Genomic DNA, 131,814 nt, shown 5'->3' on the forward strand with positions numbered 1-131,814 from the left:
ATCATCAATGCAAAGGAACCAGGGGCCCTGACTATGCAGGGCTTCTCCCATGGCACTCAGCACGTCCCTGCCAGCGCATGCTGCCTGTGTGTACAGAGGATAATGAATCGGTAACGCAAACAAAACCCTGCCTTTCCAAGGCTGCTTTTGCTCTCCCGCCGGCATCCTCCCCCCTTCCTTCTTCTCCCGCAGTCCCTAATTAAGAGCGGGGGAGGTGCCTGTTTGCCAGGGAGCTAAATTAGCCCCTAATCCAAGACGGATTAGGCAGCTGTGTTTTCACGTGGGCTGGGGATTTGTCACTATTCCATCTCTGTTCCCACATGCTTCTGAGCCTGCTATCAAACAGGCTCAAAAACCCTCTCCCTCTAGCTTCATGCCTAGCAGCTCCTCCATCGCCACCGGCCCCATTCCCGGGCAGCATTCTTGTCTAGTTCACCTCTGTATGGAGGCCTGGCTGGAGTTAGCCCTTCAGAGCCCCCGTACAGTCTGATCTGGGTGTGGAGGGGTCTGTAAGAGGGAAGGTGGGATGGAAGGAGTGGATAGCTCTGCTTTACGAGTATGCCCGTTTTAGGATCTGTCATGGATTTGGGGTTCAGGTGTGAGCTAGAAGCAAACTGTGTGATTTTTTTTTTTTGGAAGCCATATGCTGCTTTAGTTTACAATATGCTCCTGTTTTTCCCCTGCCCTCCATTTTTCCTGCCTCGCAACATAGATATCAGCGTCTCGCATTGAACTGGCGTGTGTGCACATGTGGGTAGAAGCTGAACTACTCAGCCATGTGTCCTAAGCCCCACACAATTAACGGAGACTCTTCCTTCAGCCCTCATTGAAGAAGCCTGATCTTTCGCAGCAGGCAGGTCTGAGTTTTGTTCTTGCCTTTGGCATGAAGTTTGGAGCAGCTGGGGTTTGTGGCGTGGTGACAGCTGTAAAGTCTCTCTGGGACTGGATTGCTTACAATGTTCTACACAACCCCTGTTCCCATGGGCGTGCAAGGTGTGGGTGAGACATAGCCAGCTCGCTGTGATAGTTCTGGCTGGCATACAAGGCCTACTGCCTTCGTGAAGGCTAATGACATTGAGTTTACCAGCTTCCTCCGGGGCAGGGCACATGTGCTGTGTGTGCATGGAGGGTCTTCTCCCCCTGTCCATACTGATGTTGCATCAGGTGGGAGCTCTCTGTAAGTCAGTGAGCAGCTGCATAGATTCAGTGGTGACAGGTACCTTGGACAGAGCCACCCCGATAACCTATCCCTGTGGCCAGCCAGCAAACTGGTCCTCAACCTGTTCTAGTTGGGACAATGGGGCTGCCCTTGTATGACGGAAGGAAGAGGATTGGGGAGAGTCATGGCAAACACACTAGAGAGGAGACAAGGTGAAATTAGGGCTTTTTTTGTGGACCTGCGGCTGGAATGGGAGCCCCACAGAACTTATCAAATTGTGGTGGGAAAAATGGCTTTTCTGAGGATGCTAAATTGGTGTCCCATCCCCGCACTCTCCCCAAAAAAGCAAGTTTTTTTCTATCATTTTTTACTTGATGAAATGACTCAAAAGGGAAATATTGCTTTTATCTCTGGATTTAAGGGGAGGTTTTCCCTTTTCTCCCCCTTCTCTTCCCCCCCCCCCCCCCCCCCGGGGGACCTAAAATGCTAAACCCTCTTCCCGTTCAAACTGAAACCGAATGGAAAACCCATGTTCTATTGGAAAAACTCCTTGACACTTCAAACAAAATGAAGCATTTTTTAAAATGAAAAACACCATTGCTCCTTCTTCCGACACTAGCGTCTCCTCTCCACCAAAAAATATCACGTGGCCAGGGCCTTATAGTTTGGCTTCCCCGTAGAGGAAAAACCAATGGCCTGGCATATAGATATACTCTAAATTTGCTTTATTTACACACATACCCAGTCCTGGAATAGTGGACATCAAATGGCCTGCAGGGCAATCCCTTATTGCTGGAATCTCAGCCCAGCACCAATGCCTGGTTGCCAGAGAACAACTCTGCCCCAAGAATTGACTCTAATCAGCAAGGCAAACTCTCCTGTGGCTTGCACAGCTGCCTCTGCCCAGAACTTAGTTTTTTGGTTATACAAACCACACAAGCATTTCTTCCAAGCCTAAAAACTTGCTTGCACCCTAAGAAAAAGAACAAGGAAAGACTCTGTGTAACGGGACCATCTGGTGACACTCACCATAACAACACTTCTCAATTTTTGAGCCACTCTAGTGCTCAACGGTTTGTTCATCCAGCTCTACAGCCAACCAGAGAATCGAAACTGCTCTGGGCGTTTGGGCTGGGCCTCAAACAGTCATTTGCGTCTGATTCTCCTCTCCCTCACCCTAGTGTAACTTCGTTGAGCTAAGTGGCCTTGGGAGCTGGGAACTTCTTGGGGTACCATCTGATAACTAGCATCCACCCTGCCCAGAGCTGTTCTGTTGCCCAATCCCAGACAGACAGAAATGCTGAAGGCGTAGCGCCGTTTGATGCAGCTGGTAAAATAGCATCGGCTCTGGGAGAGACAGCGACTGATCTTCTCTTCTGAAGCTTGGCCCATAAATTATAGATTTTAAGCCGTGTTTGTTTAAAATATTCAGTTTGCCACTTGAAAAAGAAAACGCGTACGCGCAAGGAGTCGGGAAGGAGGTGTATGTGGAGGTGTTGCACAGTTGCTTGGGAGGGGCAGGGGAATGCTAAGAGAAGATGGATGGGGAGGACTGCCTTACAGCAAACAAACTTTCCTTCCCTTGATGAGTGTTTAAAATATACCTGCAGTTCTCTCCAGCACACAGCTCCACCGAGCAAATGAGTAGTGGGATAGAGAGAGAGCACCTGAAGCTGCTTGCATGTTTCCATTCTAAGCCCTGTTTTGATTCACTTCCTCTTTCCAAAACTTCTACCCCTTTGGCTAATCTTTCCCAGGTGTGGTGGCCTGCAGGGAGATTGGTTTGTAAAGTTTGAGCACAGGCACTTGGTCCATTTTAGAGTATAAGGTCCAAGCAGTGGGATATTTATTATTAATTTTTTGGCCCATTATTTAAAAAAAAATTATCCATTTTTTATTTTTGTATAATCAACTTTCCAGGAGACTTGGTCATGACTGTAAGATATGGCACAGGGAGAGCTGTCAGCGAGAAGTTCCTTCAGTTGTTTCAATGAGTTCTCTTTACTGTCTGTGTAGGAAATACAGACTGAGCCTGGAATCTGAACTGCCCCCCTAATGGTAGAGGGACAGGACTTTGTTGTAATATAAATAAGGCTTCTGATTTAGGTTTTAACCAATGAACACCCCCAATACACAAAAAAAAAGTGTTCATCTAATAAACACTGGCAATGGTCACCCAGTTGGTGTTGACTTCACCATGAAGTAGGAACCCCGCTGTGGCAGGGAGCAGGGAGCCGAGAATCCACAAGGGAACTGGGATCCCGGGGGGCAGCCGGGCTCCTGGGAGCCATGAGCCCGGTCTCTCAGCCCTCTCACCCTACCCCTCTTAAGTTGGTGGAATCTCTCCTGGTGAGGACACGCACCCCAGCAGGAGAAGCGTAGTGTGGATGTGAACCACGGCAGTAATAAGTTGACCTAACGTAGGTCGACTTGTCTCTCTAGAGTAGACATGCCCTGCAACTGCTGGATGCAGCCAGATCCTGTAGTTCTCTAGCTCCCAGGCTAACATGCCATCCCCTAAATCCTGGCCTGGATTTGACAGTCATGGAAGGGACTGCTGACTGCAGTGCTGTGAGACCAGGCTATCTCCATTGGTGCTAGCTTTGTATCTGGCTGATGGTACATCCCTGCTTTACAGCCTATGGGAAGCCTGCTCCATCCCAGAGTGATGATTACCTGTTTTAAGCAGTAATGCAGGGGCAGCTAGGTTCTGAAGAAGAAATGAGCTGAGCCGCTCCAACATGGGGTGCACCCTCAGCCCCTGCCCATCTGCACCATGGCTTGCACTCGGCCGCACTGTGGTGTCTCAGAGAGATTATTACAGGTGCTGCTGCGTGCATATATTGTGTGTGCTGCTCAGTGTGGAAGGGCTCCAATTTGCAGAGAGATGAAAAGCTCCTGAGAGTGGATTATAGCAGTGTCTGGAGGCCCCCTTGTGCCCGGCACTGCACACACCCATAGTCAGAGACAGAGTTCACAGACAAAACAGATGGAATGGACAAAGGGTGGGAGGAAGGGTTATTACCCCCATTTCACAGCTGGGGAGCTGAGGCCCAGAGAGATCGAAAACCAGATTATCAGCATGTAAATGGGTACAGCTCTGTTTGCTGCAACTGAGTTATGCCAGTGGACACGCACAGCCTAGAATGGGGCTGGACATTTAACCCAGGTCTCCTCGGTCCCAGGCCCAAAGCTCAGCAGGATCATGGACCAAACTGTGAGCTGGACGATAGCTAGATCTTGGATCCAGCTCTCTGCAATCAGTTAGCCACAACCCATAGAGATGCCACTCTTTCTTCTCCACCCATTGGGTTGTGCCTCATGCCCTGCTCCCCTTCTGGGATCTCATGACTGCTGTGAGTAGCACCAGGGGAATGCGGTTTCTTCAGATCAGAGCACCTCAACAATGAGGTACCGAGCTAGGAGCACTGTTGGTCATGTCTGCTCCAGAGCTGGGGAGAGATCCTTGTCCTCTGCTACCCCAGGGCTCCCAAAGTCCTGTCCTGGCATGCACCAGGCTGGGGTGACACCCCCCCCACACAAGACCTGTCCAGCATGCATCAGGCTGGGGTGACCCCTCACCCCCATGAGGCTCCCAAAGGCCTGTCCCAGCTTGCACTAGGCACAGTATATAACCTGGGATATGTTCTCTGGGGATGGCTTTTTCTCTAAAAGTGCAAACATCAGAAACCTGGAAGGGCAGGTCCCCAGAAAGCTGGTGAATAGTGCCTGGCTCTGGGAGGAGGTGGCTGAGTGGAGCCAGTGAGGCAGGCATCTGCCTGACCTTCAGCTTAGGCAAACAGGAAGGATTTTTCTCCGTCTCCCCTGTTGGAAAGGGGGCAGAAAGTCAAACACAGCTGTGTGTGCTGGGATCATGCCTGGGGTTAGGGAGAGACTGCACAACAGGTAACTGGTCTGGGGAAAGGGCAGAGCTTAGCTTCTGCCTGCCGCCTCTCTGTGTGGGTGCTGATGATGCTGATAAGCCAGCCACTGCCGGGGGCTGTAGGCACAGCAGTGGCAGGGTTGTGTCCGGGAGGAGGAATGAGGTGTATCCCAGTCAGGGAAAAGTGGGAGAAACAGGAGGGGGGCAGGAGGGAGAAGAGAAGGAAACAGGAAGGAAAGTAGGTGTTCTGATCCCTGTGCCTAAACCTGAACGTCGCCCTGCATTCCCTTCCCGGGTTCCGCGTGACACTGACCTGTCTGGAACTGGCACCTGGAGCTGGCACAAAGCAGCTGAGCAAAGCTAGCTAGACCCAGCCAGGGGCTCTCCAGCAAGGCAAGCACTTCCATGGCCCCTAGGAGTTTTACAGCTCCTGAGGCTGGAGCCTTGTGCGGCCCTGTCTGGGCAGTGCAACCCAGGTCCAGCCACCTGTCCTCCACAGGACGAGCGTGAGGGCTGCTGCTAGCCTGGGGTCCCCAAGTGGAAACAGGTCATTTGCTTCCCCCGGAGCACACGCAGGCTTAGGCATTCTGAGCCGCATTGGCTGGGTTTCCCTTTGGCCAGCTGAGCATGGCTCAGCCCCTGGCCACAGCGGAGTCAGGACTGCTGGGTTCTCTGCCCCTGGCTCCCTGCGCCAACTTGGCCCCTGTCACTATTTCCCCTGAAAAGAGTTGCAACAGTAGGGTGGCTGTGAGGCTGAATTAATATTTATCAAGCACTTTGAGATCCTCGAACAGGAGGATGCTAAGTACCACGAACTAGGTTGACACTTGCTGAACGCTATTGCTTAGATAGTCCATGCCTCTGTGGCCAATCTTTTGGTTTTGTATTCATACCGCACCTAGCACCGTGGTGTCTGGATCCAGGACTGGGGATCCTAAATCCTACACTAATCCAAACCCTCCATGTTAGTACTGGCTCCTGTTGAGCTGTGCCCAGGGACACCATCCCTAGATAAACTCTTCCTATCTCACAGAAGTGTGGAGGTTTATTCAAGTCCCTTGATAAGCACAGTTCCCCGCACCATATCCCTGTATTAAGGGATATTCATTATTGAATCCAACAGCGCGGAGGGGGGGAGAGATCCCAGCATGCCTGTTTCCTTGCCCCTCCCCTTAAGGTACCAACAGCTGCGAGTGCTGTTTGGATTTCTCACAAATGAGTCCCGTGTTCCATTTGCATGGATAAATATAACGCTGTCCGCCCTGCCAAGCCGTTTCTCTTGTTTAACACATTTATCCAAGCTGCTGTATTTCTCTGCAGTCTTATATTCTCGTGGATTCATTTTGTCAAACAAATTGCACGGGCCCGGCTGCCCATTTACCCGGCGCTGTTCGATTAGGAGGTTATTTATGAAACAGTGAGACAGATGGCATTAAGGTTCTTAATAATGATAATAACAAAGGGAGGGGGAGGCAAGAGAAAAGACTTGGTTTTATTATACACGAAAGCTCCTGCCAGGGATGACAAATTCCAGGTCCCACCAGACACTCTCTTTTTCTAGTTGCTTTTGTACCATTTTCGTGATGAAGAGTGCTCGGTTCTGCTGCAAGTGCACGGCTGGGGAGCAGGGGAGCATGCACAAGCTCTTGGCCGAGAGGTGCCAGCGCCTTGATGGGGAAGGAGGTTTTACTGTATGGGCAAAGTTCACCTGTGTGTGTTTCGCCTCTGTCCGTTTCCTTTGCTCTCCTTTCACCTCCTTCCCCATCTGTCCAGCTATTTACTTTCTCTTTTTGTCTCTCTCTCATAGCTCATTCTGTCTTTCCCTGTCTCTCACTCTCTATCCATCTCTTTGGTGTGCCCATGCATGTTCTCACTGTGTCTCTCTCTCTCTCAGCTATTTCATTCTTCCTTCCTCTCCCACTCTCCCTCCAATCAGGTGAGTTGATTCTCCAGCCAGTGTGGTTCTATTGATTCTTTCTGCTCCGCTTGCTGATCCACAGCTCTCTGCTATAAATTGGCCCCAGTGCGTCCTGCCGAGCTTCCTTCCCAGTCCCTGCTATGAAGGAGCCAGCAGGAGGCCTCTGGCTCTGCTGTCCCAAATCAGGGCAGACTTGGAAGCGCAGATATTTGTGAGGTGACGACATGCACCTCAGCCTGTCTCCAGGGCGCTCCCTTCAAAGGGCCCCCCAGAGGCCCAGTGGGGATCCCTCCATGCCAGGGTGCCCGGAGCTCCCTTCTCCGCTCCCCTCCCCACACAAGCATATGCGGTTCCACCCTGTTCTCTGTCACTGGGGATGTCCACACCAAAACAGCCTCCAGCAAGCCCATCCTCTGCTGCTGCTAACATCCCAATCATCTCCATGGCAACCAGTGATGCCCTCGCGAGCGGAAGGGCATGGGCCTGGTTCAGAGGCTGTCGGGGAGGTGGCAGTCCCAGTGGTGGGGGTGATTTGTGTGCGGTGGGCATGGCAGAAGCATAGCAGCAGGCATGAGGGATGAGATGGTGAAGTAGGGGGGCTGCATGCACGTCCTTACTGCCAGTGTCTTTTCCTGCTCCCCCTGCCTACCACAATTACACCCATGTGACCAGACTCATCTCTGCCATGCTGGCATGAATCCAGAGAGATGTCCAAAGGATGGCTCTGGATCTTCAGTCGTGTCCCTGGGGCCTTGCTAGGCCTGGATTTCAGCCACCCTTGCCAGCCCCTCGCAAGCGCAGCACAATTTGCACCTGTACCGCTCCCCCCAGTTTGGAGCCAGGTTAAGTCTCGCTGGTACAAATCCTGGTGGATGAGCAGCTTTGCCTGCCTATTCTGTGAATCTATGGGTTGCAGTTATACTGCGGGTTCAAATCAGGGCAGTTCCCTAGAGCAGCCAAGGGTTGAGATCAGAATCTGGCCAATTTCCCCTGTCCATCCTCTGTGGCTCCAAGTGTCCTAATCAACACGAGAGCCTGGGAGGTTGGAGGAACCACAGCCCCTCTTTGCTTGCCAATGTCCCACGGCACAGAAGCGGAGTCATCTCTAATGCTTTTCAAAGGCATTGGGGGTTCTTTCATCTCTTTGATCTGGAAACCCTGCTCAGTCCCAAACAGCTGGAGAGAGATTCTGCTTCTTCAGAAGGCAGGCAAACGAGGTCCTGGCTGGCCAGTTTCCACTGGCACAGATGGCAGCATTGACGGGCTGAGCAGCCCATTGGCCCTGGGTGCTCTGTTCAAAAGGAGCCTGCTCTGAGCCCACGTGCTGGACTTCCAGCTAGCCCCACAGGCCAGGCCTTGTACTGCCTGGGTATAGACCCTGTGCATCCACTTGGATGAGGAAGGGCTGCAAGACTGGGCCCTTGGTCTGCAATCTCCTAGGTTGCTGAGGGACAGGACAGATGCACTGCTGGGGAGAGTGACTGTAGGAGGCATGGGCTGCAGGAACAGAGCAGAGATGGAGCAGTGGGGAGAGTGGCCGACAGGGCTGGCTCAAGGGATAGAAGACAAAGACTGAACGAAAGCACTCTACACGGAGCGCTCTGCTGCACAGCCCACTCTGTCCATTCACTCCAGTGGGCTTTGCAGCAGGGTCTGTGGTTGTCTGGCCTTTAGCAGAGCTCTTCTTTCCCCACAGCCATGCGGCGCGTGACGACCTTCTGAGGGAACGTTGTCCTGCTAGCTGGGAAAAGCAGCCCACTCCTGAACTTCCATGCAGGATGGCCCAGGCGTGAGGGGAGAAACAGCCTTGAGAACTGAGCCTTCTCTTGCTTTCCCTGGGCAGATGCCTGCTGCAGCCTTTGCATCTCCTTCCCACTTTGCATCTCCGCTGGCGTGGATCTGGGGGAGGCCGGGCAGGCAAAGTTAATCAGGCCTCATTTGTGATTACAATGAACTCTTGCGCTTCATGGCCTGCATCCTAAACCTGCTTTGCAATGCCCCATGGGAGAGGGATTTACACTTTCCGTTTTATGTTGAGTTAGTTAATGGTCCATTACTGTCAGAAGAATCGGTAGCTGGAAGTTAAACCCTGCAGGATTTATGGTAAGAGAGATTTGAGGGCTATCGAAGAAAACAAGCCAGCCTGGGGGCTGTGGGGAGCTGAGGGATCCAAGAAATCTCCATCCATCAAATCCCTTTTATCTCCTCCTCCTCCTCTGCCATGGAGCCAGCAGCAGCGTGGGTCTCCAATCGCCTTCTCCACCCATAGGAGGCAGCAGGAGTAGAGATTCCAATGGCAGCATGGTGGGGCTCCAGGTGTGATTCTTTCCCACCTGCTTCCCCAGATGCACTGTGCTCAGTTTGGCAGCCAAAGCTTAAGTGTGTCTAATCTCGCTGCAGCCTCCCTGGAGTTCCCTCAGCCGGGGGTTCCAGCAGGAAGTGTTTTTCTAACCGCCAATGCCACAAACTCTACAGGGCTTTGGGCTCCTCCAAGGGAAAGAGGCAGAGAAGGGCAAAGCCTTGGGTAATTTATTATGCCTTGGGTGTGCCTAGCAGTAGGGATGCGCTGAAGTCAAAAGGGGCAGATGCAGCCTGGGTACACATCCCCAGGCGAGCTTGCTACAAAGAGCAGTGAAGCCCTGAGTGGTCCCATGGACTAGCCACCCGGGCTATGCTGCTCCTTTCGGTGCACTAGCCCGGGTATGTCTACACATGCGGCAGTCGCACTTCTCGACTGCAGTGGGGAAATACCCTAAGAGTTTTCCAAGTGACATGGAAATCCTAGTGACCTGTCCCCATGAGACGCCTCCAGCTAAGGCTGGAGCTCTGTGGATCTCCTCCTCCCTGCTGTGACAAATCCCTAGCTAGGTGGGGACTCACTGCATGCTGTAGCTACTCTGAATGTCGCAGTCCCCCTTAATTCCCCTGGAGTATCTGTTGGAGAAGGGATCCGCCCCACTGGGCCCTTGCACCTACCTGGAGTTGAATAAACTGTAGCAGGCCTCCAGGTGGGTTGATCCTTTTGCAGGATTGGGCTGCTGAACTTGTTTCTAATGGGGCTGTGAGCAGTTAAGCAGCTGGCACGTTCCACCCCAGAGGTGGCTGCATTTTCCTGGTGACTGAGATGAGCCATGTGTGGGCCAGGAGAGACTTTGGTGTGAAGCTTGCTATGCAAAAAGCAGCTTATTGGGCTCACGATATACTGGAAATGAATTTGGCCTGCTGTGTCTACATGCATAGCCATCCCTGCTGGAAAATCCACTTGCAAGCAGATGCAAAGAGCTCTTTTTGGCTGCTATTTTCCCAGGCACCTATGGGAGTTAGACACCAGAATCCCATTAAATTTCATTGGGATTTGGGTGCCCAATTCTCTTGTGCTTCAGCTTTACTCATGAAGGATCCCAAAGCCTGTGTACAAAGAATGGCATAGCTCTCTCTAGACAGAGAGATGTTCACTGCTTAGCATCGCACAGCACCTGTACCTGCCATGGTGAAGTGCTGGGGAGCAGAGCAGAGCAGCTAGCTGCCTGAGCTTCGGCTGGGTTGGCAAGGAGTTGCCTTGTGTACGTGGATAACGTTGATCTCTGAATGTTCTCATGCTCCCTCCCCCAGGCACTAGGAATGGAGGCCAGTACGAGAGGCTGCAAAAAGCCTCTGCTTTCTTAGCCCAAGGATAAAGGCTCCTGGGGAAGCCTGCTTCTGATCTTGTCCCCTGAGATGCACGGTATTAAAGCAGCTATGCTGAAAGGCCTGTCAACATTACAGAGCTCGCTTTGCACTAGGGCTTTATAACCTGGCATAAAAAATCACTCAGGGCAAAGGAGGTTCTGTGCATCAAGGGGCAGGAGGGGTTATTTACTCTCCTTTATTTTACAAACCATAGAGCCATTTATTTAGCTGCTGTTGAGTTGTAAACAGCACAGATGATGGGGCTAACGGAGAGGTAGGTGAATTTCCAAAGGATCAAAGAATAAGACTAAGCTCTGTCTGTACAGTGCCTGAAACTGCTTGGCAGGTGGCAGCGCCTCTAAAATGCAGCCACCTCTGGGGAGGGGCATGACAATTGAATGTGCAAGAGGTTGAGGTTACTGGGACAAAGCCCACCTTGGATGAAAAGTCCTGGGGGCTCTTTAATGCCCACCCAGAGAAGACTAGATTTGAAAGTCCTTGTCTGTAAAAGACATAGATAAACCAAGCTCTGACTGCAGTTAACTAACTGGGAAGAAGGCAGGGTTTGGTGGGATGCACTAGGATTTGAATCTGTAATTCGAGGCGCTTCAGAGGTGTGCCTGGTGATTAGCCCATTAAGCCATTCCCACTGTCTCATGCAGGGGGCACATGGCTCCAGAATGTCCCAGCCTCCTGAGTCCTCTGACAGGCGGGGTCGTCAGTCTTTCCCATTCTCCCCCCTCCATCACCTCCCAACTGGCTTTCAGAGATTCCAAAGCCAGAAGAGACCATTGCGGTCATCTAGCCTGACCTCCTGCATAATACAGGCAAGAGACCAGCCCCCGGAACCATTCCTAGGGCAAATCTTTTAGAAAAACATCCCATCCTGATTGAAAAATGGTCAGTGATGGAGAATCCACCACGACACTTGGTAAATTGTTCCCACAGTTAATTATTCTCACTATTTAAAAAGTTAGATTTTATTTCCAGGCTGAAGATAGATCATGTTCAACCTTTATCTACTAGATTAAAAAGTCCATTATTAAATATTTGTTCTCATGTGGATATTTAGACAGTAATCATGTCACCCCTTAACCTTCTCTGGTAAGAGACCTAGATTGAGCTCTTTCAATCTATCATAATAAGGCAGGTTTTCTCATCTTTTGTTCATTCTCGCAGCTCTTCTCTGAAGCCTCTCCAATTTATCTATATCCTTCTTGAATTGTGGGCACCAAAACTGGAAAAACTCCACCCCAGCAGCGGTCACACCAGTGCCAAATATAGAGGTAAAATAACCTTTCTTCTCCTGCTCAAGGTTCCCCTCTTTATACGTCTGGGATCATGTTAGTTCTTTTGGCCACAGATTCACACTGGAAGCTCATGTTCATGTCCTTATCCACTGTGATCCCCAACTCTTCCTCTGAGTCACTGCTTCTCAGGATAGAGTCCCCAATCCTGTAAGTACAGCCTGCGTTATTTCTTCTCAGATATACCCGTTTACATTTAGCTGTGTTAAAACACACTTTGTTTGCTGGCACTCTGTTTACCAAACAATCCAGATCACGCTGAATCAGTGACCCGTCTCCACATTATTTACCATGTCCCCCAATTTTTGTGTCCTCTGCAAACTTAATCGCTGATGATTTTATTCTTTCTTCCAGGTCATTGCTAAGTGTTAATAGCACAGGGCCAAGAACCAATCCCTGCGGGACCCCATGGGAAACATACCTGCTTGCTGATGGTTTCCCATGCACAGTTACATTTTGAGAGCTATCAGGTGGCCACTTCAATGTGTGCCATGTTCATTCCAGCTTTTTAATCAAAATGTCAGTCAAACGCCTTACAGAAGTCTAGGTATGTCACCTCAACACCGTCACCTCTATCGACCAAACATGTAAGCTCATAAAAAAAGACATCATTAGTCTGACAGGATCTATTTTCCATAAGCCACATTGATTGACATTAATTACATTACCCTCCTTTCGTTCTTTATTGAGTCCCATATCTGCCGCTCTTTTTCACGGTGGGAGGATGGGACTCCTCCAATTCCAGAGGAAGCCGTGGGTGCTCAGCACCTCGGAGAATTGATTCCACATGAGAGTGGAAGATGGTGTCCCAGCACGCCTGGAGATCCCTGCTGCACCTAGGCAATAAGCAACTGCGGTGACTCTGCAGAGCTGCAGCATTAGGCCAGGAGGCTCCTCGCTCACTCATTCCTGCAGCTGCAAGGACACCTGCTGGGACCAAAGGGAAGGCACAGCCTGGAGAGGGACAAGGTCCCAGTCCCTGACACTCCAGCGCTGGGAGGCGGGTACTCTTAGGGGCACTCTATGCCAAAAAAAATGAAAATTCTGCACAAGCTATTTTAAAATTCTGCACACGTTATTTGTCAAATGTGGAGGCTCCAGCATAGCATTGGAGCATGGGCCACTGGCTGCACAGCGGTTGGAGACCACCCTGCAGCTCCCCCCCACCCCAGGGGACACAGACTCAGCAGTGAGGCTGCACCCAACCCTGAGACAGCACAAAGATTGGGCCTGCCCCTCCATGCCAGGCGCAGCAGGTGTGGGGCAGGCAGGCTCAGCAAGGCAGGATCCAAGTGTGGGGGCATCCAGGTGCAGGTTGAGAGGGTTGTGTGGGGCAATCTGGGTGTGGGCGGCTCAGGGTAGGGGGGTCCGGGTGCAGGGGGACCTGGATGCACAGGGGCTTGTTGGAGGGTTCTAGCAACAACGGTCATGGGACTCTGCAGGGCGGTCCAGGTGAAGGTGGTTGAGTGTGGAGGGTACAGAGCATAGCAGGGGAGTCTGGATATGGGGAGCTCAGTGGGAGGTCCAGATGCTGGGGGGGTGGGGCTCAGTGGGGTGGGGATCCAGAGACAGCTGGTTGGGTGGCTTGTTGGGCTGGCCCAGGTGCAGGGGGAGTGGGGCTCATCGGGGTGAGGTGGATTCTGGGTGTGGGGGGGAGGCTTGGAGGGAGGGTCTGGGTATGAGGGGGTCTGGATGCACAGGGGTTGGGCAGATGGGGGGCAGGTCCCTGTACAGTGATCCCTCCTCCTGCAGCTGAGAAGCAATGGGTGGGCGGGAGGACTTTGCAGAGCTTCCTAAAGCCTGGAGAGAAATCAGGGGGTGGGTCTGATATGGCCCTGGATGCAGTGCAGGGGAAGACAAAGTCTCATCCACCCCAGCCCAGCCGGGACTAGCAGCTGAGCCTGCTGCAAAGTAGGAGCCACCAGCCCCCTGCCACACAGTGATTTACCTCCTTGCCAGCACAACAAATCAGGAGCTTGCCTTCAAAATCAGGAGTTTTTTGTTTTTTTTTAAACTGAGGTCTTCTGATTTGCTCCTGGTTTTTCAGCCATTGGGAGTCACAGGTTCCAACTCTGTCTCTGTCTCTGCAACCAGGAGCTCAAGAAACTTGTTCTTTTTCTCTAAATTAAATCTGAGGTTCTCTCCAACGCCTGACTCCAAGAGCTGGGGCTTTAAGAAGAGCACCAAATATTGTGAGACTGGTGTTAAAATCTTGCAAATTGGCAGCCTTGGATGTGCACAGGCTCATGCACCCGCACCACCTCCTACCCTCCCCTGCAGCCCATACCTCCCCACCCCTCGCTCTGTCTCACATTGTCACATACACCCTGCATCTCCTCATCCCACACACCTGCCCTGCATGTTGCCACCCACATTCTCCCCATCCAGCTGTGAGCATTTCCCTCCCCCACACATCCCTCTCCACTCTCTGGCCTGTCCCTACCCAGGCTGGGATCATAGATTCACAGAAATATCGGGCTGGAAGGGACCTCCAGAGGTCATCAAGTCCTACCCCCTGCGGTGGGCCAGGGCCAAACCTTATACCATCCCTGACAGGTGTTTGTCTGACCTGCTCTTAAAAACCTCCCATGATGGGGACTCCACAGCCTTTCTTGGAAGCCTATTCCAGAGCCTAACCATCCTTGTAAAGTTTTTTTTTCCCTAATATCCAACCTAAATTTCCCTTGATGCAGATTAAGCCCATTACTTCTTGTCCTACCTTCAGTGGACACTGGAGGACAATTGATCACTGTCCTCTTTGTAACAGCCCTTAACATATTGGAAGACTGTTATCAGGTCCCTCCTCAGTTTTCTATTCTCGAGACTAAACGTGCTCAGTTAAACCTTTCCTCATGAGTCAGGTTTTCTAAGCCTTTTATCCTCTTTGTTACTCTCCTCTGGGCTCTCTCCAATTTGTCCACATCTTTCCTCAAGTGTAGCATGCAGAACTGGGCACAGTGCTCCAGCTTGGGCCTCCCCTGTGCGGAACAGAGTGGGACAGTGACCTCCAGTGTCTTACGTACGATGCTACTGTTAACACACTCCAGAATGATACTGGCCTCTTTTGCAGCTGCATCGCATTGTTGACTCATGTTCAATGTGTGATCCGCTAATGCCTAGATCCTTTTCAGAGGTACTAACCCCCCCACACCTAGCCAGTTATTATGCATTTGATATTTTTTCCTACCCAAACGAAGTACTTTGCACTTGTCTTTATTGAAATTTCATCTTGTTGATTTCAAGCCAATTCTCCAATTTGTCAAAGTCATTTTGAATTCTAATCCCATCCTCCAAAGTGCTTGCCTTTCCCAACATGGTGTGATGTGCAAATTTTATCTCCACTCCATTATTCAATCATTAGTGAAAATATTGACTAGTACCACAACTAGGACCTACCCCTGCGGGACCCACTAGATGCATCCACCCAGTTTAACAGTGAACCATTGATAACTGCTCTTTGAATATGGTCTTTAAACCAGTTGTACACCTACCTTATAATTTCATGTACACCCCATTTCCCTCGTTTGCCTGTGAGAACATCATGTGAGACTGTGTCAAAAGCCTTATTAAAATAAAGATCTATCACGTTTCTTGCTTTCCCCATATCCACTAAGACAGTCACCCTATCAAAGAAGGAAGTTAGGGGGGTTTGGCATGATTTGTTCTTGAAAAATCCATAGTGGCTACACCTTATAAAACGCTTATCCTCCAGGTGCTTGGAAACTGATAGTTTAATAATTTATTCCAGTATCTTCCCAGGCACAGGCACAGGCACAGGCACAGACTCCCTGGGTGCTCTGGGGCTGGAGCACCCACGGGGAAAAATTGGTGGGTGCTGTGCACCCACCGGCAGCTCTCCGCCCCAGCTCGCCTCTACCTCCTCCCCTGAACTCACCACTGCATCCTGCTTCTAGCCTCCTGCCCAGTGCTTATGCCACAAAATAGCTGTTCTGCACAGCAAGCCTGGAAAGGAGGGGGAAAGGGTTTGCTTCGGGGAGGAGGTGGAGCCAGGGTGGGGATTTGGGGAGGGGTCCAATAGGGGCAGGAAGAGGCAGAATTAGGGCGGGGTGGGGGCGTGAACAGCCACTGGTGCAGAAAACAGTTGGCACCTGTGTTCCCAGGTATCAGTGTTAGGCTGACAGGTCTGTAATTCCCCAGGTGTCTCATCCCAGTGGCGAGTTCCACCCTACCCATTCCCTTTCCTCTGTTCCCTGTAGCAGGTTATTCCTCCAACCTCTGTGGCATGTTGAGATAAGCTGCTCCCTGGGTCCCACGCAGCCAGGGGCAAAGAAGGGAGCAAAGCCCTATCGCAGCACTTGGCAGGCAGCTGGAAACCAGCACCGTGTCAAGCAGCCCCTAAGAGTTGGCGGCAAGTGAGGATGCGACGTGTCTCACTGATCTGTGCATGCAGCTCTTGCCGCAATTTAATGCAGCTTATCGGTCTCCAGCCATGTGCCTGAGCCCCCAATGTGGAGCCAGCTGGCTGGGGAGATGGTGTCTAGAGGTGGGACTCCAGCCTCCCTTGGTTCTGATCCACATCCCTCCTATAGCTCAGGGCTGGAGTCAGGTTTGGTCTGGGGACCAGGCTGGGCATGGCTTTTAGGGTGTTTCCACTGTATTGTAAACCCAGGTCTTTGGGACCAGGGCTTGTGGACTCTCTGTTTCCAAATCTTGAGCTTGAGCATCCACCCTGCTTTGTAAACCTGCCTTCCAATTGCTGAACCGGGGTCTCACAGCTGTGCTAACACCAGCAGGCTGCACTACAGCGACCTTCAGACTCAGCTCTGCAGCTTGAGCTGCATCCACATTGCAAAATGAGGACTTGGACCCAAGACTGCGGGACTCGGCCTCTGACCTACCCCACAGCAGGGTCCTAGTTTAACACCAACAGACTCTGGTCATCGGGATCAAACCTGGGACCTCTGGAGCTTAGCGCATGAGCTAAAAGGCAACTGACTCTTAGCTAAGGCTGGAGAGCAGACTCATTAATTGCTCTGTAAGTGGTATCAGTGCCCCTAGATGGTGTGTGGGTTACACTAGGACCAGGGCCTGAGCGCTGGCTGACCTGAGTCAGACTGATGAGTGTGTGGATAGAAGGGGAGCTTGGGCTCAGACCGGAGTCAGAGCCTGGGTTTAGTGCAGTGTTGGCAGACCCTCTTGCTGCACAAGGCAGCCCTGTGTCCTGGGAGCAACAGAGTCCTGGAGAGGAGATGGGAACCATCCAGTGCAGGTGCAGGGGACCGGTCCAAAGAGAGTGGAGTTTGCATTGATTATAAAAGCATGTCATAGCTGTGCTAATCCCTGAATTCTAGGGCCCACCCTCCCTGACAAGGGCCCTGTAAGGACACAAACAGCCCTGCCTGTCCCACTGCTTTTCCCAAGTCCACCTTGGCTGCAGCACCAGCCCGGCTACAGGTGTGTTTCAGTGCAAGGCAATGCTACCCTCTGCAGGCTGCTGGTTGAACGGCATGGTCTTCAGCAAGCTAACTTTGAGTATGCACCCTAGCAGCTGCATGGGAGAGAGCTCCAGGAGACCTGGTGGGAGGCAGCTGAGTTCTGAGAAGAGCTGGAACAGACCCTGGTGAGAGCTGAGCAAAGCTGGACCCCAGTGCAGGGAAGGCTCCAGCAGTGGTCCTTAGCCAAAAGAGGAAGATGCAGCTTGGTCTGGGGGCGCTGAGCCTGGAAGCAAGAGGGTGGCCTGTGGAGGGTTGTACCCTGAGCTGGGGTAAGATGCTGGGGAGCCCTCTGGCAGGAGATGGGACTTGAGGCTGTGGTAGGAGTTGAAAGAAGGCGGGTCACTTTCAAGAAGGTCGAGAGAGCAGGATCCTGGATTCAGGGCTGAAGGAACTGGGAATGAATCGCTGCTTTTGACTCCCAGATGGGTGAGCTAGAGGTGTTGCCCTGAAGAGGGGAATGGAAAATCTGTTGTGCCTTTTATGTGTTTGCTGGGGGGTTGTCAAGAATGGCTTTTCAGCAAACGTTTGGGGGAGCTACTGCACTGGTGTGCAGGAATAAATGACGCCTAGAGGAGGGCTGTGTATCAGACACTGAGAGACTCTGTTCCTTTCATGGGAGGAAGAAAGGAAACTGAGGCAGATGCATCTGCTGTTCTGTGGCCTGCTGCAGGAGAATGCCCCAGAAGGGGCTGCCTTGCTATAGCTCTACTGAGGTGTCTTTCCCAAGGAGTTTGCAGGGTTCTCTTCTCCGTGGGAGGGTGCAAGATGCAGCAGAAACAGGGGAGCTCTTTCAGTTAAATGGACTCTAGCTGAGAACTTCATTGCGTGCTAGAACTTGACATGACCTTACAAAGCCCCCAAGGGCTGCCTTGGAAGCGTGACCTTCTGGTGTTTGTGGGCGTTCACTGGCTGTGCATGCTTTGTCGTGGTCATTTATGATGCACGGCCTGGCCAGCATCATGCCAGCAAAGAACTCTAGACTAGAGCGGATGGCATTTTTCAGACAAATAGTTTATTCACCAGAAAATCCACTTCCAAGTTGAGCAAAACAGTTTGTGAATTAGTGTGGAATGTGGTGAACCATTTTAGCTGGAGAAAAAACCCAGAAACAACTTTTGAAAACATTGAAATATTTCCTTTGGCCATCTTCAAATTGTGGTGGTTTCCTTTGTTCTGAAACAATCTTTTGTTTCAAAACTTAGCTAGATTCATTTGAAAAAAGAAACAAACCATCAAAGGGCAAAATCACCCAAAACAAAACAAAAACAATTCATTTAATTTGACCCCAGACAATTGTTTTGGTTCAGCCACTCAGCTGAAAAATCAATGATTTGCTCAGCTCTACCTTGGAGCCTTGGCTTCCAGCATCTGTTCGTGACAAGCTCTATCCCCAATCCCCGTGTTTGTGTTACATCCTCTAGCAGGTGAGCCATTGCAGGCACTAGAGCAGTGGTTCGGCTGTCATACATTGGCTCAGTGCATGTGCTCACGTTTCCTTCTAGTGCCTGGCCTCACCCAAGCAACTCCAGCAGCCTGCTCCCGGAGGCCTTTGTTTCTGCAATGGAGGGAATCAGTCTTTGCTGGTGATTACAGTGTCTGTATGCAGTGGCAGTTCATTGCTCTTACCTGTTACTTTCCACATGCTGTGGGGAGCATCTTCCTGTATGCAAACACCCCCCCCCCCATCTTGGCCTTGTGGCTCAGTGAAAGAATGATAAACATTCAGGGGTGGGGGGAATGTCTTCACAGTCTGACTCTTCTCTGCAAGCCTCTGGCCGTGTCTCCACTCCGGATTTCAGCCCCTGGGGTCATTAGCACAACTGTGCCAAAGCCGTGGTGTGACCAGGGTAGTCTGCTGTAATATGCTGTCTGCACTGGAGTAGCTTAGCCCTGTTTGAAACTGGGGTAAACTGCACCGGTGCCAACAGCAGTTTTGCCTGTCTACACCAATGGCAGGAACCAGAGTGTGAGCCCCAAGGTTGAACAGCAGAGGGGACCGGATCCCCGAGCCATGCCCAGCTGCCTCTTCCAAGATGGGCTCTGATTTTGGGGGCCATATGCTGGTACACAGCAAAGCAAAAGGCACTCGCAATAGGAGGCCAATCTGGAAAAGAAGGGTCTTGGTGGGCACCCCAGATCTAGCAGAGGGGCCCATTGGGTGGCCCAGCTGGGGCCAGGCACTGCAGCTGGCTCCTTGCTCCTGTCTCTCAGCGCTTTGCACAGTGGCATAAGGAGACAGCAGGTGAGTGTCAGAGGCTAGGGTGGGGCGAGACCAGATCTGAGTGGAGGAGAGTCAGTGAGCACAGAGATGCTGGGGAGCTGCTCTGCACTCGTCCGGCACTGCGGAGGAGAAGGGGCTCGCACCAGCGGGCACATCCAGATTGGGCAGTGGGATGGGCAGAGTGAAATGAACAGGATCGGGGGAGAGGGGAGGGAAGGGTGTTAGATGGAGGCCTGAAGGGGGGAAGCTGTCAGAGCTCCTCGAGATCCTCCCTGCAGATAAGCTGGGTGCTGGGGAAGGAGAGACAGGCTCCACAACAGCCAGGCAGGGCAGGTGGGAGAATTTCTGCGAGGGGCGACAGCGTTGCTTTGTTTCCCCTTTGCATCCTATTTACCATCCAGCAAGACTCTGGGCCAGTGTTACCCAGCAGGTGGCGTGGGACAGCCCAGTCTGAGCCAGCTGATGTCAGTGGGAGGCTGGCGGGGTAGGGATTGGCCCCTGATGGGAATCGGGCCCGTGGCACTGCAAGTCAGGCCCCCAACATCAGTGACTGCATTGGAAGCAGCTGGCCTCAGCCTCTGCACCTTGGGTAGCAGGAGCCAAGTGGGTACAACGGCTGCTCTGCGGCAGGCAGGACCCTCAATGGGAGCCAGGGCCTCTAGTCCCACCTGTTGTCAGATGCTCCCGGTATGGTGCTCTGCCCTGTTCAGTGTTGATAGCAATCGGCTGCGTGCGTGTGCTCCCTCTGTGCGCTGTCCCAGCTCTGCACAGATCGCTGACACAGCAGATCCCGAGAGACCCCCAGTGACCACAAACTCTAGAAGAAGGCACGTTAGCCAGGTTTATTGGTGAAAAGAAACACAATCTCCAGCTCCCCGTCATAGGAGTCCAAGGTGCTGCTAAGGTGCTGCTAGCTAGTGCTTATGTGCTCCCTGACAATGGACTCGGTTCAGTCAATGGTGGGACTTTCCACTGCCCTCTAGGCTGGACAAAGACACCGCCCCAGGGATGCATTCTTATACAGAGGTACAAACAAGTTACACATCACTCCTGACGTATTGAGGTACAACCCTTCTACGTAGCAAGGTACAACCCCTCTACGCAGTAAGGTGCCGCCTTCGAACAAAACAACTCTATCCATCATATTACCCTTTTGGCCCTGGCATTGGGATGGCCTAGCTTGTTCCTTGTTGTTTGTGTGGAGTGTACAAGGATGTGAATGTTCTGATATCTGGTGTCCAGTACCTTTTAGGTATGTCTCTTTTTGCAACATCAGCCCTTTCCTTGCCAGCTTCTGTGAACAGGGCCTGGCTCACAGCTTCGCTTTGCTTTATGTTAGCAAAGTCTTGACGATTACTTTAGTTCAGGCCTCAGGTCTCATACTGGGCCTCTAAAAATGGTTTATGTTTCAGGGCCTCATCTTACTACACCACCCATGACCCCAACTGTGCCTGATGGGGCATAACACCCATGGATTGCGTCGGCAGGGCTAGGATCTGGAAGCAGAGAGCCCAGTCCTGGGGCTCTCCAGGTCATCCTGGGCAAGACCTAGCACTGAAATCTGGCAAACAGCAGAGGGGCTCTCCCTGCGCTAGCTGGGCAGGTGAGGGGAGCTCTCCAGGGAGCTGGGCTCCTCCTGATAAAGCCCCATCTCGTTTGCAGAGTTGCTGCCTCCAACTCTTCTTGGACAAGGCTGGTTTCAGTTCTCCCTTTGTGACTCAGCAGCCGAATCAATTAAGCATTAAGGAGAATGAAGGGAGTGAGCCTGCAACCACCACATGATGGGGGAGGATATTACAGGACCATTTGCAGTAATTATTGGACTTTCAGTCATCTCCCATTTGCAAACCTTGGGTCAGTGAAATGGAGCTTTTCCTCATTTATTTCCAGTCTGTTTTTGCAAACGTAGCCCCGGCCTTTGGTATGGCCCACACACACTCCCATTGCTAGCCCGGTCTGATTGGGCTCTGCCCTCAGAAGCCATGTGCCCCACAGGAGCATGTGTGGATGCTGGGCGCAACAGGGAAAAGCCCCAGCCAGACTGAATTTACCCTGCTGCTGCTGCTAAGGGTGTTGAGGAGCATGTTGATCAAAGATCACAAGCTAAATGAGAGTTAACAGTGTAACGCTGTTGCAAAACAAGTGAGTGTCATTCTGGAATGTATCAGCAGGAGTCCTGTAAGACACGAGAAGTCATTCTTTTGCTCTACTCCACGCTGATTAGGCCTCAACTGGAGTCTTGTATCCAGTTCTGGGCACCACATTTCAGGAACGATGTGGGCAAATTGGAGAAAGTCCAAAGAAGAGCAACAAAAATGATGGAAGGTCTAGAAAACTTGACCTGTGAGGGAAGATTAGAAAAAAAGGGGTGTGTTTAGTCTGGAGAAGAGACGACTGAGAGGGGACATAACAGTTTTCAAGTACATAAAATGTTGTTACAAGGAGAAGAGAGAGAAATTGTTCTCCTTAACCTCTGAGGATAGGACGAGAAGCAATGGGCTTAAATTGCAATAAGGGAGGTTTAGGTTGGACATTAGGAAAAACTTCCTAACTGTCAGGGTGATTAAGCACTGGAATAAATTGCCTAGAGCAGTTGTGAAATCTCCACCATTTGAGATTTTTAAGAGCAGGTTGGATAAACACCTGTGAGGAATGGTGTAGATAATACTTAGTCCTGCCATGAGTGCAGGGGACTGGACTAGATGACCTCTCGAGGTCCCTTCCAGTCCTATGAGTCTGTGTGTGTCTGCTCAGATGGAGAGAAAGACCATGAGGAGTCCTGCCACTTCCTGCTCTTTCAAGCCTGCCCACAACCCCCATAAGTCGCCCCACTTGGCACTCTGTGGTCTCTTGGCCTGGGGGGCAGGGTTCTGTGTGGGTCCCAGCTGGGGAGGCAGCTGCAAGAAGCCATGACAGGGGCCATGTTCCTGGCAGAACCATTTGAGTGTGTCCACACACCGAGTGCACTTGGCAAGTGGGTGGCTGTCCCCTTCTGGTCCTCTTGGTGCTCAGCACTTATGCTGGGAGCAGAGGTGCTTGGGGAATTTCCAAAGATGAGGTGCTGCATTATGAGATGGAGCTCACAGGGCTTCCTGAGGGGGGGCAGCTACAAGGCTTCATGGCTGTAGATGGCTTCTCTTCACCTGGACCCAAGTGATAGACCTCAGCCCGGGGTGCCAATAAACAAAGGCTGAACATCTGGGTGTGTCTGTCATGTTCAAAGCCAAGTGACAGCACGCTTGGAGAATCTGCAGGAGATATGTCAGGATGTGTCCATTTCAGGGGAGGGGTCACCCTGTCACAGCAGAGGATTTTTGATGGACTAGGAGGAGGAGACATAATTCTGAAGCATGAGGGGGAGATGTTATAGGAATTTGGAGGGAGTTTGTTACTGGCAGATGAAGTGCAGTTAACTTCTTGGCATGAGTTTGGTGATATTTGGTGTGCATTTTTTCTTCAAGCACCAGCTCCAGGAGTCAGGAGATTGTGAGTTTCAGCTTTCATTTCAAATAGATATATCTTGCCCTTGAGGTTGCAGAGAGAAGCTGAAAAATGTGACCCCCCACTTAAAGACTCCAAAGCCAGAGGCAAAGAAAAGAACCACCATTTCTAAAAATAGTAATAATAATATATAATCTCATGATGTTTAGGCCAACATCATGATTTGGGGAGAGTTGTGATCGAGCTGGCATGGGTATGTCTCCTTGAGCTGCAGTTGCCCCTCCTGGCTCCAGTATGGACAGTCCCTTAGCTTCTAAATTCCTTTGGGCAGGAACTGTGATTTTGTTCTGTTTGTTTGTACCGCACCTAGCACAGTGGGGCTCTGGTCCATGACTGGGACTCCTATGGTGGTAATATGAGTAATAGTGGCCTCAGGCTGGGAAGATTGATTCTGTGCAAGCAGGGTGGCTCTGGGGTGGCAGTGAAACATGGATGCATAGGGCAACAAGACTGGCAGCATTGTCTTGGGGTCTGTTTAGGGGGAAATCCTGGGACTGACTTGAGGTTTTTCACCCACATTTGCTAGGATTCGAACCAACTGATGTGACTCCCTGATACCAACCCCCTCTGATTCATTTAGGGGGTGCATGAGATAAGGAGGGCACCATCCGCCTCTGTCTGAGGCGGCTGGATCCCCGCCCTCCACTCTCTCCCTGGACTCTCTCTGTGCCCCTGTCGCACTGGTTTTTACTTCTGTTTGTTCTTAAGCCGGCTGAGTTAAGCTGGTGCAAAGCCCCACATGGAGGCTGGGAGTCAGGCTAGTGATTGCTAATGAATTTAGGCTGCACTGAAATAAGTCTGGTTTAAACTGAAATCGGAGTGTCCCCATGGCGTTTGCTCTGGTTTAGCCTGGCTGGTTTGTAATAGCTCCCTTAGTTAAACGGGCATGACTCTAGGCAGGGCATGGGGGCATGGCTGGCCTCGGTGCTGTTTCGTGGTCTCTCGTATCCCCCATCAGCCGAGCTGTCCTGCTCTGCCAGGAACCGTGCACTGGGTGTCAGCCTTGCCTTGCTGATGAGCCCCATAGTGCTGGCAGCAGTTCTCTCCTTCTCAGGCCCTGCCAGCCTCTGCCTCATGCCCAGATCAGGGTGAGCCAAACCCTCCAGCCCCTACGTGGAGGACGAGAAGCTTTTCAGTTCAGAGCCACGTCCCAAACCTCCAGTTTAGGTCTCTGGACCCGCTCCCTCCTGAGCGGAGGCTTGGAGCTTTCCAGGGCATGCCGCAGGCTGCCAAGGAGTCCTTTGGCTGCCTGAGACGCTGCGCTGTGGGCTCCTTGTTCACCACCAGATGCCAGACAGAGCCTAGAAAAACAACAGCTGAGCAAGGCAGACGGCAGCTTTGCCAGTCCTGACACCGCACATCCTCCCTGGCCCCGGGGCCCTGAGCAATAGCAGGTCATCTCCACTGCACAAATCCTTCCCACCAGCAGCTGGTGTAAATCAGCCTCGCTCCACTGCAGTTACTAGAGCTAGAGATCAACCCTGGGTCTGCTGGTTCCCCCCGGGGGGCTATTCTGTTGCCTCCTGGCCCTTGTGGATCCAGGTTCCCAAGCCGCTGCTCCCTGCCACAGAGCTGAGGGCTGTGCGATAGGTGCTTCAGGAATCCCACGACCTCTTTCCACTGTCACAATGTGCTCGAAGGCTGCTCAACTGCTGTATCTTACACATTGCTGACCCTTTCCTAACCCGCCAGCATAGTTTGGCACGCTTTGGTGGGGAGTTATACTCCCAAAGGGTAATACTGATAAAAGGTGTTCTAGCTTAGAAACTTGGAACATGCATGGGAGCAAGTAAGGAAAATACACACACACACACACACACACACACACGGGTGTAGGCTTTGCTGTATTCAGAGAACTTCATATTACTAATATCATCCTAACAGGCCGTTGTTTGTGGTTAGCATATCTGATGAAAAGTAGGACACAGGTGTGATCCTGGGTCACTTATTCTTTTTGCTTTCCCATGGTAGCTTGTACTCAGTTGTTTGTTCTGTTAACAGGGACACCACGGGCTTCTAACATTTGTTCTGATGTAAGGAGCAGGGGACTTTTTGCAGTCTTGTTACTAGGCAGTTAGAACACATGGAAATGTACGATTAACTATGGAATTGTGAGGGATCTGGGATAGATGCTGTATTTGAAAGAATTAATTAAAAATTATGAGTATGGGGAAAAAATGGATCAACACAAATTACTTAAACAAGGTGGGTAAGGGGATATCTTTTATTGGATCAACTTCTGTTGGTGAGACAGATGAACTTTCGAGGTGCACAGAGCTCTGCTTTGGGTCTGGTTGCTGGTGTTCGGGTGTCGTGCAGAGTCCATGTGGTAGGCACCGATGCCATGTCTGCTTTCGGGCGTGGTGTTCTGTGGGTTGTGGCGTAGTTGGAGTTGGTTTCATGTTTTGTTTTTGTGTTGGGTCACTGATCAGACCTGAAGAAGAGCTCCATGTAAGCTCGAAAACTTTCTCTCTCTAGGAAAAGTTGGTCTGTTGCCCACACATACTAGGGCATGACACCTTTTACCATTCCGTGGGCTCAAGGCTTAACCTAGTTAATTTAGGCATCCCTACCCTTTCCAAGCTCCTCGGGCTCCAGGAAAAAGGCACCTATCCATTCCCAGTTCCTAGGACTCGGGGCATAATCTTCTGAGGTTTTGCAGGGCCTTTTACCAGTGAAAGGGCCCTACACAATAATATCCTTAATCTCTGTTTAGTAACGGTTACCAAAACAGGACGCACACACTAAGCATACAATGCTCACCACTCCCAACAAGGCAGATGAGCCTTTCCTGGGGGGCAGTCAAGATCATGTCGCCCAGGGCTCCAATTCCCTGCATGGTATGATTGGCAGGGTATTGAGGTCTGACAGCTCTGATCTTGGCCTGCCTCCCCAGTTTGTATAGTGAAACATGAGTCCTGCTTAGCTGTACCTTCACCAATCATTTTAAACTAAAGTCCTACAAACCAGTATTTTTCACCCATCCTAGCCCATAATGCAACAATTTTTTAACCAATCATATCCCACTCCTTAATTTATTTTAATCTGGAAAAAAAAATTAGTTATGCAACAAACAGAAACAATCAAAGAAGTAGACAGAAACCATTCGGATAAACAATGGAAAAGTGGTGGACCATCAAGGCAAAACAATGGATGTATAGATTTCACAATCACAACTGTTAAGTACAACAAAGAGTCCTCTGGCACCTTAAAGACTAACAGATGTATTGGAGCATGAGCTTTCATGGGTGAATGCCCACTTCGTCAGACTGTGGGCATTCACCCACGAAAGCTTATGCTCCAATAAATCTGTTAGTCTTTAAGGTGCCAGAGGACTCTGTTGCTTTTTACAGATCCAGACTAACACGGCTGCCCCTCTGATATTTAACTGTTAAGTGGTTCCTTGCCAGAGAGAATGCTGTCAGGCAAAGTTTTCTTTAAACATCTTAAAGAGATTCCTTGCGTATCTGGTGATGGTGGGTGGATGTGAGGATGTGGCTTTCTGCTTCTTAGCTCATTGCTGTTGCTGCATACTAAAGCAAAAGGCTTCACACCTTCCGGGTTCAGTAAAAGATATTACCTCACCCACCTTTCCTCTCTAATATCCTGAGACCAACGCAGCAACAACAACACTGCAGACAAATGGCCTAGGTATTAGAAGCATAAATCTAGTTAGCCGGAATGATCCATAGTTAAAGAGGCAGGCGGGAGTTGCCTGTGTCTGTGTGGGCCGGAAAGCCCAAGGGTAAAACAGATTTGGAATTTCCCTGCTTTCTTGTGTGCATCTAGGTCTAGAAAAGCATTGTGCCTGGACTAGGACCAATCTCCTGATGTGCTCCATTGACTTCTTTCTTCTATTTTTGTTTTCCATGGCTTAACAGAGGCTGCAAGTTGTTATGATTGAGGCTACGTTTTAGTTACGGGTACTTTTAGTAAAAGTAATGAGCAGATCATGGGCAGTAAACAACAATTCATGGCCAGTGCCCTTGCCTGACTTGTACTATATACCCCTGACTAAATCTTGGAGGGGAGTGTTGAGGGTGCTCTATGTTGGGGGGGTTGGCGGGGCTGGCAGGCTCCATACCCAGCTCCGAGCAGCTCCCAGAAGGAGCGACATCTTCCTCCCTTCCTCAGCTCCTAGGTGGAAATGTGGCCAGACACGGTTCCGCATGCTGCCTCTGCCCTGAGCGCGGACTCTGCAGCTTCCATTGGCCGGGGACTGCAGCCAATGGGAGCTGCAGTGGGTGGGGTGCCTGTGAGCAGAGGCAGCATGCACTGCCACCTGGCCACGCCTCTCCCTAGGAGCCGAGGGAGGGATGTGTTACCGGTAAGCGCCACCCAGAATCAACCCTCACCCCCTCCCGTGCCCCAAGCCCCAGCCCTGAGCCCCCTCCCACATCTAAACTCCTGGTGCTGCTGCGGGAGGGGAGCACGGTGACCCGAGACTGTCCCAGCAGCAGCCAGTGGGGCTGGTCCAAGGGTTGCCTGAGCTGCCCCCAGTCCAGCTGCTGTACAAATCACAGACATCATGGAAAGTTACAGAATCCATGACTTCCATGACAAACTCACAGCCTTAATTATGTTACCTTTCAGTGTAAGAGCAATTATTTTGTGGGAGCTTTTATGCTGTATGGTTATATTAATGAGTGGGATTCTTTGGATATTAACATAAGAACATATAAATGGCCATGGTGAGTCAGACTAATGGTCCCTCTAGCCCAGTATCCTGTCTTCTGAGAGTTGCCAATGCCAGATGCTTCAGAGGGAGGGAACAGAACACAACAATTATCAAGTGATCCATCCCCTGTCATCCAGTCCCAGCTTCTATTACTCAGAGGTTTAGGGAAACCCAGAGCATAGAGTTGTTTCCCTGACTGCCTTGGCTAATAGCCAGTGATGGCCCTATCCACCATTAACTTATCTAATTCCTTTCTGAGCCCAGTTATACTTCTGCCCTTCCCAGCATCCCTTAGCAATGAGTTCCACAGGTTGACTGTGCACTGTGTGAAGAAATACTTCTTTCTGTTTGTTTTAAAACTGGTGCCTACTAATTCCATGGAGTGACCCCTGGTTCTTGTATTATGTGATGGAGTAAATAACACTTCCCTATTCACTTTCTCCACACCAGTCCTGATTTTACAGACCTCTATCATATCCCCCCTCAGTCCTGTCTTTTCCAAACTGACCAGTCCCAGTCTTTTTAATCTCTCCTCAAATGGGAGCTGTTCCACACCCTTAATCATTTTTCTTGCCCTTATCTACATTTTCTCCAATTCTCAAATATCTTTTTTGAGGTAGAGTGACCAGAACTGCACACAGTATTCGAGGTGTGGGCGTACCATGGATTTAAATAGTGGCATTATGCTATTTTCTGTTTTCTTGTCTATCCCTTTCCAAGTGGTTTCTAACATTCTGTTCTCTTTTTTGCCTGCTGCTGCACATTGAGCAGCTGTTTTCAGAGAACTATCCACAATGATGTCAAGATTTTTCTTGTGGTAACAGCTAATTTAGACCCCATCATTTTGTATGCATGGTTGGGATTATGTTTTCCAATGTGCATTACTTTGCATTTACAATGCAGCATTGAATTTCATCTGCTTTTTTGTTGCCCAATCACCCCGTTTTGTGAGATCCCTTTGTAACTCTTTGCAGTCTGCTTTGGACTTAATTATCTTGAGTAATTTTGCATAATCTGAAAATTTTGCCACCTTATTGTTTACCCCTTTTCCCAAATCATTTATGAATATGTTGAATTGCACAGGTCCCAGTACAGATCCTTGGGGGACCCTGCTATTTACCTCTTTCCACTGTGAAAACTGAGAGTTTATTCCTACTCTTTGCTTCCTATCTTTTAACCAGTTACTGACCCATGAAAGAACCTTCCCTCTTATCCCATGACTGCTTACTTTGCTTAAGAGTCTTGACCATGTAAACCTTGTCAAAGGCTTTCTGAAAGTCCAAGTACACTATATCCACTGAACCTCCCTTGTCCACATGTTTGTTGACCCCCTCAAAGAATTCTAATAGATTGGTGAGGCATGATTTCCATTTACAAAAGGCCTGTTGACTCTTCCCAACAAATTGTGTTCATCTGTGTGTCAGGTAATTCTGTTCTTTACTATAGTTTCAAACTGTTTGCCTGGTACTGAAGTTAGGCCTATTGGCCTGTAATTGCCAGGATAACTTTTGAAGCCTTTTTTCAAAAATTGGCATCACATTAGCTATCCTCCAGTCATCTGGAACAGAAGTTGATATAACCAATAGGTTACATACCACAGTCGATAATTCTGCAATTGCATGTTTGAGTTCCTTCAGAACTCTTGGGTGAATACGATCTGGTCTTTGTGACTTATTAATGTTGACACCTCAGGCTGGAACAGATCCTCAGATTTGTCACGTAAAAAGAATGGTTTAGGTGTGGGAATCTCCCTCACATCGTCTGCAGTGAAAACTGCTGCCAAAAATTCATTTGGTTTCTCCTCGATGGCCTGGTCTTCCCTGAATACGCCTGTAGCACCTCGATTGTCCAGTGGTCCCACTAATTGTTTGGCAGGCTTCCTGCTTCTGATGTCCTTAACAAAATTGCTGTTTTGAAGGATACCTTTTTGTCTCTAACTGCCTCTCTTACTCTGTTTAGCCATGGTGGCATTTTTTGGTCCTCTTACTGTTTTTTTGTTTTTGTTTTTTATTTTTTTTTAGGGGGGGTATTACATTTACTTTGAGCCTGTGTTATGGTGTTTTTCTAAAAGTTTCCATGCAGTTGTAGGCGTTTCACTCTGCTGACTGTTCCTTTTCATTTCCATTTCACTAGCTTTCTCATTTTTGTGTAGTTCCCTTTTTGAAGTTAGATGCTACTGTGGTGGGTTTCTTTTGGTGTTTTTTTTTTCCCTACAAGGAGGTTAAATTTAATTAAATTGTGGACACTATTACTGTTATTCCCAATATTAGTACAGTATTTGTTTGCTGTTGAGACACACCAAACCCATAATCAATCTGTGTCGCCGATTCTTGGGGAAAACCACCAGTAAATTGTATAATCAATTACAGTGAATTACAGTTTGATAATTGACCAGGCTCCATCCTGCTGTGCATGTCCATGCAGTTGTTTAGGGGAGCACCAGGGAGGCCCCTCTCCTGCCTCTCCAGAGCCCTTGGCAGCACTTCTTCCCCTGCTGGCTGCGCCTTGGGAGTAGCAAACCCCTCCCAAAGAGGCAGGGTTTCTAGCAAACCCCTCCCAAAGAGGCAGGGTTTCTAGCATTAGCACTCCCACATGCAACCAAGTGGGGTGCACTGGGCAGCACCCACTGAGTCCCTTGCTCTCCCCTCTGAGCACTGGGCATTGTCTGGGGTTCTCTGAGCCGTGCCCCAGTCTGGTGTCCCTCAGTGCATGCTCCCAGCCCTGCGCTATTCCTCTGTCCCATAGAGTCAGTTGGCTTGGGTGACCTCTTCCTTCTCTCAAAAGAGAACCAGCCTTTGCTGGGTCTGTGGGGAGGCCCCTTCCTGCCCAAGTGCCTGTAGGATGTTGTGTGCTGAACCAGCACAAGCTGCCCGCCCACTGAGCCATCTGTCCTGGCTGTGCTGTGTCACCCAACTGCCAGACTCGGCGCTTAAGCACCCCAGGGTTCCTAGCGCTGCTCCTAGGCTCGCTGCGTTCTGAGAAAGCTTCAAGCCCTGGTTGTGTGCCACCCCCCGGAGACTGGGGAAGTGTCGGAGGGGGGCAAACTCCCAGGACTCAGCTGGTGTCAGAGTCATTTCAAGACGAACGACCATGGTGGAGGCCCAGACATGCACAGTGCTCCTGTTCCTTCCTGGGACAGAAGAGCACTTGCTGCTGTATGGGAAAGCCCATAGCCTGGCCTGTGCCATGGTGGTAGGTTCTGGGGGGCACAGAGTGAATCTGTGCAGTGTGATAAAAACACCAGGCACATTTCTCTGGGGTCTGGTCTTTGACCAGCTGCACTCAGGGGAGTGCTGAGTTTGGGACTAGCCAGTGAGGATGGAAGGGCTAGTTCTGGTCACCCAGGTTGACCAATCTGGATGCAGGAGGCTATTTCCCTGGGGCATTGTGCTGAGCTCTTCCTGCTGCATGTCAGAGTGATGTGGGAATTATCAATTGATTTATCTGTTTTGCAAGGCTTGGAGCAGTATCCCATGGTGCTAGGTGCCGTACAAACTACAGTCCCCGATAGGGTAGAAAACACAAGTGGGTTAAAAAAAAATTAAAATCAGTGGTTGTAGTGCTGGGGCACCTCCTTTCCAACTCCTCTAGCTGGGATTCTCCTCCTGCCTGGCCATCTGGGAAGGGCAGGTGTTTGTGACACCATGACCCTGGTTTAAGTGAACCGCTTCCTTAGACCAGGTTTCTCATAGCTCTTGGTATCTCTGCTCATTAGCCAATGGACAGACTTGACAATTGTTATGATCTAGAAGGCTCAGTAGCCAACCTAAAGACCAAATAAGAGATTACGGAAAATCACACCAGCGACAGGATAGTTACCCAGCGTAAAATGATAGGTTTTAACAGCCTGTTGAGAGGTAATAATTCAGCTTCCTCGGTCCAAGTTGTCTTATGCAGCTTCGTTTATCCTAACTCTAGACTATTCTGAGAACACACTGCCGTGCTCCTTCAATACCGTCCTTGTCAATGTTCCAAATCCAGCTTATGTGCCAGTTCAGGTCGAGAGCAGCCTCTTGCCATCCATCCAAATGCATCTCTCGAATTAGACTGCAGAAATGCAGGCTGTTGATCCAGTACTGGCAAAGTCTGCTTTGTTCAGAAGTGCTTTCCCCAGCTGATACTCAGAAGCAAGCCCCAGGCACGCTGTAGTGTACAGGAAATGGGTAGTATCTCTTTAAATAGTTGGAGAGTAGTGACCAGTGTTCTCTGTCTCTTGATGTATTAATGTTCGTTCTCACAGCTGGCCCCAGCCCAGAGCAGCTGAGAGGCTGCTCTAAGTTGCACAACTGGCATCAGGTCATTAAATCCACCAGGGGAGGATTGGTATAGTTCTGCAACCCCATCTCCTCTCACTGCCCACCTCATCATGTCCCCTCCCTCTCTTGTCATGCCTGCTTGGCCAGGAGAGAGGCACAGGAGGCAGAGGGGCTGGCACAGGGGCTGGCAGCAGTGCAGACGCATCCGCAGGCCAACCCCTTCTGCTGAGGGAATTCTCAGCCCCTTGGTGCAAATGGAGTGTCTTGTGAATGTGGATCGACAGCTCCCAGCGCTAGTGAGTCCGGAGAGCATCTCCTAACAGGGGGAGACGCCGCGTTAGCACTTAGCAGCCTTACCCTCCTTAGCTGGCCGGCGCTGTTATGTCGCAGAACACTTTGCATAGAGTCGGCGTGTACTGTGCAGATACCAGCCAGGCAGGCTGAGACCCTGCCCAAGCCCAGCAACAGCTCCCGTATCTGTAATGGAGTGAATGCCCTCACAGTTACTGGGCGTGGCCCTGCTTGACCTGGCTTAAAACTATTCACAGGAGCAAGAGGCTATTTAACCACATGCTGAGCTGCTGCAGGGTGCATGGGATACCCAGGGGAAGATTGAAGGGAGCTGTGCAGGGACAGAACTCTGTTCGCTACTCGCTTTGCAGAGATGGAAATGCTTCCTAGATTTTTAAGGCCTGAAGGGACCACCAGGGTCAGCTAGTCTGGCCTGCATAACACACGCTGGAGAATTTGACCCAGCAATTCCTGCAGTGAGCCCGGAACTGGTGGGAAGAACTCCCCAAGGTGTGAGGCATCGGCCAGAGGCTCCCCTCAAGACCTAGCCAGGTATTTATCTGTCTGAGTGCTGCAAAAGAATACATTAAAATAATGACTCCGTGGTTACTGCCTGCCTGAGCGGAATCTGCCTGGCAATTAGCTTTCATTGTGGTGCCACGCAGCAAATTTTATTAACTGCCTGTTAATGATGGTGTGAATGAGACACGGGCCGAGCGGGCTTGTTCATTAGAGCACTCTGCAGAACAGCCACGTTCATGGGCTGCAGCAGGACTGCAGTGTCAGCAAGGACGCGGGGCAGCAGGATCTTCCCGCGCAGAGGGCCAGGCCCTGATCTAAGGCCCTACCCGACGGCTGGGGTGCCATTCCAGCTGGAGGAGACATACCTAGGCTAGCAGTGATCAAGCTAGCAGGCTGAAAATAGAAGTGTAGCCCCAGTGGCTGGAGGGGCTAGCTATCCCGATCACAGACCCAGCCTAGACCCCAGGCCCCCGTTCGAGGCGGCCACCGCTCGTGCCGCTGTGTCTACACTTCTCTTTTTGATGCACTAAGGCCTTGGCTACACTGGTGCTTTACAGAGCTGCAACTTTCTCGCTCAGGGGTGTGAAAAAAACACCCCCCTGAGCGCAGCAAGTTACAGCGCTGCAAAGCGCCAGTGTAAACAGTGCCCCAGCGCTGGGAGCGCGGCTCCCAACACTGCAAGCTAAACCCCATGAGAAGGTGGGGTATGTGCAGTGCTGGGAGAGCTCTCTCCCAGCGCTGGCGCTGCGACCACACTCACACTTCAAAGCGCTGCAAGTTTCGAGTGTAGCTAAGCCCTAATTCAGCCAGAGCTAGTGCGGTGCAAGTACATCTCCTTGAGCTGGAAATGACACCCCAGCCCCAGTGTAAACACACTCTCGGCTGGACTGATGTAAATAAGGAATAGTTCTGTTCAGGCTCCTGGAGTTACCCCCAGGTAAGGCTGGCATGAGTAGAATCAGGAGCCACATGTGGATCTTCAGCTGGTATAAATTGGCATGACCCTGCTGATGTAATTTACACCAGCACAGGATGTGGTCTGATGCTATGGGCCGGTTACGTGCTGTGACTGCTCTTAACGTTCCCCAACAGCAGTCTGTTTGAAGTAGCTGTGCTAGCAAATGCACATGCTGAGCTGTTTGCAGAGAGGCAGTGTGGCCTATTGGATATACATTGGGGTGGGAGTCAGTCATTCCCAGCTCTCCACTGGTTTGGTTTGTGGCCATGGGCATGTCACTTCCCTCTCTTTCCTCTCCCCATTAGCTGTCTTGTGCAGATTGTAAAGTCCTTCAGGCAGGGACTCTGCGTGTGTGCGTGTGTGTGCATCTGCTCGCGCAAGCTCGGCTGGGGCCAGCCTATAGGCCAATGAGACAGTTGCTGGACAGAACTCAGGTGCCTAGGTTTAAAATGCAAGGGGAAGCTGCCTTAGAAGGATTTTAAGGAGAGGCTAGTGACCACGGGGATTGGGCTTCTTAGCAAGGGACTGGAGTCAAGTGCCAGAGTCTGCTCTCCGTTACCCAGTGGAAACACAGAGTTGCTCCCCTGGGCTAGATCCTCAGCAGCTGCACATCAGCATACCGCCACCAGCTGAGGACTCTGGCCCAGCATCTGCAGTGCAGTTACTCCAGATTTGTGCTGGAGTAAGAGCAGAAAATGGACCCATGCAAGTAACTTCCAACAGTTAAAATCCTGTGTTTATTTGTTAAAGCTATGGCAGTCTGGCGGCTCATGGCAAGAGCGGATTGGACAAAGTGTCTATGAAGAAACTTTGATTGTCTATATTATGGTGATTTAGAAATACCAATCCACAATCAGGGCCTAACTGCACCAGGTGCTATACAAACACATGGTAAAAGACAGTCCCTGCCCTGGGACGCATATATTCCAAATAGACAAGAAGAGGTGCAGGTAGGGAAGGATTGTCTCCATTTTACAAGTGGGAAAACTGATGCCAGATGGATTATGTGACTGGAAAAGGTCACAGAGAGGATCTGTGGCAGAGCTAGGGGTTGAAGCCAGGTTTCTGGAGTCCTAGTCCTTAGCCACAAGGCCAGCTGTCCTGTCTAACAAGTAGAGCTTCTTCCTATAGGAGCAAACCAAAGTGGGTGGGAAAACCTGACCGGGAATCACTTTGAAAGACTCCCTTAGGGCTTAGGCCAGGGATAGGCAACCTATGGCACGTGTGTCGAAGGTGGCACGCGAGCTGATTTTCAGTGGCACTCACACTGCCCAGGTCCTGGCCACCGGTCTGGGCGGCTCTGCATTTTAATTCTCAGTGAAGCTTCTTAAACATTTTAAAACTCTTATTTACTTTACATACAACAATAGTTTAGTTATATATTATAGACCTATAGAAAGAGATCTTCTAAAAATGTTAAAATGTGTTACTGGCACGTAAAATCTTAAATTAGAGTGAATAAATGAAGACTTGGCACAGCACTTCTGAAAGGTTGTCAATCCCTCACCTAGACGCTGGTCGTTATTTAGTGGGAGGAATCACCAGGGGAATAAGTAGCTTCTAAGTCCCACTGTAGCAAAGGGGGTGTATGGCAAAGTGGTGAGGGAGGTGATGATGTGTGTGGCGGGCTGGTGGGATTCAGAACCGCACAGCAGGGGCAGCTAGATGAGTATGTTGACTTCCCCTTCCCCACCTGATTTTATGACCCTGTCTTGTGGGTAATTGTATGCTTGCTAGAGGTCAGATGCCATTATCAGAGCATAAGACTGACAGGTGTGTTGCTTATGAGCTTGGAACATGCATGGGGGGCATACAGGCGAACACAAGTCAAAGGGTTATTCAGCTTGCTGTGGTTAAGGGCCTGTTCTATTCGGTGGACGTAGTTAGGCTAAAGGCTGGGATTTAGCTAAGGCGATAACCACGGGTCGGCTATTTTGCGCTTTCATTTGAGAGACCGACAGGGATAGTACACTGCAGGATTCTGCAAAGCAGGAGTTCGGGGGGAGCTTTTGGAACGAGGTTGCTATGCCATATCTGTGAAGTTAGGCTCTGTTTACGTACAGTATAGGAATGGTTAAGAAAGAAGTGATGTAAATCATGAATATCAGCGTTGGATGCTTAGTCATGGAACCCGGGAAGGCCATACATGGATCAGGGCAGCTATTGGCCTTTTTGTAGCTGAGGCCTGGCCTAATGTGAGCTATTAACATATGTGGGGGAGGCCTCATGATAGGATTAGGGAGGCCAATGAATCAGCAGGTTGGAAACTGGACTTTTGTGCTAAACAAAACACGTAAATAGGTCAGTAGACTCGAAAGGCAATATCTGAGGCAGTTCTAAGTGGAAACCACCCAGGGAATGGTTGGAATTAGATAACAGAGGGTAAGATCTAGATAACAAGGGAGACGATCAGTTAGGAAAATAGAGAGAAGGCAGGAGCAGCGCGAGGGTTTTTGGCGCCCTAGGCCTAGGGCCGGCTCCCCGGTCCCACCACTCCGGTGGACCTCCTGCAGGCGTTCCTGCAGACGGTCCGCTGGTCCCGCGGCTCCGGTGGACCTGCCGCAGGCATTCCTGTGGATGCTCCATCAGAGCTGCGGGACCAGCGGACCGTCCGCAGGCACACCTGCAGGGGGTCCACTGGAGCAGTCTGCTGCCTTCCCAAATCCTGGCGCCCTAGGCGACCGCCTAGGTAGCCTAAATGGAAGCGCCGGCCCTGAGAGGAGGGGTTGAGCAATGAACACCCCCTCGGCACACTGGAAAGTTGGCACCTGTAGCTCCAGCCCCAGAGTTGGTGCCTATACAAGGAGCCATGTATTAACTTCTGAAGAGCCACATGTGGCTCCGGAGCCACAGGTTGGCCACCCATGCTAAAAGGTCTGATGCGATGGCTAGTAATGCAATGAGGCGTGTAAAGGTACATAAAGGAAGAGGGTTTCTGGGTTTCTTTGGAGCTGTGATGTACCTTGCATCCACCCCGCTGCATTTGAGTCTGATCAACTCATCACAGCATTGCTGGATGTCCAATAAAGATACCCTGAGTGAGCGTCTGGAGTCAAGCTGAGTTCTTGGGAAGTCGAGTGGAAAGGGGGAATCCCAACAACTATAATCAGGATAAAGAATCAAATATGGTTCCCATTTCTTTGTGTTTGTCTGGTCTCCCAGATGGTTTAAACTGAACCAGGACCTCCTTTCTGATGGGCTGCACTGACTTTCCCTTCCATCTCTTTCCAACAGTCTCCATAAGCCGTAAGGATGCACAGCGCAAGATGGTAAGTATGAACAAGTCAGGAAACCACTACACTCTGCTTATGCTATTCTAATTGGCCTGGCTCTCGATCCTTGTCTATGATTTCAGTTGTAGTTGTCTGTATTAAATACAGTTTCAAGATGTGTTTTGTCCCATTTCATCTTCTCAGTTAGCTTGAAGTAACGGCCTAAAAAAAGAACCTTTTAGCTGTGACAAATGCATGTTGCATCTGAATACAGAATCATTTAAGGATAATAATTGTTTGGGCTACAAGTAATTATGTTCACTAACCTCTGCGGTGCTCCAGGCTATCCAGGTAATCAGAGCTCATGCTTCAGGACATGCCGGTTGTTGCATAGGGCAGGAAGGAAATCCCTGTCCCTCCCAGCACAGCCCAATGTGCCCTTGTGAGGAGGGGACATCTGTGGGGCAGAGCAGGGGGCTTGGGAGGGGAGGCCCAGGCTGCCTGTCATGAGGCAGGCATCAGGGGACTGAGCCAAGGCATGGGTGGGGGACTGGCCAAGAGGAAGGCATGGAACAGGGGGAATCACTCTCCCCAGTTAAATGCCGCCATTGTCCCAGCTCGCAGTCGAGGAGATGAACAAACCCGGGAGCTGGTGATGATGCAAACTGAAACGTGAGGAGCAGCTGTCTGGCTTCTAAAGGGAATCAGTGTGTGTGCGCCAATGACTGCAGCTCAGCATGGGGCTGCTCCAGTGAGAGTACACCATGAACTCTTCATCCCCTGCCATTCCTCTCTTTCCTCCTGTCTGTCTGTTCCTGGTCCTCTACCCTCCCTTGTCCACTCCCTCTGCATTATCCCCAACCTACCTAGCTCCTCCTGCCCTTGTGCTGGGAGAGTTACTCGGCAAATGTTTATAATCTTTGGTTTCTGTGGCTCTCTCCCCAGCATCATGATGCAGCCAGCTCTGGGGTGGAACATGGCAGCATAGCACAGCACAAAGCAAGAAAGAGTCCCAGTGGGAACTGATAGTCTTCATGCAGGTGAGAGACCCAACAGTCTTCCTAGCTCTGTTTCCTTTGAAGCGAGATGGTTACAGGCCAGCACGACCACAGGGCAACAAAACCTGTTCAGTTGCCGTGTCCTAGTCAACAGCAGTGCATGCCCCAAACCCCCCCACCCCACATTCCCAGAGGTCAGGCGAGCATCTCCCAGGTTCCCCCTGTCTTTCCAGCCCAGCCCAAATGGCTGCAGGAACCAGAACTGCACATGTTAAAGAGGATGGGTGTTGCTGGGTTCTTCGTAAATAAACGATGCTCATCAACCGTCTTCTTTCCTGGAGGCCTGTCGGGCTGGATGTGAAGGAATCGAGCCAGGCCATTTCCATTTCACGTCGCCTGCATTATTCACGGCTCCAATCAAGAGGCATGAGAGCCAGGCTGGCATGCGCTGGGAACAGAAGGATACAAGCTGTGCTGGGCACCTCTGCCAGACACCCCCACTTAGAGCCCCCTCAAAGGCAGCAGAAGCTCAATTCTGACTCTGCTCACTCCATTGGGCTGGTAAAAATCAACATGGCTGTGCCCACTTACACCAGCCATGCATCTGTCCCATTGGCTTCAGTGGTGATTACCGGCAAATCTGGCCTTAGGCTCCTACCTTGCAGGGGGCACAACCGGGGGCTCCGCTCACTGGCAGCGTGAGTAGAAAGGCCAAGGACTGAGTGGGCCTGGGAGATGAAGAAGGGAGTTCAGGCTGAGCACTGGTCCCTCCATAGTAGGGTGGTGGCATGTTGACTTGAGGAGAAGCTGGGAATGCACGGTGCGGCCCCCACCGCTGGCACCTTTCACTGGTTTTTAATTTGATGTGTCCGGCAAGAAGCATGCTGAAAATATGGAAGAATTGGAGCGAGAGCCGGAGGAAGGGTGCTGCAATGCTAAGGGATTGCATTTCAATGTGGGCCAAGATCGGTACAGTGTCTGTAGGGCCCAGCCGTTCTCCTGGCTGGTTTGTGTATTCCCCGCTGAGGGCAAGGCTTCCCCACAGCTAGGCAGCTTTCTTTTCGAGGGGCAGGATGGCTCCTACATGCAGCCTAGCCCTGCACACGGAATACAGAAACCCAGCACATCCGAATCCCATCCGTCGCTGCTCTGGGGGCCAAGGGAGACTCCAACGAAGAGCCCAGGAACTGGAGGAGGAGGCTACAGTGCTGAGAGGGGGATGGGGATTTTAATCAGCCAGGGTATGAGCCGCAATCTCTGGCTCCATTGCCTCCTGCTCACACCGGCCTCTTTGCTCTGTCCCTGCAGAATTCGGCACCTTGGTCCGGTAACTACTTGGCTGCCTGTGATGGGAAGGCTGTGGTGGGTAATGGCTTACACGCTGAGCAGAGGATGTCAAGGGTTTCCATTAGCTTGAGCTTCGTTAAAGTGCCCAGTAAGTGGGCTGGCTGAGTGCAGCAGCTCAGGGCGGGCACAGGGTGCAGCAGGAGGAGGGAGCAGTGCTGGGAGCAAAGAGGGCAGCTGGCTTAGGTAAGACGCAGAGGCGGATGCCATGGCTTGGGCAGGCCTGGCTCCTTGCTCCAAAGCCCCAGCTCACGGGGCAATGCCTGAACCCTCCGTTTCCCACAGCACTGCAATGCACCACACTGCTCTTCTCCTGGCCATCATGGCAGCTGTGCTGGGAGGGAGGCTCCCTGGGGGCTAGGGCCCGGGGGCTCAGGGCTGCTTCATGCTCGTGCTTTGAGTTTATCTCCAGGGAATCGACTGTGGGAAAGGAGCCCAACAGGGAGTCCCAGCACACGAATTCTTCTGTCCACAGAGCAGGTCTTCTGTGGGCAGAGCGAGCTCTCCACCCCACCCACTACGTACCTCCACTGGGACACGGAAGGGCTGAGATGGGGGGGTCTGAGTCCACAGCCTGCTTGTTCACCTGTCTCTCTGCTGAACCTGCCAGCATGGGGGCATGGGAGGAGGTGTTGTGATGGGGGCATCTGTCTGGTAGGGTCTCTGTTGCCTGGCATACAGACCTCCCAGGGGCATTTCCCTGGCACAGGGAACCCCACCTACGCCCGGGTATAGAGAAGGATCAGCAGCCTTCAATGCAGAGCAAGGTTGGGCCCAAAGTGGGAGGGGACAACTGGCAGGACCGGCGCTAGGGTTTCTTGCGCCCTAGGCGGACGGCAATTTCGCCGCCCCGCGGGCTGGTCCCGTGGCTCCGGTGGAGCTGCCGCAGTGGTGTCTGCGGGAGGTCCACCGGAGCCGCGCGAGCAGCCAACCGTCCGCCCGCAGGCACTACTGCGGCAGCTCCACGAGAGCTGCCTGCCACCCCCTCCGGACACCCTGGGTTGCCGGCTGCCGCAGGCAGCTCAGACTCCCTCTCTGTCCCAGCAGCAGTGGCTGCTCAACCATTTAAAAAAATTGGGGGGCGCTTTTTGGTGCCCTCAAATCTAGGCGCCCTAGGCAACCACCTAGTCCGCCTAAATGGTTGCACTGGCCCTGACAACTGGCCAGGACATTCTTGAGCCCCAAGATTGTGCATCCTTGTGAATGCCTGGGGGCGGGCACTGACTTAGAGCCACAGCTTGAGCTGCCCTGGGCCACTCCGGGGGTTGCATCAACCCCCGGAGCCACTGACCAGGGGAGGTGCAAATTGCTTCTTTTCTGTCCCTGGGCTAGGATGCATCTGCCACGGAGCAGCCAGCACCAGCCCTGGCCTGGGTTCAACCCGTCAGCCAGGAGCTCACCGGCTGAGAATGTCACCCCACACCTGGAACTGGCTGCTGTGGCCAGTCTCCCTCCCAGGGCTGGCGGGTGCAGAACCGCTGGGCTGGGCTGCATCCTGCTGGAATGTTCCCAGCCCATGCCTGGCCGTCTCTCAGAGGTTCTGTCTGATTGTGGGAGCGGCTTGGCACTCGGCTGCTGTGTTTGTGAGCGAGCCCCACAATGCACCTGTGCGTTGTGATTCATGGGGTTGGGCTGGACCCTTTCCTATCCATCATAGCAGGTACATGGGGTGGTGGATTCTCAGCAAGGCTCCATAGGGCCCCTCCCCACCTGCCTGCCTCACAAGAAGGGGCTCTCCCAGTGCATTTTCTCCCTTTCTTTTCTGTCCCTCTCCTGGCCATGGGGGCTGGAAGGATATGTAGTCACAGGCTTGCTGCTGGGGCACCCTGAGTGCAGAGCGGGGCATGGAGATCACTGAGGCAGCTACATCCCTCTGAGATGCAGAGGGTCATTAAACTGCAGCAGGATGACTCCCTATCACAGACAGATGTAACACATGCTGCAGTACAGCCACAGTGTGCCCAGGATTCACTGTCAGGAGTGGGGACAGCACCTGGCTCCTTCTTTTTCACTTGGAGCTCCTGGGATAGCCAGTCCTTCTCGCAGCAGCCTTGTACTGAGCAGTCTGACCTTCCACCCAGATGCTCCCCACCAGGGGAGAGGGAACAGTGGGGGCCTCTCTGGATTGAGACCCAATGGCCCCATGGGGCAAAGACCCCAAGGCATCTTGACCTATCTCTGTGGCAACCATAGCACCTCTGTGTTACTAGGATGGCCAAGCCACACTGGGACGGCTTTCACCCTGACAGGTGAATTCAAGCAGACAGCAAGGGAGGGGTCTTTTCCTCTGAGCAGGATGGAGATGTGATAGTGGGCAAGGGCTTTGGGGCATTCGAGCTGATCTGGTCTCCTGGAATGTCTGTCTGTCTGCCACCATTCCTACCCCCTGTCTGTAGGTCTGTCTGTGCCACCCTGCCTACCCCTCTGTCTGTAGGTCTGTCACATTCTGAGTGCAATCTCGCCTTAGGTATCACTTCAGGAGACTTCTGGAGGGGGAAGGCTGCACCAGCTCTCTGCTTTTCCTTTGTGTCATTCTTTTTTGCCTGGTGTTTGGGGGATATTCCTCCATTGCCAGCCCCTTCATGGAGACGTGCTCTCCCCCCATTCTATCCTCACCTCTAAGGCTTCACATCTGCCCAGCTGTCTTGGGCTAGCCTGGACCATGAGATTCCTTTGCTGGCTTGGGAAAAGGGACAACTGCTGAGTGCGCCTTCTGCCCTCTCTCCTCCCAGGAGATGTGCCGCCTGCACAGAGCAGCTTGGGAGGCTGGTGATTGCAATGTGTCTGCTCACTCTAACAAGCAGTCCTACCCTCTTCATCAAATGTGTCCAGGAGGGCTAAAATGGCTGCTGCTCTCTGATGTATGGAAGGGAGCCAGCTTCTGATCTGCAGTAAAGACGCCAGCCTATAAACTTCTGCAAAAGCTTAATGTCCAAATGGCTGCAAAACACAGAGCAAGGAACGGCACTGATAAAAAACAGACAACGCTGCCCGGAAACTGCACACTCACTCCTGGCTATAAGTCACTGAGTGCTTTTCATCTCTCATTGCCATAGCATGCGTGTATTAGAGTTGCTGTGTGTTGTGCTGCTCGGTGTGTTAAATTGTTTGTTATATGCTGCTGTTTGTGTGTGGAACTGTGTTTTTTTCCGTTGGTGGCTTACAATAATGTGCATGTAGTGTTTGTCTATTGTACTGATGTGTGTTTACACAGTGTTGTTTTTCTCTCTGCATGTTGCTGTGCATGAAATCGATTCTGGATTTGTGTGACACAGACACGCCCAGGCAGGTGTGTTCCCTGTGCCCAACCATCTTCTCAGTATTCACCAGCGGGGGTCAGGTGTGGTCTCTGCCGAAAGCTAGGAACTAGCTGCTCTCCCAATAACCGTGACAGTGCTCGTACGGGGAACCAGTTCCAGAGCTCTGTGAAGTGGGACACTCTGTTCCAAACAATCAACATCTGTCGAGCCAGCCCATGTCTTGTGTTTAGTGGCTGGACCAGGTGCAAGTTTGAGCCTTTACAAGGACAAAAGACCCCCAAGTGAATAGAAGATTCCCTGGGCTGGGAGACAGTGGTCTGTCACTGTACAAAGGAAGAAGAAAGGGCAGAGGATGTTATTCGTTATGGAGGCGACACTGGGAGCAGGAGTGGCTCATGAAAGGTGGCTTGCCCTTGGGCAAACACTGTAAGGATTGACCTTTGGGTGCAAAATAGCTTATTAGATGGGGAAATAACTCACTAATAAATACAGGCTATAGATTGCACTTGTAACCTTGTATTTCCAAACCCTTACACTTGCTTGCATTTGAATCTTTATCTGACACACTGCGAAATAAACTTCAGTTTGGTTTTACCATAGACCTGTCTGAGTGCCTTGTGCTGAGGAGCGTGTTGGACTGAAACCAGTGAAGTGGGGGGCACTGCTTCCCTGGAGGCGGTAGCTCACTGTATCTGTGGGCACCCAGAAGATAAGGGTCAGGCCACTGGAGTGTAACGAAGTGGTGTGTAAATTGGTAGCTTGCCTTGGGAGAGAATGGGGCGGGTGGAGCCCAGGGCACAGCGCCAATGGTTTCCCTGGGTGGGCACAGACAGTGCCCCTCTTCCTGTGAGCAGGTTTTCCTGATTCACCCAGACCCCTTGGGTAACCCTGAAAAGTGTCACTGGGTGTTGTACAGCACCGTGTCTCTGTGTGGTATGTGCTGTGTTTGCCTTCTGATGTGTGTCTTTCACACAGCGCTGGGCCCTCAGCAAAGCCTTGGGTCAGCCGCTTCACCCAGCAGGGAGAGCTCTGGTTCTCCTCCGAGGTTTGCATTTCAGACTCCTTTCCAGGGACAGAGTGTCCAACAACATCTTGTGTCCCCTTTCCTGTTTCACAGCTGCGCTGTTGCCAGCAAGCTTTACGGGCCCTCGCCCCACCTTTAGGACACCGGGCTGCCTTGTGAGATTGCAGCTGTGGGTAAGATTCTGTAGCTCTAGCAAAAATCCTGCTGCCTAGCCAGCTAGCAAAACCTCAGTGCTTGGATGGCACCAGGGGACGGGCCTTTGCTAGAGCAGAATGCGACTTCTGTATCAACTTTCACAGCATAGACCTGTTCAGCTGCTTGTCCAGGGGACCCTTTGGGGGCAGGGCAGATCTTGAGGCATTTGCGCTATGTAAGAATATAGTTGTGGCCCAGGCATAAGGCTAAGGTGCAATAGTTCCAGCAGCATCTGAACTCCTGGGGTCTGTGAGCTTGTTGGTCTTCGTTTCAGCTTTGCCAAGAACTTCAAGCATTTCACTAGTTTCTGCTCAAGCCCAGGCTGGGCCAGAGCTGAACTCAATGCAAAGGTGTTGGGATCGTCACATTAGAGCATGCTCCATTCGTGCAAACTGCCGCTTGCCTGTGTGCACTAGAGGCTGCACCAGTGCTGCTGAAAGCGTGGCTGAGTCAATGATGGCTGTGACGGAGGCAAAGGTTCACCTTAACGTCCTCCTTGCATCCCCAGCTCTGGGGCCATCCAACTACTCACCCAGCCCCTGTCAAGTAGAGCAGGCTCAGGGCTACTCTATTTTATTCCAGTCGCTACTGGCTAATGTCACAGAAGCCCTGTGTCACTTAAACACTCCTCAATGCAGGAGGGAGGTGTCAGCTAGCCAGGTCCGCAGGGGGTGCAGCTGCTTTTGCACTTTGTGCAAACAGCCCAGCAGGGAGTCTGGGCCCAGAGCTGTCTGGGAGTGAAAACAGGCCTCTCTCAAGGGAAAAGAGCAGCCTGCCTGTGGGAGTGAAGTGAGATGACACCCCATGCTGTTGACATTTTTGTGCCAGGGAAGAGCAGCATTCCCATGGAAACCGGGGAAACGTCACCCCAAGGGAACCAACCATTTGCAAAAATGGGGCCAAACCTGAAATGGGAGGTTGGGCTTCACAGAAGTCTGTGTGTGTGGTCGTGGGTGTGGGTGTGTGTCTGGGGGGATTATGGGGAGGATGTGGCAAAATTACAAGAGGTGCTAGCTGTTGACATGCCCGATCTGGGTCTGCAGCAAAAGCAGCCGGGTGCTGCATGGCCTATGCCTTAGGGTTTGTCCCCTCATTGCCATCTGTCAAACACCAGCCCCTCGGCCTCCCTACCCCCAGCCTTCACCTGCACAGAGGGTCTGAGGCTCCCTGTGCACAGCAGAAATTGACAACTCAAGGCACAAGGCAGCAGTGCTCCAGTCACGAGGGTCACTTTGCCCTCCCTTTCATGGGGTTTCCGTGGCCCAGGTGTGGGCGCCAGGATGGAGCAGTCCATCTATCCGTCAGCACGTGCCTGGGCCAGAGGGCATGAGGCCGTCAGCCTCATCTCCGCAGTTAGCCGCTGCTGGCCTAAGTTGTGTCCCGTAGGGTGAGGCCAGCTTAGGAGGTGATTTGTGCCCTGGTTCCCCCGCCCTGTTTGCTTCTACTTCCAGGCCTAGGGCGCAGGGTCTTCAACCCGTCCAGCCGGGATGGGCTTGGGCCCTGAGCCTGAGTGCCCCACCTCCCACCCCCTGATGCCAGGAGCAGGCTGCTCGCACAAGAGAGACTCTGGCAGCAGGGGCCCTTGTTGCACAGGGGGAGGGAATGCAGGGAGCGCCAGGGGGTGCCCCGAGACCAGGCGTGGCACGCCGCGGGGGGCACTCTGCTGGTTGCCGGGAGGGCGGCAGGCATCCCTGTGGAGGGTCCGCTGGTCCCACGGCTCCAGTAGAGCAGCCGCAGGCACACCTGTGGGAGATCCACCGGAGCTGCAGGACTGGCGAACGGCAGAGTGCCCCCCACGGCGTGCCACCGTGCTTGAGGCGGCAAAATGGCTAGAGCGGGCCCTGCCCGAGACCTCCCCCCTGGAGGGCAGCAGCGTGGCTGCCATGTCCATCAACACACACCCCAGCACACAGAGATCACCCCTCTTGGCATCTCGGTCGTGCCAGGGCCACTGGGCAGATGGGCTCAAAGACTGAGAGCCCCCTGGGGGAAGGGCTCTTTCCTCTGCATCTGTCCCCAGCCCAGGCTGTGTGCCTGCCAGGCGCTGCCAACAGGCCTTGGGAAGCAGCCGGACTGCAGAGGGCAGGGCCGTCTCCACTGCAGGGGCTTGCAGGGGGTGGGGCTGGGCTGGCAGCCCCGCTCCTGATTCGCGGAGGCGCCGGCACCTCCCTTCCCCAAACTGCAGGCGCAGCGCGCCCCAGAGCAGAGCCGCGCAGGAGGAGACGCAGCAGCAGCAGCCGGCGGGCGGAGACGGAGCGCAGCGCCCGGGCAGGTGAGGATGCGGGGGACGCAGCCTGGGGTGTGAGCTGGGGGAACGAGGAGCCGGACAGGGCGACAGTGCAGCAGCCCAGAGGTGCAGGCGGCTGGGGGCGGTGATGGAGAGCCGGGGCATTGGGACGCGGGGCTGGATGTTCTGCAGAGGCACAGCCCTGCCCGTCTGATTGTCCTGCTCTCCAGCTTTTGTCTGCCCTGCCCTGCCCCGCCTCATCCTCTCTCCAGCCTGCTGGGGATGGAGATGGAGGTTGGGGGTGTATGGCCCAGAGCACCGGGTTCCTTTGCCTTTTTCCCCAGTTGCCGCAGGGAGCAGAGAGACTGGAGCCGGGGCAGCCTCGGGGAGGGGTTAATCATTGCAGCGATGTTTGCCACAGCTCGGCAGCAGCCCGGCGAGCTCAGGCAGTGCTGCGGAGACCCCCCCTGCCTCTGCAACGCTGCTGATGCTGCCAGAGCCCCCACTCCTGCAGTGCAAAGCCCAGCCGCCCTGCAGCCCGGGCGCTGCGGAATGGTGCAGTGGCTCCGGGGTCGCTGGTAGAAGCGGGGAGCCGCCAGTAGAATGAGGGAGAAAGAGGGTGACCCAGCGAGGTGGGGTTGGGGGCAACGGGCAGCTGTGAGACTGGGCTGCGAGGGCGGGAGAGGGTGGATGGTCTGGCTGCAGATCCGCGCTTGGGAGCAGATTCTGGGAGGGGGTCGTGATGAGACAGGGAAGCCCTTCCTCGCCCCTCTGCCCTATGCCTGCCCGCCCATCTCAGCCCACCCCTGCTGCCTTTTTCCTCCCCATCCCTTCTTTCCTCTGCACCTCCTCCCCTCTGGTGACTCATCGCTGCTCCCACACATGATGAGACCAGAGCAGACTGGATCCCAGGAAACACAGCCTCGGGGGGCGCTGAAAACCCTGGAACAGAAATTAAAATAAACCAGGCCCTGTAAATCAGCAGCACACTCATCCGGGGGTGGAGGCTGGAACCCCCGGGGAGTGGGACAGCCATGGAGGGGACCGGAGGACACATTGCATTCGACTTGCAAGACACTTTTGCCCTCGAGGTCTCTGGGGTTCTGTTCAGCCAAGCCCATGGCCATCCCTATACCCGCCCCATGGCAGATCCTCTGGGGCCAGCCTGTTTGCAGGCTCTCTCCATTGGGGTTCAGTTCTGGCTGCCCCAGGGGTTGATGTGGGGGCAATATTTGGGTGAGCAGAGGCCAGTTGCTAGGCAGGAGGTTGCCTAATAAGGCCAGTCCCGATGGAGAGATTTCACTGACACTGGAAGTTGATGCTCCGCGCTACAGCCCGCGTGGGCTGTGAGCACCCAGCCCAGCCTGTCTCCCTGGGGAGTATGGGGGCTCAGGATGTGTCAGGTGGGTGTGGGCCTGGCTGGAGTCAGCAGTTTCTATTATCATGCCCATCAGGGTGGTGTCTGAGGTTAGAGCAGGGGCAGTACTGGCTAGAACTCCTGGTTCTCTTCCCGGCTCTGGGAGGGAATGGCTAGCGGTTAGGAGGGCACTGGGAGCCAGGACTCCTGGGTTGTTTTCCTGGCCTGGCTGCTGACTGGCCATGTAACCTTGGTGGTTACATCCCCTTTCTGTGTACTGGGGCAGGTGATACCTGTGCCCCGCAGTAGAACACCTTGAGAACCGCTGATGACCGATGGAGATGCCGTAGAAGCATCTGGGGTCACCACGCCCTTCGCCATGGAGTCCCAGGGGCTGGGATCATTGGAGTGGGGGGATGTTTTCAGGGGAAGCAGAGGGACCTTGCTGCACATGCTCAGGATATGGCTGTTGGAGGAAGGGATAAGGAGTATTTTTAATTTAAACAATTTTTTTCTGTTCTAAATGAGAAGGAGTGGGGAGAGTTGTCTGGTTTCCTGAATGGGGGAGGGTATCTGTGAATAGACCCCCCCCCACACACAAACACACGCACAGATCTTTAGCTTGGGCCTTACTCAAACCAACATGAGAAGCGGGGAAAAGCAGCCGGCATTCTCCAGGCTCTGGGTAGCTGGGGCAGGACTGCTTCATTCCTGCCCCTCCCTCACCCCTCTGCAAGCAAACACAGCCACACCCTTTGTACCCCCGTCCTTTTTCTGTCACTCCCTCCCCCACCGGCAAAGAGCCCTCTTCTCCCCACTTCTGCCACACACACATTTCTAGGGCTGCCAGCCCCCACGACAGCGCAGACAGGCTCCCTTCACATTCCCCCCCTCCTCTCAGCCTCTCGGTCTCTTTGCAGCTCTTCCTGTGACACTGCTGCGGTGGAAAGCAGAGGGCTGGTGGAAGGGGTGGGGAGGTGTCCCCACTTGCTCTGGCTCAGGGCCCCACAAACCCCTAATCCGCCCCTGTGCAGAGGAGTCTGGAACAGATGGGTGAGGCTAGAGGCTTGTCTTCACTGCAGCGCTGACGCCAGCGTTATCCACAGCTTGAGTCCTGTCGCCATGCAAGAGAGATGCTGCTTCTAATTAGAGTTTGGCCGACGCATCAGCTGCTCACGCGGCTGCTCTGTGCAGCAAAGTGGCGGCTCTCTCTGGAGCTAGGCTAAGCAGAGAGATCGCTGCTTTGAGGACAGTAGCCTAAGAGAGAAGCAGGGACTGCAAGGAGCCCAAATGCGGCAATCCAGGGCCAATCTGTGCCCCCCTTTAGGGGCTGATCCACCCCCACCCCTAGGATTCATTTGCGCTTGGGGAGGGAGTGGGATTTGGTCCCTAGGATGGGTCAGGAGACTCTAAGCAGGGTCAATCGTGTGTGTAGGGGCAGCAGAAAGTCAAAGGTGTCAGAAGGACCAATGTCCTGGGGACCAAAAGAGACTCAAGTGGTCCCTGCCCTTTGGAAGCTGTACTTAGCATGCAGCCCTTTTCTGCAAAGGCTGCACAGACGGGGCCGTTCTCTCTGGGTGGAAGAAAACTATATAGTTACACACTCAGGGTCAATCAATCCTTCCAGTATTGCCTCGCTGCTGCTCAGGGGCATGCACAGAAATTTAACATCTCTTTTGGGGGGCACATAGCCCTTCCCTCCCCTTCCCCTCCCCAGCTTCTGCAGGAGCTTGCTCTTGACCCTGAAGCCACAGGGTGGAAGGAGCTCCCAGGGTGGGAGGAGTTCTGTGCCCCTTATGGTTATTTGTGTGTGTGGGGGCGGGGGTGTTCCTGATTGCCCTTCCCCCCTTGTGCATGCCCCTGCTGCTGCTCTTGCAAAAAAGTATCCTCCTGCTGACGGGGATCTAGACCTGTCCAGACTCAGTGTCCCCTCAGCAGCACCCTCCTGCTGCTGTAGGCGCAGAATGTCTCTAACTCCGCCCCCAGACTCTACAGTGCTGCCCCTCAAATCCTGCCGCCCTAGGCGACCGCCTCGGGTCGCCTAGTGGAAGCGCCAGACCTGCTCTCAAAGTTTTAGGCTCTGAGGATTGTGCAAGCCAAAACGGCAGCTCCCGCCCATTGCACACGCTGTGAGGAAGCCAGAGGGAAAGCCTGCCAGACCCAGGGAATTTTTCATTCCCAGTTGCTGCAGCCCTGCTCCCTTCCTGTGTTCTACCACCAGCTCCTGGCCCCACATAGCCAAAGCAGGTCCAAAAAGCACTGGAATTCCCACAGATAGAAGCTCCCTGTCTGGCTGCCTCCCCATCTCCCTCCTCAGCTGTGTTCTTGGCCCCTTTCTCACACTGCATGGCTATGAGTCATCCGCACTCACTCCCACCAACCCAGCCTGCTGCAAGGGGCCAGGCTGTGTGCCTGAGCTTGGGGGTGTGGAGAGGAGTCATGTCAAAGAGAGGAACTAAGCAGGCTTGAGCTGCTTGATGCTCCAGCTCAGCCCCCCTCCCTTTTAATCTGGGGACCATGTGGGAACTCGCAGGTGTGGTAAATGTGCCCCCGAAACAGAGCGTGCTAGTGCAAGGGCCATGGGCCAGGCATGAGAGCACTGGAGCTGGGCGTGCTGGGGAGGTGGTGGTGCGCACACACATCTGCAGACACATGCATGTGTGTGATCTGCTTTAATGCGTGTCACGGGGCTCAGATGCCATGGTAATGAGCACTATGGGTGATGTTTCCCAAGGAGCCTAAGGGACTTAGGAGCTAAAATTTGATAGGAGTTGGGCATCTCACTCCCCTCCCACTCTTCTGAAGAATCACAGCACATGTTTCTCCTTGGTGGTTGCACAGATACCATGGTGATGGGCCCAGTATAAGTGAGATCCGAATGTGAGAGAGTACCTGTAAACAAAACGTCAGGAGCTGTGCATGCAGCTCACTGAGGGGGTGTGTCTGCCTCTCTCTGCTCAGGTGTGTTCACTAGCACATTGTGTGCAAGCACACGCGCCCATCTCCGTGCTCAGGTGAGGGTGTGATCGTGGAAGACCTGAGCCAAAGCCCACGGGAGTCTTTCCACTCGCTGCAGTGGGCTTCAGCTCCAGTCCCAAGTACCACTCGCTGCGTGTGTCCGTGTTGACGTGCCTTGTGTGTGCATGTGCACAGATACCTGTCTGTGTGTGCTCACGTGTGCCCAGATGCCTGTGTGTGTGTGTTTATGGGCACACCTGGGTGTGGTCACGCACCTGCCTGTGGGTGTGCATGTAGGGTCGCACAGATCCTGGTCGGGTCACTAACCAGCATGTTCTCCTTCTGCTCAAGCCCCCCTCGCCGTTCTCCACCGCTGACAGCCCCAGCACCGAAAGATGAATCCCACCATCAGCATCGCTGTCATCCTGACAGGTAGGGGCCCAGTGGTGTGATTATGCTGCCATCTAGTGGCCATGCTCCATAAGTGGTGCTGGGCTGGAGAGACCAGGCATAAGCTGTAAATAAATGCTTCTCTCCAGAGAAAGCAAGGCCCCTCACATCCTCCCGCAGGGGCGGGGGCGGGCCGGCACAAAAGGAGGAGGAGGAGAGCTAGATTGATGCAGCTAGCTACATAGGGACCAACAAGCAGGCGTTGTCTATGCCAAGGTGCACGCAATGGATAGTATGATTTCATAACACATGGGCTGCCGTGCTGGGTTTCTGCCGCAGCGCAGCTGGGCCCCATTGAATGAATGTGCTTTGGAGTAAGGGACCTAAAATGCAGCTTCCCCATAACAAAGGGCTCTATGAGGGCACAGCAGACACTGGTCTTGACCTGCCCCCGGTATCATGAACAAATTCTCCCTGTTCTCATTTCCTCTGTGCTGGATTGGCAGGCGATTTGCAGGCTGGAGTGTGGGGAGGATGTAACTGGATAGGCTGTGGGTCCAGGGACATTGTGGGGTGGGGGGATGTTATCACCTCTCCTGCTTCACAGTGACCCCACAGTGGAATGCACTGGTTTTGTGGGGCGAGAGATCACTCGCTAGCAGCACGACCACAATGGGTAAAAGCCAACCTGCTGCTGCAGGCGAACAGAGAGTCTTTACTAGCGCAGTTGGCTGAGCCCTCGTTTTGCAAGCAGGAAGTCTTGGCTTCTCTAGCCCTGTGCGCGTGTGGTTTGGCCAGGAACTGTGACGTGTCTCCATAGCATGTGGATTCACTGCTGCATGCATTGGAGCAAGGGGCAGCGGCAGGGGTGCTCCTGCCTTCACCACCCCCGTTCCTTGCCTGACCTTGTTGACCTGTCCCAGTGCTGCAGGTTACCCATTGCCAGAGGATCAAGGAGCTGAGCGCCTGTTTGCTGGGTCAGACCCTGCGCGTGGACTGCCGCTATGAAAACAAGACCTCCAACTTCCTGACCTACGATTTCAGCATGCTCAAGGAAAACAGAAGGCGGGTGATCCAGAGCAACCTGAACGTCCCCGAGAACAGCCTCAAGGGACGATCCAACATCACCCTGTCAAAGGACATGGTGTGCCTGCAGCTGTTCGACTTCACCACTGCGGATGAGGGCGTCTACATCTGCGAGCTGAAGATCACCGGTGACTACACCGGCAACCAGATAAGGAACATCACCGTCGTCAAAGGTGGGCAGGAGAGGGGACCCTAGCACCCTGGGCTTCTCGCTGACCTATCACTGTGTGCCCCCCTCTGCCCTCCAGGGCTCTATTACTGATGGCCCAAGGGACAGACCCACCTGATGCTCTCTGACCATTTAAGCCCTGTGCCCAATGCTCCTCTGAGAAAAATACTTTCCAACCTACTGCAGCCAGGGCAGGGCCAGCAATGGAGTCACCCCTCTTCCCACCCACATCCTTGCCTGGAGCCAAACCCCTCTCACCCGCCAGTGCCCTGTGCCTTTTGCAGGCATCTGTCAGAGGCATCCACCCACCCAGCTTCCCAGTGGGCCCTGCAAATCTTAGGGCCAGCCCTGCGCTGGGGAATGGTCCAGATCGGAGCTTTGTGCTTTGCGGCTGCCTGTTTAAACCTAGCCCAGATCTGTGGAACTGTCTCGGGCTGCTCAGCAGCCCACACATGGGCTGAGTTTGAGGCGTCTCAGTGGACAGTTGCTAATGTCACCTGAAAGAACCCATCATAGTTGGTATCTGTTGGCTCCTTTGTTACCCTGGCTCAGCAGAAACCAAGGACTGAAGGGTGCCCGCTCTCCTTGCTGGGGACCCAGAACACATCAGCAAGGTAGCATAAGGGGAAGAACCCAACCTCTGCCCACCCTGTGACTGTTCGGTAGGGAAGGGACCCCAGCCTCCAAGGCCGTCCATCTGGAATATAGTGTCTGTAGGCTTTCCACTGGGGAGAGGCCTTTTCCCACCCCAGAGTGCCACAAAGCACCTTGCATCCCACCTCTCAGGGCTTGAGGTCAGGAAGGTACTTCCCTATGGGCAGGATCTTGCCAAGTTGTCCCCTAGGGATTTCTTCCACCCGCTTTTGAAGCAGCCAGTGCTGGCCATTGTCAGAGAGAGGACACAGGAGTGGATGGAGCCCTGACTCGATCGTTATCGTTTGTATTGCAGTAGGACCTAGAGGCCCCGATCGAGATCAGAGCCCCCCATTGTGCAAGGCGTGGGGAAGACACAGAGTGGGAAGTGCTCCCTTGTCCCAAAAAACTCACCGTCTCACTAGACCAGACACAGAGTGGGAGGGAAAATAGAGGCACATGGAGAGGAAGTGACTTGCCCCAGGTCACGCAGCTGGTCCGTGGCAGAGCCGGAAAGAGAGCCCAGGTGTGCCGGCTCCCAGCGCCCCATCATTCTTCTTTCCCCAGGGATCTCATTTTTGCCTCTTCTCTCTTTTCCCCTCCCCCTGCCCTGACAGACAAGCTGGAGAAATGTGCTGGCATCAGCCTCTTGATTCAGAACACCTCCTGGGTGCTGCTTCTGCTCCTGTCCCTGCCACTTCTGCAAGCTGTGGACTTCGTGTCCCTGTGAAAGGAAGGAGCGACCGAGCCACCCAGCCGAACCCTACCACCCAAACGTGGCCCTTTGCAAGAGAAGACGATGAACGATTTGAAACCAAGGAAATCTCTTTCTGTGTATATCTCTCTATATATGTGTATATCTGCTGAGCCCGCCTGCGCTGCCACACATCACATCACACCACACGTCCGAAACACGCTGGGGGCTGGGGTGGGTGTATTAAGCAGTATTAAAGGATCCGACGCATGGCGGCATTCCCTCGCGCTCTGCTAGATGGTGCAGCTTCTTCCATAGCACGTTTTGTTTTTGTTTCTTTGTCCCGGTGGCAGGGGGATCTATAGCCTCGAGGAAGCAGCTTGTCTTGGCCCATTTTTTTGTCTTTCAAGGAGAGAAAGCCAGCAGGGCCCCCAGACCTGACTCTAGTAAAAGAGAGACAGTCAAAGAGTTAGGGGAGCTGCTGGTGAGTCCTGGCTACCACCCGAGCCTGGAGAACAGATGCTTGCTCAGCAACACAGGCTTGCCCAGTGTAAAGACTTGGCCCGACCTAAGCAAAGTCAGGCAAATGGGAAGCTTTGGGACAGAGTCCGATACACTAGCTTTTCACCTCTGGGGAGCTGGGTTTGAATCCTGTCTGGTGAGATGAATTTGGTGGGCTCTCAGCCTGTTCTTAGCAGCCATCACTTCCGTATTGCACAAAGCCGTGACCATTGGTATGACTGCTTCGCCTGCACAGGAAAGGGCCAGCATTGAAACAGATCCATCTTGGGGGTGTGAGCAATAGGGACACTCAAATATAGAGACAGCAAGGGGTGATGAATGTCTCAAGTTGGGGGTGCAGGGATAGACAGCGGGGGCCACAGCACTGAAATAGCAAGGGGTGCGGAAGGTTTTAGGACAGAGGTGCAGCTGCAGCCCTGCATAAGAACACTTGCCCATCACTCATCCATGCTCTGCTGGGCTTAAGCCCTCACCGTAAGATCAGAGGATGGCAGTTGATTGTTGTTTGTTTTTAATTAATCCTGAACTAAGAAACTGAGGCAGCAGCCCTTGAAACTAGTCAGTGTGCTGAGGCCTAGAGCTCCTTGGGCATTGGCTAATCCTGCTCAGCAAAGACTAGGGGTTAGCTGTGAAGGGAGACCCCTTGCTGAGCTGGCGCCAGCACTGCTCACTGCATGATCTCCAGGGAGTGGTCCCCTGGGCGGAGACACAGATAGCACTTGCATCTTCCTTTCACCCCAGTGTGCGAAGGGTGTGTGTGTGTGTGTAAGGAAACACTCGGGAGGGATGGGGGGACAGCTTGCTCCCAGAGAAGAAGCAACTGTCCTTGGGGAGAGAGGAGATATAGGGATGGGGGCCTAGCCAGCTGCCACCTCCCACTCCTCCGGTACCAGTCAAAGCTGCTCTGTGACATCCCCCATTAACACACAGGGCTGTCTCCCGCTGGCGATCAGGGGAGATTGCAGGAGCTGGGGCTTCCCCCAAGCCACAAACTCTCATCCCTGCATGCCACGCTTTGGGTTTGACTTCAGGCACTAGCGAGACCAGCCCACCTGGCTCTGCTCCTTAGCTGGACCGTGGTTTCCTCCTTCAGCCCAGTCCCATTCCTGAGTCATGCTAGTGGGGAGAAGGCTGCAGCCTTCCTCCCTTGCAGGTTAACAGACTGCGGTGCGGGCCTGTTCCTTAGCACAGCTTTGCCTCTCATTAGGAGCCTAAAGGGTTGGTTAGCCATAGGGGGAGCTAATGCATCCCAAACCACAAAATGACCCCAAGCTTAGAGAGCATCCCCAGCTCCAGCCAGGGTCTGGACAAGGCCTACCCCCCAGCAAGCTGGGGCTCAAATGCCCCAGGACTTAGCAGGAAAGAAACTCCTGAGCCCACCTACCGAGCAGGGGCAGGCTGGATGGCGGAGGGCATTACATAGCTCTCTCCTGAGCAGCAAAGGCATCTCCCCCAGGTGTGGGCTAAAACAGGGGAGCAGAGGTCCCACTCAGCCCGCTGCCACGCAAGGGAGGCAATGGGAAACCAAGATCACGTGCATCGGAACTGAGCAGAGCAAGACCAGGGAGCTCCCCTGGTGGAGCCGGAAGGGTTAATGGTGACGGAGAGGGGGGGACAGGCCCCAGCTAACTGTAATATGCCCCCCTCTCCGATTGTGTGTGCTGTGCTTGGGCCCACTGCAGGGTCAAGAGCCCGAGTGGCTGGCTAAGGGGAGCTGCTTTTTTCCGTGATGCCCCACGCCCTGCTTGTTCGCTGTATAGTGCACTACCCCGCCCCCAGATGTACTGCTCAGGTATCTCTCCGTGTACATCTCCCACCAGCCAGCCCTGACCTGCCGGTGAATGCAACAGAGGGAGGGGGAGAGTCAGACCCAGCCAACCCACAGGGACGTGTCCCAGTCTTGTTTCGTGAACATTTGTAGTGTTTCCAGAGCTTGGTGTAGAGAAATGCTGTTCAAGGGGGGAAAACAAGAACAACAAAAGAGCCTCTATCTGCACAATAAATCCCTCGGTTGTGTGTTGGATTCGCAGCCGTCTGCCTCTTTATTTCAGCACAGGATTCAAGGGCTTTGAATTTGCTTTCCTAAGGGGCAGCCAGAAGAGCTGGCTGGGGGCAGCCTGCCCTCTAGTGAAGACAAGCTGAACTGCTTAGCTGTGTGTCCTAGCATCTATACTACTGCAAGATAATCCCCTCTAGCACCAGCTGGCTCTGTAAGCAGCCCGGCTCCCAGGGCTAGCCTTGCCAGCCCGACATGCTCTGAGTAGCAGTGAGGACAAAGGGGAGAGGTGCCCATCCTGCCTGGAAAGCGAGGAAGAGGCAGCGGGAGACAGCTTCGCTCCCAGCGCTGTTTCTTCTCAGGCCGGGAAGCTCCAGAATTCGACCCCTTCCAGCTCCTGCTGCCAGCCCCACCTGGGCCCTAGAGCCAGAGGGTTGCGGTTGGTAGAACCACACAGGAGGTCCCCCAGAGTGATCCCCCCACACACATGCTGCAGGGGCTGGCACTAGCCCCTGCCTACAGGGGAATCCAGAGCAGCACTCAAGGGCTGGGATCTCCTTCCATCCTATCTCCCCTAGCCTATAGGGGCAGCACCCAACAGCTGGCATCCAGCCTCCCCGGGCTAGAGTGACCAGATGTCCCGATTTTATAGGGACAGTCTTGATATTTGGTTTTTTTTATTATATAGGCTCCTGTTACCCCCTATCCCGTCCCAATTTTTCACACTTCCTGTCTGATCACCCTACCCCGCCCCCCGCACCCTCACACCTTTCCCCCATCCCTGTGGGAGGGCCAGAGCTCCAGGGGTTGGGATCGCCCCCCAGCCTCCAGGAAGCAGCACCCACGACCCATGGAGGGAGACCCGAGGCTGGACTCTACCCCCAGGGGCTGCCTGTCACGCCTTGGGCCCCAGGGCCCGGACCCACGTGGCGCTGAGCGGGCCCAGGGACACCGCCCAGCGGCAGCAGCCTCCCCGCCCCGCGCCAGCTGCGCCCCGATTGTGACATCAGGCTCGGCCGGGCCCCCACGTGCTCCGTGTACGCGGCCGGCTCCCGCTCATCCCCCCCCCGAGAGCCCGGTGAGTGTGGGGGGCGCGTCCGGCCAGCCCCCCCGGGACTCCGGGTGTGCAGGGGGTGCCGGCCCCACCTGGGGGGAGTCTGGGGGGTGCCCGGCCCCCCCGGGCAGTGCCAGCCCCACCTGGGGGAACCTAGGAGTGCCTGCCCCCCCTCGGGCAGTGCGAACCCACCTGGGAAGTCCTAGAGGGTGCCAGCCCCCCCAGAAGGGAATATAGGGGGTGCCTGGCCCCCCTAGGCAGTGCTGGCCCCACTTGGGACCTAGGGGGTGCCAGCCCCCCTAGGCAGTGCCGGCCCCACCTGGAGGGAATCTAGGGGGTGCCTGCCCCACCTGGGGAGACCTAGGGGGTGTCCACCTCCCCCAGGCAGTGCAGGCCCCACCTGGGGGGATTTAGGGGATGCCAGCCCCACCTGGGGGAACCTAGGGGGTGCCCAGCCCCCCTGGGCATTGCTGACCCCACCTGGGGGGATCTAGGGAGTGCCTGGCCCCCCTGGGCATTGCTGGCCCCACCTGGGGGGATCTAGCAGGTGCCCGGCCCCCCTGGGCATTGCTGGCCCCACCTGGGGGGAATCTAGGGGGCGTCCGGCCTCCCTAGGCAGTGCCAGCCCCACCTGGGGGAACCTAGGGGGTTCCTGGCCCCCCTGGGCAGTGCCGGCCTCACCTGGGGGGATCTAGGGGGCGCCCGTCCCCCCGGGGAAGTGCCGGCCCCATCTGGGGGTGAGATCTAGAGGCGATATGACCCCTGGGCAGAAGAAGGCTCTGTGTCTGTAGGAGTTCCCTGCCCCCCAGGAATGCCCTCTACTTCCCACCAGTGTTCTGGCTGTGTGAATGACCGCCCCCGAAAACCACCTGGGTAGGCCTAGCACCTTGTGGGTGGGCCTAGCACCTAACTGGGCTCTGTACAAGTGGAGGGGGTGGGTCTTGGGCCTAGCTGAGAATTTTCCCCCACTCCCCCCTGCCAGAGGCATCTCAGTGGTAGGGGTATGTCCCATACCTGCCCCTCCTCCCACAGGCTTGGGTGGGAGTTGGGAGAATGTGCCAAGGCTGCCCCCACCCCAAAAAAAAAACGAATAAGGCAGTGCCTCCCTGGGCTGTGGGGCTGGGAGCATGTACCTGGTTTGCTTCATTCCTCCCGACCCGAGATCAGCACCACCTGTGATCTGTTTATGCCTGAGCCATGCCTGCATCCCCCCTGTATGTGTGCACTTGTGCCTCGCCTTGTGTGTGTGCATGTGAGCACTTGTACTATGCCAGCATGCCCTGTGTGTGTGTGTACCATGCAAATGCTCCCTGTGGCCCCAGGAAGAGTGTTACTTTGAGGGCTGGACCCAAATCCTCCAGCTTCCTACACCAGGCTGTGGGGCCATCCTGCTGGCTGCCGCAGGATTGCCAAGCTGGCTGGGTCCAGAGAGAGGAGGCTCTCTGAACCACTGGGAGGAGGAATATGTTTTCTCTGCTCAGGGTGGAACTGCTTTGAAAATGGCCTCAACGGTAACCCGAAGATAGGGGAGATGGGGTCCGTCTCAAGGAGTGAGGCCTTCACGTACCCACCTCGCTCCAGGCTTTCACAATGAAGGCTCTGGCTCTGCCACTGGCTGCTGCTGGAGGCTGGCTTAAGCTGGGATAAAGCGCTAGGTGTAGTAGCATCAAATAGATCCCTGGCATCATCCCCTTGACCTCCCTGAGATTACACCAGGGATAAAACTGGCCCAAGAGTTTTCCCACAGCCATGCCTGGGCTGTAACATACAGATGAGCAGGGAAGGGAGGGAATTGGTGGCTTAACTGCATCCTGTCTAGTTACTCATAAGAGGTGGGGACTGAGTCATTGCCTTCCAATGCTCTGGAGTAGACTCAGCTGGACCCAGTTCACGCATGGAACTGACTTAGGGTGGAGTTACACCAGGGTGAATGTAATCCTGGATCTTTCTGCAGGGCACCTCCCCAACTCTGTGTCTGTGGAGCCCCTGCATCCCTCACCCTGAAGAGCCCTCCAGGGGCAGAAGGGGTGAAAATGGCCTACCTTGCAAAAGGCTTCCTTGGCCCCATATCCATCCCCACAGTGGGCTGTCCTGCCACTGCCAAGCAGAGCAAGTTGAGAGGGGCGGAGACAGCTCCCATCACTAATGGCCAGGGAGTGGAGCTCTCATAGCTGGTCAGAGAATCCTGGAGCCACCTGTAGGTGCCATGGAGACCCCCTGCCCCTTGAAGTCAGCATAGGACTGTGCAATGTCCAGGCTTCTCCTAACCGTCTCCACCAGGCATGTGCTCTGTGTCAGTTCCTGTACTACACTCCGCACCGTGGTATGAGAGTGCCTGCCAGGCGTGCAGTAGGGACCGTAGCTGAGATCTATCCTGCCTGTGTCCTCTCCTCACTCCGCAGGGAGAGAAATCCACTGCTTTCCTTGGGAGGATGCTGCTTCTCCTCCTGCCAGGTGGGGGCTGGGCTTTAGGGCAGCAAGCAGCATCTCTGGGGTGCCTCAGAGCCTTGTGGGCAGCTGCCTGACATTCCCTCTTCTCTCCAGGAATCCTCTCCCTACTCCCTTGGCTCCAGCCTCTCTCTCCCCATATAACAGCCCAGCCCCCTCTTCCCTTCTCCAAGGACCCCCTTCTGTGGTTCCCTCTCACACCTGACCCCCTCTTCCCTTCCCCACTCCAGAACCCCTTTTCCCTTTAGACCCCTTACCACCATCTCTCTTCATCTCCCACACCTCCCTTTTTCCTAACCTCAAAGCCTCTACTTCTCCTATTGCCCCAGAATGCCACCCTTTCCCCCTCCCTGTAGCACCCCTCTTCTGGCCGGGCCCTGCCACCACGACACATGAGAACCCCTCTGGCTGCGCTCTGCAGGCTTTGCCTTTAAGCCTCCCCGTTACTGGAATGTGAGAGAAGGGCTCCAGCTCCCTGTGAGGTCAGATAAGACACTATATTTATCTTGCCGGTAACCTGAGCCGAGAATTTCTGCAGTGGATTACACAGCGCCAGCTCTTAGGCTCTGTCCCTCCGGCCATTTCACCCCCACCCCACCCCCCATGCCCACTGGAGAAGCCTGGCTCCCAGACAGCCTGGACAGCTGCTAACAGGTTAGTCGCCGCTGTTTATTTTCAATCCCTTTTTTCTTCTTTGCTTCTGTCGTAGGGCAAGTACCTCGCGGACACTGAGGTGACCCCATCCAAGCAGCCAAGGTGTCACCAAGGCTGCTACCCTTCAGCCTTGCTGCCCCACACGCAAGTGTGTATGGAGCCGCTGGAAAAGCCGAGGACGGGCTTACAGGGTCCCGGAGGGAGGGTAAAATACAAGCTGAGAAACTTCAGGGAGGACTTAGGAAAGTGGCTCCGTTGTATGGAAGGTAAGACCTGGGGCTGGGATCAGTCTTTCTGGCCATGTTCTATTCACATCGCCAGTTTGGTCATTTTCCTGTAACTGCGCAAGCTGCAACTAAAGGCTTGATCTTTGTCATTCGACCAAGCATCCGTCCAGTGGTGATAATACCAAGCTCTTCCCCCGTAGATTTCGAAGCACGTGGTGGGCGAATAATTGACCCTGCTCATGTTCTTGTTTGCTCCCATCAGCTGTCCAGAGAGCTCTTCGCCAGCAGGCTTTTCTCTTCCGTCATTTCACCACTTTTAACCGAGGCTGCGCCAGGGGCTTCATCACTGGGATTTTACCGGGTTGCTGAGTGCTAGGGTGATGTTGCGGGGCAGGCAGGTCGTCAGCAGCTCAGATCCAGCTCAGGTCACCAGAGTTAGCACCAACTGCCTGCTGTTAGGTGGCACATGTGAAGCAAGTTGGTGGGTCTCTGCCTTATTCTCAGTGGGCAAGTCCCTGTGCTGACAGCCACCATTGCAACGGATGTTCATTAGCATCTACAACAGAGGAAGGTTGGTCAGTGGTTAGGGTTCTAGCCTAGCACTTGGGAGACCCAGATTCAGGTCCCTGCTCCGCCAATAGACTTCCTGGGTCACTCTGGACAAGTTACTTACTCAGCAGTGTTGCCTCATGGGTAGGGTAGTGCACTGGACTGGGACTCATCAGACCTGGGTCTAATCCCAGCTCTGCTGCTGGGTGACCTTGGGTAAATCACTTCACCTGCTGGTGCCTCAGTTTGCCTGTCAGTTAAATGGGGATAATGATACTGACTGCCTTTGTAAAGCGCTTTGAGAGCTACAGTTGACGAGCTGGGCATTGTTGTTATCTGTACATTGGTGATAACAGCACTTCCCCCCCACTAGGGATGTTGTGAGGATAAATGCAGTGAGGATTGTGAGTTGCTTAGACACTGCAGTGAGTGATAGGGGCCAGAGAGACAGGACAGAGCTTAGTGTTGTCAGATGCTACCATGTCGGGGTCACCAGTGTTGTCAGATGCTCCCAGTGTGGTGCTCTGCTCTGTTCAGTGTTGATATCAATCGGCTGCGTGCATGTGTTCCCTATGTGTGCTATCCCAGCTCTGCACAGATCGCTGACACAGCAGATTCCGAAAACCCCCAGTGACCATAGACTCTAGTAAGGTACAAAGGCACTTTGGCCAGGTTTATTGTCAAACGAAGCACAATGGTAGTTCTCTCTAGACTTTACTCTACAGGACATACTACGAATATGTCCCCCTTGGCAATGGACTCAGCTCAGTCAGTGGCAGGACTTTCCACTGCCCCCTAGGCTGGACCAAGACACCGCCCAAGGGATGCATTCTTATACACAGGTGCAAATAAGTTACACGTCACTCCTGAAGTATTGAGGTGCAACCCTTCTACGTAGCAAGGTACAACCCCTCTACGCAGTAAGGTGTCGCCTTCGAACAAAACAACTCTATCCATCATATTACCCTTTTGGCCCTGGCATTGGGATGGCTCAGCCTGTTCCTTGTTATCTGTGTGGAGTGTACAAGTATGCAAATGTTCTGATATCTGATGTCCAGTACCTTTTAGGTATGTCTCTCTTTGCTGTATCAGCCCTTTCCTCGCCAGCTTCTCTGAGCAGGGCCTGGCTCACGGCTTCACTTTGCTTTGTGTTAGCAAAGTCTTGACCATTACTTTAGTTCAGGTCTTAGGCCTCATACCAGGCCTCTGATACCAAGATTTATATCTCAGGGAGTCTCTTACTACACATGGAACTGAGCTGGGCTCTTGCACCTATTTCTAGGGCAGGCTGGAGGGGCATAGGTAGGAAGCCTGCCGCATTGCTACCCACCTCATCCCCTGTTCTGTGTCTATCCAGAGTCCAGGGCTGTCACTTGCCCCACTACCAAAATCCCTGGCAGCCTCTTGGTGTCACTGCCATTCCCCCTGAAGCCCTGCGGGCAGAGGGCTGGGCTTGGGCTGTGGGCAGAGAGCACGGGAGGGTTTAAGTGTATTCTCTTATCTGTTGACAAACTGCATCCCCTTGGTGACTCTCTCGCTGATCTGGGAGGAGGTTTCTGGGGCCACCCTTAGAATGGACAGATCAAACCAGCTGGAGAAATTGCTGGCATAACATGCCCCTGGCTCGGTCTAGGGGGCTCCCTGCTCCTTCCTGATCCCCTCCAGGCACTAAACAACTCACCCCAAAAGGAAAGCTGTCCTGCAGCGAGCTACTGATGCTCCTCAGCCTGCCTGGGGCCCCTCAGTCTCCAAGGCTTGTGCAGACATTTGGCCCAGGCGGTGCCCCTCTGGGGGCCTGCCCTGCGGCTCCTCTGGGATGAGCTACTGTGGATAATTGTTTTCCCTCTGGCTGCTGCATTCCAATGCTGCAGGTTTGCAAAGACTGCAGGGTCACCTCTGTGTCAGACTCAGCTGGCGGGATTTACTCCTGCCCTTGAATGCAGCTCCAAGGAGACGCCAGCATGTGGGTCCCCCATTCCTCTGCCCCAGAAAGTTGTCTCCAGGCCCCTAAAGAACAGGGGCTGGAGTCAAAGGACTCCCAGGGGGAGATCAGTCCACAGTCTGGGTGAAGGAACAGCCTGGGGCTGACCTGAGCTCTCCTGGACAGGGCTTAGGAAGGCTCCCTTGTGCTCTGATGTAATGACAATAGTATGAAGGGGCTTCGGCCGCGGGACACAGGCAGACCCTGTGGTTCTCTCTGGCTCTCTCGCTCCCAGTCTGACTGACCCGGCCTCAGCTGGCTGGTGTCCAGACAGGGTCTCCCTGGCCTGGACAAAGTCCTCATGGAAGGGACTGTTCTCTGCATTGTGCATGATACCTAGAGAAGCTCTCCCGCTGCAGGGCAGGAGTCGCACAGCCCCCTCTCCTCCCGTCCCACGTGTCCTTGCCCCATGTGGAGACAATGGACGGTAAGGGGGAGAAGGGGGCAGTCTGAGGCGATGGAAGGAGGCAGTAGCTGCCTGTACTGAGTGGAGCTCTGCCCTGGCTCCCTAGTCTCTCCTCGCTTTAACATAGACCTGAGAGGGAGCAGGCTAGTGGAAGTGGTACATGTGCAGCCAGGACTCCTGGGTTGTTTGTTCCAGCCCTGCCACTGACTCACCCCATGAGCTTAGCCCAGACACTTCATCCTTCTGTGCCTTCCCTTCTCCAGCTGCGCAATGGGGCTAATGATGGGGTGTCTCTGCCTCGCAGGGGCGGTGCAAGGCTGAGTCACCGGTGTCTGCTGAGGACGATAGGTGCTGTGCGTGCGTGCAAAGGCAGCGCTGCCACTGGAGAGAGAGACAATCAGGCAGACAGTTTCTCGCACTTGGGTTCTCCTCTCCCAGCTCTCATGGTGTTCTCAGCTTGTCTCTTGCAGCCCTGGGCACCAGGATGGTGTGATGTGGCCCTGTGAATCCCACAGGGAAGGCAGTTCTTGTAGAGGGGGCAGTCCTAGATGGTAAGCAGCTGGGGGACCCTCCTGGGGTAGGGTGGGTAGAACAGGTCCTATGGGGCAGGACTTTTTTTTCCTGCACACAGAAAACTTTCCCATGAGGCGTAACCTTGGGGAGCTGGCCCCTCTGATCTTCTATGATCTTCTGGCACATTTGGCAAGCCTTGAGGTGTTAGCCTATGTCTTTGGAGAATAACCCATCCTGGCCCCCGCTAAATCCATCTCCGCACAGCCCCATACTCTCCCAGCCCCTACCCCCTTTCATTTCAAAGGCATACTGTGTTCTTTCTAAAAGTAGTTTCACTGTTGTAGATCAGCTGCTGTGCTCTGCCCCAGAGGTGGCTACTTTTTAAGGGCGAGGGAAGTGACCTCGGCATGCCAAAGGGATAAATCCTGCCCCTCGTTTATCCCTATGCACTTCCATTGGCTTGGGCAGAGGGGCACTGAGGTGGGAGCTTGGCATGGCCTCTGGCATGAAGGGTGCTTTCAAAGATGCGGAAATGGATGTCAGAGACATGGGCACAGCAGGGAAGAGCGAATGATGCAGGCAGTCACTGGAAGCTTAGGCCAGGGCCAGACTGATCTGTGCCAGCACCTGTAGCTGTGGTGCACTGAGGATTCTGTTCCGGATTCAGCACTGCAGAATCTGAGACGGCTCCACGCTGGGCTCCCATGGCATGGCCAGGGAGCAGGGGGGTCTGTGCTGGGTTCTCACGGCATTTAGATGGTACCAAAGCCTTGTACCCTGTGTTGGTGGCCCTCTGTCAGGTGCAGGTGGTGTCTTTGTAGTCATGCTGCGTTCCTCGAAGCAAAATCTCTGTTATGCAGATGAAGGCTTCAGCTGGGAAGCCCAGCCCATCTGGCCTCCTGCTCATGGTGAAAAGGGCTGAGCTCTGGCAGGGAAGAGCCAGACGTCTCACTGGAGTATTTGCCTGCGGGGGGATTATTCACCTCGAAGCCTCCTTGCCCAGCAGGTTTGTGCACTTGGGCTTGCTGTTGCCCGTAAATTGTTTCCTGCTTACTCTGGGGTGACTACTGTGTGGAAAAAGCAGGACATCAAGAGAGCTGGCAGCCTTGCCAGAGGGCCAGTGCAGCTGGATGGGGCTTCACAGCTGACCAAAGGTTCTGGGTTAGAGCAGCTTGATCCCCCAGAGAATATACTATGGAGATGAGAATCTCAGGTAAATTCCTGGATCGGAGGTGAAGTGTTTCCACACATGGGGCTAGTTCTGGACTGGATCTGGAGCGGTTCCGTGTACCAGACTGGCCTGCCGCAGGTCTGCATGGAGGGGCTGACTGTGAGGTGCTCCAGGTCTGTAAGGGTCTGTGTTCTGTGGTTGCGTGGGCTGAGGCTGGGAAACTCATCTCACTGGTGACTGGCAGCTCCCTGGGGCATTGCTGAGCCTGGGACCAGCCAAGCGCCAGAACAAGGTTAACCCAGCAGGTGAAATGGCTCATCTCCCTGTGGATCTGTAACGTTCCCTCCGGCTGACTCCAATTTCACCCCCGGCCCCGGCTCAGTTTCACTCGGCTGCCAGTGGAAAATCCGGAGTGCATATTATCAGCGGCGGCGGGGCTGAAGGGTGCAGCTCTGTTCGGCCGAGCCCCTGCCTTGGTGGGGGTGCAGTGGGGTAGGGTGAGTGTGCACTTGGAAATGGGATCTCCAGGGCTGAATCTCTCGCGGCCTGGGATGCAGGGTTAGGGACTTACTAGTGCTGATTCCTAGGCCGGGACCCAAATGCTGCAGAAGGGGTGAACCATAAACCCCTGGGGACCCAGACACCCCAGAATCTAGAGCTGAATTTTGAAGCTTGAGACCCTGTCAGTGCCCAACAGGATGGCCCAGCCCCTTGGGACCAGGCCAGGTGAGAGAGACGGTGCTCCCCTGCACCGCGGGGTGTAGGGACACGCAGTCATGAGGGCTGAGCTTGTTCAGGATGCCTTAAATGGAGCGTGGCTTCCCGAGGTCTCTCCACAGCACCTGCTTGGGGGATGACCTAGCCAGCTGAGCAGGCTTGGGAGGGACAGAGGCATCTGCTGGGCGGGGTTGGGGGTTTCGGTGCAGAAGGTTGGGGGAGTTTCTCCCTCACAAGTGGTTTGGCTAGAGAGACAAGGAGGTCTTTCATGTCGCTGTGTGTGGGAGGCAGTGGGGCCTGGTGGTTAGAGCAGAGGGCACAGAGCTGGGACTCCTGAGTACTGTTTCTGGCTCTGAGTGGGGGAGTGCTGTCTAGTGATGAGAGCGCGGAGTTGGGCGTCTGGACTCGTGGGTTCTACCCCTGCCTCTGAAAGGGAGTGTGCTGTAGTGGTTAGAGTCTTCTAAGCTCTAGTCTCTGCTTCGTCAATGACTTGCTACGTGTCCCCAGGCCGGTGACCTCACTTCCCTGGGCCTCATTGGCTGCCTGCGCAAGGGGCGTGAGAGCAGCTTACTCCTTTCCTGGGCACAGGGAGCGCCGCAAACGAAGACTCTGCAAAGTGCTTTGAGATCCCCTAGACAAGGTGCTGCACAAGCTTGGGGCTTACGAGGGGTGTGGGCCACATCCCCCAGGCCATGCCCTGTGGCCGAGCAGAAAGCAGCATGTCTGTGCTTGTCATCCTCCGCAAGCACGCCAGGTTGGAGCACATCCAGGTGTGTGGAGAGCCCGCCTTGAAAGGGCTTTGAATCAGGGTGGTTTCCTGGTGACCAGAGACTCTCAGCCATGTGAGCCGCTGTCCTGCAAGTGAAGGAAAACAAGCAAAGAGAGGAGACGTCCCGGAGTTCCCTCTGCCCCCCAGTCACCAGGTAAATCCCTGGAGCTGGTTGGGGATCAGGCAGAGCCCCATCTGGTGTAACGTCCTCCCCGGCCCTGTGCCAGCTGCTTTCTGACCCAGTGGATCCGTGCCAGAAGCAAAGTTTCCTCCCGGTTAGGGCCCGTTTTCGAGGCAACCTCAGCTTGTCTAGGGAGTGAAGCTGATCGGCTGAGCTAGGCAGGACTTTTACCCAAGTCATGAATGGTGTTTGTTGTGGGTGTCCCCTCTGGAGGTGCTTGAGTGCCACTGGTGGGCTTGTGAGGGGGTGTCTTGGGCTGGCCATACTCCAGCCCCGTGCTCGCCGGTAGTTGTAAGTTCTTTGGCTTCTAGGACTGGCTGTTCATGTCCTGCTGGGATCTGTTTATATCTCTGGGCAGCTGGTGGAGTGAACGTGTGGGCAAGCCAAAGGGTGCCCTGGAGAGGGAGCCCCTGACATGTGTGGCATTCACAGCCTGTTCCCATCTGACCATGGTGTATAGTGTGCTTTTGGGCACTGGAACTCAGGACTCCTGGGTTCTTTTCCCAACTCTGCCACTGACTTATTGGGTGGTCGTGGGCAAGCTGCTTCCCTGCAGTTCGCCATGCGTAGAATGGGACTAGTGTCTGTGCAGTGCTCGGGGAGCCATGGGAGGAGGGGGACCCAGTCCGTGTCCTTCCATGGGACCTTGCGCTGTCTGGGCCCAGTTCCCCTGGGCTAGCCCTGGGACAGCGTCTGCGCCAGGCATGCAGGCCCAGTGGAGGGCTGCTCAGGGCTGATCCGAGCTCCTCTTTGCTCTCTGCTGGCTTCCGGATGGAGCACCATGCTGAGGCCAGAGATGAACCTCGCTGGCCAGACCCTTGGGACAGGGCAGCCCTGGCTGGTGGTTGATGCCCCTGGAGGTGCAGCCCCCCGCCATCCCCAGGAGGCCTGCACACTGAGCTTCCCATGGTGCTAATGCACAGTCCTAACTAGACCCTTGGCTCCCATGGTGGCAAAAAACTTCCCACACCTGAGAGCTGCCTAGTCCATGGAGCTGCTTGCAGCAGCTGGGGCTTGGCCATCACCGCCTAGTTCTGAGCTCTCCAGCTGTCCCCCTAGCTCAGCACGCCTGTCCTACTGCTCTCCTGCAGGCCTCCAACCAGCTCAGCTGCATGTCACAGCTGCTGGAGAGTGGAGCTGGCAGCTGCTGAATAGCCCCGGGACTCTGCCTCTGGAATACCAATGCCCGGGCAGGCCTGGCGGTGGTGATGGAGTCTGAGCTGATGAAATCATCCTCCATACAAACCCGCTCAGGCTGGGCATCCCATTGGCTCACTCAGGCTGGTGCTGGGAGGCAGGGGGACTGGCTCCAGGTGCTGGCTCCAGCCTGGAGTTTGGGCTGGTGCTGAATTATTGATGGGAGCAGCTAGCTCTCAGCGGGGTCAGATGCAGCGGAGCAGAGAGCCTGGGCTGAGCAGCTCCAGTCCGCAAGTCCTCGCGCTGGGAACGGGCTCATCCTCCAGCCCCGAGCCTCCTGCACTTTCTTCTTCCTCCCTGCTCTTTTCTCTCTCCCTTATTCCTTTCCATTCATGCAGATCCCTGCCACAGCTGTCCTGCCCCTCCATGGGACGGGGAAGAGAGCGCACCCTTCCCTGCGGTCGCATTTCCCCTACACACACACTCTAGCTGTGAAACCAGTGGGCACAGATGCCATGGAGAGGGAGGTGTCACGGAGTCCCCGGGTGATGCTCTGGAACTGCTCCCCACCAAGCCAGGCAGGACTTTGGGGAGCCTCTTCTCCCTTGGAGCAGACTTGTTCAGGGCAAGAAGCTCACACGGCTTCACTTCCTGGGTCTCTCCTTGGAGCATTCAGCATCCTCTGCCCCTCCGTGCGCTTCCCACAGCGAGCCCGCCTCAGTGGTGTCCTGGGGAAGCCACAGGTCCTGCACCCCCACTTCGCAGTCAGACGTGACTCTCAGCCAGCCAGTAAAACAGAGGTTTATTCGATGACAGGAACAGGGTCTAAAACAGAGCTTTAAATACAGCGAACCGGACCCCTCGGCCGGGTCCATTCTGGGGGGCAGTGAGCCAGACCCCACGTCTGCACTTCACTCCTTGACCCCAGCCAGCTCCAGACTAACAACCCCCTCCAGCCCCTCCTCTCTGCTCCGTTCCTTTCCCGGGCCATGAGGTCACCTGAGCTCTTTGTCTCCAACACCTTCAGTTGGCACCTTTGCAGGGGAGGGGCCCAGGCCATCAGTTGCTAGGAGACAGAGTGTCAGGCATTTAGGTGCACTGGCCCTTTGCTCTGCCAGATACTTAAGAACTGCCTAGGGGACACTGAGGCACCAACACAGTATTCAGAGAAAACATTAAGAACGTTCCTAGTTCATCACAGGAGGGTGGGCGGCATGGATTATGAGCTGCCCCTCCTCTCTGTGCCAGGCTGGCCGTAATGACTCAGGGCGGTTGTATGACACCCTTTCATCTTCCCAGGGCTCCGGGAGCCTTGACATAGGAGCCTTTGCACAGGGAGGAGCTCGTGGCCAGCGTCCCATCCATCAGATGACCAAGTCCCTGCCCTTCTGCGTGCCTCAGTTTCCCTATCTGTGGGAGGGTGAAACATTAGAGGTGTGCCTGATGCCCCAAACCTCCCTCAACTTTGGGAGAGATTCAGATCCAAGCATTGTGAGTTAGAAACATCTCTGAATAATCCCAGCTCGGTAAAGCAAGGCACTATTATTACTGTTACCCAGAAAACTTGGAGTTGTAGGGCTCAGAGGAGGTGCTGGGAAAATCTCTCCCAGCTCCCTAAACTTTCTAGGGAGAAGAGCCCAGCGTGACCTCTCCTCCCTTGATCTCTGCTCACCAGAGGCCTCTGGGCAGAAGCAGACTTCTCTGTCTTGTGCAGTGCAGGGCGCTGGCTGCTGTGAACAAGCCCGCAGAGAATCCAGGGCTCTTGCTTTCTGTTTAGGCTCCTACTTTCTGCTGCCATCTGCCCCTGCTGCCCGCTCTGTCCCTGCCGCTCGCTCGCGTCTCCGCAGCACCCCCTGTGGCAAGCGGTCACTGGCTTTCTGTCTAATTGAGAAGACAGAGCATCGCCAACATGTGTGAGATCCTTGCCCCCCTCCACCTCCGTGTGGGTGGTGGGGGCAGGGTGGAGTGCTTCGGGCTTGGGGTGGGGGTTGCAGCCAAGCATCCCAGGAATTTCCTCACCATCTCTTCAGATATAGTGGGGTCTCGGTGACAGATTCTGGGGGGAACCTCAGAGCTAGGGATGGGCTGGGAATGAGGGGGTTCATGACCCATTCAGTCCTTGCTTGCTCTGCTGAGTGCGCCCATGAAGGCTCAGTTAGCAGCATTTTTGGTGGTGCTCTATGTACCCCTGGGAGCTGGACTGGGACCTGACAAACTCATTTCCCATGTGGCCACCGAATGGCTGTCAGCCGGGACCAGCTCTCAGTGACTACCCCGCCAGGCTGGATTTTGAACCTGGCTGGGATCAGTGAATGTAGTGAGCTCTAAGCCTCCAGATTACCCAAGTCAAGTATTGTGGCTGTACTGGAGAGGGGAATGGGAAGGTTGGACCATCCTGGGATAATGATAACAAGAGAAGCCATAAATCTGTCAGCCACTCTCATGCTCCAAGGCTTAAGTGGACTGTTGAATGGGGTCAGGAAGGAATTCCATACACCCAGTGACACGCAGACAGGTGTGTGCATGCACACACGTGCTCACTGACCTGTTGCAGCATTGCATAAAGGACGTGGGGCATTATAAGTCACCTAGCTCATCATCCTCTGAATGAGCGACCCTGCCCTACACACTTGGTCTCCGTTGGCCCCAGCGCAAAGTGGGTCTAAAATACAGCCCCATAGAAAGGTGGTTCCTTCCTGGCTGTGGGGTCAGTGGGTTTCATGTTTGTGGGGATCGCGTGGCTCAATCTGCTCCACTTGCCCTCTGTGCTGAGTGCCTGCCCTGAACAGGAACTAGATCCGGGGAGCCTGTGCCACACTAGCAGTGGGAACGAAGGAAGGAGGCTGGTTTGGGTTGGATTGGCTGGGGTTCTCTTGGATCCCATCCCTCTATTGGCCCCTCTCTGCTGTCTGCCCCACACAAGTACATTCCCTTCCCATCCCACCCACCATAACCCCCTCTAGAACCCAGCTGTGCCACATCTGAGCCTACCCCAGGCTCCTGCCCCTCCCAGCCCTCCGGATACGTAGCGCCTGATGGACTTGGCTTCAAGCAGCCAGGGTCCCACTGCCATGGAGTGCGCCCGCACTGCCGTGCGTGGGATTTGGCCATATCTGGCACAGGGCTTCATCCAGCTGTGGAGCCCTGCCCTCGCACATCCCAGCCCCTCCAGTGCCCGGCTTGGGGAGTGCTCTCCTGGGCAGTTGGAGAGGGATGTTTGTCTCTCCCCTCTGGAGATTCTTAGTCTCCCACAGCTACATTGGCCAAGTCATCTCCATGTTCCCATGGCAGAGGTCTCCTGCCCCCATGCTAGCTCGTAAAGGGGTCTCCAGCCTTTTCTCAATACAGGGGGGAGAGATCCAGCCCGCCAGCTTCCAAGCCTGGGGCAGGCTGTGTGCAGGGTGTTGGGGTAGGTGCCCACTGGAGCAGGAACTCAAGGTGCTCACTGTGCTCTTGCTTTGCAGTCAATGCCACCGGCGGTGGCCCCGGAGCCCCAGTCTCCAGGATGTCCCAGCTCTCCTCCCCGCTGAAGCGCTATGGAGACACGTCCCACTACCCTGCCGCCTCTACAGTAAATCCCCCATCATCTACGGCTCCTACTCCTCCTACGGCTCTAGCTTCGCCACCTCTTACCCAGACAAGGACAGGGTCAGCTTCAAGCCGAGCCCCCCCAGCAGCTACTTGGCCTCCGGCCAGCTGCAAACCTCGGGCGCCTCCCCGAGCAGTAGCTACGATGCGGGCCAGCTGGCGCTGCGCCCAGAGTCCAGCATCCAGCTGAGCCCGGGCTATGGCCACACACTAGCCAGGCCTCTGGGCATTGGGGGCCTGAGCAGGGGAGCATGCTACCCCTTCACCGGTACGTCCATCAGCCCCACCAGCTACATGGCGACACTGTCCGTGCTCAGCCACAAGAAGTCCAGCAGCCACTCGGACCTGAAACAGGAGTTCACCAGGCTGCACGCCTCCGAACCTTACCGCCTGGACTTACCCCCCCACACCCCACTCCTTGCCCGCAACCGCCAGGAGCTCTGCGCCCTGCAGAGCCTGTATCAGGCCGCCAGCCACTCCGAGTACGTCAAGGAGTACCTGGAGTCCTGCAGCAGGAAGGGCAGCCGCACCCCCGGCTGCCCCCGCAGTCCCACCAAGAAGCAATCACCCTATGTTCCGGCCCAGCAGCCGCTGCGCCAGCCAGCCGTGGGAGAGGAGTGAGAGCCGGACAGACTCCCCAGCGAGGGACCCCTCGGTAGGTGCTGCTGGCTCGGCGCGGGGGATCTCCTGTGTTTGGGGAGGGCGAGTAACCTCATGGGGCCGCTGATGGGGAGCAAGGACAGGGAGGAGAGTGGCTGCCCGTGGGCCACAGGTGGAAGAGCAGGTGAAGGTGTTGGGAGGGAAACCCAAGAATAGAGCAACCTGAATCAAATCCACCCCCGATCCAAGCGTCACAGCTGTTGTCCCCTCTCCCAAATCCTGAGCCCCACAGACACTGGGGAGAAGCCACACCTGGAGCCAAATGCTGTGCACACCCCACTCCCAGCTCAGCCCATAGCTATGGAGGTGGCAACTCGGGGTGATGCAGCCCCACCGTCATGCAGCAGAGTGGGTGTGAGCCAGGCTGGACTCGCCGATGGGGCTCAGGTGGGTGGTTCTGGCTTGGTGGATAGAACACTGGGGCTCTGCCGCTGGCCTGCTGGGCAATCTTGGGCAAGTCACTCTAACCTCCCCGTGCCTTGGGAAGAATGATCCCGACCCCTGTGGTAAAGTGCATTGAGATCTGCGGATGAACATGCCAGAGCAGAGCTAGGTGATGTTACCAAACGGTGCAAGGACATTGCACAAATCCCCCCGTGTGTGGTGAGGTCAGCAGCTCTGTCGAGTTCCCATCACTGAAACCACCTCACTGCTGGCACTGCCCGGCCCCCTTACTGGCAGTCGGGGCAGTGAGGCTAAGGACTGAGTGGGCAGTGCATAGAGACTGGGCTCCCCTGTCTATGCAGGGCAGGTGTGGGAATCCCTGATCCCAAGCTGCACCTCCCAGATTCACATTCCCTTGGGAGAGGGGTGGGCTGGATTTGTGGTACCTTTGGGCTTTAACCACTTGATGCCCCTTTGTGTGTCTGGTCCCCTCCAGTAGTAAAGGGAATAGGCAGGATTGATTCATCCCAGTGAGGACTTGGGCTGGGGTCGGCTCACAGCATCTTTGGCTCACCCAAAGTAAGGAGGGGTTTGCACTGGGGGTTGGGGTGAAAACCGAGGCAGGGGAAGATGCCTTGGCAGCAATGCCCCCCCCCCCTTCAATCCCTTGATCTGGTTCTCATCACCCAGGGGAAGGACTCAGCCTATGTCTGTGGGGTGGGACCTGAGGTCTGTGGGCTCTGTCCCAGGGCACAGAGCCTGCTCGGGGAAGCTGTGATCTGTGATAGGGCACCTGCTTCCTGCCTGAAACCTGTGTGCACGTCACACACGGCCCAGACCCTGGCCAGGATGGCTAGTTTCTGGCAGCCCTGGTGCCTTAGGGTCTGTTAACGGAATGGAGAGAATCCATCGGATCCTCCACTAAGCCCCAGATTCCCCGTGCCCTTCTGAGTGCTTGCGTTAGGCAGGTTTACATGCATGCATGTACACATGAATACGCACACACTCATGAACATACATGCATGCACATGCATGCACATGCTCACACCGACACACAAGGTCACGCAAGCAAGAGCACAAACTGTGCATGCAAATATACATGCTCAACGTACATAAGCTTCTGCTGTCATGTGCACATACCCACACACACACACTCCATGCCTGTTGCTCATGCTTAGCTTCACTTTCCCTTCCCGTGCACAGATCCCTGGGAAGAGGCAGGGCAGAGAGGGGACACTGGGTTCTTGCTGTGACTTATTCCCGAGACAGAGATTTCTAGGTGTGCCCTGAGCTGCTTCTCAGCTGCCTGTTGACATGCTGCGTGCATGCGTGCGTGTGTGTGTGTGTGCCAAAGCTGACATTAAACAATTATATACTTGTTATGTAAGCTCTGGGGTTGGAGCCTGGGAGAGAACGCTGAGTATACACAACAACCTAATTAGGGACAATCCAAGCCTCTCCCTCTGGCCTAGGCTGTGCAGGGCCGAGTTCTCCCAGGAGTCCTGTTCCAGGGACCCAGCGTAGCCAGACATCCTCGCCCTGTGGCTGCTCGTGACAGCTGAGGGGTCAAACCCATCCCCTCCCGCTGCTGCCGGTGGGGGCATCAACTCCCCTGACGCTGCATCCTCATGGCATCACAGCCACCCCTCAATGATCCCACCTGTAGCGGGTCTGTGCTGCCAGTTTCTGGGTGCATGGGATGCCTACCACTGCCAGCTCTGGAGCGGTTAGTCCCAGCAGGCTGGGAAGAGGGCAGGTCAGGCGGGAAGGGCATTGGCAAATCTGTGCATGGGATGCCAAGGGCTGGCGTGGCAGGGGATGCTGCCAGGCAGGACGGCATGTGAGACATTTGCACCACCCCTGCACCCGCCACCTCTGCCTCCTCCCCTCCCCCCCAGCACGATCCATTCTTTGCTGTCACGAATCACCCACATCACCCCTGCTGGTGAAAGGTGCTCTGGTGACATAACCCGGACTGGGCAGCCCTTGCAGCTGGAGACACCCATCTGGGGCGGCTGGTTCTGTGTGTGCCAGTTACTGTATCATATATAATGAGGACACGGTCATGTTCCCAGAACCCAACCGCACCCCTCCCAGCTGAGCGATGTTGGAGCTCCTGTGCCCTGCTTATCCCAGGGGCCTTGGGGCTGGGCACTGGGCTGGACAACAGGTTCCCATGCAGGGCTGATGAGAGGGAGAACGGGTGGACAGGTGTATTGGGCCCCAAGCTCTGAGGGGTCCCAGAACATCGGTAACACCCCTGTAAATTAAGTGTAATAGGACGCAAACACGATGTACCGGAGACCCAAATTTCTCTCCATGGGCCTGTTCCCATGTGACTGTCACGGGGAACATCCAGTCCTTTCCTCTCATCTGGATACCCTGAGCTGTATGGGACAATGGATCTGTTCAGTGGCACCATTAGGCAAGGGGCTTTTTAACCAGGGAGGGTGCAGCAGCCTTCTGTGGCGTTTCTCTGGCTGCTGCTTTCTGGTGAACTGTGAAGGCGGGCAGTGGAGCATTTCATACCCTGGGTACAGATCAGAGACATCGTGTCCCAAAGCCCCAGCCCAGGGCTGAGCCTCCCACGCCCACAGCCCTTCGTGTGAGCGCAATCTGACCAGGCTGGTAATTTTTCCACTTGGATTTCATCTCCAAGAGCTCGTCTCAGCCCCTTGGTCACTTTTCTATCCCTCTCCGCCCTTCCTCCCCAACCAACCAGGAAGGAATTGGCTGCTGCGTGGCCAAGGCAGGAGTCAGGCAAGCACAGGGCCCCACCAACCGACTGTGGGGCTGCAGAGCCAAGGGGGGTCAGGTTTCAGAGTCGTGGGGGGGGTGAGTCTGCAGTCGGGTGGCTCAGTGCCTGCCTGGGATGTTCGGAGCCCTCCTGCTGCTGGGACGTCTGCTCGTTCCCCCGCCAAAGGCCCGTCTTACACCAAGGGCTGGGGCAGCCGTAGGTGTCAGATCATGGCTGAGTACGAGAGTGTCTGGCTCTGGGGCTGATCCATGGGGGGCAGGACTGGGGAAGCTGCCTGAAAATGCCCAGCTGTAGCCAGGAATTGTCTCCTTTGGGAGGCCTCCAGCTGCCCCCCAGTACATCCCTGGTCAGGCGGCCATTGCCCTGCACAGATGCAACCCAGGTCCGTACTGTCCTGTCCCCATGCTGGAGGCTTGGAAGTGGACGAGAGTGGTCAGGGGTCTGGGGGGACTCACCTTTTCTTGCTGGGCAGTCTACCCCTGAGCGGGAAGAGGAGGATTTTCAGGCTGTTGGTTTCTTTCATCAGGCATTGCACCACGGGCACTGGCTGAGGCGCACGCATGAGCAACCCATGTGCAGCCCTGCCCCCCACACCGACACTAGCTCACATGCCAGTGCTCAGGGCTGCAGCTCGCTAGGGCCAGTCTCCCCTGCCGTGTGACCACAGGCACCGTGCTCAGCTGGGGTCGGCCCTTCCCCTGCCTCGGGCTGAGGCTAAGCTGCTTGCCCTGTTCTGTGCAGGTCCCTGGCATGCACAGAGAAAGGAGAGACCTCATCCCAGCTCCTTGCTTCTCCTTCCAGGCTGACCCCGTCTCGCCATGTGCAGGAGCCTGGCCCGGGGAGTGGAGTTGGGGCAGGTTCTCTCCAGCCCCGCTGGCAGGTCCGTGCCAGGCAGAACCTTACATAACAGGCTAACCCCTCCTTAATCCTCCTGTCTCTGTCGAGACTTTCCACCGCTACTTTCTCTCTCGTTTCAGCTCTCGCCCTCTCTCTTGCTGCCCTTCGACCAGAGGGGACAGCTTCTCCCGCTTCCCTGGCACCACAGGGGGCAAACCCTGGCAGGGCCAGCTTGGCCCTTCTCCTCCCCAGGAAATCACACAAAGCCCCCTCCCTGCACAGGACTCTGGGACCAGCATGTCAAAGCCCTGCTCCCTGCGTTAAATATGCCATGGTGCAGCTTGGTGAGAGAGCCACAGGTTTGCCCTGTGATTCTTGAACAAATCCTACACGCCCTCCCTCCATGCACCACCCCAGAGACAGCTGCATTCAGCAGTAAGTGAGGGATCCTTGCGTTATCACCTGTGAGGCCCTTGGGAGCATAAAAGCGATTATTTATCCTCTCCTGTACCATCTCCCACACCCCACTGTAGCTGGGAGCAGTTCAGAACTCCTGGCTCAGCCGTGGGGCAGGACATGACCAGCTCTGGGAGGAGCCACTGGCCAATTTGCAGGGAAGACAAATCCTGATGCAGGCTCTAGTCTCCTCCCTGCAGGCTCTAACACGTGGCCGCACACGGTGCGTCTGTCAGGGGGTGGGGAACGCGCGGCTTCTGCTAGGACTGGATGCTTTGCGGAGCACTTGAGTCTGGTCTACCAGCTCCATGTAATCGCTGACACTGGCGCGTGGGGGCTTCAGTGCTGCCAAGGCAGGGTGGGTTTGTTCTAGACATGCTCTGAACAGGTGTCAGTGGACAAGACAAGGTAGCAGAGAGTCGGGAGCAGGGTCTGTCTGATCTGTCACCGCGTGCACCCAGCTCTCCCTCTCCCTCTCCCCTGGCAGCTCTGTAGCTCCCATTACACTCATGGCTGGTGGGGTGAGGAGTATTTGGTGTCATTTCCCCCATCGCCGCCACCACCCACCATTCCAAACACAGCTCACGCACAGCAGCACTGGGGTGTCGGCCCGGCTGCAGCCACCCGCTCGGATGGCTAGAACAGAGGGGCAGGGGAGTCTGAACTCCTGGTTCAGTAGGCTGTGCTCGGTACACGGTCTCTGGCAATGCCAGTCCCTCTGCTTCCCCAACAGAAACGCATGGGCTGCATAGGGCTTTGGGTTCTCCTCCTAGTAAAGACGAGATTTGACTCCAAACCACAGATTACATATGGCACTGACGTACGTCTCTATGGACCCCTGCCATCCCGATCTCATTAGCTATCAGGCCTCACGCCTGCCACCACCGTCCATGCAGTGTGTGACACAGTCGGCAGCCGTGGGGGCCTCTCCCTTCCCTGTGGGGGGATCATTTACTGGGGTGGGGGTCACAGGCCTGACTGGGTCCCCGCAGGCCCACTATCAGGTGTCTTCTGCAGGCAGTGTGATTCCCCATTCGTTGCATTCTGCAGGTAGGGCCGTTCCCACCTCCTCCCTGGGGCCTGGAATGGGGTTACGTTCTCTGCAGGCAGCTCAGCTTTTTCATAGACACAGGCATGGTGGGCAGGAGAAGCCTGTCTTCAGGCTTCTTCCTGTGCCCTAGGCTGCCCACAGATGCCTGTCACAATCCACCCTGATCCAGGGACTCCCACCATACCCCAAGTTTGGCATTCCTCCCCTCTGCCACCCTGATCCTGAGCACTCTTTTCTTTTCTCCCCCTCTGTGATCCCAATCGGCTTTTCCCAGGCAGTGCCTTAGTGTTTACTGTGTTATAACAAACACGTAGTATGTTCTTAACAGTGACCTTAGCCCGGACCCTGGCCCACCTCCGGCGATGTGTCAGAGCCTCTCCTAACACAGCAGGGTTTCGGTCAGAACTGCATGACCAATGGATTTTTCTGTTCGCTGGCGGGAAATCATTTCAAGTTGAATCAAAAATGAAATTTTCCGTGAATCAAAAACATTTTTTGATGTTGGGCTTTATTTTCCCCCCACCCCGGCACCATTTTTAATATACTTAAAAAAAGGAAGGTTGTTTTGAATCGAAAGGTCAAAACACTCTGGCTTTTTTGGAAATTTTTTTCAATTTTTTTTTCTTTCATAGCAACAATGTCCCGAAATCAACACAAATTGTGGACTGTTTAGGTCAACCCAAATCTGCATTTTTCACCCAAAAAACTTTTAATCAAAAGTTGTACCCGGCTTTAGGTTTGGGGGCATAGGCATGATGGCAGTGGTGATGGTACTAATAGGGGTGGGGGGGATCAGGAGGTGCAGTGTCAGGGCAGCTGTCCTGGCCAGAGGTTATGGTGCTCATTGGCAGTTTAATGTTCTCTGCTGTTTTCCGGTCTTATTTTTTTTTCCCGAACCAAGAAGCAAAATCATAAAAAATAATTAAACCACAAACACAAAGCTCCGGAAGCGGCTTGTGGGGAAGGGTGGGAGAGGCTGCTGATCCAGGTCTCCGATCGGTTCCGCTCCATTAACCAGGAGGCCTGGGTCACGCCGGTTACTTGCGGTCACTTTGCAGGTGTTGTGTCTTTGAAGCTGTGCTCCCTTGGCTACACGGTCCCCAAACCGTTTCCCCCCTCAACCTCAGCCTGGGTCATTTAGGATGTTGGGTGTTGGAAAACAAGATCACAGTTATTGGAGCAAGAATCTGGGAGTTCAGTTCCCAGTGATGGAAGGGGAGTAGTGTCTAATTGCAAGAGCAGGAGGAATGGGAGTCAGAGCTCCCAGATCTTGTTCTTGTTTCTGGAAAGGAACGTTGTCTAGTGGTAAGAAGTCTGGACTCCAGAGTTCTAGTCTTGTTCTCTGCCCTTGACCATGTGATTGCAGTGCTCTGTGCCTCAGTTTACTTTGCCACTGGGGACAGCAGTCTGACCCCAGCTGTGAAGCTTCTTGAACAAATGTCCTTTCAGTGTTCTGGAAGTCTTGGCCGAAAGGGCAAGGCAGTCAGTGAGCTCCCCCAGAGGGGGTGGGTTGGCAGGGCACCCTTTGCTTCCCAGCTGTGTTGGTAGAGCTCCCGGACTTGTGCGGCCCCATTAACTGCCCAGAACGTGAGGTGAACTGAGTATCCGGTGGCTGCAGCCACCCATAAAATTGCCGCCAGCCACTCACGCTTCTGTCCCAACCAGCTCCTGGACTGGCCTGCAGCCAGTGCCTGAACCCATTGGCCTTTTACTGCCAGCTGGCTCTTGGCATCCTCTGCTGGGAAGGTCACTGCTTGAGAGCTGCACCAAGCCTTGGGACAGTGGGGACGATGGTTTCAGGATGGTCCCCGCCCCGCTTTGTCTTCTGCAACAGCTCCTGGGGCTGTGGGTTCTGCTCCCCTCTGTGATCTCACAGAGCCCTGCTGCGTTCTGTCAATAACCCAGCTTCTAGGCAGCCTGTTGTTAGCTGACTCGCAGGGGCCTCTCTCCAGATTCCACCACAGCTGCGTGGTTATGGCCCTAGCTCATGTTACCCCACTGGCAGCAAGGGACATGGCAAGCCCTCATGTACCCTGTGGTGGGGATGGGCAGCATGAAACCGTAGAGTCCAGGGATGCAGCGGTTGCTCTGCTTGGCACAGGTTGTCCCCTGCAGTGAGTAACAACTTTCATCCACGACTGACCAGGGGCCAAACTGAAACCAGTGCCCTGGAGGGGAAAAATCCCATGTCCCATGGCCCACCCGCCCAAGCCAGCCAGTCCTCCTCACCTGTAACCAGATTGGACCGATGCCCGCTAGAGGGGAAAGAGCACATGCCCTGTTCCCTAGCTGCTGAGCCAGGTTTGTGGAGTCTCTTTACTGACCTGTTCTTTGCATTTCTGGGATGGGAGATGAGTCCATTCGGTCCTGGCTCTGGAGGAGAACCGGCCCCAAACTCTGGGGAAGGGGTTGGGTTTTGCCCCCTGGTTCTAGCCTTGGACTGTCCCTGCAGCTGATGGCTCATTGCAGAGCTGCCGGCAGAGTAGGAAGCTGCCTGGGAACGTGAGTTTGCACAGTGTGAGTTGGGGCCAGGAGGGTAAAGGGTTCACCCCCAGGTGCTGCATCCCATAATGACCCCTGACATGCTGTAGGACCTGCTGAGCTGGAGCAGCCTGGCCCCTGGGCACCACCTGCCCAGAATGGTTTCCAGAGCTCCGTTGGGTGACTCCGGCCCGACTTGGGGTCAGTGCTGTCTGGGCCTGCGTAACACAACAGAGGCTTGAGCATCTAGAGCAAGAGACCTGAGCTGGCCAGAGGGGAGGGAGGGCTTGGTGCTACTTGGGAGAGCAGAGAAAACACTTGAGTGGCTGAGAACCAACTGGCTGACCTTCTGAGCGCGGCCTAGAGGGCAAAGCTGGGGCACATGTGCCCACTGCTTTCTGAGGCTGCTTGGAGAGTATCTGCTGTCCCTTCCTCACACACACATCCTGATGCCCTCATGGGGACATCGCCAGGGATTTTGAGGGTGAACCAGCTGCCTGGGAGTGAATGGAGCTCCCTGCACGGGCCATCTCAGGGGGTCTGGGATTCATCCCCTGCTCTGTGCTCACCTGAGCAGGTGACAGGCTGCTCCACCGTGCAGCACCCCCAACCATGCAGCACCCCCCGCCTCTCTCTTCATATCTCACCCCTGGCTCATTAGTTGCACGATCGCTGTCCTCTGGCTTTGTGCTGTCTCCCGTTTTCCATGTCTAGTGCGCGATCTGCCAGTCTGTATTAGTGTGGGTCTGCTCCAGCTTCTCTATCGCGCTGTGTGGAGAGTCCTGCTAGGATGGACCCTCTGTGACAGGAATCCTTAGGAGCCTGGCTTCACATTGCATGGTTGGGTTTGACCTGGTCTTCGCAGTGACTTGGTGTGCATCTGTTTATACAGTGTGTGATTACGTGTGTGTACAGTATACACTTTTGTTTGCGTGTGTCTTCCTGTGTAATCAGTGTGTGTGTCTATATACTGTGCGTGTCTATATACTGTGCGTGTGAATGTGTGTACCCTGTATGTGTACATGTGAGGGTGTGTGTGTGTACACAGTATATTTAAGCTTGGAAGGATTAGATTTTTGTTGGTAAACATTGATTTCTCCACACACGCACAAACTGATGAAAATACATTTCAATCTATAGTATTTGAAATGGACAGATTTTTTGAAACCTAGCATCAACTGTCATACAATACTTATTGTTCCCATTCCCAAAACATCCCGCAACTTTGACAGTGGAAACAGTTTTAAAAGAAACTGACAGTACCACTGAAATGATGTAAAAAGAATTGAATTCTGCCAGGCCTACATCCAGGGGGTGCAGAGTGCAGGCCATTGCGTATGCATTTTGTGTGTGTGTGTGTGTGTGTGTGTGTGTGTGTGTGTGTGTGTGTGTGTGTGTGTGTGTGTACAGTGTAGGCTGTGAGTTGGGAGTGAGGGTAGGCATCTGCGTCCATGTTGCGTATGTGCCTGTGTACAGTATACTCTTGGTGTGTGTGTATATATATACACACGGTGTTAAATGAAATGACTGTCACACTTTGATGAGAAAATCTAAGTCCCCAGATGAATGCGGCAAGGCACTGCCTTGGGTATTTTTAAAGCTACCAGAAATAGTGTCCTCCTCTCACCCTCCAACCTATAGTTAGCTCCCCCAGAATGTGTCTGCAGAAGCCTCAATCTGGGGATGGAGGAGGCTACCTTGGTTGTGGAGCAATTAGCATTAAAATAACAACCGCCCAGAGCCTCTCCTGTCCCCAACTCCCGGAGTGGGGTGATCGAAGCGGGGTGGCTTCTGTGCTTCACCCAATGTGGTTATTAGGAGAATGGCCTGCGTGCTGGACCTGGGCCGCTCACGTGAACCGTGCTGCTTAAATGTTAGCTGGAGGCTTGGAAGCCAGTTTGTGTTGGGCAGAAGCTGTCAGTCTGTTTTTCCAAATACTCAGGAGGAAAACATGCTGCGGCTAATAATGGAAATTTACCCAGAGCAGACGGTAAAGACACCTGATACGTGGCGCTTTTGTGTCGATGCAGCCCCTTGTGCTCTCTATCAGTCCGCCAGCCTGGCAGTCAGTCAGTTAACAGACTGACACAGAACTGTATTTCTGTGATTTGAGAGAGCTGTGTTGCCTGAACATGCCCCCAGAGTCAGGACACCTGGGTTCTTTGCCCAGCTCTGCTGCTGCCTTCGTTGCAGAAACTCAGGCAAGTCACTACACCACTCTGTGCCTCAGTTTCCCCAGATTTGAAATGGGGCGAATAATATTTACCTGCCTCACAGTCGGCTCTCATGGGATACCATAGTGATAGGTTCATTATATGCAGATCAGATGAGAGCTTGCACCTCTTGTCTTTGCTTAGCCAGAGCTCTCATCAGGGCCAGCAGGAGTTTTCGTTTCAGGCGGTTTCAGGATTGTGCCCAGTGTTGCCCAAGTGCTAAGTGTAGCAAATCAGTGGCCAGTTGGAAGAGCACAGTGGCAGCCAAGATGGAACCCAATTCTTCCCGCTAGCCCAGGCCCATCTTTCTGAGCCAAAGGAGAATCTCCATTCACTGTAAGCAGTATTGGTCCTATGGCACACTGCTGTGCAATTCTGATTTAATCCAGCAGAGGACAGCAGTACAGGGACATGCTGGAGGCAATATTACAGTTTTATTTCTGAATCACAGGTTCAGTGACCATTCAAAAGGGAATCAATAGCATGAGTCTTCAGGTTGGGGTTTGTTTCCTACTAGAGTGGGAAAAAAGAAATTAAAGTAGAAAATAATTTTTAAAAAAATGTTGAGGCCAAAAATGTACTGAAAAATAGCAATTCCGTTCAATCCAATGATGAGCCTCTGTTGGCACAACCAGCTGTCCGAGTGTTGCCAAGCCGTAAAGCAGGAGACAGCTCCTCTCTGGTCTCCAGTAGAGGGTAGTATGATCCCCCAGGAGCAGAACTACACACCCTGTGGGCTTTTCTCCACACACATGTTAATGCTGGTTTCACTTAAACTAGTTTGAAAATGAATACAAACCTCTGTGTGGACACTCATATCCATTCTGTCACTTTAACTTGCTCCTTGTAAGACTCCTCTACATGGAAAAGTTGCACCAAACTATCCTGAATCAGCATTTCAACCTGTCTAGTTAAACCAGTGCAAAAAGCAGGGTATTCAATAGAGGAGGGACTTCTTTGGGGTTCACTTCAGCCCGTAGTCTATTTAATTATCAGAGTTGCCGTGATTTAAACCAGTGGTTCTCAACCAGGGGTGCCTGTACCCCTAAAGGTTCTCAGAGGTCTTCCAGTGGGTACATCAACTCATCTAGATATTTGCCTAGTTTTACAGCAGGCTACAGAAAAAGCTCTAGAAGAGTCAGTACAAACTAAGATTTCATACAGACAATAACTTGTTTATGCTGCTTTATATACTATTTGTTAAAATGTAAGTACAGTATTTATATTCCAGTTGGTTTATTTTGTAATTCCATAGTAAAAATCAAAACGTACACAATTTTCCAGTACTAGTGTGCTGTGACACTTTTATATTTTCGTATCTAATTTTGTAAGCAAGTACTTTTCAAGTGAGGTGTAACTTGGGGGTACACAAGACAAATCAGGCTCCTGAAAGGGGTCCAGTAGTGTGGAAAGGTTGGCAGCCACTGGTTTAAACCAGTTCATTGTGTCTTTATATGAAGGTAGCTCCTAGGCAGGGGCGGCTCTAGGTATTTTGCCGCCCCAAGCACGGCAGGCAGGCTGCCTTCCGCAGCTTGCCTGGGGGAGGTCCCCGGTCCCGCAGATTCGGTGGCAGCCTGCACGAGGTCCACCGAAGCCGCGGGACCAGCAGACCCTCCACAGGCATGCCACCGAAGGCAACCTGCCTGCTGCCCTCGCGGTGACCTGCAGAGCGCCCGCCGTGGCTTGGCGTGCTGGTGCCTGGAGCCGCCCCTGCTCCTAGGAGCGCCAGTTGTGGCCCCTTGTCCTCGGCGCTGTATAAGCAGGGAACGAAAAGCTAGTCCCTGGCCTGGAGAGCGTCTGATCAAAGGCTAAAACAGGCGAGAGGAGCTGGAGACCGACAGACAAGGAGCCACTATTGGTCAGCATGCAGGGCAGGGGTTTCTCAGCCTGCCGGCAGCCTAAAGTCCCGTTTTTTGCAGCCTGTCTCAGTTTCACAGCCCATCCCCGCTGGCGGACAGGGCTGCAGCCCGGCATGTGTGGGCCCCAATCCCCCCAGCCAGGGTTGCTATGAGGCTGTGCGTTGCCCTGCAGAGCCGCCCCACGCGTGCCCCCCTCGGCTACCCCTTCCCGTCCTGTGGCGGCGTGGGCCGCCAGAGCGAGCGCTATGCGCCTCCCCCGTCTTGATGTCAGAGCCCTCCAGGTGCCGTCAGCAGCTCGGTTTGCACGGAGCGGCGGGAGCCGGGCGGGGCGGGGCCGGGCCGGGGCGGGCTGGAGAGCCAGGCAGGCAGCGGAGTTTGCAAGCGGCCGGCAGCCGGAGAGGAGAGCGCAGCGCAGGTTCCTGGCCGTGCTGATCCGTGCCCAAGCCGGCCGGGCAGGGAGCGCCCCTGGCTGCAGCACAAACTTTGCACGCCCAGGACACCGGGGGAATCTCCCCGAAGCTGCAGCCCCCCACCCCGCCCAATGCCCGGGCTCTGAGTCCGGGAGCCGGGCAGTATGCGGAATTCCTACACCGTCACCATGCCCGAGGACCCCCCGCTTTCCCCGGCTTGCACAAGGAGCTGCGCCCCGGCAGGACCTCCATGCCGGGATCCCTGGTGGTCTCCACCTTCGTGGAGCTCGTTCTCAACAAGACCAAGGTAGAGAGAACTCTGTCCTGTGTTGCCCTGTTTTGGGAGTTGGGGGTGGCCTGCATCCCACCCAGGCACTGCCCTGTACCTTAGCTTTGGCAGGGGGTGGGGGAGGCTCCCCAGCTCCTGGCAATGCCCCTGCTTGGCATGGTATTAAATGCTGTCGAGGCCAGGGTACCCACTCCAGCACCCATCCCCAGGTGGGGCGCTGGCAGTGCTGGGTCTGCCACCCAGAGCCTAGGCTCTGTTGGCTGCTTTTGCCAGGTCTGTTGTGCGGGTGAGAGGCAGGGTGGACTAGCAGTGAGATCAGCAAGTGTCTGCCAGGACTTTTTCCCAGCTCTGCCTCAGACTTGCTGGGCTCTGTCCCCCAGCCTGGGAGGAGAACCACTGTACACCTGCAGTGGATCCCAAATGGCTCAGACTTTCCTCTAATGCGAATGCACCTGTAACTGCCCTTGCCCTCCCCAGACCTGCCCCTGCTCAGGACTGACCCGGAGCGGGGTGCTGTCAGGGGGATGAGGATCTATTGCGCTGGGACATCAGTCCCGCTGTGGGTTTGTGACGGCTGCAGGCTAGCTAGTCAGTGGATCAGAAAAGGATTTTGTCAGTTTTCTCTGGCTTTTGTTGGGAGAGGAAGTATGTCTAATGACTAGTGCGAGGAGGAACTGGGAGTCAGGACTCCTGGGTTCTGTCCCTGGCTCTGGGATGGGAGCGGGGTCTAGTGGCCAGGGCAGGGAGGGAATGGGAGTCCAGACCCCTGGGTTCTTTTCCCAGCTCTGACTCACTGTGTGATCTTGACTAAGTGTCTTCCCCCTTCCCTGTGCCTCAGTGTCCCTTTTCGTACAAGCAGAATCCTGGGCCATATTAGCCCCAAGTGAAGTGTAAGCAGGGCTGAGGTTGGCCTGTTTGTGTGAGGAGTCCCACTGGGCGCCCCGGGGGCCCCTACGGGCAAGAGCCGCAGCACCCGAGGCTCAGGGCAGGTTCATTCCTTTGTTAGGTGGGATGAATGGAGAGAGCAAAGGGGGTGTGAGGCTGCAGGAGTTTATGTAAGAGTCTCCAGCCCTCATGTGGCTCCATCTCTGTGGCTCCCTGTGTGCTGCTGGTGCCGCTGCACCTCATGTTCTGCTCCAGCAGGGAGCTCCAAGGGCTAAAGAGACCAGGGGTGGGGGTGTGGGGAGCGTCGCGTCCCACAGCCAAGAGAGGGGAGCCAGTCCTGGCTGATCTCTCCAGTCCAGCGAACCCTGTGCAGGGACATCTTGTGTTCTGCCTGTGCTCCTCAGTTCAATTTCACCCATCCAGGCTGTGCCCATGTCCTAAATAAAGGCCAGGGCTGGAGAAGGGGATTAACCAGCATCAAATCATGGGGGAGGAGCACATGCTATACAATAGCTCCCCAGCATTATCAGGCCTCTGCCCAAGGGGAACAGCTGATCTCCCTCCAGCAAGGTGCCCTCTCACAGCACACGGACATTAGCTGCTCCAGATCCAGCTGTGGTCTGTCTCCCAGTATAGAGTGGGCAGGAGCGTGGGCTGTGGGGGGAGTTCTCAGCTACTCCGCTCCTGGCCTTTCCCCAGCAGGAGGCACTCTGGGGAGGGGGGCCAGAGGTGCTGGCTGTGGGAGAGGTTGCCGGCTACTCCTGTCCCAGTGCGAGTGCCGCTCGCCTTGGGCAAGCTCCCTGCCCGTGGCCGGGGAGCAGCACTCGCCTCTCAGAGCGCTCTTGGTTCCTGAGTCTGCACTAGAGGAGCAAGCTCCAGCCTGTGCAGCTGGGGAAGATCGTGGGGAGGCTCGGTGTATGTCAGGGCCGCAAAGGAGAGTTTGAGAACGGGAAGAGAACCAGCCCCATGCTACCCCAACCAGAGCTGCAGCCTGCTGCCCTTGCCCTGTCCTTCCAGTCTTCTCTGCTGGTCATTCACTCCTTATCCTCTGCATCTCTCCCTCCTCTGCTACCCACATCCTGCCTCACCAGCCCCTGTGCTGAGGGGCAGAGCCAGGGGAGAGGAAACTGGCCAAAGCCAGCCCACATGATTTTGGGGAGACAAATTCCTGGGCAGCCCCCAGGGATGGTCCATAGTAGGAGCCAGGAAGGGCTTTATGGGGAATGCACCTTAATGGGGGGTAAGTGGGGCCTCAGGGGACTGTGGAGAGAGGCCCAACTAGGCAGGGGGCCCTTCCAGCAACCCACCCCCTCTAGCTGATAAATCAGCTCCGTCTGTGCTCCCCCCGGCTGTCACTCCCTAGGAACCTCCCCAGTCCCTGCTGCTCCACCTACGGGCTTATATGGACCTGGCGGCTGTAGGATGGGAGATCCCCCATCCCTACCACTTGCATCAGTCCCTTTTGATAAGGGCACAGACTCAGCCGAATTCCTGCAGCGTTACAATGACCGGAGGCAGCCAGCATGCATGCCTCGCTGCCTTCGCTCATCCCCCTCACCTCTTCACTGCCTCTCCCACTCCTCTCCCCTGTATGATAATCCAGGAGGCCACATGTCAGTGTTTCCATAACCATCTGCCAGATCAGTCACTGCTTTCTGGGCTCTGCACAAGGTGCCCAGCTCTCACTGAGTCAGGGCACTGCTGAGGGGAAGCTCGCAGGGTTCGGAGGCTTCCTGTGCAGAGTAGCCAGGAGGTGGTGTACGGAAGTCAGGCCATGTCCTGGCCTGACTCCTGCAGCTGATTCAAGTGCGAGTTAGGTCGGCTGTGCCTATTTATCAGCATTTGGTTCTGAAGTAGCAAGATGCGCCTGTTGATGCATTGATGCTTCCCTGCACAGAAGCCCCACAGCAGGCCTCTTGCAGGGCCATCGGAGGACCCTGCCCTGGGGCTTGTCCCCCTTTATCATGCTACCCAGGGGGCTGTTGACTCAACTTTGGCTCACTCACAGAGTGGGAGGGAGGGGTGAGCCCAGACCTGGGGATTCCTCCCTTCCTCAGCTGTAGCCGTGTCTTCACTAGACAGCCCATCCTGAGGCCTAATTGCGAGGGGCTCCTTGGCTTTGCTGGGAGCTCCGGGGCCAGAGCAGGAGTCATCCTAAAAGAGAGATGGTTAAAATGTCCAGAGAGGGTCGGAGCCAGGGTGAGGAGTGTCGGGAACTGGCAGGGCACTGCTCTGGGGAGGCTAACATCACTGCCTGCTAAGGAATCCCCTTAGCTGGCAGTGACAGGGCGCTGCTGTGGGGCAGCCAGGCCCAGCTCCCAGAGCCCTGCTGTTCTCGGGTCAGATTAGGGTCCACCATCACCTGCCCAGTCGCCCTGGTTGTAAGCAGGGCAGGGGCTGGGCATGGATGACCTGGCCCCGCTCCCCATGGGGACTCAGCCTGTGACGCCCACGCTGTCACTAAGCAGCATGTGTAATTGTAGCTGGGTTATTTTGGGCTGTTGCTGGGGCCTCCCACACACACACCAGCCGCTGCTATTTTGGAGCTGCTAGCACAGCGCCCTCCCTTCCCCTTCCTCTCGCTGCTTGGGGGGGGAGGGGTAACGTCACTGACATTAAGGCTCACATGGGGTGGGGGGTGAGAGTCTCTTTCTTAACCCCCTGAGCACTGCATGCTGCTGGCGTCTGAAGAGCTACAGAGCCACAGCCAACCTTCCGACATCTCACACCCCTGGGCTCCTAGCACTCCTCCTCCTGCCCACAGAGGCAGGCTGGGCTAGTGGTGAGAGCACAGGGATGGCCGTCCGGGCTCCTGATTCTAGCCTCTGCCCCAGGATGGACTGGTATCTAGCACTTAGAGCACAGTGCAGGGAATCAGGACTCCTGGGTTCTATCCCAGTTCTGCCACTGACTCTGTGGTCTTGGCCAAGTCCATTCCCCCCCATGTGTCTGTGTCATCTGTTCCATCCCATAGTTCTCTGCTCCCATGGGTTTGTGCACCTGGTCCCAGCACTGCCCATTTCTCTGCCTGTCCCTGCTCTCTTTTTTCTGGTAACATGGCCAGGATGCATGTCAGTTTTAACTTGCCCAGCTGCTGGAGTCTGTCACTTGTCTCTGCGCTTAGCGTGAGATGCCTCCCGGCTCCAGCTGTCCTACCTGGCGTTGACAGGGTATTGCTGAAAGGGAGCTCTTGCCACTGGAGACCTACGACTTGGTGCAAGCTCACATTGCCTTTTCCTAGATGATAGAGTCAGGGCACTGCTGTGAGGCACATCACAGCGCTGTCACTCTGGCTGGCAGTGTCAGGGCACTGCTGTGAGGAAGCTCACAGGGCTGTTGCTCTGGGCGGCAGGGAGATTGGCAGTCGGCTGCCATGCTGAACCAGGCTGGCCTGCAGTTCAGTGAGTGTACTTTAGCTAGACAGATGAGTTTCAAAGGTCTGGTTGCCTGATGCTCTCCCAGATGGAGTGTTTCATGCTGAGTAGGGCTCTTCCAGCTGCCTGAACTGGGCACCCAGGTCAGGCTGGGGGGGTTGAAACTAGTGACAGAAAGCTGCTTTCACATCCTAGTTCAGTATTACAGACAATGGGCATCCTCCCCAACCCCTGCCCAGGGTTCTCTGGGCATGGCTGCCCTCTGTCAGTGCCGGCTGCACTGCTTCTGGGCCGCATGATGAGTTTGTCTCCTATGCGCTGTATGGTGTCAATCCCAGTGGGGTTACGGCTCAGCAACAGATTCCCAGGAGTCCTGGCTTCCCGTCCCCATATCCGGCTACATTGCAGGGGCTCAGCAGGCTGGGACCCCAAACAACCCTCCCCCTGACGGCTGTTACTTTCCGCTTTCAGGTTGGAACAGGGGCATGCTTCCCATTGGGTCTCATAGAGTGACAGAGCTGTTAACCAGTAAGAAAGGTGATGGCACAGGCTGGTTGCTATTTAAGGTCCTCCCCTTGGGCTTCTCTCAGTCCCACTGTACTCACTGGTCCTTCAGCAACAGCCCAGCAGGAGCAAGGAATCCCATTTAAACTCTCTTGCTCCCTGCTGCAGTGTGGACACACCCAGACTGGGGGACCTGCTCCCCACCGCAGCTGGGCACAACCGAGCTGTGGGGGTTTCCCTCCCGCCACAGCGCGGACACATCCCCAGGGACCTGCTCAAGGTCACACCAGGAGTCTGAGGCAGAGCTGGGAACCTGTGTTTCTAACCACTGGGCCAACCTTCCTTACTAGGAGGGGATCTCTTTGGGGCAGCAGTGTGTTGCAGCCACCCCCATCCTGGTCTCCAAGGATCTGCCCAATTGGAAATCCAGGGGCCAGAGATCAGCTGTGTGGGGATTGCCTTCGCCTCTGGCATACAGAACTCTGCTCCCGGGAGCTCTTGGTGTTAAGGGGTGGGAGGAGACAGGCGAGAGATGAAAGACGGCAGAAGAAAGGCTGCCCAGGACTTTGAGCCCAGGGCCAGGCTTTGTGTCTGAAGGAATCTCTGGACTGTGCCCTTGCAGCAAGAGTTTGAGGAATCTGAATTAATGAGCTCCAGGGAGAAAGCCCGAATTCCCCCGCCCCTCGCCAGCCTGCCCCCACCCCAGCCAAGTCAGCACCAGGCTGAGGGCAGGGCAGGATGGGCTCTGCAGGGCAGCACTGTTCCTCTCACAGGCCCCCTCCCCCTCCCAGTTCCCAAGGGCTGGAGGAAGGAGAAGGCTCTGAGTGCTCAGGAGAAGCTGCAGCTGAGCTCAGCTTGGCTGTGCTCCTCTGAGCAGCTGAGGCGGATCCTATTAATCTGAGCCCTCAAACCCAGGGTGGAGGTGGGGAATGGTTCCAGTTCTGACCCATCTCTGCCAGCATAGCCGCAGCGTCTACATGTGCATAGGGGTGAACAGTGGCACGGGCAGTGCTTTTAAGGGGAGGGCAGGTACTCTACCTTCCATGGCTTACACCTCTCACCCCACTGCAGGCTGGAGTGTTTCTTCCTGGGTCTCTGCTTGGCCATTGGGGCAAGTCACATCCTCAGCTCTTCATATAACAACCCCTCGCCCCTACTGTTAGCTGGGAATGAACGTAGGTCCAAAGACACAGGCCTCTGCCACTCAAGTTGAAGGAGTAACTCCACTAGCAGCTAGCAGTAGTAGGCTGTTACCCTGTATGTTCACCAACCACTAGGGGGGACACTGCTCACTCAGCCAGGCTCCTATGCCCTCATGGTCCCCAGGGTGTTTCTGGCACTTGGATCCCTAATGACCACTGGGAGGAAGGGCTCAGGTCCTACCTTGAGGGTGCCAGGAATGCTCCCCAGACTCAGGAGGAGGTGGTCTTTGAAGTATTGTTTTAAATGGAGGTGTACCCTGAACAAAGAACAAGTAGTCCAGATTCCTGGGTCTCCTTCCCAGTTCTGCCTGGCCATATGGCCTTGGCCAGGTGTCTGCTGCGCCTCATGCCTGTGTCCGCGTCTGTAACATGGACATAGTAACACTGGCCTGTGCCCTAGAGAGGCTGTGGAGATGCAGGAGTCAATGAGCATCTGTAGAAAGCTGCCTGTGGCTTACTCCTAGCCTAGATTGTTACATGGATGCTCAGGCAGGTAGAGGGGGTTACAGAGGGACAAGGAGGCATGGCCCCCCAGCTCTCCGGTCACTGCTCCCCACTGTGTCTGCCCCAGGCTTTAGACTGACTGCCTGAAAAGCCGCCCAAGCCCTGTCATTGATCTGCCCCCGATGCTCTTTCTTTGCAGAACTCCAAGACGGTGCAGGGTCTGACCGGCCTCCGTAACCTTGGAACACGGTGAGTCCGTTTCCCGGCAGCATTTGGTCTGTTGGGTTCCCTCCCAGGGCAGGGATCCCCTCATGCCATGCCCCATCCCCACACGCTTGCTTGGGTCACCGTGGAGACATTGGCCCCTGATTGCGACTGCTTCACAGCTAGGGAGCCCTGACCGCTGGATTGGTTTGTCAGGCTCCTGTACCCAGTCACCGGCCCTTTCCCCCCCTCACACACCCCAAGCCCTGCCGCCCTTCCCCAACATGCATTACCCAAGGGCCTGGTGCCAGCCCCACCCACCACCCTGACTCATACACCTGATCCCCAGAGGGCCTTCTCAGTTCCTCTCGGAAAGACTGTGCTAATGCTAGGAACTCCCTTCCTGGCTCTGCCAGCGGTCCCCCACCCCGCCCCACCTACCGCACAGCTCTTCTGTAACCACTTCGGCAGCAGCATTGCCAAGGCAGCTCCCCCAGTGCTGGGCCAGCCCCTCACTTCCGCACCACACACCCATCGAAAGAGGAACCCCAAGCGACAGCAGGAAGTCCCCCACCCACGAGCTGACAGCCTGGGGATCCCCAGTAGCCACCTCCAGGGGCTGAGAGCCCAGGGATCCCTACCACCCACCGCAATGGACTGGCAGCCCCAGGAGGCCGTGCACCCACCCCAAGGGACTGAGCACCCCAGTGCCTGCTTTCAGCGCTTTCCCTTCTCCTCGCTGGGGAGGTGTTAACCCCAGGGGAAAGGGCCTGTTTGGAAACTTCCTTCCCCTGTGGCTCATCAGCATGTGCCAGGAGCTGCATCGTTAATTTGGGCTGGGGCCGGCAATAACGGCACCCCATGCTGCTTGCCCAGCTGTGGCACTGGGTGTGCCTGGCTCTCAGCCCCATTTAATTGGCTTCAGAGATGGTGATGGGGCCCCACCTGTGTTAAAGGGCCCTGCCCCATTCCCCAGCCTCAGCAGTTGGTCATATTTTTCTTACAGAGAGCGAGCTCCCTGTAAGTTCTCCAGCTGTACAAGCAGCACTCACCCTGGGCAGATGGGCACCCTCACTTCCCACCCCTAAGTTGGGCCAGGGGTCTGTCACTTGCCTCTCTGATGCGCTGCAGTACCAGGGCAGCAGGGCCCTCAGCTGAGACTGCCAACAGGTGTAGGAAGGTGTTGGCAGGTGGACACCCTCCATTCACGTGGAACTCCCCCCCAACAATCCCAGACCACCCAGCCGCTATCATATGAGGCAGTGGGGACAGAAAGCTGCTCCCAGTGTGGATTGGAGCCAGCCCTGGAGTGGTGCTGAGATGCCATGTACATAGAAACCACAGAAATGTAGAACTGGAAGGGACCATGAGAGGTCATCCTGTCCATTCCCCTGTGCTGAAGCAGAACTAAGTATTATCCCTCCCAGGTGTATGTAACCTGCTCTTCAAAACCTCCAATGACAGATTCCACAACCTCCCTAGGTAATTTGTTCCAGTGCTTAACTGCCCTGTCAGAAAACTTTTCCTAATGTCTAACCTAAATCTCTCTTCCTGCAATTTAAGCCCATTGCTTCTTGTCCTGTCCTTAGTGGGTAAGGAGAACAGGTTTTTTTATGTACTTATCTCTCCCCTCAGTCTTCTTTTCTCCAGACTAAACAAACTCAGGTTTTTTTTTCCAGTCATTCCTGTTAGGTCAACTTTTCTAGACATTTTAATCATTTTTGTTCTTCTCCCCTGGCCTTTCTCCAATTTTGTCTGCATCTTTCCTGAACTGTGGTACCTAGAACTGGACATAGTACTGCAGCTGAGACCTTAACGGTGCTGAGTAGAGTAGAAGAATTATTTCCCTGTGGCTTGCTTACAAACTCTCCTACTAATACATCTCAGAATCATGTTTGCTTGTTTTTGCAACAGTGTTACAACGTTTCACTCATTATCTAGTTTGTGATCCACAATAATCCCTACGTCCTTTTCTGCAGTACTCCTTTCCAGGCAGTCATTTGTATTGGTGCAATTGATTATACCAGGGTAGGCAACCTATGGCACGTGTGCCGAAGGCAGCACACAAGCTGATTTTCAGTGGCCACCAGTCCAGAGGGCTTTGCATTTTAATTTAATTTTAAATGAAGCTTCTTAAACATTTAAAAAACCTTATTTACTTTACCAACAATAGTTTAGTGGTATATTATAGACTTACAGAAAGAGATCTTCTAAAAACATTAAAATGTATTACTGGCACGTGAAACCTTTAATTAGAGTGAATAAATGAAGACTCAGCACAGCACTACTGAAAGGTTGCCAACACCCGGATTGTGCCTTCCTCAATGTAATACTTTGCATTTGTCTTTATTGAATTTCATCCTATTTATTTCAGACCATTTCTCCAGATCGTTTTGAATTTAAATCCTGTCCTCCCAAGGGCTTGCAACCCCTCCCACCATAGTATCAACTGCAGACTAAGTGTACTTTCTCTGCCATTTTCCAAATCATCTATGGAAATATTGTTTAGAACTGGACTCCACACTGATCCCTACAGGGCCCTTCTCAGTATGCCCTTCTAGCTTGACTGTGACCCACTAAAAACTGGTCTCTGAGTATAGTTTTCCAGCTGTTGTGCACCCACCTTATAGCAGGTTCATCTGGGCTATAGTTCCTTAGTTTGTTTAGGAGAAGCTCATCTGAGACAGTATCAAAAGCCTTACTGAAGTCAAGACTTATCACACCTGTTTCCCCACATCCACAATGTTAAAGAAGGACAGTAAAATGTGTCAAGAACAAGCCAACGTGTTAACCATTACCTTCTCTTCTAGATAGGTACAAATTGATTCTTTAATTCTTTGCTCCATTATCTTTATAAGTAATGCCGAATTTAAAGATGAGTGGTGTGATGGGTTGGGTCACAGAAACACCCCTGGGAGCTGCCACCCGATGTGCAAAGACTACCCCTGCTCCTGTTTTCCCTGCCAGCTCAGGACTCCAGCACCCTGTCTTGCTGAGCCAGACACTCGCGTCTGCTCCAGTAGAGACAGATGGTTTGAATTACTTGCCCCAAAGCTGCAGGTTTACCTGAAAACAGCTCACAGAAGTGTGCTCGTCTTTCACACTCAGATGCCCAACTTTCAATGGCATCTGAACCCAAATAAATCCATTTTACCTTGTATAAAGGTTATACAAGGTAAACTCAAATTGTTTGCCCTCTATAACACTCAGAGATGCACAGTTGTTTGCTCCCCTAGGTATTAATACATACTGAGTTAATAGGTAAAAAGTGATTTTATTAAATACAGAAAGTAGGATTTAAGTGGTTGCAAGTAGTAACACACAGAACAAAGTAAGTTAAGCAAAATAAAATAAAATGTGCAAATGTCTGTCTAATCAAACTAAACACAGATATGATCCTCACCAGTTCCAGAATGCTCCCTTTTACAGGCTAATCTCCTTTTAGCCTGGATCCAGCACTCACTCCTACTCCCTGTAGTTACTGTCCTTTGTTCCAGTTTCCTTCAAGGATCCTGGGGAGGTGCGAGGGGCAAGGGGTGGAGAGGCTCCTCCTTTAGCCAGCTGAAGACACAGCAGAGGGGTCTCCCAAGGTTTAAATAGACCCCCCCCATCACCCTGTGTAGAATCCAGGCACAAAAAATGGAGATTTGGAATCACATGGGCAAGTCACATGCCCATGCATGACTCAGGTCTTGCAAGTAGCAGCCATTACCCACATGCTACCTTGAACATCTTCAGGTAGAGTTCTTATGTGGATTGGAGTCCTCCAAGCTCTTTTGTCTGTTAAGTGCTTCCTGATTGAGCATTTAACTTGCACATTCCTTTCCCAAGAAGTGACCAAATGTTCTAATTAAGGTCACTTAAAAGTCAAGCAATTATACAGCCAATGTTCATAACTTTGAACACACAAATGGTACTTGCATACAACTAGGATGAACATAACCAGTAGATCGTAACCTTTACATAGATGTGTTACGTGGCATATGTAGCAAAACCCTATTCCAGTTGTATCATACATCCTTTTGGGGGGTGCTCATAAATGTCTTATGGGGTACACTGTCACAAGTGGTCTATAATTCCCTGAGTTGTCCTTCCCCTTCCCCCCCACTTTTTAGATAGGTACTATATTTGTTTTCTTCCAGTCTTCTGTGATCTCTCCTGTCCTCCATGAGATCTCAAAGATAATTGCTAATGGCTCAGAGATCCCTTCAGCCAGTCCCTTAAGTATTCTAGGATGTATTCTATCTGGGGAAAAAAGAAAAAAAAAACCACAAACTTGTCTAAGGGTATGGCTACACTTGCTTTGAAGTGTGAGGCTTTGGCTACACTCACACTTTACAGCGCTGCAACAGGGGTGTGAAAAATACCCCCCTGAGCGCTGCAAGATACAGCGCTGTAAAGCGTCAGTGTAATCAGGGCAGCAGCGCTGGGAGTGCAGCTCCCAGCACTGCACGCTACACCCATAAGGGATGTGGTTTACATGCAGCGCTGGGAGAGCTCTCTCCCAGCGCTGCCGCTCTGACTACACTCACACTTCAAAGCGCTGCCACGGCAGCGCCCCCACAGCGCTGCTGAGGCAGCGCTTTGAAATTCCAAATGTAGACATACCCTGAGTGTGGTCAGAGTGCCAGCGCTGGGGGAGAGCTCTCCCAGCGCTGCACATAAACCACATCCTCTACGGGTGTAGCTTGCAGCGCTGGGAGCCGCGCTCCCAGTGCTGCTACCCTGATTACACTGAGGCTTTACAGCGCTGTATCTTGCAGCGCTCAGGGGGGTGTTTTTTCACACCCCTGAGCGTGAAAGTTGCAGCGCTGTAAAGTGCCAGTGTAGCCAAAGCCTAAGGATATCCCTACACTTACAGTTGTACAGCGCCGGGAGTTACAGCTGTCTTCGTACAGCTGTGTAGGGAAAGCGCTGCAATGTGGCCACACTAACAGCTACCAGCGCTGCAGTGTGGCCACATTTGCAGCACTGTTGGGAATGGTGCATTGTGGGCAGCTATTCCACAGAGCACCTCGTCCCATTTTGGCGCTGTGGGTTGTGGGAAGGGGACGGAAGGGTGCGGGTCATTCCGCTTCCTGTCCCAACACCCCGTGGTGCATCGCTTCACATCCCAGCAGTTTGGCGCCACTGTGAGTCTGCAGCGCGATTTCTGTTAGAAATGGAGCCCGAGCTGCTGAGGACTTTGCTGATGAATGTCACCAGCACATCACATTTGGCAGTTGAGCTATTCCTTCAGCTCCAAAGTGACAGTGAGGAGTCCGACGATGATATCGATTCGCCTGACGCACGTGACAATAAATTGCTTGTGGCAGTAACGGACATGCTCAGCACCATGGAACGCCGCCTTTGGGCTTGGGAAACAAGCACTGAATGGTGGGATCACATGGTCCTGCAAGTCTGGGATGACGAGCAGTGGCTGCGGAACTTTTGGATGAGAAAAGCCACTTTCATGGGACTGTGTGCTGAGCTCACCCCCACCCTGCGGTGCAAGGACACGAGATTGAGAGCTGCCCTGTCAGTGGAGAAGCGGGTGGCTATTGCAATCTGGAAGATGGCAACTCCAGACAGCTACTGATCGGTCGTGAACCAGTTTGGAGTGGGGAGAGTCGACCATTGGAATAGTGTTGATGCAAGTTTGCAGGGCCATTAATCGCATCCTGCTAAGAAGAACCACCACTCTGGGGAACGTGCAGGACATTCTGGATAGCTTTGCACAATGGGTTTCCCTAACTGTGGAGGGACGATAGATGGGACGCATATTCCTATTCTGGCACCACCCCACCTGGCATCCGAGTACATTAATCAGAAGGAGTATTTCTCTGTGGTTCTCCACGCAATTCTGGATCACCGTGGGCATTTCATTGATATTAACACAGGCTGGCCTGGAAAGGTGCATGATGGACACATCTTTCAGAACACTGGCCTGTTCAGGAAGCTGCAGGCCGGGACTTTTTCCCAGACCGCAAGATCACAGTAGGGGACGTCGAAATGCCCATTGTGATCCTTGGAGACCCCGCTTACCCCTTAATGCCATGGCTCATGAAACCGTATACAGGGAAACTTGACAGGAGCAAGGACCGGTTCAACTACAGGCTGAGCCGGTGCAGAATGACTGTGGAGTGTGCTTTTGCCGTTTAAAAGGGTGCTGGAGATGTCTTTATGGGAAGCTAGACTTGAGGGAAAGCAGCATCCCTGTGGTTATATCCGTGTGCTGTACCCTCCATATTTTTGAAGGGAAGGGTGAAACATTCAGTGAGGAATGGACCTCCGAGGTTCAACACCTGGAGGCTGAATTTGCACAGCCAGAGAGCAGGGCTACTAGAGAGGCCCAGCACAGGGCTACAAGGATTAGGGATGCCTTAAGGGAGCAATTTGAGGCTGAAAGCCAACAGTAATGTTTGGTGCCTTGCATGGGAGTGAAGTGCAGTGGTTACAATAATTTGCAGTGCCTGTTTTTCCCCTTGGGGTACAGTATGTTTCGCTTTCTGCAATAACAACTGTTTTAAAAGCCAAGAAATCATTTATTCAAAATACAGTACATAAAAGGGCAGGGGGGTAGGGTGCTGAACTGTACAGTCAGAGATTTGAGTATGTCCTGCCTGGAGTGCTGTGCAATGCCTGCTGCACTTCAGGATTAATATGCTGCATGTGACAGGAGTTGAGTGCATAGGGTAAGGGTCGTAGTTCTCAGGGCTGGTAGGTGAATGTACAGGTGTTGGGGGCAGCTGGTGGTGGTAAGAACCAGCATGCTGGAGAAGGGGGGTTTGAGCAAACATGGGGCACAAGGGAGAGAGCTTTGGGATGGTGTGTGTGGGGGGGGGTGTTGGCACAGTAGTGATCTGCCTGCATGGCTATGAGTGACTGCATACAGTCCGTTTGGCATGCCAGAGGCTTATCAGCTGCTTTGTGCATTTTCTTGGTAGCCAATTCCTTCTCCTGCTTTGTGTTTCCCATCCACTGATGCATTTTCCTCTCCTCACCATCCTGCAGCCTCTATTCTCTCTGACATACTGATTCATACTGCTTTCACCAAATCTTCTTTGCTTTTTCTTGGTTTCCTCCCTCAATTCTGTAGTCTTTCAGCAGGCTGTGATAGGCCGGAGGATTCAAGGACACTTAAAAAAACAGAAATAGAAGCATTATTACAGAGGCTGCATTGTTTTATAATCACAGTGAAGGGAGTTTGTAGACTATTTGTAGCATCCTTTACACATAGCAAACAGCACAAGAGGCCCACAGCAGCCAAGACGTGGTGAGTAATTGGGGAATGAGTGATTATGAAGCCATGTTGCTGCCACGGCTCACCTGGGAAGGGGAGCTGCTTGAGGTCAGGGTTCGCTGGGTTTCTGTGCACTGAGGAAAGCAGAGAGCAGAGCTATGGGGAAAGTGCACTGAACACCACCCCTACATTTATCCACAGCAGTTACTCCTGAAAGCCATGTTTCTGCCATGGCTCACCTGTGAGAGGGGAGCTGCTTGAGTCAGGGTTCGCTGGGGTTTCTGTGCGTTGGGAAAGCAGAGAGCAGCTGGGGGGACCTGCACTGAACACTATCCCTACATTTTCCACAGGATTTTATCCTGCCAGATATTCTTGCTGCTGCAGGACTGCCTGGGAAGAACGGGAGGGTCTTCTACAGCAATGTGGATTCTGCCCTGGTCCCTATGCAGCTGCCTGTTTGCAGCCATGGTCCCCCCACCCCCTCATGGCACAGGGTGTGCGGGACGCATTAGCCTGACTGGGACAAGGACCACGGTGGCTCTCCCTAATAAACTTGCGCAAGTGCATTGCCCACAGCTCTGGCTTGAAACTTTTGAAGAGATTACAGAGGCCGATTACCGCGATGTGATAGACCAAATCAAGGGGCTGTTCCACATGCTAGGCATGCAGTGCAGGCAGCCATAACCCCCACCTCCTCTCCCCAAAAACAGTTCCATCCTAAAAATAAAATCTGCTTATTGGGAACCAGCTCCTCTGCTGCTTCTTCACCAACAAGTTCCAGCTTGCTGTGACTGGCTAGCTTCCTCCTGGCTTGAGAAGAGCTCCTGGCTGCATGCCTCCTGGGACTCTGGGGTGTCCCCCTCCACCCCAGTAGCCTCACTCTCTGTTTCTCTCTCTACACTCTCCCCCTCCCGCGAAATTTCCATCATGTCTCCTCGGATTGGCAGTGGGGTCACCCCCAAGTATCACATCCAGCTCCTTGTAAAAACAGCAGGTCGTAGGGCAGCACCTGAGCTGCGGTTTCCCTCACGGGCGTTGCAGTAGACACTCCACAGCTCCTTTACTTTAACCTGCACTGCACTGTGTCCTGGTCATGGCCCCTTTCCTGCATGGCTTTGATATCTGGCTGTAGGTATCATAATTTTTACAGCTGGAGCACAGCTATGACTGCACAGATTCCTCCCCCCAAACATTGATGAAGTCCTGCAGCTCACAAGTGTTCCATGCTGGGCTTGGAGGCATGGTCAGTGATTGATTGATTGCACTCCACACCTGGCTGGCAAACAGGAAAGGGATTTTTAAAATTCCCTGGGCATTTAAAGGGCGGGTCACCTGAGCCCAGGGCTAGTGGCGTGCAAACAATGAGCAAGTGGGCTGAAAAGGTATGCCTGGGATACCTCCTACTACCCTGGAGGCCAATAACAGCGCTTTTGCTGGCCACACTTGATGAGCAGTGGTGGAATCGTACAGCCCCAGCAGACCAGGTGTACAGCCAGCACTGCAGCCAGGGAGTTGCAGCGCTGGCTGTGCTTTGCAAATGTGGACACAGTAAGTTGCAGTGCTGTAACCCCCATCACAGCGCTGCAACTCTCAATGTGCCAAGCCTTAAGTAATTCGTAACTAGTCCATACCCTATTTTAGCTTCAGACCCTATTCCATTGTACACTGATGTTCACTAATTAGGCGGCCAATCTCTAACCATTTTGATTAGAACTGGAACAAAAAGGGCATTTAACACTTCAGCCACTGCTTTTTTTTTTTTTTTAAGACACTGTTACTGCCTTCCCTCCTCACTGAGTAATAGGCCTGCCCTTTCCTTGGTCTTCCTCTTGCTTGTACTGCAGTGGGTTTCAATGAGGACACTAAAAAAATTTTGAATGGAAGTGTAGATCACTTTGGATCTCAGTCTAAAACCACTGTTGTAATGTTTTTGTTACCTTCTAGGGCACCTACTAATTAACTAATTTTATGCCTTTGTTTCTAATTTGTCTCTACAGGCTTGTGTTTTTTATATTCCAGCCTTCATATGTGACCTTGTTTGCACTTTCTGTATGATGCTTTGAGTTTCTGGTCATAAAAGATCTCTTGTTTAAGCCAGGGCTAGGCTCTTGCCCTACTTCCTATCTTTCCCTACACATGGAGATAGTTTGCAATGTGTGCCCTTAATAATCTCTTAAAAAAACTGCCACTCGGCTAAACTTCCCCCTTAGACTTGCTTCCCATGGGATCTTACCTACCATTCTCTGGGTTTGCTAAAATCTGCCTTCCTGGAGTCAATTGTCTTCATTCTGCTGTTTCCCTTTCTACTGTTCCTTAGAACAGTGTGGTTAAACTACAGCCTGTGGGCCAGATCCAGCCCCTCAGGGTTTTGGATCTACCGCACAGGATTGCCATGTTGTACAGACAAAACTACACAGGTTCTTTTCAGAGGGCAAGACAAAGATGCCACATTTATTATGATAATTTGATTTGTGATCAACTAATATTTTAATCCTTATACACACCCATCAGATGTTCTGCAGCTGCTGCATAGTTACCAGTCCTGGATATAGCTTGAGTTCATGGCTTGATTTTGCAGCTTGGGTTCATAGCATGTGGTGGCCAACTGGCCAGGAAAGCTGGGCACAAGGACAATCTGGGTCTCTGTTGGGCATGCACCGATGCTCTTCCATGTTGGCAGCAGAATGTTACCCTTCAAAGTCTCAATCTCACCCATCCTTTTTGTAGGCTTTAGTTTGAATCCAGCGTCCATAGGTCTTGCTGTGTCAGGCTGCCTCTGGTTTGGTGATTCATCACCTGTCAATTACAGGTGTGGACTTTCAGCCTTAGACCTGGCTTTGATCTCTGCTATTGTACCTTTTCTTTCAGGGTGGACTTTTCTTGCTTGGTTAGGGCTCTTGTCTGCATCTTCACCTGGTGGTGTTTGACCTCTATTTTCATCAGGACAGACTGGGGCTGGATGTTGATTCTGTCATATATCATAGCTCAGTCACATCTGAACTAAACTAATAAGATTACAGCAGGATTTTCAAAAAGGAAGGTTGGGAGGAAGCTTTTACAAAATGGAGTGAGCATTTTAAAATGGGGTTTGAATTACAATATGGTGAATGGAAGTTACAATATATAGACAAAATGTAGTGGATGGCAAACAGTGAACAGAAGTGATTATTGATAAAGTTAATTAAAAAACAAACAATTTCATTCATTAGTTTTTACATTTTCTCCCTTCAATCCAGGGTATTGAATGGGTCACACCCTTTATGTAATTGTTTTAAGGCAGACCCAGCATAAGTTACTAATGGGACAATGATGGGATGAATATTTTAGAACTGCTGACCAGGTGGGCTGCTCCACCAATACTCTGCCCCTGATTTATGATTACAGTAGTTGTCATTGTAGGGCACAGGTGATCTGTTGCAAACATACCAAACAATTATAACCAGGTGAATATAACCAAACAATTATAACCAGGTGAATATAACGAAAACTATTACAATTGACTAAAAGTCAGATATAGCCTACCACACAATGCAAACAATTATAGTTATAATTGGGAATACAAGAAAACCCATCCCTATTAGTTATTGGGTACATTGACAAATAAAAGAAGCCTCAAGTTTGGTCAGGACCTTCTTAAGCATGCACAACAAATAAGATTTTGTAGGATGACCACAGTTGTTATGCAAGGTTAAGCTGATTTGTTCTTACATTTAGTTGCTAAAATGTTGCAGAATTCCCTGTTTAACAGTTAAGAAGTTTTTGGGGACCTGAAGATGGACCCTACAATTATGGGCCAAGGTCTTACAGGTTATGCCCCACCCCCAGAAACTACCTTTTAGGGCTTGGGAAGTAGGAACCAGGGAGCATAGAGGAAAGTGTGGAATTAACAATACAAGCAAATGTAACAATACAAATGTTTTAACAAAGTTAACAAAATGACTTGTAGAGAACCTAACAAAAAATAAACCTGATGCCCTGAGGACCAAAGTTTTTTGGGCACAAGTGGTGATTGGTAAGTTGGATGGACATGGGGGAAGTAGAGAGAAGCAAAGAGATTGCCCTTTCTAGTGTAGTATTGCTCTTTTTCTGGACCCAATGCTAGCACATGACACCACTAGAGACAGACACAGAACATGCAACGACTTCGTTGTGACATTACAACCATGACATTTCTGATGTTCTGGTTTAGAGCCTGAAAGATAAAAGCTTAGAAACAAATTAGCACAGGGCTCCCACATGTCTGAGCAGGGTCTGTCTCTGCCGCAGTGTCTTCGGTACTTGGGGCTGCACAAATGCTAAGTAGTGCATTTCTTTGTTAGTTTAATTTTTCTTCATTTTAAAATCGCCAGCCACTTTGCCATGGCCTGGAGGTCTGAGGTAGAAGCAGGCACTGTTGCAATGGCATTTTGGCCCTGGGAGGAGTAATCTACCCAAATATCCCCCTTGCCAATCTCTGGCGAGGTCCCAAAAGTCTGCCCCTTCTGGAGTCTTAAATGTTTATTCTTCTGAAGTTACTGCTGCTGTAAGATTTGAGTGCTGTTTTAACTGTGTACCCAACCTTAATGGCATCTAACTGAGTTTGGTACTACATACATTTTTCTCCCTGGGGGCAGAGACTTGTAAATCTTGGTGCAGTTTTTTCCCCTTTTAGCCAATTGAAGGAATACCTTCTTACACGTTTTCCACAGAAGCCAAACTACGCTGCTTCCTTTTTCATTGGAGTTGAGGGTTTATTACCAAGTAACTAGTTGATTTAAAAAACCCAAGCCAACAAAAGATCTTTAGACAGTGGTTTTTTAAACATTCTGCCCACCACCTCCCCACACACACCAGTTGTGAGCAACCAACTAACCACAACAAAACCAAGTTGTTAAATATCAAGCACTATAAACCCCTAATTTTCTTTCAGAAGTTGTGATTTTTACCTTTTTAACTCCTGGAAGAGCAAAACCCTCTCTGGGCCAGAAGGAGACACACTAAGCCTCCCTCTGTATCACTTGGCCTACTACCACTGAGGTTCATACACCAATTATAAAAATCCTTCCCAGGATCAGAGCAACAAACACTAAGTTCCTCTTTAGCTCTGTCTTGTACAGCTGAGGTGTATGCACCTAGGATTTTTTCAGTTTGGATGTGAGGATCTAAGTCCTCCTCATGCTTGCCCCTTACTATGACCGGGAGTATACCCACCTCCAGTTATTTCCCCCCTGCAGTCCAGGGTGGAGAGAGGGATGCTCAACCTATCCTTTCTCTCAGCCTGCTATGACCAAGGTGTATATACACCTTTTAATCATAAAGGTCTCAATCCATAGTATTTTACTATTTGAATGAGATTTAAACCTAAACTCCTATTTGCTTCAGAATTTGTGGTTAATTAACTGAAAGTTGACAATTTTTCCTATAGTGCCAGGCTTTTAAAGCTGGCAGTGTGCACACCAATTTTCATAACTGGATTCTATGCTTGCTCCCCTTTGCATTCTTGACCAATAATGTTGTGCAGACAAGGCTACACAGGATCTTTTTAGGGGCAAGACAAAGATGCAACATTAGAACGACTTATTTTAAAACCTATACACACACCCCCTCACATCCATCAGATGTCTGCAGCTGCTGCATAGTTACTAGCCCTGGATATAGCTTGAGTTTGTGGCTTGATTTTGCAGTTTGGATTCATAGCTTGTGGCAGCTAAGTGGCCTGGAAAGCTGGGCACAAGGACAAGCTGGGTCTCTGTTGGGCCTGCACGGATGCCCTTCCATGTTGGCAGCAGAAAGTTACCTTTCAAAGTCTTCCATCTCACCCATCCTTTTTGTAGGGTTTAGTTTGAATCCAGCATCTATAGGTCTTGCTGTGTCAGGCTGCCTCTGGGATTGGTGACTGATTATCCGTTAATTGCAGGTGTGACTTGCAGCCTCCGACCTGGCTTTCATCTCTCTTCCATTGTACCTTTTCTTTTAGGGTGGACTCTTCTTACTTTGTTAGGGCTTTTGTCTGCATCTTCACCTGGTGGTGTTTGACCTCTATTTCATCAGGACAGGCTGGGGCTGGAGGTTGATTCCATCATCTATACATACCTCAGTCACACAGCTAAACTAAGGCCTTGGCTACACTCACTTTACAGCGCTGCAACTGGGGTGTGAAAAAACACCCCCCTGAGCGCTGCAAGATACAGCGCTGTAAAGCGTCAGTGTAATCAGGGTAGCAGCGCTGGGAGCGCGGCTCCCAGCGCTACACCCGTAAGGGATGTGGTTTACATGCAGCACTGGGAGAGCTCTCCCCCAGCGCTGCCGCTCTGACTACACTTACACTTTGCAGCACTGCCGCGGCAGCGCTTTGAAATTCCAAATGTAGCCATACCCTAATAAGATTACAGCAGGAAATACAGAAATGAAGGTTGGAGGAAGCTTTCACAAAACAGAGTGAGCATTTTAAATTGGGGTTTGAACTACAATATGGTGAACAGAAGTTTCAATATAGACAAATGTAGTAAATGGCAAACTGTGAACAGAAGTGATATTGATAAAGTTAACAATTAAGAACAATTTCATTCATCAGTTCTACAGCCACCCTGTGCCGCTCCTAGAAGCGGTCCACACCACATCCCTGCAGCCCCTGGGGAAGCAGGGACAGAGAGCACTGTGTGCTGCCCTTGCCTGTGGGTACCTCCCCAGAAGCTCCCATTGGCCAGGAACAGGAAACCTCAGCAATGGGAGCTTTGGAAAACATACCCACAGTCAAAGGCAGCACACTTAGTCTTCTGCTTCTCTTCCCATTTCCCCCCCACAGACATCGTGCCAGCTGCTTCCTGGAGCAGCACAGGGTCAGGGAGCTTGCCTTAGCCTCACTGAGTGCTGCTGCCACCCCAGAGCCCAAAACCCTCCTGCACCCCACACCTCAACCCCCTGAACCCCCTGCCTGCACCCCAACTGCACACCCCCATCACCCCAGCTCCCTGCCCTGAGAGCATCTCCTGCTGGCCAGTGTCCCTCCTGGACCCTAGTGCCCATTTCCCTTGGGGTGCTGCTCACAGCAGTGCCCCCACTCTCTGGATCTCCCTTCCCAGGGGAACCCCAATACCCACCTTGCCTCCATGTCTACTGCCAATCAGCTAGCCCCCTCTCATCAGGGACAAACTGCAGTCTGTGATGGCCACTCATCATTGGCAAGGAGATTGGACCTGCAGCCACAGTTCCTCCCTAAGCCTTTCTGTTATGCCTCAGCCTGGCAGGTTACCAAGCCTGAGCTCCCCAGCTCAGCCTGCCCCTTCACCAGCTCTGCTTTGTCCAAGGTATCCTTTGCTCCTTCAGGCAGCTAAGTCCACCTCTCCCCAAAACTAGAGAGGGACTGACTGTTGTCGAGCCCTGCAGCTCTTTTATAGGGCACAGCCTGGCCCTGATTGGCTGCCTCTCAGCCTTTTCTTATTGATTCTCAGCCCTCCCCAATGGCTGGCTTTTAACCCCTTCTAAACTGGAGCAGGGTGACTGCCCCACTACAAGCATCATCCTGTGGTGGAGGAAGTTGAAGCCGAAGCCTTCCTGATGACACTATGATTGTGCAGCCATGTGTCACCTCCAGGACATGTCTATCTCTGCCTGAGTCCCTACCCTTGACTGGAAGGATTGATGAGAACACCACCTGCACCCCCAACTCCTTCACCCTCACTGCCAGAGCCCTGTGGTCACTGCTGATCTGCTCGGGGTCATGGCTTCTCTTCCTCCACCACCTTTGGAGGAGATTCCTCAACCCTCTTTACCAGGGCATCATACTGGTTTTTTATCTCTATGGACCGTGGGTTGGGAGCAGGGGTGGAACACTGCCAGAACTAGCCAACAGCCAACTTCCCCACAATTCAGGAGCTGTTTCCTCCTCCTTCGGTGGTGCTATTGCAGTCCTCTGCAGCTGGATTGCTTCTCCTCTGCCTGCCGGGGTCTCTATGTGCATGTTTTCAGTGAATTCTTCCTGTTTCACCAATGCTCCTCAGCCTAGCCACCTCCTCCAGTAGCTCTCCCACCTGCTTCCTGAGAGATTTTACCAAGGGACACCTCTCATGCAGGATGGTCCCCTGTGGCTTTCTATAACTGGGAAATGCAGGCCACAGTCTTTGCAAATCCACACCAGGATCTAGGTAGAAGCGTCCTGGGTCTGAGTCTCTGTCTGGACGCAGGTGACGGGGAGGAGCCAGGGGCAGTGTTGGTATTAGCTACGCGGCATTCCAGACATGCTGATTTTATTCTTCCTCTCTCCAACAAACTCCCCCCAAACTCCCCGGTTTGCATGGCACAGACAGCCTGGGGGCTGCAGACAGGTCTGGCAGAGTTACAACCCCCCTCTTTGAGGCGGGATCCCCAGTTGTTTCTGTTCTAATGGGCATTCTCCCCCATCTGAAGAAGCCTGAGAGCCCCTACTCTAGAGAGACAGATCAGATCAGATGATCCTTCTCTCCAGTGCCCTCCAGTGATGTGGCTGAAACACCAGGTTGAGGTGGGCTTTCCCAGCACCCCTGGCACCGGTGCCCCTTTCCCAGGGATCTCCCCCACAGTTGAAATTGTCCTGTCTCCTGTTGCAATGGTTTCTCTTCTGCCTCCCCCACAGTGTTTCATGAACTCCATCCTGCAGTGTCTGAGCAACACGAAGGAGCTCCGGGACTACTGCTTGCAGAACCAGTACATGCAGGACCTCAACAGCAACAGCCGTATGCACACCGCACTGATGGCAGGTAAGGAGAGCCAGGTGCCTGCAGCCAGGACTGGGAGATCCCAGTCTCCACCTGGCCCGTCCCTTTGGCAGATGGTGGGTTGAGCCAGGGCCTACAGCTTGGCCTTTCAGTGCAGCTCCCCATCAGCGAGTGACCCTGTCTAAACGGGGTCCCAGCCTCTTGGCCCTCCGGCTTCGTGTCAAGAAGATTTTCCTGCAAAACTCGCCCTAGGATGCGAGAGTCAATTGACTCTTTTCTTCTCACGTCTCCTGCCAGCCCCTGCCCTCCGTGACCCCTTTGCCACACCATCACTAGTCTACCTTCCCAGACCCATTTGGAGACACTAAGGGGTAAACCCATCAACTAGAAAAAATTGGTTGCTACCACGTTAGTCACATATCTGGTGGTCATCAGCAGGATGTTCGTAGATGCTGGAAGTGGTATTGATGTTTAAAGGTTCCTAGGCATCCAATGTGGAAAAATCACAGAAACGGCCATAACGCGAAGAAACAGGCTAATTTTGTTCAAAATTGTCAGAAAACTTCTATGCGCTCAAATAACGCTGTTTTGGAACGTTGGGGACATATTTAGTCCCAGGTGATATATTTACACATTTCCCTGTTCTTATTTGCCTGAGGTTAAGCAAAAGGCTGTAGTCACGTGACAGTATGCGTTCGTACCAAGTAATACATCAAAATATGTCATTATTTGTAGAATGAACTGACTGGGGAAACCTTTTTCTGTATGTTAGTTTTATAAATTACACAGATAACAACACCTCTAATCCCTCAATATAAAACACACATTTCTGATGGTGTCTGCTCAACTGGAGACATACATCTAAAGCACACAGGTACAACTATAGTTATCTTCTTACTATCTCTGAATACAATGACAATCCATGTGAATACCTTATAGAATCGTAATGACTCTTAGCAGAAGGGCTGTGGAATGTCTTGTCTGACTATATTGTGTGAATAACAAAATGTATTCACGTGCTTTCAATGTAACCTGTACCTCTAACGAATGGCTAATGCAGCACCCCTTTGAGCTATATGTACTCACATAGTCTCAATAGTAGGCAGATAGTTGAAACATTTCTGTTCCCTGCAGTCTCTGCCCTGTTAGATAATCTGCTGCTACACTCGTCCCTGTCACAGCTGCATGCATGGGAGCACAGGAAATCTCTGCGGCGATCACATCTTCTCATTCCACAGGCGCTCTCACAGCTACAGTATGCAAAGGGAAAGGTGGCTTCTGGAGCAGGTAGCAGCACCACCATGGTAGGGATGAGCTGTCCCGTGCTGTCTGTCACCCATCCAGAGGTAACGGGGACACTTGAAGATGCTGAACTTGTTTCATGATTCCATGGGAGCTGATAATTTGCAAGTTTCAGGTGCTGCCTAAAGGAGGCTACTGTTGGTGGCAGTTTCTCACTTGTTTTGTTCCTCTTAGCAAACAACCCCTTGCCCACATTACCGAGAGCTGCTTGCTTGTACTACAGCACAGTGAAGATACCAGTGAGACACCAGCTCCCGCCTCTGAAAAAATTAAATGACATATATCTCAACTGAATGGTCTGAGTGCCGGGCTAGGAAGTAGTGGGGGGTGGGGATGTCTCCCTCCCTTTTCTGTGGAAGGTAGGCCACTTTCAGTAACCATTATGTGAGAATGGGGCCCTGTGGCTCCCGGGGTAGTCCTGTGGTGTAGCTCCTTGTCTCTAACTGGGTGAGTAGCTAGTTCAAACCTCCCTTTCTGTTTGTTGGGAGGGGATGGCCCCTTGATCTTTTGCCTCATAAGCATTTCACTTTAATTATATATTAACCGGAGTAAAAGAAAGTTTTAAGTTCCTCTGTGGTACAGGGGTTAGGGTGCTCACTTGCATTGTGGGTGACCCTGGTTCAAAGCTGTTCCGTGAGAAGGAATGGCAACTTGATCTCTTACCGCTCAAGCGTCACACTTTAACTATATATTAACCGGAGCAAAGTAAGCTTTCAAGTCCCTCTGTGGTGTTGGGGTTAGGGTGCTCACTTGGATTGTGGGTGACCCTGGTTCAACTCCCTGCTCTGTGGGACAGGAGGGCCTCTGGTGAATGAGAAAAGACCCATCCTAGCTGAGCAAGAGGGCCTGTCACAGGCCCTCTTGCTCTTTTAATTAAAGGGGCTTTTGCTGCTGAGCAGTAAAACCCCCTCTCTCTCTTGTCCACCATGATCAGGATACACGCCCAGGTTGTGGCAGACCCCAGGGCACTCCCCTGCTCTTTTGAGGGGTGTGAACTGGGGGCTGCCACCTCCTGGGGAGAGTCACTGGTGAGCGATCCCTGTCCAAATCCCCTCTCCGTCCCAAGAAGACAATGGCCTCTTGAGCAAGAGAGGGGGTTCAGACAAGGATGGCCCACCGTAAAGGACGGTCGCCTAGGAGGCAGAAAATCCCTGTGCAAATCCCTGCTGAACAGGCAGCTGGGGGATTTGAACCAGGATCTCCTACAACCCGGGTGAGTATCCTAACCACTGGACTAGAGAGTGAGAGTTGCTGGGGGAGGGGCTGGCCCAGAGCACATTTAACTAAAGTGGAACAGCTTCAAGAGGCAAGAAGGAGGCAGACAACCCCCTTGCTATCACAGCAAGGTTAGGGGATGCATACGAGGGGAGATTCAAACCCCCATTTCCAGCACTCCAGGTACATAGCGTGACCATCAGCCTACAGAGGATACTGGGAGAGTGGGAGGCCCAAATACTATTTAATTAAAGTGAAACAGCTTTGAAAGGCAAGAAAGCAGGCAACACCAATGCTACCTCTGGAAGGAGAACACACACGGAGAGATTTGAACTGATTTCTCCCAGGCCCAGGCATGCAGTCTAAGCACCAGGCTACAGAGGGACCTGTAGCCCAGCTTGCTTGAGCAACCCTTTAATTAAAGCGGAGCAGCTTCCACAGGCAAGAGGGTAGCTGCCCCCGGCAGTATGCAAAAAAGCAGAGAATACACACCAGGCCTGCCTTAGAGACTGATCTCAATACCTTTTTAAGTATTAGCAATGGGATTTGAACCCACAGTACCCACTTCCTACATGCCTGACCCAACCACTGGGGTAGGGAAGGAGTAAGTGATAGGGCCTTCCCCCAACAATAGTTAATTCATGTGGAACACCTTCTACAGGCAAAAAAGCAAAGGACTCATCCACCCCAGCACTACAGGTGATCTTTTTTCAGAGGCCCTTGCAACAGGCAAACGGATGATTTGAACCCACAGCTGCCGTCAAGCCAGCCCTGTAGCCTATGCCCTGGACTATGCAGGAAGGTGCTGCTTGGTTGCACCCAAATAATATTTCATTAAAGTTGAACAGCATCACAGGCAAGAGGTAAGGCTCACAAGACCCCCATCGCTAGAGCTGTGGAATCACAGAGCATAGACAGGCTGTAGAAGAGCCCTCTTTGAACCCCCCCCGTCCCAACCAACCAACCTACCTTCCTTCCAGGCAGACCGAAAGGGGATTTGAAGAAGCCATCCTTATAGTCCCTCTGTGAGGCCTAATCATGGGAACAGAGAGGGAGCCACAGCCTTTAACTGGGGCCAAGAACCTGGCATTATAGTGTAACAGCCTTAGCTGAGGGCACGCCCGTCGCTGTAGCCCAGGACCCACTGATTAGGGCACTCACCCGGGCGGTAGCTGAGCGCTTTGCAAATCGCTTGCGCTCATCAGGCAGAGGGGAGAGTTAAGAACGTGAACGGGCAGATTGCATCAGACCAGTGGCCCAGCTCGCCCACCGTCCTGTCTTCCCACAGCAGCCGACGCCGTCCGCTTCAAAGGCAATGAACCGAAGAGGCCAATTATCAAGCGATCCAGCCCGTCGGCCCCTCCCAGCAGCTGGCAGGCAGTGGGCTAAGGACGCCCCGAGCGCAGGGTCGCATCCCTGACCGTCTCGGCTAACGGCCGTGGATGGACCCATTCACCCCGCACTTTCTCGTTCTTTTTTCGAACCCACTTCCGGTTTGGGACGGCCCCGCATCAATTGGCGACGAGTTCCACACGCTGACTGTGCGTTGTGGGGTGAAGTACAGGCGAGACTCGTCTTACGCCGGGGTTACGGTCCGCTGTCAGCGGCGCGTAAAGCAACAATCGCGTAGAGTCAAAATTACATTGAGCGTAATGGCAGGTGGAATCCCCCACACTACAACTACAGTATTTCAGTTGTTCTTGGTCTCTCTTTTTTTTTTTGTTTTTTTTGTTTTTTTTGTTTTTGCCGACTGTGCAAAGCTGTAGTTGTGCATGTTAAATTAGTGTAAGATGAGCCTCGCCTATCCTGCCTTTGGTTTGGGTTAAACCCGCTGCCTACTAATTCCAGCGGGTGACCCCTGGTTCTTGCGTTGCGTGAAGGAGTGAATAACACGTCCTGAGTCATGTTCTACACCCATGTCATGATTGTCTAGACCGCTATCAGATCCAGCCTTAACTGTCTCTTTTCCCAGCTGAACCCGAGGCAGCCCCCACCCCCCCATCCCAGGCGAGGCCCCTAACCACTAGGTTAAAAGTGACACGAGAGGCCTCTGCCTCCTTGGCTGTCTTGGGGGGCATTGGGCGGGTCCCTAACCAGCTCACACTAAACAGGTTAGGCACCTGCGTCACCTGAGGGACTCTGGGCCATGGCCAGCAAGCAGAGGTTGGGAGGGAAGACACTGGACAATTTCCTTCTCCCTGCCTGATGAGCAGAGAGTTGAAGAGGGCTCTGCAGTCTCTCATGCGTGAGCCCCAATCCTGAAGGATAGGACAGCCTGAGGAGGCTTGCTCATAGTAGTGTGTTGAGGCTGTGCCACTTTCATTCAGCAGTAACTGGCCAGGATTCTTGCATAAATCCCTCTGTAGTCCAGTGGCTTGGTTACTTCCCCAGCATGTGGATGATGAGGGTTCAACTCTTTTCTTAGCTTGCCATGAAGGGACTGGAACCGCCATTTCCTCTCTCTGAGATGAATACGCAGCTGTTGGGCTAAGAGGGCTTCTCATTGAGGTGTGGTGGTAGCAACCAGTTTTTCTGCTGCAGTTGTTCCACTTTCATTATATATTCATTGGGCTGCAGGCTTGGCCAGCAGCCCAGTGTGGTCTAGTGGTTTAGGCTTGTGGCTGGCCTGTGGGAGGTTGGGGTTCAAATCCCCTTTATGCTGCCTGAGACGGGATTTGAATCTTGAGCTCCCTTACGTGGCAAGTAAATGCTCTAAGTGCTGGGCTGGGAGATATTCCAATGGGCTGGCTCCTCAGTGTTTCCTATTGAGGTGGGCCAGTGTTGTGACATAATTAAACAGTCACTGGGCCACTTCAACACTGCAAATCCCTCTGTGTCTGAGGGTTTGGGCTGGCTTTGTCTCAAAAGCAGCTGGTTCACATCCCTTTATGCTGGCTGAGATGGGATTTGGAGGGTGATTACCTACCTCTCAACCCAATGCCTAACTGCCTGGCTAGGAGGCAGTGGGATATGGGGTCTCCCACGGTACTTTCTGTTGAAAGTATAGACACATTCAGTAAATTTGACATGAGAATTGGGCCAGCAGGTATACCTGATTCCCACAATAGGCCAGTGGTTTGGGTACTTGCTCCAGCACGTAAAGCAGTGTGGGTTCAAATCCCTATCCTGAGATGGGGTGGGCCCCTCAACCTCTTACCGCTCAAGCGTTCCACTTTAACTATATATTAACCGGAGCAACGCAGTTTTCCAGTCCCTTTGTGGTGTGGGGGTTAGAGTGCTTGCTTGGATTGTGGGTGACCCTGGTCAACTCCCTGCCTGTGGGACAGGTGGGCAAGAGGCCCTGTGACAGGCCTCTTGCTCTTTTAATTAAAGGGATTTGCTGCTAGAAGGCAGTATAATAAAACACCCTCTCTCTCTCTCTCTCTCTCTCTCTCTCTCTCTCTCTCATCCCCATGATCAGGATACAACACCCAGGTTATGGCAGACCCCAGGGCACTCCCCCTGCTCTTTTGAGGGGTGTGAACTGGGGGCTGGCTGCCACCTCCTGGGGAGAGTCACTGGTGAGCAATCCTGTCCAAATCCCCTCTCCATCCCAAGAAGACAATGGCCTCTTGAGAAAGAGACAGGGTTCAGACAAGGATGGCCCACCATGAAGGGCAGCCACCTAGGAGGCAGGAAATCCCTATGCAAACCCCTGCTGAATAGGCAGCTGGGGATTTGACCAGGATCTCCTACAACGCAGTGAGTATCCTAAGCACTGGACTAGAGAGTGAGGGTTACTGTCAGGCTGGCCCAGAGCACATTTAACTAAAGTGGAACACCTTCAACAGGCAAGAAGGAGGCAGATAACCCCTTCTTTACTACAGAAAGGTTAAGGAACATGCCCAGAGCAGATTCAAACCCACAATCTCAGCAGCCCAGGCACATAACATGACCATCACCTACAGAAGATAAGTGTGGGTGAGAAGGCCCAAATACCATTAATTAAAGTGAAACAGCTTTGAAAGGAAAGAAGGTAGGCAGCCCTCACGCTACCCCAGCAAGACAAGCACACTGCACCAGAAGAGATTTGAACTCACATTTACCCTACTCCAGTCATGCAGTCTAACCATCAGAGTACAGAGGGAACTGTAGCTAGGTGAGGCCCAAATACCATTAATGAAAGTGAGAACAGCTTCCACCAGCAAGAAGGAAGCAGCCCCCATATTGCAGGATCCAAGCCCAGGGACCACCCACCAGGCCTGCATTTGCCATTTGTCCAAATCTCTTCTTAGCACAGGCACGGGGGATTTGGAGCAGGGTCCCCCACAGCCCAATGAGGATCCTAACCTTTGCACTAAATGCTACACAGAAGGCCTGTGCCACCTTCTCCTTCTCCCTCTGATCATGTTTGTTTTGTGGGGTCTTAGGCAAGTACATATCAATCTCACACAAATGGTTCATGCACCTAAGTCACCTTACTCCAGAGGGGTTCCTGGCTACAGTCCGCAAGTGGATCTAGGTCTCAGACTGCTTAAAAGGATCAGGGCTTAGCACCACCACTCTTCTCAGCATCTCCCAGTGGCTAGCTTAGGCAGTTCTATACCTGTCATTATTGTTTTTATGTATCCCATTCTTTGGTAGCTGTCTCTGCCCCTTCCTCCAAGACAGAGCCCAAGCACCTAACTTGTTGTTTGAATGATTTTCTAGGCATCTAGAAGCCAAGGCAACGGTGAGATTGACACATCAACACCCCTTTGTGGGTCTGGTCCAACAGTGCTAGTATAGAGGGGAGCTGAGACAGGGTATACTTGGCCCGTATTACAGGCAGACAGCACAGTGACTGTAAGGGAGCTGAGAACAGGGCATGCCATAGACATGTAGTTTCTGAGACCAGTGGGAAGAGGGATTGCTGACAGTGGGCATGCTCTGGAATTCATACAACGACATCACTAAGACCGCCGGATGTGAGAATGGACATGCTTTGTGAATGCCACAAGCCCTGAAATCTGGATAGGCAATTCAGTATAGACACTGTGAGACCAGGTGCCAGCTTATGCCAAGGTCCCTAGGTCTCACCTGAACACTGACAAATACCTGGTGTTAATATTGTTAAAACAGGCATTAGAAGTGTAAGAATGCATTTAGATTTTATAAAATGTTTGTAAATTGCTGCATGCATTAATCTCATTTATAATATCTGTACCCTATAGTACAAGGTAATATTTACGTGTTTGCATTGTAATCCTCGGTAGTTTTAAATCACCAAAGAGGAAAGACATCAGGTAGTGTGAAATGCTGGTGTGCAGAAGGTGTTATGTCCTGCCCAATGGAGAAGGCCCATCAACCGCAGATGAACTAGTGTGGAACCTTAAAGGGGACAAAAGATCTCTTGATTTCTCTTCTCTCTCCAGCTCAGCTGCTGTCGTCAGCCAGCTCCTTTTCCCATCCACTGACAGCATGAATGTTTGTCAACATAAGACACGTGTCCGTTCCCACTCCAAAGCCTCCTCTCTGCATGGGAATGAATCTCTTCTTGGGCCAACACCAGTTTTGAAATTACACTCTTCTTGAGGTAGATGAATTCTATCTCTGACACACAGATGCACTGTCTGAGTTCAAGCTCCACATTAGCACTCTGTTTACTCCAAGTGTTTGCTTTGCTCGAGCAACGTGCAAGAACATGCGTGAATCTGCTTCCTAGTGATCTGCCCCGAGGTCTGGCATTGCAGGATGGTTGCCCGTCACTGCTCGTGCAATGTTGTGAAAGCCACCAGCAAGGTACACTTCACGGCCAGGTGACTATCTCTATTCACACTTCATGCTCCAGTCACTGAGGAGAAAGTTTGCAATGTTAGATTTATTCATTGAATTCGATATCATCTCCAAGTGTTGCTTTGGGAATGGTGTTAACACAGTGGGGTTCCAAACTCCTTGCCTCTGGTCATTTCCCCAGTGGACTCTCTCACCAGATTTGACTGATTTTTCATTTGCACAACTGTCAGCAGCAACAGCAGTGTATTGGCATTTATTGCAAGGATAATGTTTAGCAGCTGATCAGACAGTTCCCCAAAAGTTTTGCACTTGGCAAGATCAGTGCATACCACATGCAGAAGCATCATGAGTCAACCATAGCTAAAGTGACTCATCAGATGCTGGTAGCTCACCCACTGACAGATTTTTCTCCAGCTCTTGCGGTTGCTCTTTTGAGGGTTTCTTAGAGAACCATCCAAATTGAAGAGGGGAAATGGGACAGGTCCCAGTCATCAAACTCTGGATAGTAACATCTCTGAACTGGGCAATAACTGTCAGCTTGCTGAATATCTGATGGTCAGTAGTTATTACTTGTGCTGTCTGCTTCTTTTGACCAGTTGTTTTGTTGAGATTACCAGATGATTTGAGATTGTGACTTTTTATGGGATCGAAGACGTCTCCCTCGCCCCTTTGCAGTCTCCTGGTTACAAACTGCTTCATTCTTGGGTGCCATTCTCTGTGATCATACAAACTTTCTGCAATTTCAGGTGGAGCCACAGTAGACGTGGAATGTTCACAAGTGGCTTGCCTATGATCTGGGCTTGTTCCCAGGTTCAGTGCATAAAGTTTTGTCATACTTTCGGTCACAAGTTTTATAATATCTTGGACAGGCAGTTTCATCCGTAGCCATGCCCTTTGTGGTTGCTTCTTTGTAGAAGATTCATTGCTGAAGGCTGCATTCCACACATCTGCCTTTTCATAGATGTTACAGCTGCCTTAACAAGGTGCGGAGAACAAGGGGGTGAAATAATATCTTTGATGAACAGAGCTTTCTCAGTGTTCGGAAGCTTGTCTCTTTACCATGGTCCATAAAATATTACCCTCATCTGCCTTGTCTCTCAGATATTCTGGAAAAACACAGCACTGCAAATAACTTGAAGGCCAGCACTTTATCTTTTGTGCAAAGATGCTGATGCTTCCCACAGTCCTTGCTGAGTGATTGCTCCGTGGCCATGTCATGTGGCAGTCTGGTATTCTGCACCCTATCAGCTGGTGCAAGATATATATCTGGTTTCTGCTACATTTACGTAACCCCATCTAGCAGAGTTCATATGACCACACTGGAAATCAAATGGAATAATCTCTGACAAAATCTCAAAGATACAAGGATTTGTTATCATCTCTCTTTGCTGCTATGTAATCCCTCAGGAGTTGGGAGAAATCCATTACGTAGTTTTCCCATAGCAGAAATTTATCTCAACAGTTTTTTCCCTTCGGTAATGTAAGTGTCCTTGCGCTGGGGGAATGATTGGGTTCTGTTTATGAAGTCTGCCAGAGCATTCTGTGCTTCCATGCTTTTTTTCTCTGTGTGCTTTTGTCCACATCTTCAATGCTTCGGTGCAAGGTCAAGCTTTCTCCAAGATGCGTCCCTTCTCATTTTCTGGGAGAATGACTGTTCATGGAACTGCTGAGTGCCATCCACTCAAGCAATTCATTGCTTCCTTCGTAAGGTTGTGGATTCTAAAGCCAGGGTTATGTGCTTCACTCTTACAGCATGGCTGATGGCTGAAGCACCGTAGATGGTGGCTTCCATAAGAATGTCTTCAAACCCACTTTGCTGTATCACACTGCCTGTGTCACCCAGGAAATACACTGTACGATGCACGCCTCCCATCTCAAAGGGGTCACTGTCAAATTCGGTTCGATTCTTCCATTTAATCAACTGTGCTTTGCAGTAGATTGCTTCATCATACACGACATAAGTTCGTCTTGGCCCAGAGAGTGGAACATATCCTGAAAATATTTCATTATTGTGTACAGTGTATTAACATCAGTTGCTGGTGCAGAAATCATTGCACAGTAGCCAATATTCATAAAATATAAAAGAGCAGACAGAAGTCTCTCCTCAGCCATTCTACAAATAATGACAGATGTTTTGATGTATTACATGGTACAAAAAAAGCTCATCGTCGTGCGACTACAGACCTTTTGCTTTAACCCAAGGCAGACAAGTACCGGAACATGCATAAAGTATATCACCAGGGGCTAAATATTCCCCAAGCTTTCCACAAGAGCACTATTTTGAGTGCTGAGTTCGTAGGCAACTGCATTTAGAAGCTTTCTGCCAATTTTGGTAAAAATAGACTGTGTTTCTCTGAGTTGTGGCCCTTTTTGGTGATATTTTATGATTTTTTCAGGTTGGACGCCCGTTAACATTTCAACAGACATGATATAGAATAACTGCACCACTCCCAGCCAGCTACAAACACCCTGCTGATGACCACCACATGCATGCCTAAACCTTGTCAAACGAAATGTTCTAGCCTGATGGGCCCACCCTAACTCATTCATAAATCTGACTGGCTGACGATATCTCCTCCAGGGTTTGCCAGGTCCTGCCGCCAATCAAATACCCGAGGTGTAGGTGTAGGTTCACAGGCAGAGCAGACCAGGCTTCCTTGCTGCTCCTCTGTTCAGCAGGTCTGGTCATGTAATATGGGCCTGGGAGCAGATTGGCGGAGTAAGAAGCGGCACAGTGACCACTCGGAGAAGAGCCGCCTGTAGTCGGGGCTACAAGTTTTCTGAACACATCCAAGGGGTCCTGGGGATTGGGCCGAGAGCGAGCGGCGAGCCTCGGGTAACCCTCGTTCACAGGAAGCTGTCTCCTCGGCAGAGTTCGCAAAGCTGATCCAGCGGCTCTGGAACGCTCGTCCCCCAACGCAGTGGTGAGCCCCTCGGAATTCAAGACCCAGATCCAGAGATACGCGCCCGGCTTTGTCGGCTACAAGGAAGCTCTGCTGCGGCCTCGGCTAGATGGGTTGGGGGTAGGGACGGCTTGTGTTGCCCAGGGAGCGGTTTCTCACCCTTCCCTTGTCTACTCCAGCCAGCAGGACGCTCAGGAATTCCTGCGCTTCCTGCTTGATGGACTCCACAGCGAGGTGAACCGGGTGCTAGTGCAACCCAGATCCAACCTGGACGACCTGGACCACCTGCCGTAAGTAGGCAGCAGCACAGAGCGGTGCCTCTTGCATGGTTTCCTATGGAGCTGCCCCTGCAGAGCAGCATCCCTCCATCATCACCAGGGGCCGACATTCCCTGCCGGCTGGCTCAAGCCCAGCCTGGAACCCTGGAAGGGTTCCCAGAGGTGTTTTTCACCAGCTAAACCCCACCCCAGGGCACCTGCATCAGTCCTGGACCAGCGACCGTAAAGGGGGCAGAGCATGCTCCCTGCAGCTCCCTCCTAATCAGCACGCTTCCGCCTGCAGACTGCAAAGCAGCTCAGGGCTTGGCGGGACACTGGCCCCAGCGGGCGTCTCTCATGTGCTCTGTCTCTTCTTTGTCTCCTGCAGCGATGATGAAAAAGGAAGGCAGATGTGGCAGAAATACCAGGAGAGGGAGGATAGCCGAATCGGGGGTGAGTGCCTGGATCCGGGGAGGGGAGGACATGGGGGCAGGAGTGGATGGAAGGGTAGCAAGGCCCGGGGACTGAAATGGAGGCAGGTGGAGGAATTGCAGTGTCTGTGGAGGGGAGGGCAGGCAGCCAGCTCAGAGAGCAGGTCCAGGAGAACCCATACATCCTGCACACAAATGGATAGATCGGTAGAAGACACTGTTGCTGTGAGAGGCAGGGCCCTGTTGGGCGAGGGCTGGGCCATGCAGCGCCTTGGGCGTCTCTCACCCCCTCTCGTCTCCACCCCTCCCCAGATCTCTTCGTCGGGCAGCTGAAGAGCTCCCTGACCTGCAGCGAATGCGGCTACTGCTCCACGGCCTTCGACCCCTTCTGGGATCTGTCCCTGCCCATCGCCAAGGTAACACCCATGCCCCCGCCTGCTGCTCAGGTTCCCCCCGCCCCGCCCGCCCGGGCGTGCACTAACCCCTGCTCTTTGCTCTCCACAGAAGAGCTACAGCGAGGTGACCCTGTTGGACTGCATGCGGCTCTTCACCAAGGAGGACGTGCTGGATGGAGACGAGAAGCCGGTGAGGGAGGGCTGGGTAGGCAGTCGGTGGGAGGAAGGGATGGAGGGAGGGACAGACAGGCAGACTGCTGTTTAGGGACCAAGTACAGAGATCGTCACCCTATGGCTCTGGGCCATTTGCCCACATCACATTTTTGCGGTAGCAGTTGGTCCTGCATCCCAGCCCCATGGGAACGTGGCCGCCTGCCCTCAAGGTGGGCACCCATCTTGGCTCCGGGACAGGCTTGGACCTACTTGAGCTGGGCCCCATTTCCACTAGAGGGTGGGCCTATTTGCTGAAGTTCCCCTGCGGGTGGCAGCCTCGGGCCCGGCCCAGGGCTCCTGGGTTCAGCCCCCCGGTGACACTATCAGGATCCCCCTCTAACCCTGGTTTGTCTCCCCCAGACCTGCTTCCGCTGCAAAACCAGGACGAGGTGCACAAAGAAGTTCAGCATCCAGAGGTTCCCAAAGATCCTGGTGCTTCGTATCCATCAGGCTCCCCGGAGCTCCCTGCAGCAGAGATCCCAGCACCTGGGCAGCATGTGGAGGGGGGGTCTTGGGGCAAAGGGATATGGGTGGGAGTAACCCCCCCACCCCCAGGCACTAGCAGATCCAGCTTCTGCTGAGTGGGACATCCAGAAGGAGCTCAGGACCCATCCCCAAGAGGGCAAAGGGCTCGGTGCTCCTCCCCTCCCACTCTTCCCTCCCATCCATCCGTCTTGGCCCTGCCCTCTTTCCTTGACTCCACCCTCCAGATCTGAAGCGCTTCTCTGAGGCCAGGATACGAACCAGCAAGCTCACCACCTTCATACAGCTTCCAGCTGAAGGACCTGGACCTGCGGGAGTTTGCTGCACAGAGCTGCAGTGAGTGCCCTGGGGCAAGGCGGGGCTGGGTGCACTGGCACAGGGGAGACAACCGTGCACGGTAGCTGACAGCACAGAGCTGGGGCAACATCCCTCACGGCATCCACTGGGCGTCAGGGGCGTGTCACAGGGCACCCCTGTCGCTAACCAGTGTGCCACACTGCCTGGCCTGTTCCTTGATCTGACACACACCCGGCCGTGACCCTTCCCCCCTGCATGGATTTATTCTTCACTTACTAAGGTCAAGCCTGCCAGCAAACCAGATTTCCCCACTGCCACCTCTCCTCCGCCCTCTGAGCTTCCCCCCGTTTCCTCTCCCTCCCACTTAGATCCTCCCACTTACCCAGACAATTGCTTCATCAGCCAAGCTCAGTAATCCCCAACAGACTTCAGCCTGCATCCTTCCCCGTGCTGCAGCCACCTTGAATCGGGCTCTGGCACAGGGAACTTGGTGGCTGATCAGCCACCCCAAGAGAGCTGCCCCCACTAGCTGCCTGTCCTTGGTTGCCAGTGCACTCATCCCACAGACAGGGCGTGGGTACGTTCTGTCTCCCCAGGACTGTGTCCTGCCCCAGCAGAGGCTGCATGGCATGCTCTGTGCCTTGCTGCATCCCTCTACCCCACACCCGCGAAGGAACCAGGCAGCAATGGATGAATTCCCCAGCCCCCGAGGGACTGGTCCGTATCATTAGCCTTGTATTTCAGGTGGGGAAACTGAGGCACAGGGCGAGGCAGTGACACACACAAAGCCACGCACTAAGCCAGTGGCAGAGCTAAGAATGGAACTGCGGAGTCCAGGCTCCCCCAATCACCGGCTCACTCAAGACTGCACTCCTTCCCCAAGCTGAGAATAGAACCCCGGAGTCCTGGCTCCCTCCCAGTCTCCTGCTCAGTCCTTGGAGTCTTGCTCTTTCTACCTTGCTAGTGGAAGCCCAAGGGCCCAGTACCTGCCCGGCAGGGGATTCCAGCAGCAGGGGTCCGGACGGGTGCGCTGGACCCTGCCCTCGCTAACTGCTGGGTTTGCTCTGCCCCACCCCTGCAGACCATGCCTTTACAACCTGTACGCCGTCTCAATCACTCCGGGACCACCATCGGGGGGCACTACACAGCCTACTGCAAAAGCCCCGTGTCTGGCGAGTGGCACACTTTCAATGACTCCCGGTAGGCTTGCACTTGGCATCCCAGGCACCCGTCCCACTTCCCATGTGGCATGCGGTCTGTACGGGCATGTGAGGAGGTGGATGGGTACTGTGGGCTGATGTGGGGGGCAGGTCTGTGCATTGAGGTGACTGGGGACTGCACAGTCAATGGGTTTTCTGGGGGGAGTTCTGTAGATGGAGGGTGACGGGGGGCTGCACAGGCTCTGAGTATTGTGGGGGGAGATCTGTGGATTGAGGTGACTGGGGACTGTATGGGCTAGGGGGGTTGTGAGGGTATCTCTATAGATGTGGGATGACCGGGGGCTGCACAGGCTCTGGGTGTTGTGAGGGTATCTCTGTAGATGGGGGTGTGACTGGGACTTCGCGGGCTGTGGATGTTGTGTGGGTAGCTCTGTGGATGTGGGGGTGACTGGGGACTTCACAGGCTGTGGATGTTGTGTGGGTAGCTCTGTGGATGTGAGGTGGACTGGGGCTGCACAGGCTTTGAGTGTTGTGGGGTGACTGGGGCTGCACAGGCTTGGAGAGTTGTGGGGGTAGCTATGTGGATGCAAGGTGACTGGGGGCTGCACAGGCTAGGAAAGTTGTGGGGGTAGCTCTGTAGATGTGGGGTGACTGGGGGCTGCACAGGCTAGGGGAGTTGTGGGGGTAGCTATGTGGATGTGGGATGACTGGGGGCTGCACAGGCTCTGGGTGTTGTGGGGGGAAAGCTGTAGATGTGGGGTGACTGGCAGCTGCACACGCTAGGGAAGTAGTGGGGGTAACTGTAGATGGGGGGTGACTGAGGGCTGCACAGGCTAGGAGAGTTGTGGAGGTAGCTATGTGGATGTGGGGTGACTGGGGGCTACACAGGCTCAGTGTTGTGGGGATAGCTCTGTAGATGTGGGTGACTGGGGGCTGCACAGGCTAGGAGAATTGTGGGGGTAGCTATGTGGATGTAGGGTGATGGGGCTGCACAGGCTAGGAGAGTTCTGGGAGTAGCTCTGTGGATGTGGGGTGACGGGGCTGCATGGGCAATGAATGCTGTGGAGGGAGAGCTGTAGATTTGGGTGTCACGGATTCAGTCACAGGGACCCCCGTGGGACTGCCATCTGATGTGCTGAGACTACCTCTGACCCCGTTCTCCTAGCGCCCAGTGTTTAGCCTTTCTGGGCAATTTGCAGCTTGTGCAGTTCTAGCTTCTTCGGATCTTCACTCTTATTTATTTTGCTTCCTATTCTGTCCCTTTTTCCCTTACCCAAAATAAGCAAACAGAAAATAACAAACTGGTTATCACTTTGCCTGTTCACCAGCCAGTACACTGAATCCTCACTTAAAATCACTACCAGCATTTCAAAGCAATCAACTGTGCACAGATTCTGCTCGACTACACCTCTGGGATAGGTTGGGTCACAGAAATCCCCTTGGGAGCTGCCACCTGATGTGCTGAGACCATCTCGGAGTCTGTTTTCCCTGCCAGCTTAGGACTTCAGTGCACTGTCTTGAGCCAGACACGCTTGCCTGCTGCAAACACAGACCCAGGGCTGAACCACATCCCCCAAAAGCTGCAGGACAACTGAAAACATCTTAAGGAGTGCTCCTGTCTCTAGCACCCAGATACCCAGTTCCCAATGGGATCCAACCCCAGATAAATCCGTTTTTATTCTGTATAAAGCTTATACAGGGTAAACTCATACATTGTCCACCCTCTATAACACTGATAGAGAGATATGCACAACTGTTTGCTTCCCCAGGAATTAGTGGCTTACTCTGGTTAATTATAAACAAAAGTGATTTTATTAAGTATAACAAGGAGAATTTAAGTGGTTCCAAGTAATAACAGACAATAAAGTAGTTACCAAGCAAAATAAAGCAAAACACGCAAGTCTAACCTAATACAGTAGAAACAGATTACAGATGAAACGTCACCCCCAGAGATATTCCAATTAGCTTCTTTCACAGACTAGACCAGGGGTCGGCAACCTTTCAGAAGTGCTGTGCCGAGTCTTCATTTATTCACTCTAAGTTAAGGTTTCACGTGCCAGTAATACATTTTAACATTTTTAGAAGGTCTCTTTCTATAAGTCTATAATATATAACTAAACTATTGTTGTATGTAAAGTAAATAAGGTTTTAAAAATATTTAAGAAGCTTCATTTAAAATGAAATTAAAATGCAGAGCCCCCCGGACCGGTGGCCAGGCCCCGGGCAGTGTGAGTGCCACTGAAAATCAGCTCACGTGCCGTCTTCAGAACACGTGCCATAGGTTGCCTACCCCTGGACTAGACTCTTTCCTAGTCTGGGCCCAATCCTTTCCCCTAACTAGGGCATTTCTCATGACTGCAGCCCCCTTTGTTGTGGTTCCATCCCCTTATATAGCTTTGGCACAAGGTGGGAATCTTCTGTCTCTCTGGGCCCCACCCCTCCTTCTAAATGGAAAAGCACCAGGTTTAAGATAGATTCCAGTACCAGGTGACATGGTCACATGTCCTGTGAGACCCCCAAGCCTTCATTCTCCCCGGTCTGACTCACAGGAAGCCTTGCAAGTAAACACAGCCATCTACAGTCAATTGTCCTAGTTCAGGGGTTCTCAGACTTCCGTATTGGTGACTCCTTTCACACAGCAAGCCTCTGAGTGCGAGCCCCCTTATACGTTAAAAACTCTTTTTTATATATTTAACACCATTATAAATGCTGGAGGCAAAATGGGGTTTGGGGTGGAGGCTGACAGCTTGTGACCCCCCATGTAATAACCTTGCAACCCCCCGAGGGGTCCCGACCCCCAGTTTAAGATCCCCTGTCCTAGCTGATAGGAGCCATCAAGATTCTAACCCACCATTAATGGCCCACACTTTGCATAACTACAGTAGGACTTCTGAGTTATATTTTATAATCCTAGTTTCAGATACAAGAATGATACATTCGTACAAATAGGATGAACACACTCAGTAGATTATAAGCTTTGTAATGATACCTTACAAGAGATCTTTTGCCTGGAGCATATTCCAGTTACATTATATTCACACTCATCAGCACATTTTCATAAAATCATATGGAGTGCAACGTCACAGTGGGGTAATGGGGGGCCGCATCAGCAATAGGTGTTAGGGGACATCTGTAGCTGTGGGGTGACTGGGGGCTGCACGGGCAATGGGTATTGTGGGGGTAGCTCTGTGGATGTAGGCTGACGGGGGGGCTGCATGGACAAAGTGTTGTCAGGGGAGATCTATAGATGTGGGGTGACGGGGGGCTGATTGGTCTGTAGGTGTTGTGGGGGGAGATCTGTGGATGTGGGCTGACGGGACTACACAGGCTCTGGGTGTTGTAGGGGGAGATCTGTGGATGTGGGGTGACTGGGGGCTGCATCTGCTGTGGGTTTTGAGGTGGTAGCTCTTTAGATGTGGGGTGACTGGGGGCTGCACAGACTAGGGAAGTTGTGGGGGGAGATCTGTAGATGTGGGGTGACGGGGGGCTGCATGGACTCGGTGTTGGGGGGAGATCTGTGGATGTGGGGTGACGGGGGGCTGCACAGGCTCTGGGTGTTGTGGGGGGAGATCTGTGGATGTGGGGTGAGGGGGGCTGCATGGGCAATGGGTGTTGGGGGAGATCTGTGAATATGGGGTGACGGGGGGCTGCATGGGCAATGGGTGTTGTGGGGGGAGATCTGTGGATGTGGGGTGACTGGGGGCTGCACAGGCTCTGGGTGTTGTGGGGGGAGATCTGTGGATGTGGGGTGACTGGGGGCTGCACAGGCTCTGGGTGTTGTGGGGGGAGATCTGTGGATGTGGGGTGACGACTGCACAGGCTCTGGGTGTTGGGGGAGATCTGTGGATTGAGGTGACGGGGGGCTGCACAGGCTCTGGGTGTGGGGGGAGATCTGTGGATTGAGGTGACAGGGGGCTGCACAGGCTCTGGGTGTTGGGGGGGAGATCTGTGGATGTGGGGTGACTGGGGGCTGCATGGGCAATGGGTGTTGGGGGAGATCTGTGGATTGAGGTGACGGGGGGGCTGCACAGGCTCTGGGTGTGGGGGGAGATCTGTGGATAGAGGTGACTGGGGGCTGCACAGGTTCTGGGTGTTGGGGGGGGAGATCTGTGGATGTGGGGTGACTGGGGGCTGCACAGGCTCTGGGTGTTGGGGGGGGAGATCTGTGGATGTGGGGTGACTGGGGGCTGCACAGGCTCTGGGTGTTGGGGGAGATCTGTGGATTGAGGTGACTGGGGGCTGCACAGGCTCTGGGTGTTGTGGGGGGAGATCTGTGGATGTGGGGTGTTAGGGGAGCTCCTCCTCTCCACCCGCACGGCTCCTGTGTCCACACTTCCCTTCCCATGCTGTGACCGTCGCTCTCTCCCTGCAGCGTCACCCCGATGTCCTCGAGCCATGTGTGCCACAGCAACGCCTACCTGCTCTTCTACGAGCTGGCCAACCCGTCTTCCCGCATGTAGCTCCTGCCCCCCCGCTCGGCCCCCCAGGAGCCTGGCATGGCCACGCCGAGACGGGGAGACCCAGGACAGCCACGACTGTGGCAGGGATTTCTATTAGTCAGTTCATTTTTGAAAAAACACAAGACACAAGAGGAACCACCCCTAAAATGGGGCCGGCGCCCTGGCCGGGGGATAGATTTCTCCTGCCCAGGAGCCCATTGCGGCTGAGGCAGAAGACAAGTGGAGCCCGAGGCCAATCGGCAGCACAGACAGCGGCGAGGATACTGGCACAGAGGGGGCTGGACAGCTCGGATGATTCCTGTTAGGGGCAGGGGTTGGATTCTTAGCTTGTTTTGCTCTTTTCTTTGGTGTGTAATAAATGCCATGGGGCACAGGAACCTGCCTGTCCCGTTAACTCCAAGCAACCACCCCCTCCCCACCCTGGGGCAGAGACGAGTGGGGTTTGGGGACCCAGGAGTGCCTGCGTCTCGTCCTGATGCAATCACACCATTTGGAGCCTGCTGCTTGGGAACCCTGCCTGGAATTGCACTATGGAAACACCGCACCTGCTCTCTGGCCCGGCCCCACCCTGCTCCCTGCAGCCAGGGGCTGCTCCTCTGAACCAGACTAATAGCCCACCACCCTTCTCCAAGAGCCTGTGGCAGTTTGGCTGGCGGCTCTGCCCATGGAGCAGTCATGGCAGTAAATGATTGATTTGAAACTCCCTGGCCAGGCTATGACTGGGTTTGCATGGACGACGCCCGGCGGTGCACACAGATCCCAGGACAGGTCCCAGAGTGATGTTCGATCGCTCAGCGCTTTGGGGGACAGTCTTGAGTTCATCTGTAATTGACTTTTCTCAGTCCGCAGTGACCACAGGGGCCTTCCTTGCTAGGAGCATGGGGGATGGGAGAGAGATTCGCTTTGGGTGGGTTTACTGGCCAGCTGTACAACCGTGCCTTAAAACCTTTCGGGAGCAGTGAGCTGAACGAATGTTCCCATAACCCTCTGTGGCATGCCCAGCCTCTGTCATAGGGGGCCTGCAGCTTCCTGGGAACCAGCTTTTGGGGGGGGGGGATCTTTGAGCACCAGAGGCTGGTGAGCAGCAGCCTCTCCCTCCCACAGAGGCATGAAGCCAGCCTCACCGGCCTTGCCAGGGAATCTCCATGGCCTATTTAGTCTTTTCTCTAATTTATTCTTTTCCTCCTCTTCCCCTCAGCCACAGTCAGAGCATCTGGCTGCAAGGGGGGAAAACCCCACCAGACCCCATGGCCAAGCAGCCCCCAGGCACGCTCGGAGATATCCCAACCAGTACGCTGAATGGGGCCACTTGCCTGTTCTTGACAGCACCGTGGGGGTGTCTTGCCACTTTGCTGAGGCCCCTGCTCCCCTCACCCCCACCTTGCACCCTGCCCCCGGAACAGCTCTAAGAGGACTGACACTAATATTGAAAGGGACATTTTCCCACTGCTCAACCAGTGCCCCTTTCGGCATGGCTGGTGCTGGGAGCCGCTGCAGGGGAAGGGTCAGGATCTCCAGCTCTGGGAGCAGCCCAGCCTGCAGCTGGATGGAGGCTGAGCAGAGCAGTATTGCTGTTTTACTTAGTGCTTGTTTACTGTGTAAGCAAGATGAGGGGGGAGCAGAAGACTGTGAAGTACAAGGGACACTTGTACAGGAAAAAATTTGATCTTGACCACCACCCCGGGGCTTTGCCTTGCTATGCGCCCCCCACCTAATGCTGCAGGACAGGCTGCATTCATCCCACACCAAGGCTGCAGCTCCAACGCATAAGCTGAGGAAAACTGCTGCAGGGCCAGGTTAGCCCAGCTAGCTAGGGGATTCCTGCTGCCACTGGCTACTCAGTGTTCGCAGGGGGCTACACAGAGCCATGCTCTGTGCAGAAGCACAGCTTGGCCGCCCAGAGGGCTTGCAAGATTCCCCTTGTCCCCCACAGCAGGACAGGAGGGTCTACAACAAGCTGGGACCAATGTTTAAGCTGGGCCTGATGCAGGCAGCGCATTTCTCCTGCAGCACCCCTGGAGCCTGCTTGGGCAGCATGAAACAGAATGGGAGTTAGGACACCCCTAGCCACTGCAAAGGGACTCACGGCTGGCTCGAGAAGCAGAGAGCCAGGCCCATGGCAAAGCCCTTCACTGTGACCCCCCTCCTCCTTGCCATCCATTAACACGCCCCAGGCTTGGGACTCTTCCCCCTTCAGCTCAGCTCTCCCCAAAGCTCCTAACAATGAGCCTTTCCTCCACTGCTTAGTAACTGAGAAACAGCTTCAGCTTGAGGGGCTGCAGGAATGTGACTGGCTGGGCCCTGGCGCCAGGCACTAGGGAAATGCTACGCCCAGCCCAGCCAACCATAAACCCAGCCAGGGGAATTAGCTCACCCCACACCCAGCTCCTGCCCCCCTCCGTGCAGGCCTGTGTGACACTGGTGGCATCAGTAATGGCCTTAGTTCAGGGGCTGTGGTAGCTTTATAGACAGGAACTGCCACCACAGCAAGCAGGTGCAGGGGACAGGCCACACGCCTGGACACAGAGCTCCCCTCACGGCTGGAGGGAGCAAGAGAATGTGCACCAGCGGCTTCCGGCCCTGCAGCTGCTGTGGGGCTGGAGAACCAGGCTCCTCCCCCCCACCCAACATTCATCCCTAACAAACCCACTGAAGTGCAGTCCCTGAGACCCCCTGGCACAGTGACAGCCCTGCTGCCTCCAGGCCACAGGTGGGGTAGTTGCTGGGGACCTTATGGGTGCTCCACCCTGAGCCTCTAAGAGGACCTCTGTCCAGGGGAGCAAATGAGCAGCTTAAGGGCCAGGATCAGGTCTTGGACCTGGGGCTCTCTCCATACTCAGGCACTCTGTCATAGGCTGCCCTTGACCCTGCAGCTGGGTTCCAGGCAGCACCCATCACTGATAAGCATAAAAAGAGGCAGACTTGAATTCCCCCCCACTAATGCCACTGCAACCAAGGAGGGCTAGGACCTGGAACTGCTGGGTTCTGCTTCTGGCTAGGCCACCAACTGGCTGCATTACCTTGGGCAAAGCAGGGGCACAGATGCCCCAGTGATGGCTACTAGGAAAATCACTTTCAAAAGCATGCAAGTGACTTAGGAGCAGATGTCCTGTTTTCAAAAGTGCCTTTGGAGGCACTAGTTTCCTAGGAGAGTGCTACTCCTAACTGCAGCAGTGGGGGGGGGCGCCAACAAAAAAAAAAATCTTGGTTTTTACAGGGGCTAACACTTTTTGTATGCCTCAGTTTACCCTCTGCAATGCAGGGATAAAAGCACTGACCTACTGACAGCTCCGTCTGTGCTCCACCCCCACTTTGGAACAGTCTCTAGGTGGAACCCCTTTGAGGTACAGACCCCCAAGGGGTCTCACTTATTCTGCAGAGCATAGGCCTTGCAGCCTCATCCCCTCCTTCAACTGAATGTCTGGTGCACCAGCACTCCTGCTCCACAGGGGGATTTTGTTCCTCCAGTCCAATTGAGAGATGCTCCTGGATTGACTTGGAGACCCCTCACTCTGCCTTTGCAATGACTCAAGTAGCATCATCAAAACAGTAGGTTTATTAGTCATCTGGAACACAGCACAGAAAGTCCTTAGGTTAGTGCAGTCTCCAAAGTCCTTCAGGTTAGCCCAGAGCCCAGCCAAGCTGCAGTGAACCCCCTTTTTCAAGCGCTGTCGTCTCCTTCCTCAGATCCCTGGCGAGCACCCAGATGCCTTCCAACAGACTTTATTCCCCCTCCTTCACACCTTCCCACTCCTCGGTTCTTGAGCTTGGGGATTCTGCTCAGCTCCCCTGCAGAGAGGTGGGGAAATCATCTCCCTCTGGGGTATTGGTTGCTAGGTGTCCATGTCCTGGTGACAGGGTTTGCCACTGTCCTCTCAGATTCTCCATCCATAGGGGGTCAGCCTCTGCCAGTCCTTTAAGGAACCATTCAGGTTCTGACAGACATAAGCATGGTTGATGCCTAGCTCTTAACCTGCCCTGAGACAGTCTCCCCCAACCCCAGTAATCATGCAAAATAAAGAGAAAACTGAGGCACACTTTGGCTAAATAAAATGACAGAAAATTCATAGACACTGCTCTGTACATCTCAAGGATGGCAGAGGCTTCATAAAGCAATGTAAGCCAGGGGCTCAGAGATGCTCCTAAGGAAGGTACTACATAAGCCTACCTTACTGTCACATTCTGGGGTGCAGTCCAGACCAGTGAGGGATTGGGTCACCACTTGCCCTGTAACTGAGTGCCTCACAACTTTGCTGCTATAGCTCCCAACAAGACTCCTAATCACACCACAAGTGTCCTTTCATAGCTGCAGCCTGGTCCAGCCACACTGGCTTTCAGCAGCCTTGGTTACTACTCTCAGGGTGACCCCACTGCACTCCCAGTCCCAGCTTCCACCACTGCACTGCCCAGCCCTCTACCTGGCCAGTTAAGATCTCCACATTTATTGCCCCTGTAAGAAGTTAACATTCAGTTTGTTGTTTTAATTGGCATTAAAGCCACAGTTGGGTTTACACACAGCACTGTATTGTTTTTGATTAAAAACCAAATAAAAAAGGTAGGATTACATGAATTCGAGTGCAAGAGGTCAAATTAGCTACAAGCAAAGAAGAGTGAACACACATCTGAAAGTCTAAGAGTCTAGCAAGTTTTGGTTCAAAGCTTGTTTTGAGATGGTCTCACCCCCAGCCTTCCAGCAAGATGGAGACTGTCCCTCTCCTGTGTCAGGCTCCCTCCCAGAGGCCCAAAGGTGCAGGTGCCTTGCTCTTAGGCAAAAGAGATGGCTTGGGGTTCTGTCCTTTTCTAGTCCAGGGAACCTTAGGAGTGGGTCCTGCTGAAGGTTACCCTCCAAGCAAAGTTTATGCAAGCTGTAAGGAAAGCAACATGGAGTCTGGTGGGAAAGAGGCTTCATGCTCCTTACAGTTCAGCCAACAAGAAGGAAAAAAATTGTTCTGTTTCCTGCCATCTCCTCCCCCTGTTGTTTTGAGGACCCTGCTTCCTTCAATTTGCACACAAGTAAACATTCCCTTCTTCAGGACAGGCCACTAACACCTTTGCCTAGGCAGGGCTTTCACATTTTGACCATGTCCCATTGTACAGGGGGATTTTGTAACTTTACAGTAAGTTATTAAAAGCAGCAAAGAATCCTGTGGCACTTTATAGACTAACAGACTTTTGGAGCATGAGCTTTTGTGGGTGAATACCCACTTCATCAGATGCATTCACCCACAAAAGCTCATGCTCCAAAACATCTGTTAGTCTATAAGGTGCCACAGGATTCTTTGCTCCTTTTACAGATCCAGACTAACATGGCTACCCCTTTGATAATTAAGTTATTAGTTTTCAAAGGATCCCTCACAGGACCTATTTTGTGCAGTGGCATATAGGGTATGAAAAGGGGTGCTTTCTACCACCACCACCTAGCCACTTCTGGGGTGGAACATGACTGCTACTTACCAACCCTCAGCACCACTACACAGTGCAGGGGAAGCAAGGCAGGTCATCTCACCCACTTGATGGGGGACCCCTCTGTGGATCCCAGATCTGGCTGCATGAGCCACTAGGGTCCTCAGCTCCTGGGGAGCACCAATCCAACAGCATCATCTGAACAGTGCTGTCCCTTTAAGACTCCCGTTTGCCATGCCAGGGGACTTGACCTCAGCATCCTCAGCTGAGTTGGATTAAGGGGGAAGAGAGGTTGGTGCTTGGGCTGTTTTTTTAATGCTTTTAAAATTCTCACTCCCAAGCTGCTTTCCCAGCTCCCTCCCCCTGGAGCCCAGTACAGCCATTCCTTGGCTTCCA

General features: G+C 53.3%; 3 protein-coding genes across 3 annotated transcripts; all 3 read left to right on the forward strand.

Moving 5' to 3' along the window:
• Positions 1–32,373: 32,373 nt before the first annotated feature.
• THY1 (Thy-1 cell surface antigen) lies at positions 32,374–55,911 on the forward strand. The gene is made up of 5 exons (XM_030538467.1): positions 32,374–32,384; positions 46,075–46,124; positions 50,746–50,826; positions 51,708–52,043; positions 53,290–55,911. Exons 3-5 carry the CDS (start codon positions 50,790–50,792, stop codon positions 53,400–53,402), a joined length of 486 nt encoding a protein of 161 aa, XP_030394327.1. The 5' UTR covers positions 32,374–32,384; positions 46,075–46,124; positions 50,746–50,789; the 3' UTR covers positions 53,403–55,911.
• A 10,535-nt stretch (positions 55,912–66,446) lies between these two features.
• On the forward strand, positions 66,447–91,335 carry LOC115637291 (ubiquitin carboxyl-terminal hydrolase 2-like). The gene is given in 4 exon segments (XM_030538421.1): positions 66,447–66,527; positions 71,156–71,254; positions 71,257–71,934; positions 91,286–91,335. Coding segments are annotated over 2 exon segments (702 nt in total). The 5' UTR covers positions 66,447–66,527; positions 71,156–71,196; the 3' UTR covers positions 71,901–71,934; positions 91,286–91,335.
• Positions 91,336–107,102: 15,767 nt separating this feature from the next.
• Positions 107,103–126,110, forward strand: LOC115637292 (ubiquitin carboxyl-terminal hydrolase 2-like). The gene is given in 13 exon segments (XM_030538422.1): positions 107,103–107,226; positions 118,289–118,320; positions 118,323–118,402; positions 118,499–118,609; positions 118,965–119,029; positions 119,320–119,423; positions 119,512–119,592; positions 119,976–120,054; positions 120,326–120,390; positions 120,392–120,438; positions 121,477–121,502; positions 121,505–121,595; positions 125,928–126,110. Coding segments are annotated over 13 exon segments (987 nt in total). The 5' UTR covers positions 107,103–107,108; the 3' UTR covers positions 126,016–126,110.
• The last annotated feature ends 5,704 nt before the right edge of the window (positions 126,111–131,814 follow it).

Source organism: Gopherus evgoodei, chromosome 19, assembly GCF_007399415.2.
Source record: "Gopherus evgoodei ecotype Sinaloan lineage chromosome 19, rGopEvg1_v1.p, whole genome shotgun sequence".
NCBI lineage: Eukaryota > Metazoa > Chordata > Testudines > Testudinidae > Gopherus > Gopherus evgoodei.

Coding starts and splice junctions, on each gene's coding strand:
- THY1 (XM_030538467.1), top strand. CDS start 50,790: ATGAATCCCACCATCAGCATCGCTGTCATCCTGACAG. Junction 50,827..51,707: donor CATCGCTGTCATCCTGACAG/GTAGGGGCCCAG, acceptor GACCTGTCCCAG/TGCTGCAGGTTACCCATTGC. Junction 52,044..53,289: donor GAACATCACCGTCGTCAAAG/GTGGGCAGGAGA, acceptor CTGCCCTGACAG/ACAAGCTGGAGAAATGTGCT.